The 130,287-nt window shown below is 42.7% G+C and overlaps 4 protein-coding genes across 4 annotated transcripts; all 4 read right to left on the bottom strand.

Annotated features, from left to right (window-relative positions):
* Nucleotides 1–6,309: 6,309 nt before the first annotated feature.
* cckb (cholecystokinin b) lies at nt 6,310–13,181 on the bottom strand. Its single transcript, XM_053862576.1, has 4 exons — nt 13,055–13,181; nt 12,586–12,700; nt 12,376–12,522; nt 6,310–8,261 (listed from the first exon to the last, which is right to left on the bottom strand). The coding sequence occupies exons 2-4, from the start codon at nt 12,698–12,700 to the stop codon at nt 8,125–8,127; spliced, it is 399 nt and encodes a 132-aa protein (XP_053718551.1). The 5' UTR covers nt 13,055–13,181; the 3' UTR covers nt 6,310–8,124.
* A 31,588-nt stretch (nt 13,182–44,769) lies between these two features.
* On the bottom strand, nt 44,770–73,194 carry trim71 (tripartite motif containing 71, E3 ubiquitin protein ligase). The gene is made up of 7 exons (XM_053863079.1): nt 71,697–73,194; nt 57,665–57,832; nt 54,933–55,067; nt 51,749–51,991; nt 50,582–51,079; nt 50,293–50,433; nt 44,770–49,564 (listed from the first exon to the last, which is right to left on the bottom strand). Exons 1-7 carry the CDS (start codon nt 72,420–72,422, stop codon nt 48,992–48,994), a joined length of 2,484 nt encoding a protein of 827 aa, XP_053719054.1. The 5' UTR covers nt 72,423–73,194; the 3' UTR covers nt 44,770–48,991.
* A 2,490-nt stretch (nt 73,195–75,684) lies between these two features.
* Nucleotides 75,685–85,168, bottom strand: topaz1 (testis and ovary specific TOPAZ 1). The gene is made up of 21 exons (XM_053862870.1): nt 84,701–85,168; nt 83,460–84,417; nt 83,344–83,387; nt 83,116–83,192; nt 82,936–82,985; nt 82,783–82,826; nt 82,627–82,700; nt 82,237–82,323; nt 82,112–82,169; nt 81,353–81,504; nt 80,840–80,932; nt 80,648–80,763; nt 80,404–80,454; nt 79,799–79,862; nt 79,535–79,706; nt 79,333–79,433; nt 78,967–79,132; nt 78,536–78,688; nt 77,747–77,950; nt 76,562–76,748; nt 75,685–76,492 (listed from the first exon to the last, which is right to left on the bottom strand). The coding sequence occupies exons 1-21, from the start codon at nt 84,777–84,779 to the stop codon at nt 76,294–76,296; spliced, it is 3,129 nt and encodes a 1,042-aa protein (XP_053718845.1). The 5' UTR covers nt 84,780–85,168; the 3' UTR covers nt 75,685–76,293.
* A 29,616-nt stretch (nt 85,169–114,784) lies between these two features.
* LOC128758064 (SNF-related serine/threonine-protein kinase-like) lies at nt 114,785–130,016 on the bottom strand. The gene is made up of 10 exons (XM_053863845.1): nt 129,985–130,016; nt 129,698–129,904; nt 129,321–129,554; nt 125,351–125,623; nt 124,939–125,157; nt 124,518–124,764; nt 121,018–121,159; nt 119,541–119,753; nt 118,062–118,196; nt 114,785–117,917 (listed from the first exon to the last, which is right to left on the bottom strand). Exons 4-10 carry the CDS (start codon nt 125,471–125,473, stop codon nt 116,741–116,743), a joined length of 2,256 nt encoding a protein of 751 aa, XP_053719820.1. The 5' UTR covers nt 125,474–125,623; nt 129,321–129,554; nt 129,698–129,904; nt 129,985–130,016; the 3' UTR covers nt 114,785–116,740.
* Between the last annotated feature and the right edge of the window lie 271 nt (nt 130,017–130,287).

Here is a 130,287-nt window from a genome sequence, read left to right as displayed (position 1 = left end):
AGCGTATGTGTGTGTGCATGCCGGCTTTTTTATGCTACTTTTTATCCTACCAATTCTTGACAAAACCTTATGACTGGCCTCCACCAGGCCAAGCCTCAATTTGAGGATGGAGACTTCAAAATAACTTGGTCCTTATAATTAGGTTTGAGTTTGGTTCAGAGTCCTGGTTAAGGTGAGCCTCTTGTTTTGGACGGTTAGGTTGAGGGTGAGAGGCTGGGGAAAGCATTATGGCAATAAGACACCTCACAATATCCCCACAAGGATAGAAATACAAACGTGTGTATATATATATATATATATATGTGTGTGTGTGTGTGTGTGTGTGTGTGTATGAATGCACATACCCAGCACACTGTTTCTGAGTTTATCTAACATTATATGAAGGACTTGTTTTACACAGAATATACACAGACATTTAACTTCTCTTGTAGTGCCAAACCTTCACCACGAATTACATGAAACTCAGAAAGTCTCCAGAATTCTTATTCTTGAAATTAATTTTACAATAAACATATATTATCATACGGAGGGTAACACCCTGAAAGAAGATATGGCTCAGACCTTACACAGAGCAGGGTTACATGACGACTCAGAAAAACAAGTCACTGCATTAGTCTGGCTCAGACTGGACTTTTAGAATGGATGTAGGCACTTTAGTCTGACTATGGGAGAGAAATCTGAATTTGTCTTTGTCGGTCTACACAACCTGGATAATGCGGTTAACAGCTCGACAGCATGTAGCCGAGCAGCTCAACTATGACCAGACTGGGTGATGTGAGGCCGCGAGAGCCTTCAGTTACACTATAGAAGTAAACAGTGTCAACTACTCCACAGATATGAAGAAGCTCTTGTCATGATTCTGCTTTTATTTTGTCCCTTGATTCCTGTTTTGTTTCTCCCTCCTTCCTTCCTGTTTGTGTGGCACACGGCCGGAGCCAATCAACCCCTGATCACCTGGGTATAAGAGCACCTGGACCCCAGCAACGTGTGCCAGATCGACTCCTTTGTTCCAGTGGTAAAGTCTCTCTCTCTCTCGCTCGCTCGCTCGCTCGCTCGCGTCCTGGTTTGTTTTGTGATTTACTATCTCTGTTCAATGTGTTTTTGTCTCTCTGTTTCCAGATTTAAGTTCGTTTCATTCTCCTGGTTCGGCTACGCTGGCCTGGGAGCGTCTCGGGATCCCCCAGTCGGAGCTGGTGGATGTCGCTCGGGAGAAGGGCGTTTGGCGTGACCTCCTGAAGCTGCTGCCCCCGCGACCCGGTAACGGATAAGCGGACGACGATGATGGATGGATGGATGGATGGATGGATGGATGGATGGACTTCTGCTGGTTTGGTGACTGTTTGATTTTGGACACTCTGACTTCGATTTGGTTCTCTCTCCACCCCACGTAAACCAGACAAACCTGCTGCAATTGGACTCTGTAGTTTAATAAAGCTATTACCCTAGTCAGGCTGTTCTCTGCATGTAGATGGACGTAACCATCAGTGTTGGGAATGTTCAGTTTCTACATGAACAAGTTCAAAGTTCATTTTACCAATTTCAAAATAAACAAGTTTGTTCTTTGTTCATCAATTTTTTTTATTGTTAATAGTCCTTTCATATTTACTGCATGTTTTCAGTATCACAGCCAAAGCCTGTACACATTCAAAGACAGCAAATATTTTAGCATTTCCACACTGTAGCTAGGCGTTAGATTTCATCTGCATATCAAACATTAGCATTGAGGGAACCAATTTGCCCTTTTTTTTCTCTCCGTTCAGTCCACACTAGTTGCAGCTTGAATGGTCTGTATCCCACTGCACAACACAGAAAGACAGAGATCGGAACCAGGCTGAGGTAGGAAATACAGTTGAGCATGAAAGTGCAATGCATTATAAACCATATTCTCTGAGGTACAGATTTTCTTGTGTATGTGTTGCATTCATGTATGCGTATGTGTGCTGGCGCTGCATGTGTGGGGACTTTGGGCGAGGGCTCAGCTCTAATTTACATACCTCGTATAGTGTAGAGAAAAGTAGATAAATCAAGACTGTCCACCATATTATGTGCTGTGTGGCGTATATTCCATTGGTGCTACGCAAGTTGAGCCCTTAATTCAATAGTGCTGCCCAGGAGGTGACAAGTCCCCCCACTTCCCCGTGTCTCCTGTCCACGGCCCGGTGACGACTGCACTGGAACTGAGGGAGGAAGAGAGCATCTCCACACATAAACAGTGACAGCGCTCCACATTCAACCTCTCAGTGGTGTCGCATGGTGTCGCGTTACGCTAACTATAAGTAAAGTTTGAATGAAGCAATGACGTCTCACCAAGATGACATATGAGTCAGTTTTTTTTTTTTTTTGGTTTTAAATCAACAAACAGGTTTGTTTAAGCTGCTTAAAATGCTTCTGTGATTGGCATTTGTGATCTGATGAAACCAGATACAGGTCACAGTTCATGCCCCACACTTGTAATTCTTTGTGGTTTTGTGGAGCCTTTTGTGCGAGGCTGCCACTTTGCAAGCTTTACCTTGCTTTAACGTTGAAATTCTCAACATTTTAATTTCTATTTTGGCATGAAGCTACTCTATTAGTGTGTGAGATTTCAATACTGAAGGGACAAAAACTTTAAATGATAAAACTCATCAGTGTTCCTCAGTTTAACAATTTACAATGAACTTTATTAATGATGATGACTTTACAGGTAACTTCACAGTCAGACAAAGAGCAGAAGAAGCCTTGAACGTGCTGCTGGCCAACTGCTCATCATAAAGGTGGTTATTTTGAGGTGACTAGCTTGTTTTGGACAGCACTGTTTATCAGAGATGGTTCCGACCATCTGCTCATCCCTGGATCTTCATCACTCACTCCTGTATCTGTGGTTGTTAGCGCACAAACCAGAGCCGTAACACTTGTGAAAGGCGTGCAGCGAACATCCTTGTGACTTCCACAGGCACTCGGCATCATCAGCAGGCCAAGCTGGGGCCTTTAACCCTCCAGATCTTTCACATGTGAGGCTGTTTCTTCCCTGTGAGCCCAGCAGACAAACCTCTTTAAATTCTACTTTACCCAAGTCCAGGCCTGTGGCTTTACCATCCAGCACACACACAAAGCAAAGCGTCTTCCATCCCAGAGGCATCCAAAACTGCCTCTCTGAATAATTCACACTCTGCTTTGCTCATCGATCTGCTCTAACTCACATCTTTCACTTAACCAGAAGCAGCATAATGGGCTGCTTCATTGCAATTCACCGCCGGGTCCCATTCAGCATCTGACTTGCACTGGGTCTGCCAGCGGGTCGAGCTGTCACAGCTGATCCAGTCGCTGTGACCAGATAATCGCACCTCATTGATCCGAGTTCTCTTCACTGTGCTGAGGTCATTTACGGCAATTACTCGGGTTTATTTTAATCTGCCTTTAATTATTCAAACCGTATCAGTTCTTCCAAACACGACGCAGTTAGAGCTCGTAATGATGCCGCTGTTCGTTTGAAGATTTTCCACAAGATTCTCAAGGCTGAACTTTGAACGCTGCCTTCACAGGCTTCCATCTTCACACACAAACGCACTCGGTACTCCGAGGGGAGCAAAGTATTCCTCATTTATGCTGTTTACAGTGGATTTATTCAATGGTTTTGTTTTGGTTTTCAGTTCATCTCACATCATCTTACTCTATATTCTGTGACAAACTGATGCATTACTGCAACTATATTGGAATCTCTTTGCAAAAGGTTACCAAGAACACATACAGCTCCATGTAGGAGCTCATGAATGATGTCAATTTCGTCAGGAGCAGAACAGCAGGACTCAGGAGCCTTTATGCTAAAATATCTTCAGTACACTTCCAGTAACATTGACGTAAACAATGTTCTGCCAAAGTCAGGGTTAGCTTGACAATCGTTACCAATTGTGTTGATGAGCTGGGTGTTGGATATACTGTATCATATAAGCTACACATGATTTTTTGTATGAACCAAATGTACAAAACATTGTGAGGAGCTCAACTTGGATCATGACAACGCTGATGTTGAAGTGGAGAGTCAAGTTTTCCTCAAGTGGATCCTTGAAAGGCAGGTGGTGTGGTGTGCTAAACGGTTCTGGGTTGATATTCCGTCAACCTAACTTTCAGACATATCAAACAATGGCAAATCCTGATCAAATAAGCTGACTCAGATTCACACATTCTGATGCTGAGAGGATATTTGGAGAGCAATTGTTTTATTTCTGCCTCCGACATGCTGATGTTTTTTTGACACGTGGACTTCCTCAGGACTGTTGCATCATCAGGAGCACTTCTTGTGAATGAATAGCTACTGTAACAAATCTGTGTTGTTTCTTTACCAATATTCGTGGAACATCTCTTTCCAAAGTTTCAAACTGCAGGAGAGGGTGGTCGCACCTCAGCAACATGACCACTAGTTTTACACAATCCAAAACATGATTCTTTAAAAAGAGAGTTTCTCCAATATTTTGTTATTGAACATACCTTAAATTAATAATATGTCAGAATCTTCCATAAACGTGAAACATTACAAACTATTAGGAATGGCACGATTTTAACGATTCTGGTTATTTTATTGAAACTGCTAAACGATATGGTTGCTTAGCAATTCTCTCATCAATTCTCAATGAGAGAAAAAGGGAAGAAAATTTATTGTGAATTATTATCAATAAATGTGGGTATCATTTTATATGAGAACAATTCCATTTGCAATGCTACTCACTGAAACTGTTTTGTGCCGATTGTCAGTTTTTAAAGAGTCAAATCAGCATCAAAGAGGACGTTTTTCAACTTCTTGATCGGTTTACTGTGTTGCTCAAATGACAAGGAAACTTGAGTGACTGTCATTTAGGGTTCAAAAAGCTGCGTGGATTTAGCAACAGAGAAGCAGGAATGAGTCGTGCTGTCTGATCTGGAACAGAAATGAACCCTGTGACGCCTGAAACATGAGTCAGTTGACAGAGACTCCAGCTCTGTTAAACTGATGTCTTTATTGGTCCATGTGAACAATTTCAAACATCTCCAGTATGTACATGTACTGCATGCGTCTGAATTACCATATCTGCTCATCGTGCTTAAACGGTCTTATTCCAACAACAATATAAACATGACATCTAAAATGATGCGTTCGGTGTAGCACCTGAGTTTGGTTCCGGTTATTGTCAACCACACCTGCTTCCTGAGGAGACAGACTGTAAAAACAAGCACAGTCGTAGCACAAATCTGTCGTGTGTGACATAATGAAAAACAAATCAATTTCCTCGGTTAATAACAACAATTAGCGCCATGCTAACCATCAACGTAGCTGTTAGCTCAGGGTTGTCCAGTGTCACTGATCCAACACGGAACACTCCTTTGTCATTTTACCATGATGTCAAAGGGGTTCAGTCGTCCTAAAGTCACGTCGTCTCGTTTCTCAAACGAAACGAAGCCGCTCAAACTCCTCCATAACTGTTTCATAAACAGCAAGTAGAGTCGGACCTCACAGTCGGGAACTGATAACATGAACGGGAATTTAACATTTCTTAATGAGTCCAGAGAATCTGACAATTTTGATCTGGTCCTGAATAGAACACGGTTTCCGATGCCCATCCCTACAAACTATTGTCCAACTTTTTCTTTCTTTCTTGCTTTTTTTGTTCGAATCAACAGAACCTTTGTTCTAGGAATCGACCAAAAAAATCTTGGATGAAAATGGCAGAAAAGTGCATTTTCACACTTTTGCAACGAAACAACATGACAGAAAACTGATGTTGAGATGACACAAGAAAAACCGAGACCTGTCTGGATATGACAGGTAGAGAAAGGTAGACGAAGAGCGGTATATCTGATCTGTGAAGTGTTTCTCTATGTTGCACTGACTACATGCTGGAAATCCTCTGTATGCAAAGGCAAGTCTTGGCTGCTGCCACAATGTGACGAACAACAGTCTGTTTCAAAGTAGCAATGGGTGGTTTAAGAAAATTTGTTTTTGGCGGCACCGCTGGTAAAAGAGTGTAATTGCAAAATGTCATATAGCTGGGTTGACAGTCCCCATCCTCCACCCCAAGTTTATGAGGAAGGACCATGGCAAAACAGGGGAAAAGGTCATCACAGATGGCAATATCCACTGTTCAGCTTGTACTTGCAAAGGGACTCTAGAAGCATCTATCATTCAACATCAGGAATCAAACGCCATCATTTAGCCAGTGAGGAGAGCCAGGATCCAGCGAGAGGCTGAAGCAGCCAGAGCTGACCCAGATAACAAAACTTTATTTCAACTGCATGTTTCACATGGCAGTTCACAAGTTGCTCCACTAAGAAAAGAACGTGAACATAGAGACAAAGGCGCAGCGTTTTCAACTTTATTACATCATGACTCGGCGTGTTTCAGTAAGGTGCATATATAACCCTTTTACTCAATACTCACTACAATGTTCTCAACAGAATGTGTCCACAAATTTCAGATTTCTTTACTGGACAATAGAATAGACAAAGTCACTCTGGGCTGGGATCTCAACTCAACACAACCACTGCTGACCAGCTGACAGAGCCCAGCGAGAAAGAGAGCGAACTGAAGAACTAGTGATCATAAAGTGTACTACAATAACCTTATAGCATATTATAAAACTCACAGTGATCTATTACAAAAAATACATTCACAAAAACTCAGTGGTACAATACACACAGGCCCTTTCATTAATCAACTAATCTGCAAAAAACACAAAAGACAAAGTCACACTGGGTTTGGGTCCTGACTCACAACACAAGAACTGCAGACCTACATATCTAAATACACAGACACAGTTAGATGGTCAGCATGCTTATCACAAACCTAACAATGACTCAATGAAAGATTGTGAAACTGTTCGTGCCAAAAAAGAAAGTTCATGGTGCTTATATTATCAGGAAATAACTGGTCTTTGCTGAAAATGACTGATTTAGATATTAAAACAAGCATTTTCAGTAGAGCTGTGTCTTGCACCTTGCACTGACAGAGTCCAGTAAGGAAGAGAGCAAACTGCTGAACTTTTGTCATGACGCAGACCGCCACCCTTCAAAATAAAAGTCCACGAACGACATCAAATAGAGCCTATTTGGTCAGTTGCTGTTTTTCCCTCAGTGAATGATCAGTGAATGATCGCCGCTGAGTTTGCTTCGCTGCTGTAAACTTGTCTAGTGGTCACATGGGTGGCTGTGGCGTCACTCTCAAGACACGCCCATTGTCCCCCAGAGAAAGTTACGTTGTCTAGAGGTTCAGACATAGAGACAGACTCTTTGATTTAGAACTGTTCAATATGAAACCTACCATCACAGAAAATAATACATTTATGCCAAAATCTGATTTATTGGGGCTTTTCTGGCAAACATTATCTCTCTTTTTCCCCTCTTGGAGCCGCCAGCCGCAGAGAGCAGCCCCGCTGTGTCTGCCTCAGACGTTGTCCCTTCAACTGCAGCGGACCGCGCTCTTTTTAGAGCCTGTCAACACTCGTGTCCCTGAGATCGGTCTTTGTTGTTGTAATCCTAGAAGTAAAGCTGGTCGATCATTCATGAGTGGGTTCAAGTTTGACAACAAAACATTTTGTTTTGAATTGAAGTGTCAGTGCCACATAAATATTTTCCTAATTTTGTTATCGATATATTATTTAAAACCTGGATGCCACTTTGTGTCTCTGCAGTGCATTGATTTCTGTGAGTTAAGCACACAATCCCAGCCATATACACAATGATACTGATGAGTGTGAAGATAGTTCTGTCAATATTCAGCCTTGGATACCTCATTTATGGTTTTCAGTTTTGGCCATTTCATTTCTGTCTACGAGAAATTCCGATATACAGTGGGGTTTTTATTTAACCCCTAAAATGAACCAAGCAAGAGAATCATGCAGACAGACTGGTATTTTCAGTCTTTATTGAGTCCAGTACACACGCCCTGACACCATGAACTTTCCCTTTCCTCCCCGGATGATAAACAAACAGCAGAAAACCAGAAGAAGAAAAGATAAAATCAAATATGGACAGTGAGTGCGTTTCTGCAAAATTTGGCGTATATATTGCAATATTACAGTCTTACAAACAAATGTACAACAGATTCATCATAAATATACTCTTCTTGAGAGACAGTGAGGGGCCATCTTCTGCTCACGTAGGATTATGGATGAACCATTACAAAGAGTATTCGTACTCCTCTGCGCTGCGACGTCCAAAATCCATCCAGCCCATGTAATCTCTGTCTGCTATCCGGTGGTTGGCAGCCAGTCCGCTGATCTTGCTGTTGGCTGTGGAGTTTCTGCGCACGGAACCTGAGGAGAGGAGGAGGATGGTTGGAGGGGTGAGGCGGGGGAGTGAGTGGGCGCGAGAGAATCAGCGCTGGGAGTTAGTATTCCTCCGAGAGAGTTACAAAACTTCAGCAGAACTTTTCTCCTCACAATTCTAGAACTACACTTTGTTCATTGACCCTGTCAGTTCAATTCTGTGTTTCAAGATGCGTAAAAACAAAATCTCAATAAGATCACAATTGATTTCCACTCCAAGTTCTCAGCCCACATAGAGAGATACAAACATAGCAATAGTGCACCTTCAGCCCTCCTGTTCCTCACCCCAGGTAAGAATGGACTGCTGGAGCGGTGTTGTTTGAGCAATTCTTAGGTCACAAAGAAAATTGAAATGGCTCAAAGTGGAGTTTTCCTAAAGCCTCCTTCTCTTCTCAGCTCTTTCTTGTCAAAAGACACTATGCAACATTGCTACTCCTTGCTCAACAAAACACACACACACAGCCTTGTTGAAGGTCTTGCATGTCATCACTTTTACATCTTGTGTCCAGAGTCACATATGGTGCATAATATCAAAGGCTGCTTCGATATGAGTGGGCAGAGCTTTGCATATCCTCAGAGCCTCAGATCAAAGATAAACATTTTTCTCTTAGATTGAGACGATAAGTCTGTACACACGAGTTCATGACACCAACAGTCTGGTTGTTCATGTGTAGCTCATCTCTTACCTTCCTCGCACATAGAAGGAGGCAGAAAAACTCAGTCGCAATGACAAATGGGAGTGGTGTGTGTGACTCTTCTAGCTCTTTCTTGACTTCTTCAGACAGATCTGTCTTCCATTTGTTGAGCCAAGACCAACTATTCAAGGAAACATCCTACCTGACACAGATAGAGATACAGAGCGCTCCTAAATGCTTTTGCTGCCATCGTGGTTAGATAGTTTATTGCACAATAGGCCATATCCGTACTGGATTCTTGAAAGACTTACGTGGTTGCTTTCATCTAGCTGGTGAATTCAGGAATAGTCAATATTCCTATCCATACTATCCATCTTCGTTTGAAATGGAAGAAGACAGTAATAATTAAAGATCTTGAATCTGTTTGAGAATTGCGGTGTGAGCCTGTGCGGAAGTTTGTGTGTTCTATTGATACATGCTAGAACAGCTAATACTGAACTATGCACCACACAATTCTCGTCTTGACTAAATGATGATCGTAGAAACCACAGAGGTGTAGGCAACCACTCTAAGCATTTTGAGGATCCTAAATGTGAAATATTTGACAGGAAATGGCCGATGGCATCATCAGACTCCATTGGTTCTGATTTCTGAATGTACTGAACATGACAAAAATTTACATCTGATGTGACATCGGTTTTGAGAAGTTTTGAAAACTGTTGTTGTGAGACAATGACAGTCATGTCTAACCTTGAAGCCGTCATGTTTTTCCCTTTTTAAATGGCTTAAGGATCAGCATGAGGTGGGGACCTCTGCCAATACCACGTATATTGTGACTCTCCCCCAATACCAAAATGATCATTAATAATAATGTTACTGTGCTTCACAGTCGACTCTGAGGAATTGCACCTTCAGCTTTTTAGTGTCTTTTTCCCCAGATAGATCTCATCCTGGGTCAGAAAGAAACTCCTCTCTGATCAGATATAAACTCAGCAGTGAAAGCCAGTGAAAGACGTTTGATGAGTCAGCCAGAAGGGTTTGGTGCTGTCCTGTTCGCGTGTGATATTTCAAGCCAGTAAAGAGACGCACAACCATGCCAGAAGCATGTGTGTTTCAAAGATGAGTCACTAGGGTCTCAATCACTATATTTACGTGAGAGTAAGTGCAGGTCTCCGTTTGTGACATACAGAGATGATGTAGCAGCACATCCTGTACTTGTCTGTGCAATAAAAAGTACAGCACGGCATTATGGTTGCAGCCATCTTCGTTGGCCTTAAAACTTTAAACTGCTTAGATATCTAATGGCACCCTGCCAAGAGTTTTAGAGCAGATTTTTGTCCAGCAGACAACATGCTTTGATCTGATCTACACCGCGCTGGAAGAAACGATTGTTTTGTATTTTACTAAAGAGACCCACTGCGATCGAATATCATTTTTAAAACAAACTGAAATGAGATTAATATTGGACTTTGGAGTGTTTTTGCTTTGACGTAGCATGGCTGTCGCTTCACTTGATAACGCATTGATCCGCAGCCGTAGCCTGAAAACTATGGCACACACATGTGATCTAGGATGCACTGTTCCTGACTTCATCATGCTACTTTCATCAATGCATTCATTCTCTCTTCTCGACCAAACCAGTGAGTGATTTTAGCTCGCTTGTGCTTCAGCTTTTCAGAATACCTGACTGTAGTATACGGCTCTGGTTCTATTTTTCACACACACCCTCCCTTGCCTCCACTGCTATAATGAGGGGGACGCAGGAGCAGCTGGAGGTTGGGGTAACAAGGTGCTAATATCGCTCTGACAGCACGTGGACGGAAACATTAGTGTTTATCCACTTAGTCTTCTTATTCCTCACACTGACTCCTCCACTGCCCAAAATTAAAAATGTTGGTTTATTCTGTTTATGGAGAATGAGTTCCATCCATTTGGTTATGAATTCTAATCTATCTGAAATGCAGTTTTCACTCCACCCACGTCCTCCTACGTAAGTCTCTCTCTCTCTCACACACACACACACACACACACAGGTTCCCCGGAGCGCAGGCTACAGAAGGCTCGACAACGACACCTCCCACACCGAAACATGCAACTGAGCAGCCAGCGAGCAAACACATAGGCACAGCAACGCTCACACACCAACGCCCTCGTACATTCCCACACACACCAGAGCAGCAACTGTGAGCTGCAGAATATTAAGTTCATCGTGGCCTTTGTCCACTTATTCACTGTCCGCAGTCTGATTGAAGCCCGTCCAAGTTCTCCTCCACAGACTCCACATTTGTAAAGCTGATGAATTATTAATTGAATAATCCATCTTCCTATTTTGGTGTAATACTGTATTAATAAGTGTATTACGCAAGTGATGTGCTGCCTGCCGCGGTGCACGGCGAGCAGAGATCCTTTTCAATATCGCCAAGTGAGCAGCCGTCCGATTGATGAGGCGAAAACTGACGTGAAGTGAAATGAGATTTATGGAGATAAGCCGGAAGACTCCAATTAGAGGCTTTCTCTGTGACCGCAAAAGCTTTTCAGAGCCACTAAGGCGTTTTAACAAAGCTCATTCCAGTCATTTGTGAAACCAGAGAAGAGAGGCGATGAAGGAAAATAAGCCCAAAGTCACAACAATCACATTGTTGCAAGCAACAATTTGACCAGTTAAAAATATTATGAAATAATACTAGTGCCTGACATGTGCAATGTTATCAGTGAAAAAGTCGAAGCAGAGAGATGTAACAATATTATTACTGAAGATAAAGGAATCCATTGTACCTTATTTTAGTTGATGGGTTATATTCACATTTTACCTTGAATACGGAATGAACAAGTACATGATAACTGCGTAAAAAAATCTGAAGATTTGCTTGTTTTTAATTCTAAAAACATATTCGAGACACAACATGCTTCACATTTTAGTCGCTTTAGTCGACAATAACTGTAATACTATAAACATAAAGATAGCAAAAACAAGGTATTAAAACAATGAGATACATCTGATCACACTGAGCCATTAAAATGTGATCAAACGTCTGAATATTGCAAAAAATATAGATAAATCCAAATAGATTTTTTTTGTATTAATAGCTGAGTTATTTAACTCCACTTAGAAAATATTTGATATGATATAAATAATATGATTAGCTGTCAGTGAGTTATAAAATGAGTTCATACAAAACATTGTTTAGTCAAATGAATTACTTAAAATACATAAATATCAACAAGCGATTTCGTGGAATGAATTAAGTCTTTAATCTTTATTTACTGGCGTTTAAATAAAACCAGGGCATCTGAAAACAGTTTGTCTGCACACAAATCACTAAATCTCTAGATGGTGTTCTGTTATTTAGTTTAGTACTTTTATTCTCATTAATATTCTACAGCTATGTGACAGCTATTTCCTCAATCTGGAATCCGTTTCGCCAAATGTGTGGTGCTGACCCCCCTCAGAAACATGTGCCACAAACCTTTCCTGTTGGCGATAAGTCTTGCCAGGAGCTCACTGAGGTTTGCCCGGGACTCTGCGTCCTCCTCCAGTGGAGCCTTCATCTGAGCAGCCGAGCGACGATGACGAAGATGAAGCTCACCCAGGTCCTGGGCGTCCATGAGGAGAGCTGCCCCACACAAAGACCCGCTATCACACACTCACATCCAGGAGACCAAAGTTGTGGATTTACCTTGAGAGGGAACGGAGAGCTGATTCTGGTCCCGGCGCTGGGAGGAGAAGGGGAGACCCAGACAGCTGGCGCACAGGACGGCCAGCACCAGACAGACGCTCAGCCCTGTAGTCATCTGAAGATCAGAGTCGCACAGGAATTGTTTAATAAGTTCCACTGGAGGATGTGACAGAATCTTCTACAGCTGCGAGACTCCTGAGACCATCAGCACCATCTGCCAGCGCGCCGCTCAGCAACAACTAATGATGGTCCGGGTGCTGGAGACCAGGCGTCAGATGTTCACACTCTCATCCGAACCCTAGACTCAGCCTGGTCTTCAAGCAGGAAGAACACGCACCGTGTTGCAAACACCATCACCAGCGCCCAATTATGTAGTTAAAAGCGTTGCAGGAAGACTTTTGCAATAAAATCCAACTTAAAATTGACAGCATGGAGCGGCTCAATAACAACAGGCATGCTGAGCTCTTACCTTGAGAAGTAGGCTTGGTGTGATGAAGTGTGAGCAAGAGGAGAGCACTTCTCCGTGGAGTGGGAAGGATGCTGCTTTTATACTCCCCGCTCCGAGCTGGGTGTGCGAGTGTGTGTGTGTGTGTGAGCGTGTGTGGGGCTGCGTGTGACTGCTATCCAAGTGTGTTTGTTTCTTCACTTTTACTGTCTATTTGTTGATCACGAAATCGACCAGAAGCAGCAGCTGCCTTGTTCACACATTATCATTGTGGGTTTGTGTGTGTGTGTTTTACATTCTCATGATCACACCTACTCCTCACATCCTTTGTCATAAAGTCACAAAGGTTCCTCACCTTACAAACATATGTGAGTGTGCAGCAGCCACATGCCGAGAAGTGGCACTGAATGGGGGAAAAAAAGTTTTATCTTTATGAAGACAAACAAATAGTGGCATTCACAACTCATGTTGCAACCCACTTACAACCTGGAAATAGGCTTTGGGACAATTCTGATGAGTTCCACAACCAGCAGCTCCACAGACCACATAATGGCTTTTCCACCTACTCGAGAAAAACCATGATAAAAAAAATCATCTCTGCGTTTGGCATATATTACTGACAGGCCTCAGTCCTCTGCGACCTTGTTAAGGAAATGAGATGGAGATAATGAATGATTGAATAATGAACTTGCCTAAACCTGGACATGTATCTATTAAGAGCTACTCTGCATGCCAGGAGAGAGGCTGGACACAGAGCTGAGCAGAGCTCGGAAAGTTGTGTGAAACCCGGGCGTCACTCACAGTTTCAGACCTGAGATAGACAGACAGATAGATAGACAGACAGATATATATAGAGATAGATAGATAGATAGACAGACAGACAGATAGATAGATAGACAGATGGATAGATAGATAGACAGACAGACAGACAGACAGATCGATCGACAGACAGATAGATATATTGACAGACAGATAGACAGACAGACGCGTAGATAGATAGACAGACAGACAGATAAATAGATAGATAGATAGACAGACAGACAGACAGACAGACAGACAGATAGATCGATCGACAGAGATTGATATATTGACAGACAGATGCATAGATAGATAGATATCTATGCGTCTGTCTAGATAGATAGATAGATAGATAGATAGATAGATAGATGCATAGATAGACAGACAGACAGACGGATATATATATATATATTGACAGACACATAGACAGACAGATCGCCAGACAGATAGACAGACAGTCAGACAGACGCATAGATAGATAGATCTCTATGTGTTGGTCTAGATAGATAGATAGATAGATAGACAGACTCTTTCAGTGCACCACCACCAATGTCTTGTATTCTCTCATGCTCTCCACTGGTATAATCTTCTTCTCTCTCGCTGTCCGCTCTTTCTTCAAATTGTCCAGCAGCTCATTGATCACACAGCTGCAGAAAATCCCTCAGCCAGAGTCAATAGCTATTGATCAGTCGAGTTAACGTTTGTATTTATGAAGGAGACAAGGTGTTGATGCATGATGGGATTAGCTCAGCTGCTGATTTCACCTGCTGAACCACAAGAAGATGAGACAACGTTCTTGAGGTAACTAAAGCCACTGGTCTGGGGGGAGTGATAGCAGGGGGACGGACATGCACAGTCAATGCTCTGACATAATGAAAGGGAACACCGGGACAATACTCTGCAGCAGAGCTGTCAAAGTGCGATCCAAAAGGGCCGTGTGGATGCAGGTTCTCAGTCCTGAACTGATCATTTTGACTTCTTTCATGAGTCGATTGTCAGGTTGGTGCGGCAAAAGCCCGCACCCCCACTGCTCCTTTGGGAACTCTTCTACTCTATGGACTTCACAAGATAAGCGGATTACAGGCAAAACACTGAAATAAAGCCAACAGAGGTGATGGTGCGCGAGTAACAGGGGGCTGATGTGGCCAGCAGGAGCTCCATGTGTGCCAGTTTTAGAGATACTGTGCGGCCTCTCAGAACCTGTGCTGAGAGAGTGGCCCACTGACGATCAGCTCCACTCTTTATTTCGTGACTCTGAATTGTTAATATTAGTGTTGGTGAGCCTGGGAGAGCAATGAAAGTCACCTGTTTCGGGTTGAGGAGTCTAGAGAGTTTCTTCATTATGTCACATTCACAGAGGTTGACTGCAGTCTGCGCTGCTGTGGGAACAGAGTGGGACTCTCACATGAAAATACATGAGCTACATGAACCATTTCTCCTCAGTAAATGTGCTCATATAAACTACTGAAGATGATAGTGGTCTCTGACCAGCTGTGAAGCAACTGTCATTTAAACATGGACTCTGGAGCAGTCAAGTGCAGTGGGATCAGCAAAGAAAACCAGTGCCAGATGGAGAGCGGAGTCAGTGATGTACAAGAAAGAGACCCACGAATGAAACCCTTCTCCAAACACCATGCTGCATACTGATGGAGGCATTATACAATTTATTGCTTTCATTGTGGAAAGAGGCAAAAGTTTGGGACACGACATGCAGCTGTCACTCAGACATGATCGAGAGCACTCAATCAGATCAAGCCCTTGTTGTCGTGCCATCCATCCAGTGCTCTCTCTCTCGCTCCTCACGGCACCATCGAAAGGCACAAGAGTAGGAGGTGAGGCCGCGGTCGTTCAAATTAGAATTAATTCACCGTGAGGTGTAGGAGGCATGACACTTGTCTGTGACACGCTGTGAGTTTGTGAGGAAAGTATTGTCACCAGTGAGAGGGACGACTTAAAACATTCAGGTGTGCATCATTTTGACACAGGTTGTTCAGAATGCAGAAGAAGAGCATTCTGCAATGATGAAGATAGACCACACAGGCCTCATGCTGGGGGCTGTTAGCTACAGATTTTGTAAACACTGAATAATGCAAAACTCTATTAATGTATCAGTCACGAAGACACGAATGTCCCTGCAGATTAATATCAGAGGAACGCTTGGCACATTTTATCAATCACTATTAGCCTGTTCTGGTGCATTTCTGCATGCTACATTAGCAGCATCGCTTCAGAAACTGAACAGTTTTTACGACTGTCAGACGAGACTGTGGGTGTGAATGACTTCGTATACATGCAGACTTCCATCTGTTCAGAAGTCTATTTTATGACATTTATATATAGACGTGTAGATGCACCATAATGTTGCAGACTGCTGCTGCATCGCAGTGATTCTCGAACTTTCTTTTCACGCATACAATCAAATCTCAATGAACACAATCGAAACTCATTCACAGATATGAAACAGAACTTTTATCATGTTTCACTTTTATTGGGTTTGAGTTTGCACTGTGTCCTTCTGTGTTCGCGACTTGTTCCTCCCAAGAGTTTGACTTTTGTTTCTGGCGCGCTCCTGGAGCTGAGTCCCTGCAATCATCACACCTGTGAAAACCCTCACTCTCGCTGAGCCCCTTCACACCGCCACAGCTCCGCACTGGTTCCAGCTCTGGAACGCAATTTTGAAGCAGCCGGCGTCTACAGACAGGGAGAAGGACTGGATCGGTGCCTGAAAAGGTCATTCTCGGCTGGAAACACTAAAATTGGCACGAGTTCATCATGAACGTTGGTGGGTGTGTCGTACCTTGTTTACAAAATGAAAAGGAAGTTGACATTAATACGTTTTATTAGGATATTTTTGCCTTAAATTGACTAATAATTTACTTTGATATTTTGAACTGACTCTCACTGAAATACATTAATTTCAACTGATCGGAAACTTAAAAGTCTCTTCAGGTTTTGGGTTCACAGAGCGCATCGCTACATTTAACACACATATATAGGTCATTCCGCCAGAAATGGGGGAGTGTGAGTGTGTGACGAGCCTTATTTGTGGGTCTCTCAATCCTATTGGGTGAGTGTTGGCAGTCCTGCTGCATATTAGAGCAACTTGTCATTTTGCTGGCCAGTGTTTACTCAGTGGTTCTGCTTAAACCAGTCTGAACAGGAAAAAAGCACAGAGGTTCCCGAAAAGCATCGGTTCCAGAAGCAGAATTGTGTCAGTGTCAAAGGCCACCCTGAGGTGTGCTGTTTTCTTCTTTGTGTTTGCTTCCTTGAACCTTGAGCTTTTCTAGATATCTGTGAGTCCGTTCTGTTGTGCCACACTTGGTTTCCTCTCCCTGTTTGTTGCTGTGTGATCGTGCTCTAATGTTTCTACTGTGAGCTTATTTTGGTACGTTCCTAGTTCCTCCCTTTTCCCTGTGTTTTTACCGCCGTGTTATTTTCAGTTTCTAATCGAGTATATTTTGCTGTGAATGATGGTCAAGCGTAATTTGTTTCTAGATTTATGTCATTGACTGCTGTGAGATTATGATCCTTGATGTTTTGATTCTTGTATGTTCTGTTTCCAGCTTTATTCCTAGATTCAGTTCGTGACTTCCTTTCGGTTTGGTGACACCAATGGGTTTTCCTCTCTTCTTGTTACTTCACAAGCAAATTGTTAACTTAGTGTCCAGTCTCCTTGCCACTCACACTTGGGTTAGTTGTGCCTGTCCCCATGTCATGGCCAAGCTGTGCCATACTGAACACAAGACTTGAGTTGCCAGCTCTATTCTGAGCTGCTCTCTCGCCTTGGTGGAGGAGGTGGGAGACAGGAGGACTATATGCTGCTACTGTCTGCCACTCCATGCAGTCAAACTGTACAATCAAATTTTACATATTCAATCATGATTCTTGCACAAGTACAATGGATTTTGTCTTTTAACAAACGGCCCACCAAGGATCTAGATCGTGTGACTGAGGAGAACCCTCCGTCGTGGAGCAGCTTCTTTCTTTTCCAATTCTGTTGCAGATGAGTCCATATCTTTGCTATCATCATGATCAATCTTAACTCTGGGCAATAGCTGCCAAGGCTCCTCGAGGCTTGTGCTGAATACAAGCCAGATTCCATTCTGGTGAACCTCCAGCTTATTTATATAACACTTTCAGAGATATATGCAGAAATGGTCCATTTCTGGCCAACAGATCAGTCACTATGGGCTCATGATGTGATACAAAATATGCACCTTGAAGTAATGCACTTGAACGCTTGATATTGTCAGTGATGGATACGACAAAGAAAACGTTGTGATGGCCAGAAGGGCAGACTTGAAAGTGTTTGGGGCTACCTGACACAATCTGTGACGCAGCAGACATGGTGCGGGGCTGGCTATTCTCCAACTGTTGCTAAATGATCATGGCCCCTATTGTAAGGTTAAATGTATAACTACTGTATAAGGCAGAATAGAAACCGTTTTCACAGCACATGGCTGCAAAATGGAGGCCACTGTCAGGGTCAACTAAATGTCCAGATGAATGCTTTAAAAACCACTCTCTACCACACTCAGGTATCCACAACAGTCATGAACGAGGATGCCTTCACATCAGGACCAGTTGCTGTCACTAACCTTCTCCGTGCAAGATAAGGGCTGGATGTTCAAGAGCTGAGATCCTCCAGCTACATCGCCACACACGCTTGCATAAACGTGGGACAGCATTAATTCCCACTCACAACTCAAGCACCCTTGGTCTCCACTTTGATTGGCGCCGGCATGACGGTGGCCGTCGGACACTGTGGAGGTCAGTTCAGCTCTCCATCTTAAATAGATTCAGTTAAAAGTGGATGACTGCTTAGCCTCCTGGTGCATTCATTACCATGTACACAGATGCACTGCTGCAAAGAGCCCGGTTGGTTGTGATACTGTTTTTTTCATTATCTTATAATAAACACACCTCAGTTGTGACGTCATCATTCAGCTGCGACTTAAGTTTGAGTGCAAATGCTTTATTCATGTCTGTACTTGGACTGCATATAACTCAACTGCAGACATTGGGTCATCACGGAAGAGGACGACACACATCTGTTTCCCTAGCAGAGATGCTTGGAATATTGTTCGACGAGTATTAGTGGTTACATCCAGATGAGATGGAATAAGTCCAGCATTGGATGAATGTAGGTCGTATGAACATTAAGTGTTGTGGGAGCTCATGTGGGGAGGTGCAGTGTCCTGCGGCCACAGAGGGACAGCTAGCTGGTGAATTCATTTAACCCTCAGCTGTTGAGGTTCAGCGAGATGGTGTCGATAAAAAAAAAAGGTATTTGACAACATTCACAGCTCCCACTAAATACTGCTTAAATTTAGATGTATGGTAAACATATATCGATTTTATAGTTTATTTTATAGCACACGTACTAACAAGTCTCATGATCATGTTTTTTTGCACTCACAATGTGATAAATCAAACAGATTTCAGGGTGCAAATAGGGTGTGTAATTGCCACACATGGCTGCGGTGACTGTAAGGAGGAGGAGTCGACACAACATAAGAAGCCAAAAATCGAGTATTTTGCCATCCACAGGACACAGTGTCCATCTTTATAAGAAGTCGATGGTGGAGCCCAGGAGAGAGTGGCATGAGACAATGGAGGAAGTAAATATGATCAGGTCCGATAGTGCAACTGACAAGAAAGAGTCAACTCTTAGCTTTTAAGATATGAAAACGTCAAGGCCACAAGAGCAGATGAATTTGGAAGTGGAACACTCAACTCAATATTTGTATTGTAAAGTCAGGCTTAAATAAAATAAATGCATAAAAATTCTACTCTCCTTTTGAAAGTGTTATGGGTCAAGACGCAAGTGCAGTCGTGAAAGAGTCACAGGAGGCAGGAGCGACTTAATACAATTATTTAATGACAAGATACAAACATATATAACAAAAGGCGTCACCGAATCGGGAGAAGAAAAACAGAAAACAAATCCAGAGCGTCAACAAAACTGGGAAGAGTCCACCACAGAATTAGTCCAAACGAAAAGCATCACCGAACCGGGAGAAAGAATGCAAGAAGAGTCTAACAGGAGAGCAAACACACAATGAACAATAAAAGCAAGTAAACTATTGAGGTTGTCAAAACGAACGCACGAGTAGGGAGTAAGAGAAAACAGAGAGACGCCACACAGAGCAGGGAGGACAAAGGGAGTCAAACTTCAAAAACTCAGAACACCAGGGTTTAGAAATAGTTAAACAGAAGATAATTTAAACGACGAATAAATGTGCGACAGCAGAGAAGAGCGAACGAGATCGAGATCGACTTCATTTGCTTCTACTGGTCAGATTACCAGTAGAAGCAAATGAAGTCGATCTGGCACGCGTTGCTGGGGTCCAGGTGTTCTTATTCACAGATGATCAGGGGTTGACTGGCTCCAGCCGTGTGCCACAGGAACAGGAAGAAAGGAGGGAGAACACAAAAGAGGACTCAAGGGACCAAAATAAAAGCCGAATCATGACAGAAAGTCAGATACTTTCAGGGTACTTTTCAAATATTCATCAGAAATATGACATAATGTGAATAAGGCAGAGCACTTCTTTAAAAACAACCCAGTTTTTCAGATTCAGATAGGTAGACTTGACTTGAGTTTGACCTCAAATCATAATTTAAGTGGCTCATTTATGACAATAAGCACTGTGAGTGACTCCTCATCCCAGTACAGTATTGTACTGTACACTGTACAATACTGTGGCATCCCCGGACTTTATCAAGATGACACTGTCTCCATTAAGTGTCTGGACGCTGCCCAGTGAAGAGTTCTTATTTATAATCTCTGTGCAAAGCAGTGAGAGTTGTTCAGCAGAAATTCTTTTCTATCCACCAGCCATTTCCACACAGGAAACGTTTTCCTGCCTGTGCGTCTCGGTGTGGTGTGAATGAGACTCCTGGGAGGTGAGGCTCCAGTATGGACAGGACAGAAAGAGCTATTACACCATGTACAGCCCATCAATTGTTCTGACACGTGCGCTGATGAGACCAGAGTCTTCTTTGCTCAGCCGCAGGCCCATTATGACAGAGATGGTCGCACATATTATCGTGTGCAAATTGCTCAAATCTTCCCGTTGTAGAGTCGATCTGCCGCCCCGCTCTCCTGACTCACAAGCTCTCAGGCAGCATTTCAATTCAGCTTTTATTCCCAACGCTCAAGTCCGTCAATTTGCTGTCTGAGAATTAAACTGACCTGCTAAACAACGCACTGGCTTTTATTTTCTCTTTTACATAGTGATGGGAAAGCAAAGCAGGGAGGAGCGAAACCAGACGCAGTGGAGGAAGAATGAAGGAGTCTAATTGAATGATGGAGAGGCAAGAAAGCAAGTGGTGACTCGCTGCACACACATGGCAATTATCTCCATCTTTTCAGAGGGTCTCAGGTCAATCAATGGTATAGATGAGTGTTAATGAAAACATCATCCTGCTGCTTTTTGAGATCCTCTCTGCAGACCGGCCCCCGAGGGACCCGTGGTGTCCAGACTCTTCATCTCCTCTGTCTCACTGTCTGTGTGGGAAGTCCAGGGCTTATAAAGAGTGGGCCACCTGTGGCTGGGCCTGTGAGACTTGAGGGAAACCGGATCAAAATACAACTATTTCTGACAGTGACGAATGTTCCATTATATTTACGAACCCTGGACGTTGATAATACATGTATTTATGATATATAGTGAGAATCAAATTAAAAAACAATACATTCTTTTTACAACTTTTTTTGGCTGACGTTATGAAACTATTACAATCTTAATTACAGCAATTCATACAGAGAAAGAGGTGAAGAAGCAGGTGCAGGCAGGATGGAATAATTGGAGAAAAGTGTCAGGTGTGATGTATGACAAAAGGGTGTCGCCAAGGATGAAAGAGAAGGTGTACAAAACGGTGGTCATGCCTATGTTATATGGTTTGGAAACAGTGGCACTGAGGAAAAGACAGGAGGCAGAGCTGGAGGTAGCAGAGATGTAGATGCTGAGGTTCTCTCTGGGAGTGAGCAGGATGGATAGGATCAGGAAGCAGTATATCAGAGGGACAGCACATGTCAGGTGTTTAGGAGACAAAGTCAGAGAGGCTAGATTGAGACGGTTTGGACATGTACAGAGGAGAGAGAGCCAGTACATTGGTAGGAAGATGTTGAGGTTGGAACTGCCAGGCAGAAGGTGGAGAGGAAGGCCAAAGAGGAGATTTATGGAGGTGGCGAAGAGGGACATGAGGTCTGTAGGTTTGAGAGAAGAGGACGCAGAGGACTGGGTGAGATGGAGGAGGATGATCCGCTGTGGCCACCCCTGAAGGGAGAAGCCGAAAGGAAAAGGAGAAGAAGATATACTCACTATTTTGTCCACATATTTTTCAAACCCTTCTATCATTATTTTGGCTTCTATTTATTCCATACGAATGTGACTGACAGGATGCTGAAATATAAGGAAACTCAAATTAGTCAGTGGGAAGAACTAAACTGACAAAGGGAAAACTGGAGCTGCACAAATCTCCATCCATTTGAACAACAGCAGGTGAATTGATTCTCAGTCAGTGCTGCGCCTGTAGAATATAGGTTCAAGTTCAGGAAGTGAAATAGACTTGAGGGTTTGTTGAGTACGATTGAAGAAGATTTAATGTGAAAAAAAAATCCAATTCTAAATAGAAGTGACATCCGACTTACGACCGGGACTGGTTCCGACCAACTGGTCGTAAGTCAGATTGGAAATAAGTTGAATGCCATTCAAAATAGCTGACGCAAGGGTTATAGGAACTACTATGGCTGTGTGAGAGTGAGATGCTGGGATACTGTGCTGCCCTAACTGTTGCTTTGCCGGGCTGCTACGTGCTGCGCTGCCAGACTTTGAATAATAAAAAAATAAGCACAATAAGCATGTGCTGGCCGTGGTCGTGAGTACGGGTGGAAGTAAATCGAGCAGGTCGTGAGTCGGATGTTACTTGTACCTTTGACACAGAGCTCTCCGAATATTGAGTGACATTTATTTCACAACCTCACGACCACGTCCTGACTGGTTAAGAATGTGGCAGATATAACACCCTGCATTAATGCAGTGTGGGAGGTGATCCTTGTCAACAGACGAGATGAATGCTCTTACAAACAGTGACCATTCTGGGACCAGTTCAGGTGACAAACTGCCCCCAATGTGACATCCTGTAGACAGTTTGACAAACAAACAAGGCGCAGTCACAAACCAGTTAGCCTGATTTAAACTCTGAGTTAGGATCCTCTGAGACCCAATGAAAGTCCCCGCACCGTTCCACCGTGATGGATGTTGCGTCACATGCCCATTGAGCAGACAAATGGTGCTCACTCGTGCGTGCGTCCACCTTAAACAACAGCTCTGCTTTGCACTGAATTTATTTGGCAATTAACTGCAAAGATGAGAGCTTCATTTGGTATTTTTCAACTTGCAATTAAGAAGCTTCTGATGAACGGCGGCAAGGTTATGTGATGTGCGAGACGTACGTGGAGGGAGCACCTTTCCCTTGATGCTGTGAGTGGCAGGTCTGGAGGGAGGGAAACCTCATAAGCATCATCAGCAGGGAGTGTGTCCGCATGTGTGGCAGCAGGGAGATGGAAGATTGGATGATAATTGTTGCTCCACTCCAGTGTTGCCAGAGGAAAAACCATTTCTCGTCCTCGGGCGCTACTTGGTCACGTCGCTGAATTATTAAACAGTGCTGTGGCGTGACGCAGGCAACAGAGAAGAGTGGCTGCAGGTGATTCCATGTGAGCAAACACAGACACCAGCAGGCCTGGACTGGCTCCTGTGTACACTCGAAAAAAAAATGTAGAAAGTGCTTTTTTTTTTTTTTAATTCCATGAAATAATTGAACTTCAGTTGAAATAAATCATTTAGTCATTTTTTTTTAATTTATACTTTTTTCGCAAATGTACGTTATACTGTTTAATGGTTTAGTCATTCAAAAAAAATCATCATCATCAGAACGCGGCCCTTTGACTGTATTTATGTGGTGTAAAACTGTAAAACTGATCGCGTCAGGATAATTTTGTTTGCTGTATTTTTCTTTTCATAATGATGGATAACTTTTATTCTTTTTTTAATTGTCATCTAGAAATATGTCAGGTGACCCAAATGCATTGTAACATTTTTTCAGAGTTCATGCAATGCACTGGAAATGTGTGTCTAGTAAAAGACAGTACAGCTAACTGTGAGCCTTTCAATTATAAATGATAAATCTGGTGGCCAACTTTCGCTGAACGTGATGAACTTCCAGCACAGGAGGCTTAAAAGAAACAGGTGGAATAGAAATGAGATGATCCCAAGAGACAGTGGCACATTTTCAACAATGAGTGTCACCACCTGCTGACGGCAATTGTTCCCCGGCCTCATCACTGTCTCCATAAAACCATCATCGCTGTGTCATCCCTCCTCCTGACCCCCGGCCAGGACATTTATGTTTTATTAAGCCAAGAAGGCGATTTTGACCACTTCATGTGCTGCACTCAAAGTTTTGTCACGTTCATTTCCCCTGCTGCCTTCACTTTTGAATTTTAAAAGAACTCCTTTCCTACTTATTCATTATATAATTATTCATATTTAAATGGAACGTAACTGCACTGTTACTGCAAATGCACAGAAATATCTTACTTTTGCCTAGTCACATTGCCTGAATCGTCCTGCTTGCACGTGATATATTAAACATCACATATTTGACACTTACCACAGCATGGCAGCATCACATTTGTATTAGTGTTTTAACAAAAAAAAAAACATGGGAAGAACAATAAGTACAGGTCTGAACGTTAGCCTCACTTTCCACATGGCAGGACCTAGATGGTTTCTAATTATTATTGACAACCAGCAGGAAGTCTGGAGTGTGGTGAAACTTTGCAGCAGCTTGGTAACTTTGGTAACAGTTTGGTATCCAGCCGGCCTGACAAAATGAATCAGACAACTTGCTATAAAAAAGAGAAAATTATAAACTGCTAGCATTACTTTTGGGGCCGCGCTAACGGTCGAAGTTATGCACTGCAAAAATGAATCTATAATGGCCCACTTCACTTTGCAAACTACCCACTTATTTCAATTGTATTTCCTCACATTCACTGGCTCCTCCAGTCTTAAACTTCTCCACTGAATGAAATTAAGACTTTGCCTTCCTGCTTACAATCTCTACCTAAACTTTCATAAAATATTTAGTGGAGTTCACCTGGGATTTCAGGAGTGGGACTAATTGACTTGCAGTTCTTGACATAAATATCCAATATAGGGTGTCAGCCAAAGTCGTCCCTCATCTGTTTTGGAAATAATCTTCCGTCTCCTTTTTCTATTTGAATAAAAAGATCAATTCAAATGAGTTGTTTCCTTGACACGCTGAATACACTGAAGACAAACAGAATTTCTCGGTCGAAGGTGCACTGGTTTGGAATCACCTGGTTTTTAATTCCATTCTCCCGGGAAATGAGGAGTGCTTCTCGAAAGGAGGTAGATCTTGTGCTGTGTGTTGCATTCAAATCTTCCAGCATTCTTGGCTACTTTAGGACCTAAAAGGGGTCTCGGCGCATCACTGGCTCCAGGCCAGCTCTGTATCTTCAAGTGTAAGAATCAAATTTGAATGTGGGTCTGTTGTAGTTTCTTGTATGGTCGAGAGCATCTTGTTTATTCCTATTTCTTGTCTCAATCTCACATTTATCCATTGTGTTACATTCTTCAGTTAGCATCTACTTGTGCAACAAGTGAGCTAAGGAGAAATGAAGCTTCAACTTCTGGGCAACACATGAGATGATTGATCCCCATGAAACCGCCATTTGTGTTACTCCTGTTTCATATGCTGCCTGTGTGGCGTCATTTCACTTAACAGCCTTTGAATGACTAATCTGCCGGTGTTGAACTGTTCTTCTTCAACGTGCGTGAATGTGAGCCTAACCTTTGATCCTCTCAGACAAGATTCATGAATGCGCCATCATCACTCACGTCAAGGCGGATAAGTAGAAGTCATTAAATATTAAACACGAGCAATAATCGTCTCTCAAGCTGATTAAGACGTGCGGCGAAAAGGCTGCGTGTGTGTGTCGCAGGCAAATAACTGTGAAACAGGGAGAAATTGGCCAATAAAATAAGATAAACACCGTTGTTATCCCTCGTCATGGGAAGCCATTAGTGGGCTGTAAAACTGTCCGAGATTGATCCTTGTATTGTAAATATTAAAGACGGTGTCAACAGAATAACTGGATATTGATCACCTCGGGAATATGATGAATAAATTCAGCCCTCAGCCACTATGTTACTAAGTGTCCTACTTGAGTCACAATTGATGGTTTGTGTATGTTTCAACAGCCTACTAAAACAACCCATCCAGTCTTTGTGATCTTTGGAAGGGTGACTGTGGGGTTGCCATGACAGCGCACATCCACTGCTTCAGGACAACAACAACTTGTTGCAGAAAGCCTCTCGTCAGACCTGCCAATGACTATATGTCAATGTAGCCATTAGCTTTATCGTTCGATCAGCCTGTTTGCACAACCTCTCATTTTCATGTGTTTGTATCAGTTTTAATACTTATTTGGTCATACTGTTCTTTGGGTTTATCATCTAATCTCTACACACACTTCAGACTCAGACGACAGATCAGTAAATGGTTTCAAACTCTCTGGGACAGACAACTGATTCAGCTAGCAGCCATATGGCTTCGTGAGACTGTCTAACACGGCTCAAGTTTGTCTTAGATGACCAAAGTGTCCAGTTCTGAAGGAACTGAAGGCATCATTGCGGATTTCCGATGCTGTACTACACACACATACCTGCCACAACCTGAGCCCAATACAACGGCTCAATACACACCCACATTGTCCAGCAAAAGTGTATCATGGAAGTGTGCCTGCTCTTTGTGTCATAATTGAGGTGAACAGTAGTAGATAGTAGCTGGCCCACAGATGACTCGACACAGACGAGGTTAAGTTGTACAATATTTAATCAACAACAAACCAAAAATAACAGGGCACAGACAGGAGGCGAAGAACTAAGGAACGTCGCTATCCAAAATGGAGTGAGGGCAGGGAAAAACCTGAGAACAGAAAAGAGGCAAATTATTATAAAGGCAACTAACAGGGATATTCAAAACACTCCGCACTCGAATACAGCCACGAGGCCCAAACAACAAAAAACACTTGGTGGTGGAACACTCAAACACACACGAGGAAGAAAAAAAAGCCAACAAGAGAAAACAAGGCACAAGTAAGAAAAACTCTCGCAGAGACACACAACGCCGCTATAAAAGGCAGGAAACACACTAGAAGAACAAACAAGAAAGCGGCAGAAATGACACGCACAGTAGATAGATTTCAAAGAGCAAATTTCGAGGAGGACTTTACCGGAGGACGTGGAACCACCATCTGGCAGCGCAGACTGGAATCCAGCGGTAGAAATCAGCAAGGCTTGATCATCGGAGGAGCTCCAGCTGCGCTGACATGAAGCTACTCATTCTGACAGAACCACAGAGGCCAACTCTCTTTCCTGGTAACCAACCTTCATTTTAATCCCTGTCACCGAGCGGATTCATGTGAGCGTGTGCATGTGGGGCGTTGTCACCAACACTCCCTTACACTCCTGTCTCCTGCCCAGCGCTGGACTGGGACGTAGAAACAGCCCTGGCATTTCTGTGATTTTGATGTGACTACTTGCCTGGTATATTGAGCTCCGTTGTACCCAGCATCAACAAATACTGCCACAGAGCAGGATTGGGACAGTAGGATCAGGAAGACATCTGCAGCCTGTACTCCGTGTTTTAGCCTCTTCCTCTTCAACAGTCTCAAAGGGGAGAGATGCGGTTGTGGTTTTTCCATTCACGTGGTCCCTGGGAGCATGTGCTGAAAAATGAAAGATTAAATGAAGCAGACACACATCCATCTTGTGTATTTATTGTGACACATAATATTTTCTTCAGGCTGTATACACACGTATTTTGTGTCATTTAAGAATTTGTGACCTCCACCTCCAACTGGCAACTGCCAATGTATCAGTCTGCTTCTCCCAGAGAACTTTGCTCACCCAACTCAGGCCCTCCCACTCACTTAATCTTTGGCATTTTATCTAAATAACGGGAAACTTACAGAAGCCCATGTTAGCAACAGGCCAGGAGAAGCTACACTTCGAATGATGGATTTTATGTGACACAAAAGATAATGGATTTTTATAAAACAGCAGTGATGTTTTAGCTAGTGAAGACACGGCAAGAAGGTCCAACCTGTGTTGCTTATGTTTCCTGGCATTAATGAACACTGGTGCTTAACTGGTAGAGCATATATCAGACGCCTTCTACCACAAGGCCGTGTGCTATAATTAGACAGACACAATGGTTATGTTATTCATCTGATTTATGGCCAAACACGTATGGAAGGAAAGGAACGCACTTCTCAAGTAGATATTTCGTCATGCCTAATGGGGGAAGACACTCTTTTGCAGGCTTTTTATCTTCTGCTATTTCTATGGCATATGAATTTTGATGAGGTAGGAGCGGCGGCTGGAAGTTATTAGAATAAAAGAAAGACAAATACGGAGGAAGTTTTTATGTCTCACTAAGTTCCAGAGCAATTTTCCGCCATCATTGCATTGCATCATTGTTGCGCATTTTTAAAAGTCTGTTCAGTGTGGACGCATTTCCGATTATTGCAAGATTTCAGCTGCTGTGCAGATGCCGCGAGTGTGTGTGCGTGTTCTTGTGCTTCTGTCTTTGTGAGAACCCTATGAGTTTTTAATCAACAGAATGAGAGCATTTTGGCTGGTCCTCACTTCAGTAATCCACATTTTTATTCATTCATTCATTCGGGTTTAGTTTGGTAAAGAGTAAAGGTTAAATGTAACAATAACTTTTGCTAGTATGATGCGCCGACCATCGTCAGTTACCAGCGAGACGAGACGATTCGTTTTGGATCAGAAATTGGCGAGTCGATATCGGTCTGGCGTGAAACGTCAGTGGGATGTAAAAAAAACATGGAAGGAAAAACGTATAAGTTGACATGAGAGGCAGACAGACTGAAATGAGAGAAGGCTCAGTCGTCAAGAACTCGCTCAAAGGATGGCTGTCGCACCTTCTCACCAAGAGATGCCAGGCTAGCTGGCTAATCCTCCTGGGCGTCTCCCACGTGACGTATTCTGGCCATGTCTAAATGGGATTACATCCCATGGCAGACACAGGAAATGCAGTGGATTGTTTCTCCCGATTGACCAGTGAATGCATATGCATTTCTACAGAAGAGCAGAGGAGAGAGGATGGAGGAGGATGGAAGGAAGGAAGATAAGGTGTACCAACAGGAAATGGAGAGGCTGATCTTAGTGAAGACATGGTACAGAGGCATGGGACAGCCACCAACAGATGATAAGCCACAGTGAGAAGTTCCTGATTCGAGGAACATCTTCAATCTGGAGTTGTTGGTCAGAATCTTGTGTTTTTGCCTCTTTCTTCATGATGGGAATCTTAAACTAAATATCATGTCGGTCCGCCTCAGCAAAGCAGTCACCGGGGAGGATAGCATTCTGAAATTGGCATCAGTCGCTCAAACACTGTGAAGCCCTTTAGCCCACAGGAAGTCCAAGCGGCTGGTGCCAGTGAGAGGTTTGGCAGCTACAGTGGAGACTTCACTCAATATAGCACACCTCAAATCCAGAAGGCTGTGATTCAATGGTCCCTGTCTGAAAGCTGGATGAGAAAGCTCACGCTTCCTCCCGGCCTCAGCAACCATAACTTATAAACTTCAAGTCTAAGGGTCTTTTGTCTTTTGCCCTTATACTCACGCACTGAGGAACCAACCCCAGATATTACTGACGTGCATCAACACGGCATGCAGCGGGTTCCTGTCCTTTACCAACATCACTCATCTGCGACCACATAATCTACTGTCTGTATTTCCACACACTTTCTGCAGACAGTAGTCATTAGCACAGAAGATAAGCCTCTGACCTGGTACGGGCTTTAGAGTTTCACTCCTCTCCTTACCAGTTGAAAGCACATACCCGAAGTCGACTCAATGCCGTTGTCCCTAGCGAGGGCGCAACATATGAATTCTTCCAGTCGTAGGCCCAGAGAAACACGTGGGAAATGGCTCTTTGAGACTACGAGGGCCACTATGTGATATTCTTGTCTGGATCGGCAGATGGTTTGGCTTCACTACGTCTACTGCGCACCTGGGCCCACTTGGTAGATTACCATTGAACGTTGTCTGCTCTCGTTGTCTAGGTCTCTCTGTCAGCCGCTCGCCATCTCTGCCTGATCTCTGGGATGCACTCCGTCAGCAGAGGTTTGATTAGTCTGCTGTAGACGACATGAGATCAGCTGTCCACATACTTCATCATCATTTGTAATTTGGCATGACATTTGTCCCAAATGGACAGATGCTCTGCTCTATTCCAAAAAAAACAGGAAGAAAAAAACAGCAGAGTATTTCGATAGCCTCATGTATTCCTACATCGCATGACAGCCATGTTGTCAGCAAAATGCCCAGGTAGGTGAATAGTGTTGATAAGAGAAATCTCTTAGTCTAAGGAGAGTGGTGTAGAGATGCAGCGAAATGGAGGAGGCTGCACACAAGCTGACTGAAGGCAGCCAAACCGCCCATCTCACAGATGGCTTCATCGCGCTGCTGGACATGCTTCCAGATTCACTTATTTAAGTGGGGCAGCTAACATATACCACCCATGAAAACTCCACTTCCTCACCCCCATTCAACACACTCAAAGGTCTCAAAATCTGACACCTCACGCATCTGTGCATCTGCACCAGACAGAGTTCAATCTCTCTCTGAGGAACTTTTAATTAGAAAGAAGCTGATAGCGTTGCTCTGTCAGAAGTCTCCATCCCTTCTTTCCTCGCTTTCTTTTGTGTCTTTTTTTTCCCTCAGCATACTGTCACCAGACACCACATGATCAAAAGAAAGTCTGACTCCTGCCAATTTGTGGCTGTTTTGCATGACGAGAGATTATACAGGAATATGCTGCTCGAAGTTTGCGGGGGGGGGGGAAATTGTGGCCCTGTGACTCATCCAGCTGAGAAAAGAAAAATGTGGCGTTTGAGATAAGTCTCCAATGAGCTCAAAATCAAGTCCAAGTTCAATTAGTTACTAACTAGTCATCTCAAAAGCACAAATAGTAATGTTTACAGTCCTGCCCAGCCGTATGGGCACACCTTCATTTTATTCACAACCCTTGTAATATCTCCAGAACTAAATGGAAATGGACACAATTGACATCACCTAGGTCTTTGAAGTGCAGGTCCAAAGTCACTGAAAACGTGTTTTCCCCCCAAAATAGGCATTGTAATTTCAAAGAAAACAAAAACAGAAAAACAGCAGGTGCGGGAATATTGGCGTTCGGTTGCACACGCTTTTGCAGCAATGACAGCCTCCAAACGTTTCCTGTCGCCATCAATAAGCCTCTCGCATTTCTTTGGTGGTATTTTCTTGCACTCCTCCTTTGCTAAACGTTCCAGCACTTGGACATTTGAAGGATTCCTTCTCCCAATGGCAGATTCTCAATTGGATTGAGATCAGGACTCATTGTTGGCCATTTTAAAACAGTCCATTTTTTCATTTCTTGTTCTTTTTCCATGCTTGGGTCTCAGTCTTGCTGGCGTACCTCAAAACAAACTTCCTGTCACTGGCAGTGCATTTTGTTCTAACATCTGATGATAATCTTCAGATTTCATCATGCCTGTGACTCGGGTAAGGCCTTCAGTCCCAGAAGTAGCAAAGTTGCCCCACAGCATTATGGATCCTCCACCACGCTTAACTGTAGAATGTTTCATTGCAGCGGCTGTACACATACTGCTTTTGAGAATTGCCAAAGAGCTATACTATTGTTTCATCTGTCTATAACACGTTTTCCCCGAAGGTGGCTGGTCTAGGTTCTCTGTTGCAAAATCCAGGTCCTTTTTCTGTCTTTTTTTCAACAATGGGGTCTTCCATGGCCTCCGCCCAAATATGCTGTGTTGAGTGTGCGCCGTATGGTGCTTTTTGAAACAGCAACCCCAGACTGTTTCAGGTTGGCCTGCAGGTCTGTAGATGCTAAATCAGGAGACTTGTCCACCAATCGCAACGCACGACTTTTCTCATTGATTTTGTCCCGTACCCCCACTCCTTGGGAAGTTCTTGACAGTTCCATACTTCAGATATATCTTAATTATATTACGCATTCCTGACATAGGGACACCAAGCTCTGTGACAGAGTCAAACAGTTGGCTCTCATCATTCATTGGCCATTTCATATCACATGGTCACAGTTGGTTTTCATTTGTAATTTACCACAGATGAGTCAAATTAGGTTTCTATACTGACAACAGCAAAGGGTGTCAATGCTAGTGATACAGCAAGCTTTACCTTTTTGATTTTCATGTTGTTGATACTTTTCTCTTTACAAAGTACCTAGAATTGTCATTTATTTTACAGTAAGTCAATACAGTCATTGTATTCTGTTTTTATTAAGTCATATGGCATGGTGCTGCATCATCCCCTTTCCAGTGTTATTCATGTAATTCATATTTGAAGTATGACAGACAGCAATGACATCAATTGGACAGCTCATCCACGCAAGCAAACCTTGGAAGTAATGGCTAAGAACCACCTTCTCACTACAGCATATCTGAGTTTCAAGCCGAGGTTTATGAACTTCCAACATCAAAGGTAGCCTTTCCTCCGGGAGAGAAACTTTGCAACTCTCATAATCATAATGGCGTCAGTACGAGTGTGTGTGTGTGTGTATTCATGCCTGAGGGCATTCTCTGTGACTCATGGTGGTGAAGTCTCGCTGGTCGTCATTAGACCATTTCGTCTCAACTTTGGTTAAAGATCATGAGAGTGGAACAAAGAAGCGGGCAGACGAGATGAGACGTCCCGAATGAGAGGGAGTGCACATCAAATATGCTGCTGTCTGTTTTCTACGCCGAGTGACAGTGAACGCAGCGCGAGAGCGTTTGACTGTATTGAACTGTGAGTACAGGAGCCAAAGGGAATCTTCTACATCTGCATAAAGCAGCCAAGAATAATTATAGATGCAGCTTGAACTGATAATGGCGGAGAGACAGCACTAGTCACAGCACTTTTAATGATCGAAGGCAAAGCCAGAGACTTCAAGTGGAAACATTAAAATGACTTTAATGATGCCTTAGCCAGTGTAAATACTAGTTTTATGGTAATGCTCTGAGCCAGTGTGAGGGCTGAGGGTAAGCGGCATTACTGATGATTGACAGGCATCTGCAACCCGACAGTTCTGGTCCACAAGTGTGTTTTCAAGACTTAAATGGGTCAGAAACATCACTGAGCAAGATATGTAGATCTGAGATGTAGGCAACCGTTTGGCTTTCTTTTAAATAATTAATTATTATTTCATATTTCATATTCAGTTTAAATTTTTATTTTTATAGTAAATGTTGGCATCAACACCCCTTACAACACGGCGAACCTTCGGGAGAACAGGGCTACACACAGGGCTCAAATATTGCTCACACCAAGCAGAAGACAACAGACGATACGGAACAAGGCAAGGTCGAGTTCTTCAAACCCCAAAGTGAAACCATGGTCGACAGAAAGTCTTCCTCCAGCAGTCATAATCTATTGATTGCAAAGGAATAGCCGCTTGCTTAATCGACCCGTAATATGTTGAGCTAACAGCACTGTGTTTGTCTTGCTCAACAGCATCTTACTGCTGCGGGCAGTTGCTCCCTGTGCTGGCTTTTATCTGGTTACCAGATGAATTTTGAATGTTAAACACACAGGATTTGTTTGTTGGCCGGCTGTAAATTGAGGCTGACAGTGAATGCAGCTCGATAGATTCGTACGTGATATGAGTTGGAGCGAATGAAGGAGCACAGGGCATGAATTTATCAGTGAAGTTATCACACTTGCTGTAAATATCTCACAAATACACTATTGTGTGTGTGAGTATGGAGCGTATATAGACTCATTCTGACAGCGTTTCTTGAAATCTGTATTTGGCATACTGCTTTGTTGTGGTGTGTTGAAGGGAAGGAGACAATTTGATACTTCACAGTGCACCCTTGTACCGTATATCTGGATGATCAGACAGCCTGTCCAAATCATTCAGCGGATCTTTTACTTAAATTCTCTCACACGGCAGAGCAAGAATGCAGGCACCAAGTTCTCTCCTCACCAACATCAACTCCCAGCCTCACAGCTATAAGGTCAGCGATTTTATTGGATTGAGACGACTTGAAGAAAACCTGGATCCCTTCTGTGAGAAGTTCTTCCATGCAAGGTCAGGTTTCTTATATACTATATACTGCATAGATTTGATAAGCCAAAAAAAATAAATTATATATATATATATATAAAGACAACTCAGATGTCAAAAAGTGTTTGCGGCTCCCTGTGTTGCCTTCTCCGTGGAAACAGAGTCGGAACGGCTTTTTGAGTGTTAGACGTGGCTGACCCCTGTTATATAGGCTCTGGTGTCCTCCCAAATATTCTAACAATTTAAACCCTACAACAAACACTTCCAAAAAAATAAATTTAGAAAAATATTGCCCGAAAAGATATGAGAGCCTTCAGTCAATCATCATGCATTTAGGAGTGTGAATTTGGAGATCAGACATCAGCTATTGCTAAAAATTCCTTTTCAAATTCCTCTTCAAACTCAAGAAAGAAGGCCATAAACAGAATTCTTGTAACGCAGTGGATATAACTTCTCAAAGCTCTTTGTGCTGATGACTGCAGGCTGACTTGAAACCAACTCTGCCTTCATCACTGGGTGTTCGGCTATCGTCACAGACGTGTCCTCTCAAACAGAAATATGGATGAACGTGTGGGAGACTGGAACAAAATTGCCAGCTCCAACTTCTTTGGCCATTTCACAGCCTGGTGAATGTTTTTGATATGCTAGCTTGTCCTCTACCTGACCATGTTTGATGCAGGGAGGTGAAGTCAGACTCACGGCATGCAGAACAAACGATCCTATTGACAGCAACCCACTCGTCAAGCTTCACCAACTTCCTGGCGGATTATGTAACAAACAAAGCCGTTCGAAACGGCAAATTGGCAGGTTAAACTACAAAAACACAGAAACCTGGGTAGTCTGACCCACTCTCTGGAGAGACTTTGGCCCGAGGGAAGGGGAAGGCAACACAACAACAGATCAATAGATGAATACATTCATCATAGATTCATGTAGAAGACAGGCAGCAGGAATTTCCCTGCTGCTCCAGAAAACAATTAAGTTCAAACCATCGTTCTAATCCAGTCACTCCATCTGCCTGCACCCCAAAGGTCCTGCACCCTAAAATCCACTTTCATCCCGTATGTACAGTATATGTCGCAGTTCACATTTGAAAGTGCAACGACTCCCTCTTTGCCTTAGTTGAAACAACAGGAAAATGAAACCTTAAGGAATTTCAGGGGTTTTTTTTTCACCAACTCATCAAAAACTATAACATTAGTAAAATGAGTTTTTAAAAAAACAACAACGTGGAAACACAATCAGTAAAATCAGATTCAGTTGAAGTTTAAAGTGAAGTTATCCACCAGATTATGAACATGATTCATCATCTGCTTCATGTACAGTATCATGTACGTTTTGGTCGGTTTCGGTTATGTTTCAGGAAGATGGTCACGCAATGGGTCAGTCACACTGAAGTCTACTCAGAGTGCACCAAACCTGCAGCACGACTGCATGAAGACAAGTTTATGAGTCAGCAGGTTTTTGATTATACTGGCCACCCAAAATTGTATATGAATTATTAGTCATCATGATAGTTGCACTACTGGCCTCAGTAGAATGACTAAGAATGACATTTTTTTTGTTTATTTTCCATACAAATGAATCATTTGATGGCTATTACAGTTTTTGTGAACTATAAGGACAGAATTCCTGTCAATGCCAGCAAAAAACCTGAAGAAGAAACTAAGGACTCATGACTAGTTTGGTCAGAGCGTGGATGCATGACTAGACTGTGAACCAGGTCCCGTCCACATTTGCTCTCACTTTGCTGCAATGAAGAAGGAGACGGATGAGCAGGTAATTCTGCCTGCCGAGCAGCGTGCCCTGAACTGAGGAGAGGTCAATGAGCTCACACATGACTCCATCTTACGTCTCTCGCTCCGCATGCTTTTCTGCCCGGTGCCCATTCCAGGGCCCAGCGCCGATCTGAGCTGGTGCACGTCCAGTGAAATTCCTTGATGCATTTGGACGGGATATAGTGCTCGTCCGAGGAGACGGGGTTGCAGGGTCACAGTGAGTCTATAATCCCTTCAGTGTACTGGCCGTCCTCCTCTTCCCCCACATTAATCAGATTCGATCAAATTCCAGCTGGCACCGCTGCTATTGACGGTTTCCATGACACTGAGGTAGATGATGCACGTCTGAAACATCTGATGGAAACATGGTTTATCCAGCTGCTACGTCCACACACCTCTCAAAAACTGAACCATTCCATCATCTTCTCTGGGAGAACGGTTGTGATACAAAGCTTAAAGAGGGCATTACTGTGCAGCACGTCATCCTGGTCTCCACGTGTCCAAACCATCTGAGTCCAGCCTCCCTAACTTTGCCCCCAAACTTGTACTCCAGCTCTCCCTACACATTCTCTTGTCCCAATACAAACCTAAGCATCTTCAAGACTGCCACTTCTAACTCTGCTTCTTGTCTCTGCACTGTATTAAAAAACAATAAACTAATAAATTATAAAAAAAAAAAAAAAAACTGGCAGCTGGGGGTGTCCAGAACAGTACAGTAGTACAGTACAACCTTTTTGCTTTAACGGTGAATTGACATCAAGTCTGTTAATTTATGAAAAAGTGCATTTATTAAAGTGCCAGAGCAGAATATACAGAAAATGACCCTTCATGTACCTGGAGTTTGCCTTAATTTAACCGTTAAAAAATTGTTTTCCATTATATTTTACTTTAACAATAAAAACAAGCAGTTGGTATCAGAAGTTGACCACAGTTGATATGGTACAAACTTTGCTTTGCTCCACTAGCATAGTCATCGCACTGTCTGCTGTCCAGCTACTCTGACAAGATAAGTCTTTTAAGAGTGTATCATTGCTAGTAGTGATGGATAGGTGAGGTATCATGAAACAGACAGAAATAGAAAGAATGAGATCCCGGATACGAGCCGGTGGCACCTCCCTTAGAGATAAGGCGAGGAGTTCTGTCACTCGGGAGAGACTCGGAGTAGAGCCGCTGCTTCTCTGTGTTGAATGGAGTCCGTTGAGGTGGTCTCATGAGGACATATGCACCCCTGGACGCCTCCCTCTGGAAATGTTTCAGGCACAGCCTGAGGGGACCGATCCCATTTTTCACAGCGATACATCATGGCAGGTCTGACTCCTGTCCTATAGAGGCTCACTTTCAGTCTAACTGCTATTCCTCGGTCACACTTCACCCCTGACACCATGACACCATGCCTGCACTCTGCACTCTCAACGGGCGCAATGCTGGGGGCAGTGTGGAAACAATGGATGACACCCTTCATTGTGTGAATTGTCCCGCCAAAAATGAAATAACTGTGTAACCTGTTTATTATGTGACTCACTTGTTGGTATGTTTGCTGTATCTATGCTATTAAAAGCAGACTAGCGCACTACTGAGTTGAGTTAAACCCTACATGAGCAGCACCGGCTCAGTCCATCTTCCCTCCCAATAGAAACAATCTGGAGTTTGGTGTCGCTTCTCAGTCTGCTACAGCTAATGAGCTCCACGGAGAAAGCCAAAACAAGCGCTCGCATCCTTCCAGAGACTCAACCGAGGACCGCTCGGCCATCTGCTGGAGCGACTTCGCCCCAGCGCATCCGCTGCTACCTGTTGGCGTGCGAGCGCAACATGGTCACGACTCAGTCAGACAGGCTTTGTCGGCCTCAGAACACGTCTTAATAGTCGTAACATGAAATTATATTTATTCACTTGCTTGATCGAGCGCCAATCGGTGAGTAAATTGTGTCAATGCTGCGATCTAGTGGAGAATGTTAGAATTACATTTGACGTAGCGGTATGAGACCATTGACGTGGCGTGTGAGTCGCCTCTTGTGGGCGATCGAGGACAGGAGTTGGTTTTGTTTTTGGTCTTCTCCCCATGCTGCAGGTCAGTGCAGTGTGGGCGTGGCTCTCTAGAACGACCAGTTATCGTTGTGTGTGAAATAAGTTGGACTCACTGTAGTTCATGACTTTGCTTACTTGCCTCTGATGGAAGAAGCTTGTGAACAGAACAGCTGGGTGGGTTTCTCCTCACACCTCTCCCGCTCTGTTGTCACTGTCAGCCAATTGAAACCATGTTAGTTTCCACCTGATGGAATGGCAGCACTGGTGTGTTTGGCGTTTCATGTTTTTCTTGTTTCACTTCAGGTCAGCAGGTCTCTGATCAAACCCGTCTCTGTATCTGACCCGCAGCAGCTTTGACCAACCAGGAAATTAGGACAGAAACACAATGAGTGTCGGTTCTTATATTCAACAACGAGACACTACTAGTGTATTTACATGGCAACACCGTGTGGGATTTCATCGGGTCTCTCCTCAGCAGCCTGTGTTTGTATGGTACTACAGTTTACTGTGGTGACAACTATTGAACTCAGAAGAATATCGTTACTGACAGACCACTGTCGGAGCCTCTCCCCTCCTCTCCAGAGGCCTGTTGCTTCACGACTGATTTACCTAGTCTGTGCTCTGGTTCAGAGGATGCAGTGGTTCTGCTCTGGCGGAAGGTCGGAGCTGGTGACGGCTGTGAAATCACAAGCCGGAACTACTGTACATGACGCTGACGCTAGTGTGCTGTGACTCTGAGACAGGGCCAGCAGCGCAGGAGTCACACGTAGCTGAGTCAAGATCACTCAAATTTTACTCACAGTACGTGCCAGAGGAATCTGGAACCAAGAGAAACAGTCAAAGTTACGTTTGAGGAACACATAGGTATATAGGTGACCTCTGACCTCTGCTGAGCTACAGTATTCTGATCTCTACTCAGATTTGAAACTTTGGGATTCCTTGTATTTTTGGTCTTCAGTCTTGTAAATACTGAGATGATTTTGATGAAACTATCAGTCACCTTTCTTCTTCTTCTTGCAAATGAAGTGTCCAGCGGCTGCCATGACAACCGCAGCAGCAGGAAACACCAACAACATGAGAGTCATGAGGTCATTCTACTGGTCGACCCAGCTGCCCAGTGCCTGAGTCAGCAGTCTGAGGGAGGAAAAACCTTGGTGGGCTTGGTGACCATGTCGTCCTTAATGGCTTCCAGTTGAAACACACAGTCTTCAGATGGGTCAGAGAGTTTCAGGTCACCCATCTACTGGAAGGTTCCGTCAGGGTTTCGGGATTCTGTTCTGAGAGAGCGCCGAGCTTCTAATTTAAATTTCGAGGACAAAAAATGTGCTCCACAGTCTCATGATGAGAGGGCGTGAACAGAATAAATGAAGGAGATGAGGTGTTGGGCCACTTGAGTTTTCTTCAATTTACTTCCTGTGAGCTTGTTCCGACTCTCTCATGAAATTGATCTCATAGTATTCGACTAAAACTTCACTTCAACTTCAAAAGTTCTCCATAGTTCCACTTCAAGAAAATGTTGAGTCAGCAGTTAAACTGAAATCTGTCCTCCGAAGTTTGCCTAAACTCTGATTATGACGATCACATGTACGCGCTAGAATTTAGACTGCTCTTATTCCACTCTTTAAATGTCAAACATTCCCTTCCACTTTATTCAGTTCATTTGTCGAAATCCTTTATACACGCACATTTATGAGTGACCCAAGAGGTCAACTTCTGTTTTCGTCCCCCCAGTAGTGATGTGTTGCCGATCAGATGAAGGAGTTTCATTCTTGGTCTCTGCTGTTGTCACCTGCATCCAGAGATCACCACATGGAAAGAAACAACTATCTAAAATGTTTATTTCATAGATCTGTTTCCGAATCACGAACAGAGCTTTGATCTGTGGAATTACTGAACTCAAGTTTGTCAACGCTCAACACAGTAATGCCCAACACAATGTTATATTCAGTTTTATTCCCACCAACATTTAATCTCTGATTTAATATTTAAGTACATTTTTAGTACTACATTTGCTCCTAAAATAAAACCACAGTGTTTCCAACAGGGAATGAACACTTCCTCCACTTTTATTTAGGTGAACAGGAAGAGGGTGAAATTGGACACTTTATATACAAAATTTTATTTTAAGAGGGACAAGAAAGAGTGTGAGGAAAGGAGAGGGATGATGGAGAATATGAGATGAAGCTGGTGGAAGAGGTGGAGAGAGGGAGGATCAAGAGGTGCATGAAGAAGAGTCAGGGAAAGGAAAGAAGAGTTGGAAAGGTGGAAGTTGACTCAGAGATAAGTGGGGCTCAGCCACATGGGACAATCCTGGGTGTCGTAGAACTGTCCATATTTGTTCATGGCTTCATCCTGGTCCCACTTATGTTTGGTGGCGACAGCCTGAGGACTCGGAGCGACCCAGGTCAGAGTCAAACGCGATGAAGTCCTCTCCATCATAGGCAAATTGATCATAACCTTTGACCTCTTTTTTTTATCGTTTTCTTTTATCGTCACACTCACATCTGTACATCCTCTGAAAGATGTGAACACCTGAGAGAGAAACCAGAGTGAGACCTGATCCACTCCCCTGCTGAACACTTCTCTATGATCTACTCCGCAGTGATGTATGTACTTCAGTCTGGTCTACTCTTGTCTTCTGTACTCTGCTCTGATCTTCTTGTCTGAACACCAGAGATCGACTCCAGTTTCCTCCTTTCTGACCTGCTCTGTAGTTCTGCTCTCCATCTGAGCATTAGGATCTATTGCATGTATAACCTTCCTGTTTTAAGATGTAAAATGGTTGAACAGATTTTTCGGTCAAAGGATGTCAGTTTGAAGGTCAACAAACCTCCCATTTGGTTGAAGCGCTGTTTTACATTTCAGTGTTCAGTGAGTGAGTCACTGTGAAACAAAAAATAATATTGTAATATAATAATAATAAATAAATGTCTGGTTATGGCTGAATGTTTTGATACAACAGAATAAACACATGTTAATAAGGATTATAATAACGGTGGCTTCTTCTTTGAGGACACAATATGCGTTGATAACTGTGAGAAATGACTGAAAATGTTAGAAACTAGATAGCAGAACAGAAGGGTCACTCAGGGGTTCCACTAAATTGTGGTGGATGAAGAGTGCATTTCCTTCTAGAACAAAAGAATAAAACTTATTTAGTGTGATTCATCTTGTCTTGCAGAATGAGATGTCCAACAGGAGTAGAAGACAGGAGCTGCTGGTTCAGTTTCTAACTGTGTCTGGTGGGGTGCAGTTAACAAACCAGTGACGTTCAGGACCAGTGATGTGCTCTTTATTTTTGGTTGTTTATTTTGTCACACAGCCTTCTGGTTATCAATCTTCCCACCTTTCGCCATAACAATCACCACATCAAGTGACACCTGAGAATTTACTTGGTTTATGAACCCACTTTATGGACCACAACTGGTGTATCAACACGACTCTGGTCTCCAGTCACTGCTGTGTGGACATAGAGTTTCTGATCGTGAAATGTAGACCCTTCTACTTGCCACGTGAGTTCACCAGCCCTGTACATCCCTCCAAGCGCTGACTGCAAACAGACCCTGAGTGTCCTCCATCAAGCCACCATCATGAAGTGCTTCGAGAGAGTGGTGAAGGACCACATCGTCACCATACTCCCCGCATCCCATTGACCCGTTCCAGTTTACGTACCAGCCGAACCGCTCCACTGAGGACGCCATCTCCACAGCTCTCCACCTGAGCCTGGAGCACCTGGAGAAGAAGAACACATTGGTTCGGATGCTGTTCCTGGACTTCAGCTCAGCTTTTAATACCATCATCCCACAGGACCTGGTACATAAATTGGAGCACCTCCATGTGCAACTGGCTGCTGGACTTTCTCACCAACAGAACCCAGTCTGTCCGAGTAGGAAGTAACACGTCAAGTGTCATCTCTCAGAACATCGGCTCCCCTCAGGGATGTGTCCTCAGCCCATTGCTGTTCACACTGCTGACCCACGACTGTCGCCCCAAGTATAGCAGCAACCACATCCTGAAGTACGCGGACGACACAATGGTTGTGGGTCTCATCCAGGACAATGATGAGCTGGCCTGAAGGGAGGAGGTGCAACATCTGGTGGACTGGTGTGAGGCGAACAATCTGGCCCTGAATCTCAACAAGACGAAGGAAATTGTTGTGGACTTCGGGAGATCGAGACACAGCCATGCCCCTCTTTACATCAACGACAGGGCTGTGGAAGTGGTGCCACCACCAATATTGAACTCGGATCTACATTTCTGTTTGACTTCTTCACAGCTCCAAGGAGCCAGGCTGACTGTAGCGGAGGGTATTTTAAGAGTGAGAGAGATGAATGTCCATGCAGGTGAGAGGAGGCGTGAATGTGGAGCCAAGTGACTCAACCGCAAATTAACTGTGGATCCACAAATCCAGCAGAAACACCTGCTTCTTCTTTTTTGCCTCGTTTCTTAGGACTCACAGTAGTCTTCGAGGTTGCTCGTGGATCGACGGACAAGTGAAAGTAAACCGAACCAGCTTTATTAAGTTTATATACGTTTTATTATGTATGTATTAAGTTTGATATAAGAACTCGACTTAGATTAATTTATATTCTCTAGATGTGTTGGTAGCGGAATCAACATGATTCTCATCCTTAAGTAGTCACAAAACAAACTGGACACGTGGAGCTCTGGACTTTCTGGCAGAGACATCAGGGTTTCCAGAGCTGACATTCCCTGCAGCTGCGTTGCCTTAACGCTTCCCGACCTCACAGGACCCAGTACTGACAGCTCATCTCAGCAAGCACCAGTTCAGGTCCAGGATGGAGGAGCTTGTGGTCAAACTCCTGGATCAGAAGTTTTGTGATATGGGGCGGTGAGTCCAGGATGATCAAATGGATAGCATCTGCTTGTAGGTCCTCAGCATGCTGAAGTCTACCTCCACCACGTAGTAGTCCTGAGGTTTCATCATATTCGGGTGAGAGAGTCAACAGGTGGCTGGAAGCTGGAATGGCTTGACTGGCTTTGAGGGCCTTTAACTCCCGAGGGAAAGAGTCTTGCTGGACCTGAGACAAGTAACCTCTCAGCAGATATATATATGTTCCAGCATCTGCAGTTTCACATGTGGTGGGGGGAGTCGCTCCATGAAGGCAGGTGACAGTTGCCCCATTTAGTTCCTTCCAGGAACGAAAGTGAGTTGAGTTTGGTAGGTTTGAGTATAGCGCTTCTGATGTAATGCAGATGTGGATGGACCTTCTGAGTACAACGAAGTCCGTCTCAAATTCCATTGTTGTTGTCAGACCTCGTGTCATGTCATCTGCAGGACTTCTCGTGGACTCCACATACTTCCAATGGGGCACTTCTGTGAGAGTTGGAATCTCCTTCGAATCTCCGTATGCTGACCAAAACCACCTTCCAGGAGTAACTTGCACAGGTCGCCCCACAGTTGTCTCAAACATGGCGCTGGAGGGCAATATACAGCCGAACAGGGGCTACATGTGGTGCCGAATGGAAGAACTCGCCACCGGTAGATTGTCAGCTCCCTTTCCCTCTGCATCCAAACGAACCTCAACACAGGTGTATCAGCGGGTTGTAGGCAGATTAGATGGAACAAGGTCTCCACTCACAGTAGCCAATCCTGAGGGGGATGCAGGCAATATAAGCTCATTCAGTGACCATCCTTGATATTGGAATGAACAGTCAAAACAACTCTGTGCTTCCCATTGTGGTGGACCATGTGGTGTAGAATAAGCTCTGATGACTGACTGGCTTCTTCTCGTGTCACCTTCGAAACATAGCCTGTTTCCTCCAACTTGTGCATCTCAGACTTGGCTAGTGCAAAGTTCTTAACAAGCTTCCATTCTGTGCAACGAAGCCTGAGGAGTCCAGCTTCAGCAGGAGACCATAGAGGAGTGTAGGGTGAGATGTCACTCAAGTGCTTCTCAGATGGCCACAGTGGTGATGATAGCTCCTGGGAGACTGATGCACCATTGAGTTTCTGCGGTGTTGGTGGAGTTACTGTGATCTAAAAGACTTTCTCACATGAACCATTATTTTCTGTTACTAAACAGTGGAAGCCTCACATGGACATTAGTTTTGAAGACAAAGATCTAAATCTCTGAAGTACTATCACGAAGAACGAGTTCTAATATTAAGCAAAAAAATAGTGAAAGAAAAAACAAGTCGCTCCACAAAATGATGATTAAAAAAAGACCATCCACATCAATTTTGTATATCACCATAATGATACAGTGGTAAAAGGAGCACCGCTCAATAAGATTTTATCTCTTCCAGTTTAGTTCCACTCAGAAACACTAGGGGTGTCACCAGAAGGTTGAGGTGTCCTGCGCATTCTGGATTGAAATTATAACCTCTTGGAGGATCAGGACTTTCTGTCGACTCATCAGTCTCCATGGAGCAGGAATATGATTCTGTTGAGCTTGATCTACATGGTCAATTTAAATCACACCTGGTGCTATGCTCATGTGTGTGTTTTGCGTTTCACTATTCTGACTTTGAGCTAAAGGAAAGGAGCACCATGGTAAAAAGGTAAATCACTTGTTTTGGACTGGATTCTGATCAGTGTGCGTAGGCTTAACACCACAGCGACAGAGTACTAGCAGAGGTGGGCAATGATGAGGTGACCTGCAGAGAGATCGGTCTACCAATAGATCACCAGGGTGATTCAGGTCGATCATGACAAAACATGAGTTCAATAAAGGCTTTGATCTCTCGTAACTTTGGTACCTGCTACTTCTCGTAGATTGTTAGGCTATCCACATTAGGCTTGCGTCAATGCGGCGGCTGATATCTTAAAATGTGTTGCAGATCACTGCAGTGTTTCAACAGTCGCTCAGAGCCGAGAAGGTGTGAGCACCCTTGAAAGACGCGTAAATTGAGAAGCATTGAAGTGACAAGACTCAAAGTAATACAACTTTATTGAAGTGTAAACAAACAGAACAAAAACAACTGCATAGGAAATGTTTAAAGTCCCCAGAGCACAGAGAGAGCAGCAGGCGGCCAAAAATATTATCGTCTCCTGTGCCTTATTTAGACTGAAGACCTGACATCTGCGCCCCCATCAGGACACTGCGTGTGTTACAGGGGAGGGAGGGTGTGCTGGACTGACACACGCAAGCGGCCTGGATGAGGAAGCGCCAGTAGCAGCCATCTAAACTCAGCTGGCCCCCGCCGCATCCCGCTGCCTCTTGGACTGTGAGGAAGATACATTCAGTGGATTTCTGCTGAGACAACGGATGCAGGGGACAAACACAAAAACCCGCGGCACCGCACCGCCCCCTGGAGGACCAGGCCGGAACAGAAACACCCGAAGATAGGAGCAACACTTCACCCCACTTGGAGAAATGAAACCATCAAATACTCTGAGTACTGCTGGTGAGGATCGTCACAAAATGATTCAACGCTCATTCGTGTTTCGGCACTTCCCTGTTCCAACCAGCAGGCGGCGCTAGTGAGCGACACCAGCTAGATCCCATTCAACCCTTTTCTTCACAAAATACATTCTAAAAGGGCCAACGAGCAGCGAGTGGAGTGAAGCATTTGTACGTTTGATGTAAAACAAAACAAAGATGAATCACTATTCGAAATCCTATTTTTTTTCACGGAGAGATAATTGATTTCATAATATGTAAATGGACACAAAAGACTAGAAGTGTAAGGTCATAATTGAAGGGGAAAGAAAACCACTACATCATTACTACGGGACACAATGAGACACGATCGTCAAGATCTATTCCAGATGATGTTTTTTTTCTCTCTGAATAGTTCTTTCTTTTAGAGTATACAATCATTTCAAGAAGGTCTGTGACCTGAAAATGTTGCCCTGTGCCTCCTTGCTCTCTCTCTCTCTCTGTCTCTGAGCACTGTAACAGGCCAGGAACAAAAACAAGCTTTTTTTTGTTTTTCTTCAAAAGTCGGTGACTGTTGCTGCTGCTTTCACATCAGCAGTTTTCTCTTAAAGCGGCGCTACAGAATGTCCTCAGCAATTTGAGTTTGGAATGAGATGGTCTGTCCTGATTGTTAAGAGGCTTCGGAGAACTTTCCTATTGGTCTGAACTAGGAGGTGTTGTGATGATTTGACCACCAACCAATAGAAAGGTCAGTCACAAACCTGAGACTCTTGTGAAAAACTGTGAGGTTCATGATGAAAAAAACAATTTCATCTGGCCCTTGAAAGCACAAGTAACTGAGGAGTCATAGCCACATGCAGAACATTGTGGCTCCCTGAGTTGTGTAACGGATCACATTAACCACCAGTATCTAGCCATCACCAGGGGAACCAGTCGCTATATTCTACAGGGCTGCTTTGCAGGGGATACTTGTTCCTACTTTAAATCTGAGGGGAAAAGTTCTTCAGAACTTGAACGCCTACATCAACATCAAACTAGTTTGCGGTTCATTAGTCAATGTGAAATATCAGTGGAGAAGCAGTCGAGGTCTCTGCAGTGAGCCAATAAGCTTGTGCTCTGCAGGCGTTTTGAGAGAACAGGAAATACAATCGCAAAGGTCAAAAATCATCCAATCCTAAAACACACAAACATCTTTGGGTATATATTTTGGTAGAACCATCCCAACAGTAACCCACTCCATCAGAGCTTGTCAACACCATCTGAGAGACATCAGCATACTAGAGGGACTGAATTCTCTTTAAAGCATGCATCAAAAGGAAATAAAGTTTTAGCAAAGCCTCTTTCAGAGCAAAGACCTAAGGATCTCAAAGATAGAACTCTGCAATCATTCTTCCAAAACTGCTGCAGACGAGCTGAAGTTTTCACACACAACTCTGCCATCGTGACTTAAAAATAATGCTCTCGAGGGTGAAAATGAACTTTCACATACTAATACTGAAAATCAAACGGAGGAAGTGGTGAAATGAGCTGTCGCGTTCGGAGCAACAGGGTCTACAGACTCAAACTACGGACCACAGTTGAAGGGTCCACGAGGTTTTAAATCCACACAGTAAATTGTGCTGAAGATCGAGGTAATTGTTGTGCGTTTATCAAGGCGGTACCGATTGCCGCTCTTCAAAAGAGGTGTGTTCTCTTCTCCTCAGCCCTTGAGCACAGTGACAACAGTGGAATCAGCATGATAAGATCAAATATTTGGTGGGCCCAGCCCTCTTAAGTGCATCCAGGGAGCAAGGATTTTCCTCTGGTCCGGTGACACAAGTCGTCGAGAACCTCCCGGTCCGAACACCAACCGTGTTTGGCACAGAACTCTCAGAGAACGTTTTTGGCACGACGCTTGGCTCTGACATATTTGGTTTCTCGATCATGAAGAAGAAGGCCATTCGACAGTAGATTTAAAAAAAATGAAAACAACAGCTTTTCAGAGATGCAAGATACACAACGACTTGAGAGGTTATCTTTGGTCCAGGAGCGATGGGACGAGAACGGAACTGCAGTACGATTGCGGTCAAAGAACGAGGTATGTGGTGGAGGTAGCTCCAAAGCTTAAAGTAAGAAGAGAAAATGAGGTATCTCAAAGAGAATGAGGTATTTAGTTCCATTGTTTGAGGTATTGTGGCTTCTCTGAGAGACGGCAGGAGAAGTGATCATGTGCACACAGGCTCATCCCTTCAGAGGCCAGAGCCTCCAAGTATGACTTGGGAGGGGATTCAGAACCCCAAAAGCCACATGAGTCACCATGGTGGTAGGATGGAGACACAAGCATGATTTCTATTGGCCGACTGGACTCCAGCGTCACCGTACATATCAAATAAAAACGCAGGGTAGCTCTCTCTTTGGTGCGGCTTCCCTCCACCTACTGCAGCACAGCTTTGGGACTCAGCAGACCCACATGTGGGCGGTGCTCTGCACTCTGCGAGTATCGTGAGCTTCCCGGATTTCACTCATGCTTTAAAGGGATTTTTGTCCTGCCAAAGTGTATATTTGACTATTGTGCAGAAATTCTAACTTTGGTTCTCTCTGGTCTGTAGACCTCCATCTTTAGAGGATCGGCCTATCAGTGCTGGGTCCTGGGATGTCCCGCCCCCCAAGTGCGCTCAGCAGAGCATCATGATAGCGCTCTCCTGAGATTGGACCACAGGCTAAAGTGGGGTGGCTTCCAACCACAGGCCACATCCAAAGGATTATTTGGACAAGCCTTGTGTTTCATTTGATGTCATTCATGTCCTCTGGACGGCCAAATGAGGGGTCTACTTGTGAGGCTTTTGTCACACAGCATGCCTCGGCAAGAAAAGGTGTCACTCTATTATTAATCACTTTATCATCTCCAGAATGCTGAATCCTGAGCTTTAGAGGAGAGCCAGGCATCCTTGCATACAAGATCTTTGCATCTGCAGCAGACTGGAGAGGCCTAACATAGTTTGATCCAGTCTGAAAAGACTGACTTCTTATCTTTTTTTTCTCGAAGGAGGGGTGAGGAGTGTCACATGTTGGGGATCAATCGGGGCGAGAACTGGAGCTAAAAGGGATAAAAAGGTCTTAAAAAAGAAAGACAAAGGACTGATCACTTTCATCAGTTCTAACATGACCTGAGCTTTTTGATTCTATCAAGTTTGGCATTCCGCAGGCTCTTTGTGGCCACACTGAGCCACAAGGGTCGGATCCCAACTAGCCTGCTTGCTGTCCGCGCAGAACCTTCTTGTGAGGAGGGAGGCGTCTGCAGCGGTCTGAATATTGTCTCAGCAACATTCTGCTCTTTTTTCAAAACTGCACAGCAAGAATTCTATTAATCCTGTGCAAACATCAACTGACGGGTGAATGAGGTTTTTTCGTCTCTCTTAAATAACAAAGCGTAGAGGTAGACTTTTTCTTCTTTGTAAAACTTCACGGACTGATCCTCTGCTCGACGACTATGAGTACATTCATAAAGAGCTAAATGAGGTAGGTACTGAGCAGAGGGCTCGAGTTTGAGAAATTCCCTGAGAAGGATTTGTGAGGAGAGGTGCAGAGAACCAGGAGCAGCTGGAGGAGGGACCATGGCTCTTATCAGACTGATTATCATTGTAGAGGTCCCCACTGAAATACCACAGATAGAAGTAAAAAATATGCGGATCCATCTAAAGTTTCCCTCCTGGTCAGTGTGCTCCTGGTGCTCTGTGACCTCTCCGACATTTGTATTTGATTCATTCTCTCCACTCCTTCATCCAACATAAGGAACTGCATGAGGAGAGAAGAAGGGGGAGAATGTTAAAAGATTCTTTAGAACTTGAGGATACGATTGTTTCCAAAGTCAACAACCACGATGACACCATCCGGCGTCACGGCCACCCCAGAGGGCCGATCCATCTGTCCATAGCCGCTCCCCTGGGTTCCAAATTTGCATAAGAAGTTCCCGTTGGGCTCAAACACTTGAATCCGATGGTTGCGGGAGTCGGCCACGATGATGCGGTTCTCCTGGTCCACAGCAACACCCTGAGGCCGCAGAAACTGCCCGTTGCCCATGCCCTCTGAACCCAAGAAGCGGGCCGACTGGCAATCAGGACGAATGACCAGCAGACGGTGGTTGTTGAAGTCGGTGACAACCAGCTGGTCCTCGTGGTTGAAGGCCACTCCGCGTGGAGAGTCAAAGTGTTTCCACAGAGCTCCCTCAAAGCCGTACTTGTTGAGGAAGGAGCCGTCGGGAGCGAAGAGTTGCACACGGTGGTTCCGGGTGTCCGAGACCAAGATCTTACCCTCGGAGTTGACAGCCACGTCCCATGGGTAGTTGAACTGCCCGTTCTTGGTACCCTTCTCCCCAAACTTCAGCAAGAACTGGCCCTCAAAAGTAAACACCTGTCAGAGAAAGCAAATGTCTCAGGCACCAACAGGTTTACACAGTCTGCACAATGTTTACACAAGTGGAGATGCATTTGGCAGTGCAGGTGGGCAGCTAGGATTCAAAGCTTAATACGTACAAATAGACTTCTTCTACGCAATGAGGGTAGAATTCTTCTGACTTCATTGGTTGGAATAGCACACTTTAGGACAACATATTCATTTGGTTTATTTTATTTGAGGTTTGAAGTGTGTTATTAATACTGCTCCTACTCATGGAGCAAAAACATGATGGTGGGCACGACAAGATTGGGGGAAAAAAAAAGAGAAAATACATTTAGCAGAGGATTAGCATCTTAGCAAACTATTTTAGAGCTATCAAGTATCAAGTTTAGGTGTTCACCAACGTGATTGATGATCTCATCAAACTGCGCCGGCACACAAAAGAACAACAGTTCGTTTTTTTACTTTAAATGGTGTACAAGACAAGTATTGTTCTTTGGCATTTTTTTTCCTCTTTATAATGGTGAGGAGGAGGAGTGTGTTCCAATCAGTCGCTTGGGACAAAATGTTTAAAATAATTATGGCATTTTTCTAGCTGGCAAGTTGAAGCACAGTTCTTATTTTGAAATGTTAACATTTAGGTACCAATGCTTATCTGTGGAACACATGTGGCGGAGCATCAAGATAAAAGTAGTCATTTAGCACACTACACACAAAGAGTGGTGGTTATGTGCAACTGGTACCTGAACACGGTGATTGTCTTTATCTGCCACAATGATTCGTCTCTGACTGTCGCACGCAACACCAGCAGGTCGATCGAACTGACCGGGCCGAGAACCCAGAGAGCCAAATTTGTGGTGGAAGGCACCGCAGGGCTTGAATATCTGAAACAGATGAGGGCACCACCTTCACTCAAGGAAATCCCAGTGTGAATAACATTATAGATTGTTGTTGTGTTATGGTAACAACATATCAATACATTGTTAGATTTTTAGCATCGACACTGTAAGAGATGGAGGATCCTCTCTCTACCTGTATTCGGTTGTTGCTGCGATCTGCCACCACCACATATCCCTCTTTGTCCACACTGATTCCCCATGGACGACACAGCTGCCCGTCTCCCTCGCCCTCGCCTCCAAACGATGACACTTGGGTGCCCAGGGCGCCGTAGCTCCGCCCTGACTTGGCCATCACCTTGAATGGGCTGCCCTGGATGTGCTGGTTACACACAAGAATGGACACCAGGTGCTCACCCTCGCACTTGGGCAGGTAGCTGACTGTGTAGGAGCCGTTCTGGTGGTCCGTCACCTCCACCGCACACAGGTTGCCATCGGCCACGGACATGACAATGGAGGAAAGGGCGTCTCCGCCAGACAGTCGAGGTTCACCATCGTGGTCGTATCCAATCACGGTAATGGAGGAGGGTTTACCGCACAGGGCACTTTTCAGGCCCTCACCATGGGCTTTGGTGACTGGGGCAAAGGCTCCACTGCTGATCAGGCCCATAGACTGGATGGCGATGTAAAGAGCCTGCAGTGACAAAACCAGTGAATTAACCTCTGCTTTGCTGCCCCCAAACATGGACCTCTTTTTGAACAGAATGGAACTATATAAGACTGAATGCTTCTGTGTGTCACTCTAATTCTGACAACACAGCTAGAAAAAGTGAAAGTTGGAAAGAGAAACATCTCAAACATAACTAGTAGCAAGTGGGTAGAAGTATTCAACACTACATTACTCAGTAGAAACAGAATTTCAATATATGAGGGTAAAACAAAAAAAGCTTCATGCCACTGGAGGTTCCAGTCACACAAACATTAAAATAGTTTCACATTTAATTAGCCTTTCAATGGTGAATTATAGCGTATATAACAAAAGCACTTTACACTACGTCACCCATTCACACACAGATACAGCACGCCATCTGAACAATCAGGAGCAAGTGTCTTGCTCAGTGGCACAATAACACCACATGGAATCGAACCAGCCACCTCTCAGTCCCAGGCTCACCATTCTACCATCTGAGCCGTGCCACAGAAGGTAGAATGGTTGGCCACTAAACAGACATCCCGGTAGTTTTAAAGTCAAAATGAATGTGCTCCCTTGTTTCACAATACCTTTCACTGAGGAAAACAAAACGTCCCATCGTGGGAAGACAAAAAGCAATGGAGCATTTTTCCACAGTGAAAGCTAGCATACCTGGTCTGGAGGCGTGAACATGAAGCGGTCATCCTCCTGTGGCTGCAGCAGCCCCCTGAGAGTTTTCAGTTCATGGATCTGGGTCAGCATTCGCTCCCTTGCCAGCAGCACGTCAATGTGTCGGCCTTCGTCCAGCACCTGACTGACCGCGGCGATGGTGCTGTCCAGCTTGGTCAGACTCTGGTGCAGCTTCTCCACCTGCAGGTACAACGACTTGGCCTTCACCTGACGGATCTTCTCCAACTAAGCAGAGAGAGGGAGAGAAGAAGACAGTGAACATGTGCAGCAGTTGTGCAGCTTCCCATGGCTTCATCTCTCGCTAGATTGGTTCCCATCTGAGTGTGAAGCAGCTGAGATAAGTCAGAGGCCATGGTTCTCAAACCGAAAAGGATGGTTTGCTCTCTCCGGGTGAGGAATGAGTCACAACCTCAAGTGGAGAAGTTCCAAGTATCCAAGTAAGTATAAGGGCTTTTGTTCTAAAGTGAGTGGGTAAGGGAACTGGAGATTGGTCTGTGAATTGGCGCAGCAGGGGTGGTATTGCGGTCGCTCTACCACTGCACTGTTGTGTGTAAGAGTGAGCTGAGCCAAAAGGCAAAGCTCTCTATTTAATCGATCAACCTTCATTCCGTCCCTCACTTACGGTCATGAGCTGTGGGTCATGACCGAATGAGATCCCGGATGCAAGTGGCTGAACTGAGTTTTCTCCGAAGGGTGTCAGGTGTTCTGGGAGAGACTCCTTCCTCCACGCTGAAAGGAGCCAGTTGAGGTGGTTCGGTCTGGACACCTCCCTTCGGAGGTGTTTCAGGCAGGCCCAGCTGGGAGGAGATGGATGTGTCCACCCAGGATCTAGTCCTCCACCTGATCCAGGCAGTGCCCAGTCAGAGCTGGTGGATGTTGTCCGGGAGAAGGGCGTTTGCCGCTGCCTTCTGAAGCTGGTGCCCCCACAACCCCAAAACGGATAAGCGGATGAGGAAGGATGGATGGACCATTTAAGTAGGTCGCTAAACTGAGAGCTTTACTGACAACAAACTACTACAACAGTTCCAACCTTAACGCTGAGCAGTTAGTGTCCTAAGGGCTTAGGTAAGAGGAAGACCGAAAGTCTAGATGGAGACAGACACCAATACTAAGAATGTACGCTCCAATACATAATTGAAAAAGACTTCATAATTGCTGCTATGGTTTTCGCCCTTGATGACAACAATTTATCAAATATCTTTTGTTCATTCATTCTTTACATACATATATTTATTTATTAAAGCATTAACGAAAAACTCAGTCATAAGCTGATGGAAGTGAAATTTTGCAAAATAAAATAAAACTGCGGTGTCATAGACACACAGCGCTTATAAAACAATATTATTGCACATATCGTGACGTTTGCGACAAGAAGCAGCTGCTTCCACGTGGTGGCAGCAACGAGCCAATGACTAAGAAAAACGGTCACACTCAAGTTGTCCTTCGGAAAAAATCATGGCGACTTCAGTGCATACGTTGTTGGACATATTCGTTATTGTTTCTGGAAACTAATTTTTTTTCAAGGTTTTAAATTGTGGCAAAAATAAGTGGAAAATATCTAACGAATTTAAACCAGATGATGAATTGTTGATTTCAAGAGCAGTTCTATTTCAATAGAAATATTGATGTATATATATATAGATGTTTAAAATAATGAAAACACAAATGACATAAAAAGTCAGCATTTATAAAGAAAACCAAAACATCAAATAAATTATGCTTCACTTTGATAAAAAGCTTCAAGCTTTTTGACCTAAAGGGATAAGTGACAGTAGTGTAAAATGGGTTAAAAATGGCTTGAACACAATTAGACAGCAGACAGATGCGGTTACAGTAGCAAAAGAGACAGAAGGCTAAGGCTCTTGCCAAACATCCCATGACAAAAAAAGAAAACAATAGTGGACCGCATCAATGCTCAGAGAGCCCCTGAAAGAAACAATGTGTCCAGAACAGAGGGGTCTTTTGTTCCTGTGCAGCATACGAGGAACTGCAATTTGCATGTGTGAGACTAGAGTTACACTTTATAGTCAGCGAAGACAAAGACTCAACTTGGGCTTTTTTTCTGAAGTGGGTGTTTTTCCACACTGAGGAGACAGTGACAGCAGTTGGGAGGTGTTTGACTGACTTTCATCAAAACAGAATCTGTCACTTTGGTGACTGCTTGCAGTGACAAATCACGTCACTCACCACATATATGGGAAATATCACAGTATTTTAAACTGGAAATAAGTACTGCTTTTGTTGTACAGACAATCATATTCCCACTGGGATGGCAGGAATGTTAGTCTTCTTAGTCAATCATCAGTCATATTTTAGCTGAGATGGAAGCAAGACACTCATTTTTGTGCTTTCAGTTGTGAATAGCTATTTGTTCCACCTGTTTCAACAACAGCGTGAGCTGCACTGCAAGTTAGGATGCTTGCAGTACATTGTTAAAGGGAAAGAGTTTAATGCCACAGTAGTTTCAGTGACAAACATTATGCGATTTGTTTTGTTACCTGTGTAGAACATTGCAATATATTGTATCACAATACTACAATATCATGGGGTTCTTGGAAACACCTCACATCACACCTCACATCTGACAGTATACAGCTGCTTGTAACACAACTATGACTGGTGAAGGAGGCCTTGGTTGAGGTATATAGAATAATATATAAATATTCTCCAAACACTAGCCATCCTCCCCAACGAGATACTACATTGACTAAGAAGAACATAACGACAGACAGACTCACTTCTCTGGTCACCAGGTCGACGCTCACATCAAAAGGGTAGAAACAAAGAGCTACATGTTGGTTCCATCACCATTCTTATCGAAACGCTTCAGGCAAGTTTGCTGTGTGTCAGGACCACTGACGCCATGATGACAGCACCAGCTTGGGGCCTCTAATATTATACAGAGGTGAGTTTCTAAACTTATTTGAAGTAGAAACAGCTAGCATGAAGTAGAATTTTCCAACACATACCCAATAAACAATTCCTTTGGTGCCTAATCTCAATACACTAACTGAAATAATAATCATATCAAGCATAGTAAAATATAGCGATAGATTCATAAGTACATAAGAAATACACATTATAACACAGTTTTGTGCTCCTGGGATAACATTTTAATTGTTGGTCATCTTTTATGGCTTTGGTATATAACTATAAGGAATTTTACCTTCCACAGTAGTTCACACTCCCGCTCCTCCAGTGCTTTCTTGTGTCTGAGGACGAGAGCTTTCACCTCACTCTGGACCACCTTTGCCTTGATCTCCACCTGCTCCGCCATGGCCTGGACACGCTCCATGCTCAGCTGGGAAGGACAAGAACAATGTCGCTGTCATTTTTATGACAAAGTGAAGGGACTCCAGAGGACGCTCTGGGACAAGACAACGAGATTTATGAAGCATAACAGTAAAGGACTAGCTATACCCACCTCAACTGGACAAAAAAGCTAACACTCACTACATAAGTTTGTTGGCAGTGTGGCCTTTTTTAGGCTTTTTCCTCCATCTGCCACGTTTTTTACTTTTTTTTTCCTGATGGTGAATAATGAAGTATATTATATTTTATGCATTATTTGCCATTTTCTTAACAATGCTCTAGTCTGTTTTTCTTCACCAAAGTTAATGACAGCTAATTTCACAAAAATCGTATGTTAAAAAAGGAAAAGGACAACCACAATACAAAGTACATTCTGACTGCAGCTTACCAAACACTGTATTTTTTAGTTATGTAGATTTCAAAGAAATGCTGACTTCTTATCAACAGAGAGTTTAAACGTTTTGGATTATGAAGGGCTGAGTAAGTATAAGAAAGAACTGCCATTGGTATGTAGAAGTAATTCAGTTATCATGGTGGATGGGTCCAATCGTCTATGTGCTATTCCATTACAACCATGACCACTCAATGTTCAAAATGACTTTCATTTTACCTAAAGTGGGGCAGCACACGCGTCCACACTGCCTTGCCCACCCCCAGCTTTCTTCCTGGGTTCTCCTTCGGTGTTGTGTGGGAGGTCACCAGGACAAAGGGGGAAGCTAGATAAGGACTGCTTTGTGATATTGGCCGCAGGGATCAAAGGTCACTGAAACCTCACAGGTCATGATCTGCAACCTCTGTCTGAAGATGCATACCACCCACCCCCCCAGGGCTGCACACAGCAGGAACAAAGCCTGGCAGCGTGGCTCTTTTCTTTTTTTTTTTTCGCAGAAACATTTGAGGCAGGCAGCTAAAGGGTCAGCTGGGGACTTCACTACAGCCACATGGGCAGAATTATAAAACAAGAATATGAAGATGTGGAAAAAGGATTGTGGAACTTCATACCACTCTTATACCTTTCATGTGCAAAACTTTGTGTTAATGGGTGCCACATCAGCGGGAATGCATTGTGACAGAAAATGAATGTGATCAAGAAAAAAATCAAAGCAACAGAGAATTGGGATTAAGTCCAAATGTCGTCTGCCACAGTTCAGTCTAATTCATGATGATGTGAAAGTAGAAAACCTTGCGCACACATTAAAAATACAGACACAAGGTAATATTTAAGTCTTTTCAAAGAACAGGAAAGGAATAACAGCACCCGAACCCGACCCGCCATTTCTGAAGTAGAGGTAGAATTTTGGATGGCCGTCCCAGTGTCTCCATCCTTAATCGCTGTATTCCCAGCGGATGGCAGCTTGAAATACAAAGAGGGTCAAACTGACCAATCCCACACCACAGAGCGCAAGAGCTCTGGCCAACCAGGGGGTCACATGGAAAGGGTCAGAGGTCGGGAAAGATAATGGCAGTGGAGTGGGCGGAAATTTCCTACCTCAGGGGATAGGAGTGTGCGCGCCTGTCTATATTATGTGGCATCAGCACCTATTTCTGCAGTGACCTCTGGTGAAGCATTTACAGCCTCTGCTTGGCCTTCACTGTTTAATACGTAATTGTTCAAGCCAACTGATCCACGTTGTGCAACCAAACCTTCTAGTATCAAGAGCACTGCAACGCAAACATCTATCCACAGCTGTAAAAATGTGACCAACAACACAAAGGTCAAGGCGCGAAAGAGATGGGTAATTTTTGAAGGTCTGCTGAGGATATAGTGCACGCCAGCATGTCACATGACTGCACAGCTAGTCAAGCCAGTCGTTATGAAGGTCACAAGAGAAACTAGCCAACCCAGCAAACCAGTTTGTGTGTCAAACACTCATGGATAGCGTTGCCGCCCATGTCCTGCTGCGTTATTAGGCAAACAGTCAAAGTATCACATGACTCCACACAGAGGGAGGTACCTCGCTTTAATTCCTTCTATTCTGGTGTATTTGTTTATACTTGCTGAACTGAAAGAATCCTCAAGGCCCAACAGATCTTTTTAAGAAAATGAATTTAGATTCATGTCCTTAAAACGTTGAGGTGAAATGCTGGCAAATGCTGGTGAAAACACAGCCATCTGAATGCGGAGGCTCAGACAAAGTCCAAGAATAAATGAGAACCATTCCTAATAAGGTGAAGTGTAGGAGTAGGTGTAGGTGCTAAATGCTGTACTTCTGTAAAAGAGGAGGAGAGTATTTCTTTCTCTGAAAGCCTCTAAATGCCACAGTCCCCCGCCCCCATCCTCTTTGGTCACTCTTCCTCCCCTTTGACCTTCATCCCTGCCCCCGTCAGACCCGCCCCCTTCCAGGGCCAGCTGGACATCTCTCTCCCTCCCGGGCCTAGCAAAACCACAGGAGTGGCCACTCTTGACTCATTTAATTCACTAAGATTTATATTTCCAGTTTTAGATTTTGTGGGATAAGAACACCACAATCATCCACGGGCAGCATTTTACTGCTGAATTGAATCTTCAGAAAACGTAAAACCAATAATACCGGGGGAAAATGCTTTAAATATCCAATGAATGCAGAGAGTGTATTCCTATCTCACCTGGACAGCCTGACGTCCCTGCTGAGCATCAGCCAGCAGCTGGATGGTGATGGACCTGCAGTCCTGGACTGCGTCTTGCAAGTACACGAAGGTATGGTTCATGTGGCGGCCCATGCTACACTCCCTGCAGATGGGCACTGAGCAGGTCTCACAGAAGAACAGGAAAACCTATGAAAGCAAGAAGACTCTTGAGGATGGGGAGGACAAAAAAGTCATGAATTCCGGCATAACATTAAATGAACCAGATTCTACACATTGGAATGACACTGACAATTATGTCAGCATCCGGAGAAAGGTTTTATATAGTTCAAGCACATTTCTGGAAGAACACTCATGAATGACGCCGAATATTCAGAGATGAAGAAAATCTTTTCCGAACTTTCACTGCATGATTTGAACTCCATATTCTTAATTGCTTGAGCCACTAAACAAATGCATATTAGTAGCGTATTAGCCAGCAATTACTCATTATAAAGTTGTAATTACTAACTTGTGAAGACCCACTATATTTTACCATGACTGGTCACCGAAATTCACTCTTAATAACACTGTCATTACTGCTTATTAACAGTACATATGCATGTAATTTGTTTATCAATGGTTAATATGTGTTGCCCAATTTTAAGTGTTAACTAGTCTTTTATTAAATATTTAATGATGTGCTCCAATAGAAGTCATCTAATGCAGCCCAGAGGAAGAAAAGGACCACAATGTAACACCAGAATGCAGAGACAAATTTAGGTTGACTTGATCTAACTTCAGCTGCAGAATATCTGAGCAATATGATGATCAGCTTTAGAGAGCCATGTCAGGTGTAGCACCACCTCTTTGGTGGCACTTATCACCTTCGCCAATCCACTGTTCTCTCATAATGCAAGAATGGACCAAGAAAAATTCCTTGTCTTATGGAACTCTTCACTGACAATGGCAATAACACTTTCGATTCTGATAAGGGCCACAACATCATCATGTCACGGCTCCCTTGACAATCCATGTCCCTCACACCGCAGTTGAGGTGTCGGCTCATCACCACGAGTGGACAAGTTTATTCTACAAGAATAAACTTCATAGTAGGGCTGGATGATTATGGCAAAAATGCTAATGGTGATGATTTTGATTCACATCATAATCGCGATTATTCAAACAATTATTCAACAATTGCCAGTGAACTTTCAAACTTTGTAGAACAATGAACTACAATAAAACAAGGTAAAAAATATATATGTACGTAAATAATAATTGAACAGTTATATTTAACCTTCATCACGTTGGTTAAATGTTTCTCTCTAGAAACCAGTCTGCATGGTCTGAGTTCAGAGGACAATGGAGACAGGAGACAATATTTCCAGCTGAGCAGGCACTTGGCTGGGATGCATACATTTTTCTGTGGTTCTGATGTTTTAAGTAGTGATTTCACATTCCAAGCTTTTGCAGTTATTGAGATCATGAGAGAAGAAGTCACTCCTCTGATAATAAACTTCTATATTTGAGCTCTCTTCCTGCCTCTCTGCAGCGTGATGAATGACAAGGAGCGCTTGATTTTATCACCCCTGTATCAGGTTGAGCGTGAGCAATTGTGCAACAGTGCATTTATGCACTGCCAAATAATCATGGGGTTCCAAAGATCTACAACAAGCAGGTATACCTGCTGTTGTGACTCAGAACGCTGGGTGAGCGTCTGCTCGTTGGAGGTTCGGACGGTGAAAACCAGTGGCTACTATTAGTGTCCCCCACGCCATGTAAACAGAGGCTCTCTCGCGCTCACTGTGCACCGGGCAACTTTCACATGGGCGAGGCGTGGTACAGCGTTTAGGTGCATCAGGACAGAATAACAGAAGGTGGGGAGCGTTGAGCTAAATAATCATTTCATGACGATAATCGTAGGAAGATGTAATCGTAACCCCGATAAAAACTAGATTATTTGGCCAGTCCTTCTTCATAGTTAAATAAAATGCAGACTTCAGGGTAGAGTTTCAAAAAGCACAATTTCCATACTGAAACAAAGACCGCTGACAGTGAAAAGGAGAGGGGATTTTAATATGCACATACCATAATATACTGAGGGGAGATTAGTTCAATGGGCCACCGCCAGAAGAAGGCCTTGGTGGAAGGGGTGGGGCCAGCAATCAATCCATCAATAATGACTGTTTCCCCGGGGAGCAGCATAATCTAATGAGACGCAAACACACCTCCCCCTTTTTCTGACTTTCTCCACCTTCTCCAAGAGCTCAGATACTCTTTTATGTGCCTTCCTTTTACTTTCAACAGCCATCTGAACCAAGTCTGTTGCTTCGAACCTCTTGCTCCCTATTGGAAATTCCTAAATTCCAAGGGGATGGGGCACACAAAAGGCAAGAATGCAGCTGAGCAAGAATGGAGGAGGACAGGGGACAATGATGGACACATGGCCTCAGCAGTTAGTGGGACTGACGCGCAGATTGATGGTGAAAGGCTTCTGGTCCGAGGAGGAAGAATGGCAGCGAAGGACAAGACATCGGGAGCACTCACAAATGAAGCTATTTAAATACTTGAGAACGAAAACAGCTGCCATGGAGCTTAGTCGGCAGATTTAAAAGTAGTGGTTGAAGTAAGAAACATTTATCACAAAATATTTCGGCACAACTGTGGGTGATAAAAGGGGCCCGATTACACTTTTTCATGTTATGAGGGTTATCTACTGAAAGAGTTGCTGAAATATCATCTTCACATATGTTCTGCAACTTCTTCACCAACAAATATCAATGCATAAACATGACCAAATGTTTGTATGGAACCCGCAAATGACCAGAGGATTGATGACCCACAGAATCAGCGGACTCAACAGAGCGCAGTGCAGAACCTTAGTGTCTCAGAAATGTCAGAGAATCTGTTCTAACAGTTTTATTTTGGGGTTAAATGTGTGAGACAGTGAGTGAGGTTTGGTGTTCCTTCTGTTTAGATGCTTCTGTTTACATTAACTACCTACTATAAATAGCATTTTTTGTTGTTTAATTATGATAATAATTTTTATTTGAAAAGCAAAGTCTGAAATATTTTAAAATATACATGTTCATTTTCAAAAATGAACATGTAAATGAATAACTATTCTGCTCATCAATAATGAATATTCATGCAATATTTAAAAAAAATAGTATTCTGTAATATTCAGTAGGCCAAGCATTCTCAATTTTATTTGGCTTTGGCCACAAATTTTCATCATCTGTTTCTCTTGGGGAGAAGTGACAGCTTTTAGATTTTTTGGGGGGGTAGGAGGAGTGTAGTCAAGGGGGGAGCAGTTTTGGTCGAGACACACATCACTGTTGAGAATAAAACACACAATATGGCCCCTCTAACAGACTTTAGTGTTAAGCACGATTAATAAAATCATTGGTTTGCCACAGAAGAATAAAATTTGAATAAAATGTGTAATGCAGGTTGACGACTTCCCAGAATTATTTTCTATTACCAAGAATTACACATCTTATGATGCTGTATTCAATGTGGTTAGATTTGAAGCGTTACACACAAGGTTGTAGATGACATAACACACAGGCCTCTTGGTCAATACTATTGATCCACACTGGATACTAGCAACTCCCAGCAGTCTTGATGGAGGGATCATTTTGCATCTCTTGCTGCCTCTGCAGTTACATGTCTCTCTTAAAACCACAATAAACATGCATTTGCCACGTGTCTGAATTTCATTTTGACTGGAAACTCATAAACAACGCAAGCACATGCAAGAAAACAGCAACTGCACTTCTAGCAATTTCACATGCATGAATCATTTTGTACAATGATGTTGTCAGTGGTAAAATACAACAAACACAAATAGTTAGCCCAAATAAAAATTTGAAGCAGACAGATCACAATGTGATTAGTTAAGATTAACCACAATTGTGTCGAGAAAGGCAGCCACAAAACAGTAAAGGAACCAACCCTATTATGACTCCTACCACGGGAGCACAGCTATGAAATATTATCTTTAGCACAGATCTCAGAGAAGCTCTGTGTGCTTTGCATGCTAGATGCACCAACACACACATCTAGGACACATGTGACACAGATATGTGAAAAACAAGTTAAAAATGTGAGAAAGGCGTGGTGTCACGGCAACAGTCGTAAATTCCATAGTCAAAACTCAGGCGAAGCAGTGGTGACTCACCTTCACAGTGTATTTACATTCCACATGAACATATAGGCAGGGCAAACAAAAGAAGCCAAGTAAAAATGCAAACTGACGAAACGATAGGAAAGATGTTTTTTTTTTATGTCACAGAACTCTCTGGGAGACCAAGGCTTACAGGCGCCTTCTTCAGCAAAGAGAACCGACTGAAGAACCCTGGGTGTTTTTGCACTGACAATTATATATGTACGACATAACAGAATTCCTTATATGATATTATATTATAAGAACTGTTCTTCACTCTGTTCCTTTTCATTCTCATGTAAGAAGAAATATTGGAAGCATTGTGTGAATTAAGAAGACGTGATATAATAGTGATAAAAAAGTCATAATATGTAAAGTAACACATTTCATAGCATTTATAATGTATCAGAGGATTGAAATAAATAATAAATATATATTTGTAGATAAAAAAAACTATACATTTGAAGACAGAGAATATTTCCATATTAAAAGATATTTTGGACGCCAAAGTGCAATTAAAGATACATTGCATAAAATAATGCCTATTATTGGTATCTTTCAATTTGGTTTATATCAACTACTAAACAACTGAATGTCACTTTTATTGGAATCCGTTTTGGTCCTTTTCCAGCTTTTTCAATGGTACTTGTGAAGTCTTGTGACGCATCTAGTTTTATGCTAGTAGACGACGGTGTCAATCAGCTTCAGGCAGAATCAACTTTGACCTAAAAATGTCCATAGTAAAAAGGGTTGAAAAACACCCCTGTTTTTTTCAGTGGTGAGTACTATTAACTATACATATAAAACATTTCTTATGTCCACCTCAACCATGAAGTGTCTCCACACGCTGGTACAGAACGACTGGTTCTGGTTAGTATGTTGAGAGAACATGCGGGGGGGAAAAATGTGAAATATCACTCAATATGAAAGAATCTCCATGTACATAAACCTCACTGGTGAATGAACAACACTAATGTCTAATGACGGGTTTTGCCTTTCCCACCAAAAACAATATTCTGCACTAAGAAGACCATTAACCGCTGTTCAAGTTAAAGGGCAAATGCACCACCTTTCAATTTAAACTCCAAATGAAATTGTTTGAATGAATCCCTCACTGAGGCCACTTGCTCACAGAGGAGTGGGACCAGCCCTTTTTCCACCTCCCTCCCCTCACAGACACTGGGAACTGGGGGAGAGGGCACGAACACAAGCAGCCAGTAAAATCTCTCCATGATGCATTCGCTGCTTGCATGCACAGCGAGGTAGGGGGAGGGGATGGGACCGATGTAATGTCACACTGTGGTGCTAGAAAAATCTAGGTCTGCGCACAGAGCGGAGGGAGCATGTCTTCTAAAGCAACTCAAACCAGTCTGCGTCACAGCCAGCACTTCTGCAGTGGTCACATCCTGATGTGGTCTCTTCATCGGATCAAGTAACTATGCATTTCACTGTCACATGCAGCAAATGCATGTATGTATTCAAAAGTGGTTCGACTGAAGTTGGGGTTTGAAATATGACATTGATTAGAAGAAAGAAATTGAAGGGAAGAAAGAAATTTTAAATCAAAGACGCAACTGAAAAAAGGAAAGTACGATGCTTCAGGACAGAGGTTGGCCTTGGTTTCAATTCATAAAAATGCATGCACACCTGGACAACAAAACATTTTTCACTGCCGCTGATCATAATCAATATAAATAAAACACTCCATGCTACATCCTTTCACAACTTTTATGACAATGGGCGTGCTGAACTCCCTGAGATAGATCATCAACTCTGTCAGACACGAAGCAGCATGTAAAGCAGGAAAATATGTGCAGGAAAATATGAGCTGTTTCTTTCAATCAAGCAAAAGATTTGGTGCTAAATGTTCCAAAGACAGTCGACGGACAAGCCACACCCAATCCAACGTCCCATAAGGGCTAGACATTAGAAAAGGCTTCGCTGTGCAGTTTAGATCACCAATATATGTATTATACAACAAATATCAACTTTAATGAGAAAGAGGGCCAAAAACAAAGTTATTTGCTTTATTTTGGGTGACGTTGCTGCACACTAATCACTCATGATATCCAACACTGTCCCTATTGTTGCATCTTGTCTCTATCTTGTTCTCTGAATTTCCATATGATCACAATTTATTCTGACTCGAAATAAGCAGAAATTTGCTTTTACAATTTTCACACAAAAACATTAGGGCTACGAATTAGATACAGTAACTTCTTCTAACTTGTCTACTCATATTTGAGATAGGGGTTTTCTGGTTGGGACGATAAATGGCAGCGTCTGTAAATTGCTACACCACAGTATAGTATATATATATATATATATATATATATATATATATATATATATATAGTGTTGTTTGTTAGTGTCAACTCAAGCTGCTGCAACACAAAGGGCATCAGGAAAAGCATGTAGCAAACAGCAGTACACTCGTACAGTAAAATGTGGGCGGGTCTCTTGCTGCTGCCACACACTCGCGTGTTGGCTTGTTGCCACGGACACAACATGCTCTGGGACTGGCTCGTCGATGTTTTGAAACGCAGCCAGATAGAAAGCGGGGGCGGTGGCTCTCAGCCTGTGACCTGATTGGACGGACCTCCCGAGCGGCGAAGGAAAACAAACCACCGTCAGCTGGCCTCTTTACACAGCGAGCATGTGACTGACTGGCATGTGCTTCATGCTGCTGCGGGGAAAAGGGAAGGAGACACAGAAATGAAAGGGAGGGAGAGAAGTGGCTGAAAACCAAGAATGAGAGATGCTTTAGCAACAATGAGAAGGTGAGACAACAAAGAGGGTGAAATACAATAGTTTTGCACCCATGAAAGCGAAAAACCGAAAAATAAATTCATGAGCAGTCACCCAACAGCCGGGTCATATGACTGAGACCACAATATTATTTACAGCTCTGGTTCTAACACAGCACACAAACATGTGTGTATGTATATATATATATATATATATATATATATATATATATATATATATATATATATATAGATGTAGGATAAACACAGGGCAAAATAACAATAAATCATACGCAATAGGGATACATTGAATTGAAAATCTGAGGCAGAAGCCGTAGCAGAATAAAATCTTAAATACTTGGACGAATACCGAATTAAGAATGCTCAGTATCTAATGTGGTTACGTTACTTTTTACTATATAATTTTTAAATTTTGCATAAATGGTCGAGAACATATTTACATACTTACATACTCAAAGATAATGATAATAGTGATACTAATAATAAACACGATTTCCTGTTATAAAATAGGCTGACAGAACCCTCAAGATAGTTTGGTTGAACACTCATTGCATGGCAAAATTCTATTCTCGCTCACTGTTTTGTCCGCGGAGATTGTGTGTTGTCTGTTTTTCACTATTCTGCTGAATATATTCAGTCACTGAATGTTCAGTGCATCCCTAATAAGCAATACATATTAAAGGCATTCTGGTTCTGAAACACTTTTAAATCAGAGTGATGGTATCAGATTAGACAAGAAAATTCTCAATTGACCATGGTGCCAAACCTGCTGTCAGACAGGAAGACTGACGCACCTCGATATGTTGAGGAAAAACCTTGAGGGCCATTATGTCAAATGTGTTAACAGCACAAAAGCGCTGAGCGGGGTCAAACAGTGGCTAATTAAAACCCCATTTGTGCCACACTGCCAAGGAGGAAGTAGCAGCTTTTCAATAGGTTTTAAATCCTGTTGCCAAAGACAACGTGATAAATGCCTTCCTTTCTGTCCATTAAATTTATATGGCCCAAAGTCTTCAAATAAGACATCAAAGCCAGGACCCACACACATCTTGGCCCCACCTCATGCCTACATGAAACACATTCACAACACACAGGAAACAGAGAATGCGTTCTAATTACTGGGCACATGTTGCACATTAAAACCCTGGAAGCCCAACGTCATATAATCCAACTCTGGTGGCTGAGTGGAAACACACTCTACAGTCCACTTCAGAGGATAAGTACTTGCAGATGTAGGACTATTGGAAAAGCAAACTGTGCAGCTGCACACTTGCACTGATACTACCAGGAGTGATGAAACATAATTATTCGATCCGGCAACAGCTACTAAATCAGGGCGAGGTGACGCTCTATGTTTGTAATGTCCATTGTCTGGGTCAGACAGCGGCCTGATGAGAAAGGCAGAAGCCTGCGGAGGAAATGCCCAGAATGTGTGCAAGGGCTGGAGGGGGGGGGGAGAGAACCCAGGAGGTGTAAACTCAAGTTACAGGAATTCCTCCGGCCAAGTATCAGTCAGTGCTGGCTGAAGCTCTGACTAGCACTTTCCTCTGCAGAAAGAGAGTGCAAGAGTGGTGCAGTCAGGAGCCTGAAAATGTCATTCAAATTACCAACAACATGAAAGGTAAAAGACAAGATACATGTAAACCTTAATATTTGTCAATCTAAAAGCAACCCCAAAACAAAAAAACACAACTGGCGCACATCTTTAGTGTCATTATCACTGAGATCCAGGGGGGAGGGGAAATCGATTCTTAGATTCTGAATCAATTCACAAATGTCAAAACTCAAAAATTATTTAAAAGCATAACATGAAATAAACAGGTTTAGAAACAAACCTCTGAATCGTAAATGATGAATCGTGACGTGATGATTCCCACCTGAATCAGATCTGCATTTCTTCTACCCTAATGATGCCAGAAATACAGCCACTAAAAACACAGCATCAGTGGTTGCCCGTCTAACTGACTGGATTATCACGGAGGGTTTGAGTCAAACAGGTATGAGTGAGTCATTGCCATGAAACCAATTTTTACACAGGCCTTCCAGTAACCTCTAGCCAGACCCTACAAAGGGAGCTGCGGAGGAAAGCAAGTGCACAGTTACTACGGTAGTGACAATATAATCTTGGGTAAAAGACCAGGATCTTGGAGGATTACCATATCATTAGCCGCTTCTCAGAAGAAGCAGGGTATGGATTTGTGTTTTCGAGAGTGACAACACAGTGAGAAGGGGACGCTCCTTTGTTGTAATCCAATTTTCCATGTCCACTTCACACACAGCAGGGAACGGGTGGCCACAGCAGTCACAGAGGAAAAAGTCTTGGGCCAGGTCTTGGAACTTCTTGGGTGATTTTTTTCCCTCTTCTTTATTTTTCCATGGTTCAATCAATTCAAGTATCAATAATACTGTATGATGGAGGATTATAAGCAAAGGTACCATTAATAAAATGTGATGAAAATAGTGGAGAGCTTTTAATTACATGCAAAACTAAAAAAGAAAATGGTACTAACCCGAAAGACTTAAAAGAATAAATACACCTACCCATGAGGTATGTGAATGTTTGGAACAGACAGAATGTCATCTTTGCATTACTGTACACAACAATATTGAACTGGGTAGCGACACAAAATCATTGGAACACACACAAGTCAATATCATCCACTTCTGACAGTGTGGTCCATGATGGTGTTGATAAGACGTATGTATGTAAGAGACCAATATTGGTAATCTAATAAGTGAATACAATGTTCAACAGGAAAGATAATGTCCACAACTACAAAGCTGGCAAAATACACTATGAAAGGAAATAGAAAGAGAGATTCCCTTTCACTTGTAACACATCTATCGCACTCACCCACAGTGAGAAACCTTGCTATCTATCTATCTATGCACCAAGAATGTCACTGTGTATGAGGATTCTGCTACCAAAAAGTAATGAAAATGAAATATATGAAGTAGATCAGTACCTACCCTTACATTCTTAAGTCTTAAGTCAGAGAAGTGTGAGGATGAGTCACAATCATTAGATACATAAATAAAGGAAGAGGAACATAACAATAAAGATCACAACGAAAGCCTCGCCCTCTCCAGTGTCATTCCATCCCCCGAGGCTCATCGTGCGTGAGGGAGGCATTACTGGGAAAGGACGGCTTTACAGGAAAACTGAACCCACCTTTTTACTGGCATTGTGGATGGGGGTGGCATGAAGGCTTGAGGAGGGTCAGTGAAACACTAAATTGGAAATCTGAACTGTAAGCTAGTGGGCTGATGCTAACAGACAGCTAGACAGTTTAACAGCCACAACAAAAAGACAAAGGGGTTTTTATTTTACGTTTCTTCAAAAACACATTGCCTTTTTATACCTAATTTAACATATTATATAATACATTTTCTCAACCTCTCAAATACAAATCTGTCTAAACTGCCTACACTTTAAGACACTTATTTTGAGAAATCAGTTGGTAGATTTAAGCTAAGGCTTAATTTAATCAGTAGCTTTCAATCCTGTAGTCATTGATTGCAGGAAGTACACAATTTTCTGCAATATGCAGCGGTGCTCTGTCAAGAGAGGATGGCTTGATTTTAAAGCATGAAGTTACACCCACTGCAAACGTCATGAAGAACAATCATCTTTACTTTTCTCTGAGTCAAACTTCAGCTTAACCAAATAGCCAAAAAAATCTACGTAAGCTGTTATGAGTCAGTCAATGTTGAGTCATTGTTGTCAATATGTTACGGCTCGCTAACATTCTGAGAGGTAGGTGGGGACTGAAAGGTTTGTTGACACCGTTGCCAGCTTTCTGTGCCATTTCTTTGGAAAACGTTCAATGACGTTCCTGCAACGGGCTGCGTTTGTACTGTACTTTCCCAGACTATTAGCCGCTATATAACAATGACGCAGGCATTTCATGGGTTTTTCCAGGCTACAGTTCATACTGCTCAATCATTCAGCCTTGTCGCATCAAACCATGAGATTATAGATCAGGTCACATTGCACCAATGAAATTCTTCAAATTAAACACATTCACACGAACATTTTCCTCTCAGACATGAGGCGTTTTATGTAAACACCTTAATGACGGTGGAAACCGAGAAAAGCATGTGATGCAAGTTTAAGACAATCGATCTGGCTATCAAAGAAAGAGCAAGAGCCGCTGCACGTAAGCTTGGCATCAAAGAATCCATGGCAAGACTCAATGCAAAAAGATGATAAAAGCTGAAAATAACAAAAATATGAATCAGAGAATGTGTTAAGCCGTTTCACAAATCGCATGCAGTGACGCCACTTGTGTAAGAGAAGATAGCCGAGCAAACAAAAGCAAAGTAGATACTTTGTCTACACTTGTAGGAGATCAGAATTCAGAATCAAAACAAGTGTGATGCTGTTTCAGAAGTTGCATCAAACACAGTCAACCAGACCTTTTCTAATCCCTCATTTTCAGCATTCGGACATTGCTCGCCTATTTAGTAACTCACTCCATCGACCAGGCAGAGGACAAGCTCAGCTTTGGTTAATGGTAGCAGGTCGAAATTACTTGATGAAATTCTCATACTGCTCATATCGGCACAGATCCATGAACCTACTGATGCATTTATTTGGATTTATTTCGAAGACTGAACACATAGCTTTCAGTGTGACGTCAGTATATAATCTAGGTTACCAGCCACCGAAGCAACATGCAAGAACAAAAGCATATATGTGTGGTTGGGGGAGGATATCTTTATGACTTGTTTCACCAGTTTACAAGAACAACTGACTCCGTCTCCTGCTCAGCAAGCATTAAACTCATTAGCTAGAAGGCCCATCCCTACTCTCTACACATACACACCAACCAATCACAACAAATGACACTTAGCAAATATGCATTCACAGATGATACTCATGTATGACATGTAATGCTTTCATAGTCTGCATCAGGTGATGGACAGCTACTCCATATAGAACTTAGTATTTTTATTGGTACCTACCGAACACATTGTGTTTAATCATGAAAGTTTTCCGGATTCACGTCACTTTTCACATGATGATTTCCTATCTGTTGGTTTCTCCAACTTTGAAGACTTGTAGGGCTGCTGCAGCGGTAGAAGTAGGTTGGTAACATTTTGTAAACACTTTCTTTAAATAAAAATTGCGTTTGTAACTCCATATGAAGTCATTTTTGCCTTTTACTCCAAGAATGACCAGTATTATCACACAGCATAGACAGAAGTTAATACTTTAACACTGGTACCGTTGATACCCAAAGCCCAGGTTTTGGTAATATAAATAAAATTTAATAGTCGGATCGGTACATCCGTACCATCAATAATAGTGCGCTTCCATGTCGCAAGTGTCGCGACTCGTGAGAAGTGGATAACCATGAGATTATGCCGGCAAACAAACATGGCGACCGCGATGGCCAAGCTACAACTGTGAAAGGGTCGGTGAAATTACCAAGCGGAAACACCCTTCTCATAGAAGCCAGTGTGATGACACTATGAAGTAGCGCATTATACAGGCAATAATAATCTGACATTTATGACGTCCATTTTTTTATGTTTTGCAGTTAAGACAGCTGAGCAGGCATTGGCTTGGGTGCAAAGATTTTTCTGTGGTTCTTATTTTTCGGATTTCACATTCCAAGCTTTTTTTAGTCATTTTTCATGAGATCACGAGAGAAGAAGTCACTCCTTTGATTGTAAAACTTCTATATTTGAGCGCCCTTCTGCGTCTCTGCAGTGTGATCAGGTTGAGTGCGAGCGATTGTTCTTATGCATTTATCCACTTCCAAATAATCACAGGTTTTTGAAACATCTCCAACAAGCAGTTATCACTGCTGTTCTGACTCAGAACGCTGGATGAGCATCTGCTCCTCTGAAGTTCTGACGATGAAAACCATGCCGGCGTACAGACAAATGAGTTGGTAGCTAACAGTGGTGAATATTCGCTCCCCCCACACCATGTAAACAGAGGCTCGAGCTCTCTCACTGACAGGCACAGCCTCGTGCTGAGGGGCTTACTGTGTCTTCCAGAGTAGCTTCCCACCGACTAGGTCAATGTCCCACTTTGAAAATGTTTTGGACAGCTTGTATAGGACGGCATATACCAGCTAACTTGTCGAGGTGTGACAGGACTTTGATCAATCAGCTCCAGTCTAGATCAGCACAGTTTTGTTGAAGCATTGGCAAACTCCAAGATGACCCAGTCACTTTCAGCCGAACCAAGGGGTTATTTGTTCATCCTCTGTGAAAAGTACTTCTTTGAAACCCTCTTAAAAAAACAGAAGCAGCAGAAAAAAGGACCTTTGGCTTCATTGGTTTTGTTATTGTTCGACACCATATGAGGGGTTATAAGAGGCAGCATTCCTGTCACGAGTGATTTCAAAGACAAACTTGATCACACAAACCCAAAAAAGAAACCTTTGGCCCTGCAGCTGAAAAGTGTCTTTTCAATTAAAATGAACCGTAGATGTCCATGGATGGAACTTGGAAGCATGTGTGCAGTACTCCAGGGGCCTCCTCTTGCCTTGAATGGATGGTGTGGTACAGATTAACCAGACTGTTGTGCATGTGCCCTTACATATGTGTCAGTACATATGTGTGTTTGCAAATCCAGCTCAGCATAGAAGCTTGTCCGTCTCCAGGGAACTAGGTGAAGAGCCACTCAGATCCCTTTGTACCTGGGGCCATATGGCCTCCGGCAGGGTTCCACGGTGCCACCACACAGGCCAAGTGTGTGTTACGCAATTAGTGTTATACTATAGCTCCTCTAACACCAGTAGAAAAGCAGGGGCCTCCTTTTGAATACATGCAGCACTGTGTTTTAAAAATGTAGGTCAAGAAGAGCAGCACCTGAATGGCTGTATTTCACAGTGTGTGACATTCCAAATAAAACGGCAGGTCTCTGTGCACATAGTGAGAACGGATCAAAGTTACGTTACATTTAAGATCAATTGTGTCAAGTTGCTTAACACCACAGACGCCCAACTGTAAGTACATGAGCTCAATTGAAACCTTAGTATCTAAAGAGCTCATGACTGAACCTGACAAATGTTACAGAACCAAATAACTTAAACGCATGCCACAACAATGACGTATTACTGAAAGCATGCATAAATGTTGTGGCTCGATTTGGGCATGATCTGGATCCACTCACCTCATTTTCATGCTGCTGGCAGAAGCTCATGCGGTCCTGGAAGAGGGACAACAGGGCAAAGTTGTTCTGCAGAGACTGGGCAAGAGAGACAGCCACTCCCGGCTGGCTGGGGTTGCTGTTGGTGTTGAGCCGACCAAGGAGGAGATTCTCGCCCAGGCGCTCAATGAAGTGGTCCTTGGTGAGCCGAACACGCTGGTGGGCTCGCACGCAGTTGTCACACAGATACTCTTGGCAGTCCAAGCAGTGGGATGATGCGTGATTATCCTCGTCACAAGAGCTACACTGGGGTTCCCCCATGTTGTGGGGCTGCAGAAGACCAGTGTGGGGGTTGAGGAAGCTGGAAGAGCCTAGGCCTCTGTGGTGGTGGCCATTCTTGTTCTGGATCGGCTCCTCTGAGCTCACCACCACATCCAACATGTTGCTGAAGAGGAAGTTGGATGAGGGCAGCGAGTCGACACCCGATTCCGAGATGGACACTTTCTGGTCACAGGTGGGACAGCGTAGCTTCAGAGGATCACCAGGACTTCTCTGACCCTCCAAACACTGCCTACAGAAGGCATGAAGGCAGGGCAGGACGTGGAGCCTCCTGGTGGTCTGGCTGGAGGAGGACGAGGTGTGTGACGACGAAGAGGAGGTGGAAGAGCTGGAGGATATCGGAGCAGAGGATCCGCACAGCTCCTTGCAGAGAGGGCAGGTCTGCAGGTCTGAGTCTGGAAATGAAGCCATCAGCAGCGTTACGATAATAAAGGCTCAGACGAAACTTGAGGTATTCATTTGTGGGCTCTCTGGCCAGCAGCGTTGAGACTTTGAGTTCTTAACGATAACTTCATGAGGTATTTCAGTCAGCGGAGTAAAGACTCGAGGAAATGATGAGGTAGAGAGCTTCGAAAAACTCGCTCCTGGAATGAGGTAGGCTGTTCAAAGTTTGCTCGGTCCCCGGGCTCAATAGTGTAAGGCGTATGAGGGCAGCGTCGACATCCTTCTGTTACCGTCTTTCCACGACACTTGGACCACTTGTTTTGAGTCGTAGCTTGAAGACCAATGGGTCTGGATGTTAACCTGTCGTGTTGCGTGTGTTGACTCTAGTCCACCATCGAGGTTGTTCGGGCGGCGGGGGGCGCAGCCTGCATTCGCTCGGCTGCCGGAACAAACCGCCGAAAACTATTCATTTGTTGTCAACGACATTCAAAAAAATGGAGGCATTCTGGCGTAAAAGCAGTTCGTAATACAACACGAGACCAGAATGGATCCGAGTCCCTAGTTGAGCACTGTGGGAGGCTGCTTCCAGGATTCCGTCCCCGCTTCAGTCGGTGGCTCGTCCTCGCTGCCTCTGCATGGAGGAATGTGCAGGCGCGATCATCCGGCACCTCTCAGTTACGGTGTCCCAAAACAACTGGAAATCGTGGTAGACGGTTGCTCTGATGACGCCCTTGGCTAGTACCTGCAGTGATGTTTACAGAGAAAGAGGCACAGAGAAGCGCCGCGCGCCCGTGCTACGCTCCGCTCTTAATCCGACTGAGGAAAAAAATGGACTCGCTTCCGCCGCAGGAAGAGGGAGGGGAGGGGCGTGTCGCGCCTGCGTCAAAGCTTCACGAAAATAAAATGTGAAATCTATTTTTTCATATTTTGAAAATGTCGGACTAGCGAATAAAAATATAAGATCGTATAAGAATATTTGCCACAAGAAGCCACATGTTTCAATTTGAATGAATTTGGTATATTCCTGAATCAAATGTTGGAGCCATACACACATTTAAACAACAGAATATTGTTTATTTCATCAGTTTGACAATAGCACGATAAATCACTACATTCAACTTTTTATATAACCTTATTCAAACTAAAGCTCTTTTAATGTCTTGAAAATATTTGCATAAGAATTTCAATTTTATAAGAATTTCAAGTACATTCAGAGTAGTGGAAACCCTGGCCATTGTGTGGCGAAAAACATCCCTGAACAAAAGCAAACAGATGCTTTTGTTTGCTTTTGTTCAGGGATTCCTCCATGTTTGTTGTTGTTATTATCATCCTAGCTGCCCCGTGCCTTGTGCATCAGCGTGATCAGTGGACCAGGAACTCCTGCACTTACAAAGGTTCCCTGTTGTCTGGAGAGCAAACTGCTCAATTAAATTACATTAAATTAAAACGATTAAATATTTTAATGCGTTCATTATGATTAATTAATCAATCACAATTTATTCGTTAAAGTCCCACCACTAATATTTATATAAATATGAAAGCTGAACATCGACATCCCTTTGTGAAATATTGCATTTGAATATGAATATGAACGCATAGGTAATTTGTTTTTGTTTTAGTTTTTGTTTAAGATGCTTAGCCAGACTAAGAAAAGGAAAATGTTGAAATAAGAAGTGTGAATATGCGTGGAAGTTGAAAATACGAAGCTAAAAGAATGCAGATAATTATTTAAGATATTGAACTAACAGTCATGCTATATAATAGTCGGACTGGCATCAAAAAATAATCTACCAAGTCAAAAGAATACCCGTTATGAGTGGCAGGATGCAATGATAAAAGTTTGAACAGCATGGCCATTGTGATAAATCTGAAATGTTTTTATGTATGATGTTGTATGACTCTGTGTATAAGAAATTACAACATTACAAACATATCAGTTAAAAAAAATACCTTCTTCACAAACAAGTTTGAGTAATTTCGGAAAATAATAAACCCTTTCAGAATTCTGCGAAATACCAAAAGAATACAAAGGGATTGTACATTGATAGAAAAGGAAAAAACTAATTATGAGAGGAATTTCTTTAAAATAACCCATTCAGTTATTCAAGGAATTAAAACAATCCCACTGCAATAGTGGGAGTGAAAATATGGAGCTCATTGAAAAAGGAAATTAAAAATCTGCACAACATGGTTTTGAAGAAAATGTATTTTACACAATAAATTGCTAGATAACACTGGAGAAGAGACTATAAACTTCTTGAAGATAATTCACACACAGACACACACAAAAAAAACCCACCTGATTAAACATAGGAAAAGTGGGAATAAAGGGCAGACATTCTAAGAACTGATAGCTACAAATTATAATGTATCAGAGGATTGAATTAACATTCATTCACAATTTTCAGTCACCAAATGATGTAAGCAAACCACTGGGTCATGTAGCAAGCGTTACCATAAGTAAGAAAGCAGCCAGGGGCTTTAGTTAATATCCAGACAGATTACATGTGACGCTGAGCGGACTAATTTTGACACAGGTCTCAACTGTGACTCCATTTATGTCCGGGTCAGGAGAGAAAATACTGAAGACACTCAGGGGTGATTTACGGTAGGACGACACACAAGACGATGCGGAAGGGTGGATAAAAGGATGACTAGTTTGAAAACATGCCAAAGGTTAAGATGATTTGTCACAACAAGCTAACAGGCCTCATGATAAAATATACCATGGAGCTTCCTGTTCTATCACTGGAGCGCTGTGGCAATGTTGAGGCAAGCAGCAATTATCAGGCTGAAGGAAGAGATGGAAGCACAAAGGCAAACACCGTTTTTTTAGTATTTACAAGAGGGAACAGAATAATCGCAGGCACAGCATTACATGGCTTGTCCACAGTGAAAGGCCATCTTTGTTGCCTCAAGTGCTTTTATTTTTTTTTGCTTTTGACTTCAATGATGCCAAGACATCTACAAGGAAAACAAATGAACAAATCTGAAACTATGGTTTTCTCCTTTCTACGGAGCTGAATTATCACCCATTTCTTCAGGAACCTCTAAATTTCCACTCCAAACATACAACTCATTATCCTGCTGTCTGCAAGGGGAGGACATTTTAAATAAATCGTTGAAATAACCCATTCTAGCCCTAAGAGACTTAGTTGCTTTAACTGATTTAATCATTGAAGATGCAACATAGGCACAACTTTGTTAGCCACCAACGAGATTCTTTGCAACCAACAAATAAAACATATTGGAAAAAAAGCAAACAAGCCCCAAAAGTTGAACTGATAATTTTTTATTTGTCACCAGAAAGAGCAAACACAAAAGACAAACGGAGATTTACTTTTCCTGTTGCAATGTAGCAAGAACATGTATTCACCCATGTCTATTCATCTTGTTTTCAAACTTAACTTACGTCCTACAGCAACATCAATAGTTGTGATTATTTATGAGATATTTAAACACAAACTACTATGACTACTGAACACTCGAACAAAAGCATGAAACTATACGCTATCAAAGAAATGGGATTCCAAAGGGCCTCAAGGAGGCTGGCAGAACGGGAATAAATTGAAGGCTTTTTTTCCCCCCTTGCTCTGGTAGTATTTCTTTCCCAAAAACCCAATTAAATGACTACTGAAGATCGAATGATAAGTCAGTGAATAAACATATTTTAATAATAAATGCCTGGACATGGACAAAAAAATTGGGACAAAAAGTTCTTCACAGTTTTGAAAAAACAATTATATTCCAAAAATAGCTAATAGAAAATCTAGCAGAGAAAGAGGAAACACCCAGAAAACTTGAGAGAAAACCTTCGGAAATAAACTGTTAAGACAAACTGTACATTCTTTGGTACATTATGTCTCAACATCTATATCACAATCATAACTGTGGCAGTTCATTGACACCACAAATCTTTGGTCCACAGATTATTGCTGCGCAACCAGTCGCGAGCAGAGACTATGTCAAGTGCAAACACTTGTTCCTGGAGCCAATTGACCTCTGTGTAGCGAACATTGATTCTGGGAATCAGAAGGCCTGCTGCAGAGAGAAGGCGACTGCTGGCATTAAGATATTCGCTCTCAGAGCTAACAGTCCTGTCGACACATCAGCAGAGGTTAGAATCACACATACATCTGAAAAGAACCATCTGAGACCGTGATTACCTTTGAAGAACTATGGTGAGACATGTAAGGTCCGTCCCTGGAGGGTTGATCAGAACAGAGCTGTTTACAGCGATGAACCTCTCAAAAAGGAGCGCAAATTCCACCTCCTGGAGGTTATATGGGACAACGAGTGTCATCACACCAGGGATAGCAGAAGCACTGGCGTAGTAACCCATACTAACAGAATCTGGAACAAACATGAGCAAGTATTATAGCAATTATGTTCAGGAAATATTCAGATGTAGCCCAAAAGCAAAAATTATGAATGAATGCAAGTAGTTATTTTGTCAGTGCCGCTTTTCTTAGATGCAAATACATTTGGCTTCCTCTGGTGTTTGAAGTGCCCTTTGTGCTCAGTTGTGCCTATCTTTGAAGTCTTTACTCTTCTCCAGAGTAGTCCTGATATCTCTTTGTCAGACACAGTTTGTGTAATAGCCTCAAGTTATTTAGGTTTTTAATTTCCTTCGCTAGTTAGCTCCACATTTTCATTGTGATCATAGTATTTTGCAATCATCTCAGTGTGGTTGTAACATAAGGTTGGTCAAAGCTGCTCCTTCTCTGGCCCTCTAACAGGACGATAACCTCAAAAAAAAAAAAAAAATCACAGATAACGTGGGAGCACAACTTCAGACTTCCCTCCCTCTCACATCAGTAAATCTGTCAAACAGCCACCTCTAGCAGTTCCTGGTGTTTTGTACTCTTGCACAGTACCAACATTTGCCGCAGCCGGAGCTGCCAATAATTGCGGCACATTTTCATCAACTGACAAATTACTTTATTTGTGCATCAAAATCTTGCAGGACTTCCTAAAATCAAGGGCAGAGATGACTTTTTTGAAAAGTGAGATACCAACTAAAGGGCCAAATGGTGAGAACATTTTATTTTCTTATTTTTAATACAAGCAAATCATCACATCACATGGTTTCATGGAAGATTTTGTATCATTTCACTGGCGCAGTCACCAATTTGTTTTCAATGAAACACTCAGTTCATAACTACTTTTTGGGCCTATGGACTGTGTGCTTACGAAGTCAGTAGATCCTGCAAGTCCAGGACAGTTACACATACTGTGCCACTATCAGTGAACTAGTGTCTTTCCTCAAAATTGCTTTTTACTTCTGGTGGTTAGGATATTTCTGATACTGTATTCCAGCACAGCAAAAACACGAAGGTGAAATGACTCACGTTTGAACACTTGTCTGGCTCGAAGCCATTTGCTTTGTTCCACAAGTTTGCACAAAAGGCGCTGCAGTGACGCATGTTCCACAACCAGACCCTTGGACAACATGAAGTCAACAGTGTCCGATGCCACAATCAGCAACCTTTTCTCCATGCACAAGTCCAAGTGGGTCATGAAAAATGGAGTGTACTTGGAAATGTTGACCAGCGCTGTGGGAAAAAGATTAAAACATTAAATTCTGATGGCACAAGAGCACAACTGAGTAAATGGTGTTGATCCCACAAAATGCACCAGTAAAGTTTGCAAAAAAATAAGTATCTTGTCAAGGCACAAACAACTTTCACCAAAGGAGGGCCTGCCATTTTCACAACATCAGCACATCAAGTAGTTCAGTTTTTAAGTCTGGTTGAACAAGGGGGGGGAAATCACTTCAATAATCCAGCTGGGTGGAACGGAACGGATGTGAATCTCAAAATCTTGGATCTCAAATCTATAGATGAAAAACCAAAAATTTTACTGGTGGGATGCACAAATTTTAATAAAGGACAATAATATAATTGTTCAAAACGGTATTGCTATTGAATAAACTATTTTGAATATATTGGCTCATGAACAGTTGAAGAAAAGACGAGAAGCCAATGCAGACAGATAATGGTGTCTACATCCACCCACAGTTTGACAGATGACAGAAACAAATAACATCAGACATTTACGCGACACACAATTTTCTTTTTACCAGCGTCTGCCTCGATATTCATAACGTGTGTTCAAATAGTTCAATTACACCCTCTCACCGATTGGGTCTTTGATGCCAGGGAGGTTCGAGAAGACTTCCAGTCTGTCTCGGCAGGAGATTTTCTCAGAGAGCTTGATCATCATATAAAATCGACTCTCCAGGTCATCAGAGCTGCACGGCCACATATGTGAAGTCACAAACCATTTGTTTTCTGAAGAAAACAAAAAATGCACACATATAAAAGACAGAAAAAGTTATTCCTTGTCCGTTATTCTCATAGTATGTCCACAGAGTATGCATTATGAGGTCTGCTACGGAAGCCAAAATTCAGGTAAATAAACGCTCACTGCTATCTACTTTGTATACAGAAAGTTCTTTACACACTGCATTTAGGAGTGCCATCTCTAAAGGTGATGCTGTACAGTGAAAAGCTGCACAAATGGAGTAAATATAATCAACCTTTAAAACTAACGCTCGGCCATAACATACCTTTGAGTGTGCTCAGTGCTCCGGCAAAACTGCCATTCAAGAGGAAGAGCTTGGCTGCCACAGTGATCAGGGAGCAACGTGACTCCCCATTATCGTTGAGAAATAATCCTTTCAACATGGAGTATTTTATCTTTGACAGGGACATCACCTCCACCACACTCTGACCCTTCACAAGGCACAGTTATTTTCACAACATTCAACGCACTGGTCTTTGTTCCAGAAGTCATTGTGGGATCTCAGAAACGTGTACTTGTTCAGAACGTGTATACTTCCTGCATTTGCTCTTACTATATAAATATATATATATTCACATTGTTGGTGTTCTCAAAGAAGCAAAACAAGTGAGAGAAATAAATGGCAACTTACCTTATGCCACTGCTGTAGTTTATGGTATCTTAACATAAGGGTGATTCCAATCCTGCCCAAGAAGTACACAGCTGGAGATGTTTCAGCTTCATTTTGACAGACTTAAAATGTATCAACAAAGTCCACACTTTAGAATTCAAGAATAATATAGATAGAATATTTAAAAAATGAAATTGAAAAAAAAACACTGAACAGTTAATACCTGCATTGGCAAAGTCGACAAACGGCAGTGATGTCTGCTCCTTTCTATCGTACAGGAGAACCATGGCAATCCGAGCACCGATTGTCTCCAGTTTGTTGCAACTCGCATGAGAGTGGCAAATTGACCGAAACAACTCCCCCAGTTGCTTCCAATTTCCCAACTTGGAGAAAAGCTGACCAATATTAGATTAGATTAGAGTTTGGGTAAAGAGACAACTGAAAGAGGCACTTGAGAAAAAAATGACTTGAAGTAGTGGCAACCAACCTCGATCTCCACAATAGTAGAAGCTGCGGCCAGGTCATCTGCAAAACCCGAACCAAGAGTTGCCCTAGCATGTTTCAGATAGAATATCAGAACCTCAAAAGCCTAGACTCCATTAGAATATGAGGCAAAATATAGACCTATTAAATAACTCATGGATACATAATTAAAATAAAAATCCCAACAATATTTATTTGTAATTTCTACCTCATGGTACCTACCAAATATATGAACAGGAGTCAATGATGTCTGTGAAATTGAAAGATACATTGTAATGTATCGTGAGAGCACTGGTTTTTGACTGGGATCCAACGCTACTTTCGGTTTAGTGTGATTTGTAGTAGCAAACTATAATGCTCGTTGCAGGCTCTTCTCTATTCTCAAATAAATCAGAAATTACACAACAAACACAGTCGACACTGATTCATCATTATTTATCATTTCAAGTGAGGTACTGTGTACGCGTGATCCAGGGCATGAGGCAAAGTGGACTAGAAAATAACTGACTTCCATTCATTTTCTTTAAATTTCAGGTCCCTTGGACCGACCAGAAGACTTAGACTCCCAAAAATTAAAGGAACCCGCATTAGTTAAAAACTTCTACTTACTGTGTATTGGAGGATGTCACAGCGAACAAGTCTTGTTGGCCTGCTTGAGCCCTAGCAGCCAAGAAAGTCTCATCAATAGTAGTAGTTTGCATCTTCATTTGTACCTACAGTTTGTGTCCGACTCAAACATACGACTGTAACTCCAACAACCCTGGACATTTTAAGCATTCAAAAAAGCTTGGTGGCAACAGATGTCATCTCAGTGACAGTGAGGAGAAAGCCATACACATATGCTTAAACTCACATGTGGTTCCCAGACATCAAAATACTTGAGTTCACAGAAGTCATCTGCTGGAAGTCTGGGATGTTTTTGATGAAGTTAAAGCATTCCAAATCCAGCACCAGGCCTGCTTTGACCATCTGTAAACATGGAGACATAAGCGTTAGCAAAGAGGTAGATTTTCACATAAATGCAGGTCTATGCAAAATTGCAGACCTTAAATGTGATTTGCATAAGGTTAGGGATCACGTTACTGAGACACTTCTCTCTCACATACGTAAACAGCGCCAGCATGAAGGCATGTTCTGGCTGAAAGGAAAGAAAACAGATGTTGTATGAAAGTTAGAAATTCTTGAACACAAGACACATTTGCATTTTGTACAACCATGAGGATGCACGCAACCCGCATGAAGCTACTTACAGCAGCCTTGCGGTTAGTAACTTCAGATTTTAAGTTATTTAATAATCATTCTTACTATTCAAATTCTAACTATAAGTTGCTACCACTTTTCTATTTTTTTGTGCGTCTTACAATGTAAAGCTCGGTTAAATAGTCATAAACTCTAAGCTTGCAATGCTTTTTAAATTGTTGCGCATTTCTCCCCTTCTTACTTTTGACATCACTTTGCAGTGACCCTTGGAGAAAATGTGATCGCCCCTCCTAAATTGAAGTTGGTCTACCCCCTACTGGCCATGCGAAATACTGCAAGAAACAAGAATTCAACCAACCACAATTTTGTGTTCCGAGCTGACCCCAAGAACAGCGAGTATCTCAGTCACCATGCCTTCTTTGAGCAGACTCCAGAGGAGAGACTTGAACGTCTTCGATGAAAAATTCAATCCTGGAGCGTTGTTCTGGTAGTAGCTTCTGAACACAGCACCTGCAGACGGGGAGAGGGCAAGAGACTACAGGACATTCATGTCGCAGACACACAAGGTCATGAGAAGTAAATCTGCCTCCAATCCTTGCTGTCCTCACAGGGTCCGTCTCTTCATTTGTTTGGCCAGAATGCAGGAATTGAATTCCACAAGCAACCGACTTCAGTCATTACGGGGTTTCTTTTGAAATTTTTCCGTTAAAAACACACCGAAAACCACCATAAACTCATTCGCAACCATGACGTGTTGTTTGTCTTCCATGTTTCAACGTTTTCACTTCGTTTTAATATGTTGGACCATGTGAAATTTCATCATTCATCATTCCATCAAGAGATTTATATGATGGCACGGTGGCTCTCATTGGAGTGTGGCAGTGCGCCATGCTCGTTTATATGCGGCGGAAAACCTGCAACAGTTTCTTTGGAGGAAATTGGTTTCAAAAACTAAACAACTGAATTAAAACTGTTTCCAGAACAAAGGAAATGAAATGTTGCCACAGTACTTTCCCTGTTACAACACACATTTATACTTAACAGTCTGAAAAACAAAGGTGATTCCTCACTCAATAGTATAAGTGAAAATGTGGAAGTGTGTGAACAACATAAACACCTGCTTTTTGAAGACAGCCTGGATTTTGGGTGAAGCGCTCTATAGATTCGTTGCAAAACTGGAAGTGAAAAAAAGACTGCATTAATAGCCAAAAGCATTTACACAAACAATGCACATTAACGTACCTGTTCATCCCCATTCAGGGGAACGTGTGGGAAGCGACAGGTCTTGAGGTTGCAGGTCAGTGACTGACTGAAGAACAGTCGGCAGTACTAAAAATATATATATATAACAGAGTTCAATCTGTAGAACTGTAAGAATGGGCTTTGATTTCTGAAATAGTTACTCGGGAAAGTTTTATTTATAACTTAAGGTATAAATGAAAGCATTTTTCACAAATGAAAGAATATGATATGCAGCACAGTTCCAACTGTTCCAACGTTATTGACTGTATAACCTGCCTTATGAATATCAACACTGAAACAATGTCTGAGCAACAATCCCACCAGTTGACTAGCTTGTTAAATGTTGACTCCGAAAGTGGAAATGATAATCAAAATGCATTCTGTACTTACTTTCGATTGTTTCTCTTGCAGGACCATGGTCGGGTTCATCGCATGTAAATTTGTACATGTTTGTGGACCAGACACTGCAAGTTGAAGAATAAATCAATGTGACCTTAAAATACACAGAAATCCATGGTGAATGCTAAACAGCCTATCTTTCCTAACCCTGCTGTTTGCTGAGAGAAGGCGAAATCTGCTTCATCTGGACTCTGCAGACAGAATATATACAGCTCAAAAATAGTTAAAAGAAAACAGAAAAAGAAATTTAAAAAAGCCTACAGAATGTATCATAACAATAATAGTAATAAAGCATCTTACCTTCTCTGGTCTCCTTGCAAGCATCCCCCATCAGTTGAATTAGTATAAATCTGCAAAAGTAATCGCATGTGCTAAAACCTTACTTTGGGTTAAAAGGCAGTGCAATATTTCAAATAGTGTGTGGGTAAAAAGAGTTTTCCTTGAACTCCTGCATGAAAGGACATGAAAAAAAGTCATCACCATGTTTTGATTCAGACATCTTCCAGCAGGTGAGGAGTTCACATGGCGCTTGGGTTGTTTCCAAGGACAGATGTTGACTGGAGGAACAATGAATGATCTTAACACAAAAAAAAGAAATAACACTACGGTACCGTACTAATGCAGACGTTTGCGATGGGACGCGGACACCATTGATCACAGAGAACAGCAGAATTAAGGCACAGAAAACTGAAATGAGAACGTCAGTACCACAAACTTTCGGAGAACTGTTGCTGCAATTTTCCTTGCTCAACCTGAAACGTGAAATAAATCAGTGAGTTCGTATCACTGCTGACTTCAAAAAACAAACAAAGCGCATACATTACCTTGAATCTGTCGGTGTGCCAGTAACAGACATGGGTTTTGCCGATCCCTTTCCAACGCTAACTGGATTGTTTTCAATCAAACCACTGTGTGGAACATTATCGAATAGATCCAAGTCATCTTGGATTACGTTGACGATTAGAATGTCTTGCTCATATGCCGCCACCTCGTCCAAAACACATGCGTGACCATTACAGCCAGTGGTAGCTTCATTTCCAACACAGCCAAGTGCTTCAGACAGTGGTTCGTCTTCTCTGGGCGAACCTGTTTGCTCTTCATTGTCAAGATCTGATGTGTGAGCGTCTCCAAGAGACATGGGAGGCACTTCAATATGGCAATGCTTTTTTCGCAGCTGTAAACCCTCTGTTTCATCATTGTTTAATCCGATCACTTCCTCACTGATGTCTTGGTCACCATCCTTGCTTTCACCCGCATCTTGGCAGGATTTTGCTCCATTTGGAACAGAGCTGTTGGTTTGCTTGCTGACAGACGGACTTTCATTTTGAGAACAGTCCTGTACAACTTGTGATGCAGAAAGACGCTCCATAGATAACCGATCAGTGGACAAAGGGGTCTTCTGAAAGGGCCAGGGCATGCACGTGCGTGCACAAGATGTTCTCACCTTAAACAAGTACGGCTTCACTCTCTGACAAGAATCTCTGCACTTACTGTGATCATTGAACTCTGGGATGAACTCAGCAGGTTCATCATTGAAACGTACATAATGAAGATCATGTAGCGACACAGATCTACAACTGCAATACAAGGAGTTTTGGATTATATCGCACAGCACCACTTTGACTTGGTGTGTAATCCTAGGGTCACAGGTCGCCTCAGGCCCGTTTGCCGGTTCCATCCTTGAATGTTGTTGGCCCTGACTTGAGAGTTCCTGGGAGGAAAAGTCTCTCCCATCACCACAACCGGAGGGTGTGTTGAATGGCCGAGAGAGACCTCTAATGCCTGCAGCCAGAAGACAGGTTTGAAAGTCAAATGAGTGGAGAAAAGTATTACGCATTTCAGCACCGCACGCACAAATGTCAGGAAAAAAACCTCATCAAAAAGTTAAATAGCATTTGGGGTGAAGGGGACGCGTGGAAGAAAATTAGCCGGACTAGCTTTTAGAGAGCTAACATTGCGCTATGGTCACTAACCTTCCGTGCAACCGTAAAACTGTGGTGTAAACGGAGAAAACTAATGTTCTCACAGGTGCGTGGCTGGATAACAAGCTCCAGGTTGGTCTCACCTTCGGCGGCCACTGGTGCTGCTGGTCTCCTCGACTGTATCCACCTTATCTCTTCCGAAGTGAAAGCTCCTCCATCCATCGCGAATAAAGATGGAGCACGTATTGAAACCTCTGGCTTTAAAACTCTCCGGAGTTGAAGCGCAAAGTGAGCAGAAACAAATCCCACTGGTCAATGCGCTGCAGTGGAGAAGCAGTTAAGCCAGTTCAGGTGACATCAAGCTAACCAATTATGATGCCAACATACTGATACAATGGCATTTCCCCGTGCGTTCGAGAGACTATGAAACATTCAATTTGACCTATAATGAGCTAAATGATAAATCAGACCATGATAAAAACAACACCTCGCAAGCGCCGCTGACAATTAAGGCTACGCGTACGGCACGTGACGACGCAGACAGGGTCCATGTGGTCGAAACATGCCACGACTTCACTTCAGACAGAGCTCCATTGCTTCGTCGCTGGGAAGCGATGCCATGTGATTAGCATTAGCATAAAGATGTGGTCATTTGTATAGTGTATGAAATGATAAAAGTAATAATAAACAGATAAATAAATGTATTATATTTAAATACATTTAAAAAAATACTCTATACAAGTTTTGTTTGGTTTAGATTTAGCGCATGAAAAGACACAATATTGTGATATGATTTTTGTTGTTGACAAACAAGAAGTATTTTTTTTTAGCAGAGAAAGTCACAAAAATCTACATTCAACCATTCAAACCAACTACATTGCTCTCATTTACACCAACACAAGAGTGACTGGTTGACGAAAGTAGACCTGAGTCGTTTTAGAAATGTTTTATTTATTTGGTTTTACTAACATAGTCTAATCATAAGTTTAAGTAACATTTTTACAGAAAATGCAATCTAACTTTAGTTTCTCTCCGCTCACAATGCATCAAGTTGCATTCACACCCCTCATTTCTTCAGAAATCAAATTGTTTAGTTCAAACTGACATCGTGTCCATACTCATTTTTTTAACCCAATATTATTGCCCTACATGGATTTCTTTTGTCTAATTCACATTTGTAATATCTGTAAGTGCTGTCATACAGCAGATGGCAGTAGCATTGCATTGAACACAAGAGGAGTGAAGAGGAGGCAGAGCAACCGCTAAGCTGCTCCAAAGAGCTTCGGAACATCAATGCATTTCTAATTGCCCCTGAAAGTTTAAAGGAAATACATTCTTTTGTGTTTTGGTTATTGTGTCTACAGTTAAAAACTACCCCAAATGCATCACCTCCACCACTTCTGGGCTGGTAGATATAAGTATTTTGACTGGGAATCATTCCTAGGCCAATGACTGCGCTGAAACCTAACTACCCAACCTCTGGAGACTTGAGATCATGCACAGCCAGCCCAATATTTTCAGGGCCCTATGCAGAATTTCATATGGCGTACCCCTACTCCACCACTACACAGTCACAGCACACCATACATATACGTAGATTGTGATGTACCCCCGGTCAAAGATACCTTTGTGAGAGTGTGTGAAGATAGATAGATAGCGATAGATAGCTGGATAGATAGATAAATACTTTATTGATCTCCATCGGAGAAATTCACAGGCATTAGGTATTGAAGTAATATATGATCTGGGGGAGATGTGATTTCCAAATTGTGGTGCATTTTGGGGATATCTCATTAGAGTTAGAATGATCTTAATTTGTCCAGACCCACAGCCTCTTACACATACAAATACATCACGTGACAGATTTGGAACCTAAACTAACAACAGCAAGGGTTCAACATTGAGCTTTATGAAAACGCAGATTAAAATCCTTCCTTCATATCTTCTCTGGAGGCAAGGTCACAATTGACATCATTCTAGACTCCAGAATGTTGCACTGCTTACTTGCAGTAGTTAATAATCTCAGTGAGTCCATTTTGTCTTTCTTGGATTTGATGACTTTTTCACTGTCAAGTTCCTTTAACGCAAATGGGTGAACATGTGATTAAAACTGTGAAATGTGTCATATCGTATTAATAAGCTTTTCTAGTCATCATCCAAAAAAACACCTCACCTGCTGTGGAAGCACTTTGACTCGATGAAACGCCAGCGGCAGTAGCTGGTACTCTGTAATGGTGGATATTACCTCATAATCGATCTAGTTATCTTGAATACTTAACAATACTTACAATGCTTACAGGCAGACACACAATGCAATATATACAAAACACAATATTATACAAAACATATGAGCTTTATATAATAATGTTCCTGTATTTAAGGACTTATCCAGGTGAAACACACATTCTTATAGTAATGCAAATGCATTCCAGTGTTTTCAAGGCTGTGGTAATCTGATTTAGTAACCGTAAAATATTGTTGAATGGACCATAACGACACGCTTTAGGGCCACAGTTACATCCAACTGGACGCCTTATTTTACTGGCGTGATGAATCCTCTTTGTTGGGAGTTGAAACAAACTGCGGTGAGAGAAAGTATTAGATCACAAATGTGGAGCAAAAAATAGAACAAAAGATTTTAAGATCAAGATGGAACTCCAAAATGTAATCTGCATCTTGTTCAATGCAGCACATTCTGACAATATGACTTAGTGTTTTATAAGGAGAAAATGAACATTTTGTAGACAAACTGTTGGTGCAATGCTCCAAAATTTAAAAAAAAATTAAAAAAATATATATATGTATATATATATAGAAATTAATATAGGTGGTTTTGTCATTTTTATTTAATGTATTTGCAAAATACAACAATAATGGTCAAAATCAAAGAACAAAAAATGTGGGTTAGGATTAAGGCTGTAGCAGCATGTGTTTGCGGAAAAAAGGAAAACACAGAGTAGGTGCATTTTATTATACAAATCAAAATGGTCAATTAAATGTCATTGCCATTGCCATTAGAAGTAACTTCTCACATGTGCACCAATACGTACAATATGAAATAATCATATCCATTCAATATGAGTTATGACTGTAATGTCATTATCAGTCATTTTTCAATAGTCAATTAAAGTTGAATCACCGACCCGAAACATCACAGCTGTGAGGAGTGCAGGAGGGACCCTGGTGTTGGGAAGTAGCCGGTTCCCTGGACTGCGGCGGCCTGATTCACAACACCAGCTGTCCCGCCTCACCATGCCAGCAGATGCCGCTCTCACGAAGGTCTTTCCCATGTCATGCGGAATGAAGTGGCTCCAACTCATTGTGAGGTCTTCAGGGGGTCCATCTCTTCTCTCAGCACTGAACCCCCCATCGCATCCGTGACAGCTGCGAGAAGAGAAAATGCAAATGCATCTGAGTGCGGAAACAATCCCAGAAGAGGCAGACACAGAAACTTGTAGCTTCCAAGGTTTTGGTGTTAAATCCAGTCAGAGGGATTCTGTGCTCCACCTCTTTACACCTGACAGGCATAAGACCACCAGCAGCACCCCACTTCACCCGCTATGCAAATTTCATAATCACAGCGATGAGGAAGTGTGCATGCACTTCCACTGAAGAGGGAGCTAAGCTTTTACTTAGCATATGAAATGAGTTGGGATTAGACTATGATAGAGAACACAGACAGACAGACGGGAAATTCACAAGTTAAGTCTGTCATAGTCTTGCAAACGTTTCACCCTCCCGCAAAATATCGGAAACGGTACTAAGGCGGCAAAATTAGCTGCGCAAATTTGTTTGCAACGTGAGGTTTGTGTTCACATATTTTAAGTCCAAAGTAAAGCCTGCATTCTTTCATTGTTGTTGCATTAGGGTAGCTCCTTATTGATCCTCTTCAAAAGGCAGTAGCACACATGAAGGAAGTTCGAGTGACACAAAGGATGTAGCCGTTGAACAGCACTTGTTTGCATTTGCATTCCGACGATTGAATCATCAGCAACATAAATACTGCCCCGAGAAACACGTAAAATGAGAAGCAAGTGTAAATGTCCAAAAAGCAGCATTAAGTCCTTTAGGGCCGGTTGCTAACTCAAAAAATGTCTGCGTCATATGAATCCAGATGTCGTGCAATATATGACAAATAAATCCCCTGGTCCAGGCTTGTCTAGACCATCTGAAATTAAATGTCTGAGTGTATAATACGTGTGAGAATTGTTGCTTTTTATGAAGCCATATTTGAGTATATGCTGTGGGCTCCCGCCTCTATATAAGATATTGCGCCATATAAGCAAAACAAGAGTGTATATATTTACTCTGCGGTGTTTCTTTGTCTCTACAGACTAACATGTAGCTGTCGGGTACGCAGGCAGCAGATGAATTCCTTTAAATAGCCTTGCCTGCCTCATCTTATGGTTGCTATGGTAGCCAGCCCCTCGTTTCAAGATAACGTCCACATGCTCCCAGACCTCCTCCACTTGAAAGCTATAGATTCTACTTTTGTAACAAGATGTGTGGACCAGACGCACCTGTGAATCAAGTTTCATCTGTGATACAGTAAACCGGCAATCCTTGACTTTGTGAGCACACATTGCTGAGGCCTGCTATTAAAGCAGGTCACACCGTGAATAGAATGTGATTTCAAGATGGGAAGGCAGGAGGATAAAAGGGAGGCAATGATGATGGCACACATAATACAGAGAAAAGCAGATCAACAGTGACACAGTTGGCTGGACAACTAGCACAGAAGAGGAGGGAGTGCGGAGCTAAAGCAGCACTAAGATGCTGAGATATCCATTAAAAATAAAAAATAAAAATGTTCTTGAACATTGGCCATCGTCTCTTGAAGTAATTTCTGCATAACCGATTTTTTTCGCCACTCCATGTTCCCCAGAAATGCACAGCACAGCAGCCTTCCCAGCCCCCATCCTTTGTCTGCGCCGCTTCCCTGGTTCTCTCCCCCTCCGTGTTTAGCCTTCAATTAGACGTATATTTAGCTAAGGTCAGACGCTACCTCTCGAGTTGATTTGGCCCTCAAATCCTCTGTTTAATGCACTACTGAGACAGCGGTGTGAGGGACGGAGAGAAAGAGCGGCATCCACGCAGAGATGTGGGGAATTTAATGCAGCAGGCAAACAGAAAGCCGTTTACATTTTTTAGTCAAATATCTAGTTTTAATCTAAGAAGTATTACAAGCCATTGACAAAAGTGCTCTTGAGTCAATTAATTTAGCAACAAATCCTCAGCAAAAAGACGGAGCGCTGAGGAATTCTCATTTACTGGGTAGGTAAGGTATTTGTTTGTGTAATTTACACAAGACATCAGTTACAGATGCGTCTGAAGCCAAGTACACAGAACAAAAGACGTTTAGTGGCAAATCAAAATGACAGGAAAATTTGTGTTTCTTATGATTTAAGGACACAGAATGACTTTAAAAACTTAAACTTTGGTTTAATTTCGCACATATTCATCTGTCCCGCCTTGTTTCCAGGGGCTTGACAACACACACCTGGAACCAGTCCACCTGCTGCATAAAGCTTCCTGGTTCCATTCAGCAGCACCAGATTGTCATCGTTGCCATGCAGAGTATTCCTTGGTTCTGTGTTCTACCATCTGTCTAATTTAGCCCAGATTCATTAATTGTAAACTTTTTTCTTGTTGTTCGAGTCTCCTTGGTACCGGTTACTACATGCACTTGAGTTACGATCACAGACGGTCTCTGACATGAATATGTCCCTGCTCTCCAGCGTATTCCTTCATATTTTTAGGTCAATTAAAATGAAAAATTACCCACTCATAGTACACTCTACTGTAGTGTTACCCAAACTCATACTTTTCCCCGCAGAATGAATGTGAAAACACAGCATGGATTTCAATGTATTTTAAAGGGAGCAAATTGTTAATTCGTAAAAACAAAAAAACAATACATCACTTCCTTATTCTGTTAGCCTGGATGTATACTTCCATCATGAGGTCAGAGCAAAACTATAAATTAAAGTGATATAGAGAAGATATACACCACTTAAAAGAATTATATTTATGATTTACATTGAGAATATTTAAATAAAATGTATTTGAAATTACTAAAATCAAAAACCAAAACAATAAAAAATCATAAAAATAATTCAGCCTCCTTAATCTAACATTGACTTTTCAAGATTTAAACCACACATTAATGCACTTTCCTATTCGGAAATTATATCTAATAATCAATAATATATTTCCATATTGTCTTTTCAAATTGGACATTATATGTTTGATGTTTTTTAACATCAAACATTACAACAATTGGTGGAAACTGATACAGATAGACTAACATAATCACCTCAACAAACCCGTTAAGATGAGCTCCAGTTGCACTGAAACGGCCGTTCGTGCCCTTTCCTGAGTCTAAAAGAGAGACAAAGCAGCAGTCATTAACTGTCATTTGGTAATCTATAGGCAGCTGTGAATGTTTTCAAATGATATCAGTGGAGAAAATCTATCCGTGGAAGAAAAGAAGTCGATAAATGGCACCCTCAATTTCCTCCTAAAGCATACAGGCAGTCTGATTGCATTTGTGAGAGTTGGGCGCGCCTCAGCATCTCCTAATGCATCCGTAAATTGAGTTGGAAAATGACGACGTCTGTTGTCTGCACTCGGGATGCGCGCCAGGGAAGCAGAAAGCCTTGCTGTGGTGAATACCCTCCCCACTCAGCGTTCTGACACTATTAACCAGCAGACCTCCACTTGTGTCAAACCCCCAATCACTTTTATCCAAAATGCTCTCTCGCTGAGCGAGGAATCCCACTATTCTGCTCACTGAGATCAATGAGATGAGAAGCGCATGGATTACCATACAATTATTTTTGACATTGCTGTGGCTTGTGTTAACCTGCTGTCCATGAGACGAGCACACGGGCCATTTTCTGTTGTCCGTCCATTATTGAGGAGCCAGAGTGGTCAGCGCTGAGTGAAAGATAAGGATGCTGGCTGAGCATTCGTCCAGCTTCCATTTCCTCTTTAGTCAGGTCTAAAAAGCCCTTTGCTGCTCGGGCGGATGTAAAGATCATTATCCTCATGTTGCCTGTCCTCGAACGAGCGTGCATGTCAAATCGGCTTTGTCTTTAGTAAAAAGGTGTTTATTTTTAACTTGCAATCAAAGTGAGGGATGCAAAAAAGGAAACCTGAGAGGACTTGTTTTTGGACCACCTTTGATATTTTTATAGCTCATCTTTTTGATTGTTGCGACTCAAAAGTCTTTTTTGACAGGCTGCCGGGCAGGAACGTAACCATAGCCTATTTAAAATGTAACACAAAGGGAACAAAATGTACATTGATGGCAGCGCAGCGCATCAAATCCACACAGGTCTTTTGTCAGCGTCAGGAAACCTACAAATGGGTCCTGCCAGTTCTGATGCGGTCAGACGGCCTTCAATTGCGTCTGAAAACCACAGATCCGTGGCTTTTCCAGCTGCATCACCTGTGTGTACATTATAAATCCACTGTTGTATTTATATTTTAATGAGTTACTACTACAGAAACAGCCCACATGTGCCACCTTGTAACAACCCTGTTCAACCTCTCACTAACCCGAAGATCGGCAATGTTTATGCCCTTGGGACTGTTCCCTTTTCACCTTAGGAGCTTTGGCTCATGTCTTGACTGCCCTCTACCTGAACATGACACACACACTAGCTTTAGAAAAAGAGCAATATTTCCATGACTGACATGTTAGACTTTGCTCTCCATTGTCAACAGCTGCACCAATGTTGGCACCAATGTTCACAAACCAATGGTGAGACATACATACATACACAGACTGCTTTTTATTTGAAGAGTTTAGAGTTTTAAAACTTTCATCAAGGTTAAATGAGGGAAAGATCTGATGCACTAGCTACAGTACTTTGTTTGTGGAAACATTTTTTGTTTTATATTAATTTCATTGTTTTTCTCCATTAACAGAATAAATGAATAACGTACAAGAAAATTATCATTTAGATTATGACATCAGATGTGCGTGCATAGTTGTCGAGTAATTATTGCTAAGTTATTTTAATAAAGAAAAAAATTTATTGTTTGGATGACTATTTTTCACAGTTTAATAAAGGTTCACCATTTCAATATCTGAGTTTCTATCGTGTGCCGCACAACTCAGCTTTCTAAAAGGGATTATAATGAAGTGTAAGAATTGAATAATATATTGTGTTAAATAATCGAGCCATTTCATATGTTATATTTATATAAAATTTACAGCCCTTCCTTTCATCAATAAATTTTGAACGTTAATATCGGGAACTGTTTTGCATTAGTTTTGCACATTTCACTGCTCAGTAAAGGGAAATGAGATTTGAAATTAGTTTTAATCAAATTTTAACACGATTACATTTTTTATTTATTTTAAATCCAATGGCCAAGTAAAATAAAACCAGAGGATGAGGTGTATGACATAGGCTGAATATCATGAACTCAGGACCAAGGGAGAGGAAATGCAGAGTCTGAGCCATATTGATCACTAAAAGCAGTAAATGTGGACACACCCTAAAATGGAGTGTTATGTGAGACGGTTACACCGTGGCTGTCCTCCTTCTCAGTATCTCTTCGAGCGACTGAACGCCAGGCTCTTCCTTGACAAACGCATTAGGGACAGCAGCAGACATTTTCACATATAAGTCCGACCCACGACTGTCACATTCGTGATCGGACGCACAAACATTCAAACACACGAGTGGCACACCCACACAGTTGTGGTAAGAATGCCTGTTGTCATTTAGTTCAGCTTTGTCATTTTACAATGACTTATCGTCCGACTTGAGGGACATGCACTATGAGCACAACGCCGGAGCTTTAATTTAATCCACCGATGCTCATAATCTGTTCTGTGTGTGTGTGTGCCTTCAAGACATTGGTGCATATGCTAATTTTTAAAATGTGAGCTCATGTAAAGGTGCCTATCTACAAGAGCTGTCCTTTGCAACTTATTTAAATTTACAAGCTTGCCTCGTGCTTGCGGAGGATATTGGCCCGTACCTGAGCCAGTAAAGCACTAACCCTGATGACTCCGATCGGGTGCCAGTTCTGGGCTACGAGGCAGGCTGGTAGAAGGCTGGACAGCCGACTGGTCGCTGTGTTGGCCAGACAGGCAGCTGTGAAGAAACGACAAGGTCAGCTTTTTCAGTCGGAACGCATTCAGCACCTTGGATTTAAAGTGCAGACATTGAGAATATTGAGGACGTGGAGCTGAAAGGGCTCGGACTTATAGACACTTTCTGTTGGTTAAGTGAGGTGAGTCACTTCTGTAAAAGGATTTCAGTAACAGTACTATAACAAAATACACATGCAAGGCTGGATCCACGCAACCTACACACTTGTGTCGGCCATCACAGTCTGTTCGGCGGCCATTTTGCAGGGCTGCTCTGAAATCGTAATTGCTACGTGCATCATCACTTTCTACGCCTTCCTAAAATCAAGTATATTGTTCGGGACCATCCGCTGAGTTCTAATTTCAAACTGCTGAGCCTCCATAATGTAAACTGGGACATGCGGCGCACAACAGCCGACATGTCAGTTTGTGTGCATCCGTGCGTGAACTCCAGTTGGCATGAACGTAAGTATGCTACACAGCCCTGTTTAATGTATGTGTCAAGTGGGGGTGGGTGCGAGGGGGTTGGGGGTGCACGCCCTAAAGCTAGACGACACTCATGTGTGGACAAGTGCATGGTCATGTGGGATAAGCGGAAAAAGACAATGAGAAATTTGAGGAACCTCTGAGGAACATCTTAAAACATTCTGTTCTCAAGCGTATTGGCCTCGATTCTCTTTGTCCAGAGGTCGAGCCAGGCTCTCCACCCACGAAGACTGTTTCACCTATTTGCACCACGCCTAAAAAAGAATCACTGAATGTACATGTAGAAGTGGCGGTCGACTACACCCAGACCATCACGCGAATTACACAAAGGCCACCTAAGGAAACCTATCACAGCTGTGGACACAAAGAGGGGATTGATCTCCTGTCATACGCATAGGGGTGAACCAGTGTACCATTCTGTGGCTCGGCTGGTGTCGCATGATGGTGAGGAGCCGGGCTGCGATGGCGGCCAGCTGTCAAAAAGAACAGGTTGAAAAGCTGTACAGTAATTGTGATGCTCTTTTCGGTGTTGTCGCCAGCCGCGGCGCTCGAACGGCACACGCATTCTGCGCAGAGCCGTTGAACGTACGAATATGACATGAGTCTGCACATTTGATCCCTTTGTCTAGGTTCATTGGTCAATAGCAGCTGACATTGCTCACATATCCCGCTTTTCTGCTCCACACGCTGGCAGTCATGTGCATGGCAGATGACCACCCCCTTCTCCCTGCAGACATATGTATTTAACCTCATTCTCTATGTCTGCAGCACATTACAGTAGCCCCAGTGTCCTGATCACCAACCAGGCGGCGTGTCCTCAGAACACACCATAACCCCGCACCCTACCCCCACCCATCGGGTTTTCTTCGCCTGTGACCGGCTCCTTTGATTGCCATCCATCAGGACATGAAGACGGTGTGACAGAAATGTAGTCTTTAAACACTGAGCTAAATGACGTCGGGAACTTTCTAATCCATGAGTGAGAGCAGCATCACGGTGCCAGACAGAGGGGAGCCTTTGTCTCCCACTAGCACAGTGGGAAGAGCTGCATACATGCATGCACATCTGTCCTGTACATCGTGGCACGCAGCTCATGTACTGACATTTAACATGAGGGCTTTTGTGCGACACTCCATGCACCCTTAATGCTCACACACCTGCATACCTGTACATGTGCATATCCTCATGTCACCTCTCCCACACTGCGTGACAATGAAAGGGCATTACAAAATCGTGTGTCCCGACTCACCTGACTGGTTGTCGTGGTGATGCAGCTTCAGCAGGGCTGTGACACTGGATGTTCCCCCTCGCCGCCGTAGTATAGAATCTGTAGCTACAGCCTAACGCTGACAGAGGAGGGGGAAAACCAGAGGAGAGGATCTTATCAAGCTTGCTGGAATGTACCACATCGATCTCAGAGGCGAGGGATGGAGAGAGAGGAGCTCTCAGGGTTGGCTCCTCTCATCTGTGCTCTGGCTGCGTCTGGAGCATCCTACCGCTTGTGAGATGATGGTCTGCCCCTGCTGCTGCCTCTCTGATTGGACCGAGCCCTTCCTCCCTCATCGAAATGTAGAATTCCAAGACAGAGAGTAGTGTAGTGTGTGTGTGTGTGTGTGAAAATGTGTGCGAGTAAAAGACAATACAACTGCACTTTAATGTGCTTACATTCAACCTAAGGCCGAGATGACTGCACAAGCGTTGTCGTTCATTGTATGTGTGAGCATGTAAGTTTGTACCAGGGAGACAGCAGACAGCATGTCTTTGTCTCTAGCATCCACACAGACAAAGAGATAGGAAGACATTGGGAGTGTGAGCGTGAATGAAGCAGGAAAAAGACAGCCATGTGAGAGGACTACGAGCTGTCATCATTAGTCGGTCTGCGATGGCGGGTGTCGGCCTACAAAAAGGCCTGTCAGTGAGTTTCTGTCACAACATGTCACAGAGAAAGGACACACACACAGACACATACCCAGAGGAAATCATGTCAAGAAGCCGGCTAGTTGTTCTGACACACCCCGGCCCCCGAACCTTCAACCTTTCACCTCTTGCTCTTCGGATGAGGCTAAATGTTAGGACTGCAAGCTCAAAGCCCAGGTAGAACAAGACGCTTTGCAGAGGAAATATGGAGCACAGAACAGCAACACGAAGCAGCGGAAGTCGAAAGTGAGAGCTCGCACACACGCCCAAATCTCCCGAGAGTCTGGTGAAATACTGCTGAATCACTGTGCTTCTTGTCGGCCGCAGAGCACAAAATCTGAAAGCCTTTGAAAACAAATCATTTCCCGAAAAGACTTTTACTGGAGTCCAATAGTAGCATGCAGCAGAGGGGAAACTCATCCTCACACGGAGGCTGTTCTCTGTCTCCCTCCTGCTGCTGATTTAATTACCTACTATATTTATCAGAGCTCAAGTAGCTATTTTCGTTTCATGATTCTTCTCAGTGATATCGAGTGGCTACATTATTCAGGGTGGGTGCAAACGGGCTGCCAAAGACAAAAACTCTGACGGATTAAACTGCTTGAATACTCACTGCAAAAAAAAGGATGCAGCTTGGTGATGGTGCTCAACTTCAGCTTTTTTTTTTTTTTTGACAAGTCATACAGCAATACTTAAATGAGTGTTCATTTTGTGTGTGCGACGAGCATAGTGGCACAGGTCCTCCAAAGCTAAGCTGGGAACTCTTTGCAAAGATTTATCTTCCCCAAAGTGGGACATATGATACCATAATAGCTGCTAGCCCTACACAAGACTTTCAAGGATGACTGTGTTAAAGCAGACTCAGACGGCCATCTTGAATGTTACCGATTAACGTGATGATACATCTCAAAGAACTGGAGCTTTAGGACGTCAGCAGAAGAAAGAGAATCTTTTGATAGTTGCAGTGAGTGCTATCTTTGCCCCCAGACCATCACGCAAGGGGAGAATACACGGGTCAACACGAAACTGGAATCAAAAATGCAGCCTGCGTTCTGGGTGATCTTTGCAGACAGGATGATGGCCAGTCTAATCATGACAGTTTAATACACAGTTAGATCGAATGGTAAAGAAGTCTCAGAAAACATAGGAAATGGAGCCTTTTAAATGACTATTTCTACTCCATAGCTCAAGGAGACATGATTTGAAAAATGGATAATCATTCAGTTAACCACGTTGGAATAAAGCCTAACACAGCGTTTTATTTTGCTTTAGTAAGAGTTATAAAAGATAACTCAATTGAGTCCCAGTTTATATTCGACGTACATCCAAGGGTGTAGCTATACAAATCTAGCAACAATAAGGATCTTAGCTGGTGACCTGAGAAGGGGTTACTGCACTGCCTACAAAATACTATCTTTGAAAGGCTCAAGATGTGTTCAGTGATCAACAAAGGATAAATGAATGGATACGTTTGGCCTGTTTCTTTTTTTTTTTATCTCTATTATCTTTTGCTCTCAGATACTGAAGACAGAACAGTGAACACTCACAGTCACACAGCAATATAGATCGGTGTCTTCCATATTTGGCTGTGATTTATGATTGCTCTTCAGCAGAGGCCACAGTCTTCTGAGAGATGATGGCCATATTGATCTGATAAACAGTTTCATTTACTGCTGAAGACTACCATTCATACTCACACACATGCAAGCGTATGTCTTGAGCGTGTGCGTACGCACACAAAGAGATTCACAGCGGGAATAACCCAGCTTTCTACTTCATCAATTCCTTACCTCCTCCACGTCTGCTTTTCAGTTTCCCTGCTCTTTCACTTCTCCTCCCCCTGAGGCCACCTCACCCTCTCTTCTCCTTGCAACACTCTGTTTCTTCTGCCCCCATTCCTCACGCCAGCATCTTCTTCTGATACTCACCTGTGTCTCTGACAATAGTCCCTTCATCCTCTGTGACCTCTTTGAATCTCTGGCTGCCTTGTCTCAGCTATAATTTAATATTGTGAGACAGCAGAGATTCTCGCTGTCGAGAAAGGGGCAGGGGTTTGATGTTTTCCCACACAAAAAAGTAACACATTTCTCTCTCTCTCTCTCTCTCTCTCTCTCTCTCTCTCTCTCTCTCTCTCTCTCTCTCTCTATATATATATATATATATATATATATATATATATATATATATATATATATATATATATATATATATATATATATATACCTAAATACATATTCAAAGACACAACAAACAGGTGTATGGCCCTTGTGTGTTGCTTACAATCTTCACAAATGTGCAGCTCAGGATCTTCAGATGTCACGTCAATGTTTTGAAGGTATTCTCTGAGTGTATGTGATTTTGCTGTAACAGTTAGGCTGGTGTCATAGCCACACAACCATCCACCTTGACTTTAGAGTTGTCGGATATTGCTCCGCCAGAGCAGCAAACCGATTATTTGTTTGCCCCCGGCACTATACAGCCACAGTCAGTAAGAAAGACTTGGAAGGCTTGAGGGTTTTATCGTGTGTGTCGAGTGTCTATTCCACATGAACTAAATTCTCATTTTTCCACAAAGGTTTTGAAAGTCTGCAGCAATAAAAAAAGAACTAAATCCAGCAGGAGAAGGGCCTTTTTAAGAGTTTCACTCCTGCTAAATTAGTGTGATGGGTCAAACCGCTTTAATTATCGCCGCTGCTGACTCGCTATAATTAGCAAGTGCATTTTTGTGACTGACAACCGCCCAGAGGTCTATTCAACGTCTTTAACTTTCAATCATTGCATTTCATCATGAGTGAGAAGTAAAAAAAAAACAAATCCAGCAAAGGTAAAATATAGACGAACACATTGCACGATATTTAAATTCAACAAGAGACATGCCTCTGTGTCTGCAAATGTTAATTGTCAGCGAATAGATTTCAAAGGAGAAACGCACTGACACAAACACACACTGAAACACATTATAAGGCTTTCAGTTTCTAAATCAATCCCACATCCGTAGCTAATGCAGTGCCGGGCCCACTTCAGGAAGCATTAGGCCTATTAGTCAAAGTACATACACATTTCTGTGCGCATGTGTGTCTGATGTGTGGTGTCTATGTGCGTGTGCGCCAGGACACCGCACACTTAGCAGGGGCTAAACTCAGTGGTTCCTTTGGGGTCAGCAGGTGCAGCCTGGAATCAGGGACTACGGTATGGTGAGTGCCTTGTGCATTTGCCCTGCCCTGAATATCCTCTGGGTTTTTTATAGCTCTAAAATTATCTCACATTTACTGGAAGAGACTGGACAGGCAGAGTGGGAAAAGTAATGAGGAGCCCCGTCTTCAATGGCCCTGTTAAACCCATGTTTCTTGAACAGATGAAATGCAAACACCAATCTGTTTGACCAACAATGAGGAGATGTGTCATGGGTGCAGGGTATTTTGCCAACTCACCAGTGAGTGGACAAATTCAGCGCTATCTTCAGAGGTCAAATTACTCCCTCCTTATTTATCGCATCCAAATATATTGATATTTGGCCTCATTATGTAAACTGCTCTGACAAAGCACAAAGGAAGACAAGGGTGCAGTGTGAGGCCAGTGTACATGACACTGCACTTGTCTTTCATTGGAGATTACACTGTGACCAACATTTTGTGAACTGCCCAATCACATTGATAGGGAATACAAGCAAGAGTTTGTGTAATCCTTTTGACATATGCAGTTGTGCTGTTATTTCTGTCAATGAAATGGCTGTCAAGTTAAAAATACAAATGACACAGTTCAAGGGAAAAGTGTCTTTGCTAGAGAGTCGCTCTCAATCAAACAACTTTCCACTTACACTCTGCTTAATAGACGTTAACACGTTCACTTGTGGTGAGCATTTATTGAGCCCAACTTTTGATGAACCACATCAAAAGCAGAAGTGCCCTGTGTTCACTGACCTGTATGGTCCATTTCAGGACATGATCAAGATTGGAGCACTCGTCCTTCATCTTTGATTTGACTTGTCAGCACAATGCTTCATTTTTACATGTCATTTTAGTATTTGAGTTGTCGTTGTTGTTTCCCCCCGCTCAATAGATTGCTGTCTGCCCAACACGCGCAGAAACACAAAATGTAAAAGCAGAAACATTGTCTGGTAAATGCGGTGAAGAGAGCTGGTTAGCCGGTCAATACACATCCCATTAAGCTGGTCGCCACATGCATTCGAGGAGAACACTTAAACAGGGAGGATAATGGTTTTTGTAAGTATAAAGGCTCAATATATCGAAGCTCAACACTGTGTATTAAAAACACACTGACCTCGGTGGCTTCTATTAAACAGTCCTACGAGTTACGTATAATTTGATTTAACCTTTTCTATGTCATATAATAACTGTCGGGCTGAGTGTGTGCGAAAATGTATTTCTATACCAATTTATATACCAACGAATGTATTTCTATACCAATTTATATACCAATTAATGTATTTCTATACCTATTCTAATTCTTGGAGACCTTTTGAAGGTCCCCACAAGTGTAAGCCTAAATAAATGTAAATAACTGGGTTATTAGAAATGAATTTAAGTTTGGTTTAGGCCCTGGTTAAAGTTAGCCATTTGCTTTGGATGGTTTAGTTGAGGGTGAGAGGCTGGGTACAGCATTATGGCAATGAGAGGTCCTCACATATGGAGGAGCTCTCACAGGACTTGTTTATACTGCCTTGTGGGGACCGTTTCCTGACAAAACACTATTCTCGTGGGAACATTATGTCTTCGGGTCACGGGTCCAAATCTCAATTTGAGGATGAAGACTTCAAAATAACTGGGTCATTATAATCAGGTTAAAGTTTGGTTCAGAGTCCTGGTTAAAGTGAGCCGGGTGTTTTGGATGGTTAGGTTTAGGGTGAGAGAAGGGTGGGGAAGCATTATGACAATGAGAAACCTCACTGTGCCCCCACAGGGATAGCAATACAAACATGTTTTTTTTGTGTGTGTGTGTTTGTCGGGTTGGAAATGTACACATGGCTCCTCCTCTTATTCTAAATGTAACGATAAAGCTACAAAGGACATCTCATCTGATCTAGTCAAGTCAGTGTTTGCACCATGGCTGGTATGCATGATGAATGATGAGGTCTAGTTTTCAACATCAGCTTCCCCAAATGTTCCTGCTCCAACTACCCTCTTCAGAAGGAGACTGATCAATAGAACTAAGAGATTAACTGTGGTTAGGGTTCTTCCGTAGACTGCAGTCTTCAATATATAGCGTCCATCATGATCTAAGAATCTCTCACAATGAAAACAAATGAGTGGCTAAAAACTAGGCTTCATACAGCATATGAGCAACAACATCAAAAAACTGCACTCAGAGAGCACAAACCTCTGCAACGCCAACACAATCTCCTGATCACTCCCAAAATTGAATAATTCGTTCCTGGTCCAATTTCAGATGTCCTGAATTTTTCTTGCAAATGCGTCCACTGCGCTTGTAAACTTAAAGGCAGACTGGTGATGTAGAGCACCTTGTGATGACCATGTAAGCGCCAATTTTTTTGACTAGAACAGCACTCATAGAGCTCAAACCTCCTTCAAAGAACTAAAACCTGAGTGGGAATCAAACACCAAGAGAGCTGTATCTTAACCCCGACATCTGCAGGGAGGATGGAGATATTGGAAGCGTGTCTATCTTGTGTACTGGACACCTGAATTGATTGGCAAACAAAATGATCACTCAAAAAATGGAATAATAAGAAAATATCTTCCAAATCTGTTCAAAACGTATTTAGATCACAGACAGACCAAGACCATTGAAAACATGAACATAATTAAAAGTTCAAAAATCATTTTATGGTAAATTAGTCGCCTCAAGCGCAGAATTGTGGAGGAGAGTTTCAAGCAGAAGTTGACTTTCAAACGCTGATGACGTTGCCTGCATGTGCATCCATTTCACCGGCCGCGAGCACATCAGTTCAGTAAGAGGCCTGTTAATGGACCCGCAGAGATGCAGAGGAAGAGAAAGGAGAGAGCTGGTTAAAAAAAAATGAGCCGCGATCGAGGAAAGAGGAAACTGGAAGCAAGACAGTGAGACTGCGATTATAAATCATATACGCTGTTGGCGCCGGCCATGTATCCTAGCAACCAGACAGACCCTCCGCCTCTGCTCTATCCGCTGTCTATCATCGGGTAAAAGCCTGGTCACTGCTAGGCCTTATACTGCATGGAGCCATGCTCCAAAAACTCCTGACAGAACGGTGCCTTGAGCACTAGCTTTGTATTAACCTCCCACTGCGCTGGGAGCTGTGTAATAACATACACACTCGACCAGCGCATTTGAAGCTAAACACACTAAACACTCACTGCTCCGCTTCAGAGGAATTGCATACCTCAAATAAAATGTTATGGGAATAAGATGAAACCAATATGCAAATGTGTTTTGTTTTTATATATTTTCCTACTCAATACACATACTTTTAGAGCACTCGTGAACAAAACAACCCATGACAGATTGGTATAGTTATCAAGGAGAGCAGGCATGAGCTGCAAAAGTAGCTTATGTGTTCAAAGAACACATTGAACCGGCAACTCGTTGAAGACTCTTTAATTTGACTCTTTCTCTATCGACCAGCACTACTGAAAGTATAGACCACGACCTGGCTTGACCTCAGAGAAGAGGTTGTCTCCAACTCTAGAAGCTCTGTCAAGACTACATTATGAGAAGGGTTGGAGTAGAGGTTGCAGCTGTGGACTATTTGGCCTGGCTGAAGATGTATAAAGGGACCGCGAAAAATAGCAGCTATACATCTGAGAATGGATGCTACCAGCTAGCGGCCTTTCAGCCAGATAACTAGGACGCTGCAAGAAGGTAGATTAGGGGGGACTCGAAATGACCCGAAGACCGTCAAAATGATGTTGCTTCAGCAACAGTAAACAAGATAAAATATTTATCTTTTAATATATTTTAATTATATATATATAATATATTTTAACTGTAATATTTAATAAATATTGATCATTGAATATCATTGAATTAATATTTTCATACTAATTATTTCTGTATTTAACTACATATATGTATATATATATATATATATATATATATATATATATATATATATATATATATATATATATATATATATATATATATATATATATACAGTTTATGTCTTGAAAATATTTGTATACGAATTTCAAGTACATTCAGAGTAGTGGAAACCCTGGCCATTGTGAACAAACTGCTTTCGTTTGCTTTTGTTCAGGGATTCCTCCATGTTTGTTGTTGTTGTTATCATCCTAGCTGCCAGTGTCCTGTGCATAAGTGTGATCAGTGGACCAGGAACTCCTGCACTTACTAAGGTTCTGTGTTGTCTGGAGAGCAAACTGTTCAATTAAATAAAATTTAATTTAAATTATTAAATGTGATTAAAATCTTTTTAACGTGTTAATTACGATTACTTAATTAATATTATGTATATGTACATTTTTTATTTACATTTTTTTTCTCCGAAGATAAAATCATCGTAGTAATGTTGATGTTGCACTTAAATCTAAGAGGAACAGCAGCTTTCATTTAATAGACTTTATATGACAATAGTTCACAAGTCCACAAACTTGAGGACTGGCAGATGAATGTGGTCTCTCAGCTGAAAGCCTCACCCGGTTATTGGTCCAGACTGCGACAGTCTTCACTGCGCTGCTCCTCTCCAGGTCAGGATTACGCCTCTGTGTCTTCTGGCTTTTATGTGGTCAGTGTCCTGCACAGACAGACATACAGAGGAAATAAGCCACTTTCAAACGACTCAGTCATCTCACCAGAAGAAGGTGGGCCTGGATGCAAACTGGACCTAATAACATATCAAATTAATATGGATGTTGATACGCCCCCCTGTGGACAAGGTTGAGCATAGACACTACTCAGGTAATCCCTGTCTTGTGGCTCAATTAGACACACTTATATCTCACAAGATATCTACAGAACTCTGATGATCTTTTGGTGAGCTGTTTAGCAAACTGCCCTCAGCACTAACCCTGCTGCATCTGCTTCACCGGCACAGAGTAAAGGACCCAGGGATTCTATAAAATGTAATATTTTAAGATCTATTTTTAACACAAGGGATTTGGCGCTGTGGCCAAAATGCCCTCCAATTCTGGAATGAGCCAGAACAATGAGTCTTTAGAATTCTGTCTTAGAAATCCAGCCCGCCAAAAAAATCCCAGCTCTCCGAAGCGGAAATCTGTGGCAGGCCTGGACATGCAACGTATTGCATCAACTGCAGCGAGCAAAACACCAGGTTGAGAAGATATCAAAATTCAATGTTTCATTAAAATAAATACATTACGGTGTCCAGTATCAGCATGATAGGGCCCCTTTAAGCAAGCAGCAATAGTGCTAGTGCTGCGGAAGAGTATGTGTTTCAGTAGTGTGGCTAATGTCATCGTATGATACCCAGTTATCAGTGTTCAGTGTTGTCCTCAACCAGAAAGGCAGCATGATCAAATATCAGATATTTTTCAATCCATCACATCCTTCACTACCAGGTAATGTAGGAAACCCATGCATGAGCGAGGAGAACATTGGCATAAGAAAACATCCAGGTTTTCAAGATAAACAATCATGTTCCTAAACACTTTTCAGCTGGATGTGTGTTTCAGATCCTGCCGTCTCCTGAAGACAGAAATAGCCCTTAAATCTGGACCTGTTCTTGAAGGATGCCTCAGAGCTTTCAAGGATAACACTTCTCTTAATCTATAAGATAAAACTGCTTTTAACATTTAATGAGATTTGCAGTGAGTGGAAGAAGAAAAAAAGCAAAAAGGGAGATAGCAGAAGTGCTCTTCCTGAGGCTGTGGGATCATACTTGACACTCAATCATGAGGATAATGAATGAAATTAACTTTCCATTTAATCTTTGCCTTTATCTTAAATTAAATGAAGACATTTACTGAGATAAGCTTTAATCTGTGTGGAAGAAATCTATTATTAGCAAAGATGTAGGTGAGTGGTCAAAATATACTGCCTCAGCTTGTCATTGACAAGCAGAACATGCTGATATTAGAGTGCAAATACTAAATAAGGCTGTTTTGTTGTGGTCCTACAGACATGTGATGAGAAAACATGTTTTTGTTGCAGAGAAGACTTGAATAAATGTCCTAAACATTTTTCCTCAAAACATCTAAATAAATTAGAATGTCTATTGAGGTAAAATATTTCAAAAACTTTATTTTTTTCAATCTGGACTACAGTTGAGACAGATAACAGAAGAAGACAGAATGAAAAGACCTGACTAGTTGTGAGATGAGGGAATGTGTGTGTGTGCAAGGGGAGGGAAGCAAGGACATCTGTGGTGGGACGAAGTTGTTTTATCATGGTGAGGACAGAGCGCGAAAAACACTGTTGACATCAGTTTGAAGAAAGAATATTTGGAAAAATAACTAAATACCAGAGAAGGTTAAAGAAGGTTATTGGTGTAGCATCAGAGAGAAGGAAGAAGACCTGAAGAGGTTCTGAAAAGAAAGGAAGCGTGGGACAAGCAGAGACACGAGGAGCGTTGATAGGAGTACTTCAAGTGTGTATGCATGACAAAGACAGTGGTAGCAGAGGCTGTGGCAGAAGGTTATAGAGCACATGAAATGATGTCCAACAGGTTGGATTGCTCAAGGACAGAGATACTGTCGTGTCATCTAGTGGAGAGGCTGTCAGAGAGCTAGCGGATGAGGACAGATGGAGGGTAGATGATCGACGTGGAGGCAACTCTGAAAAGGAGAAAGAGTGGGAGAAGAGTTCACGTAGCCTTGGGGTGGAACAGTGAAGGTGCTTAAAAAAGAGCGAGAGGGCGGTGAACTTTTGGACCTCAGTAATGAAGTTGATGATGAGTCATGAGCCATGAATCAGTGAGCAGCTGAGAAAGAGCAACACAGACCCTTTTTGCCCTGAGGATGGGGATAGAGAAGTACATGGGGGGGAAATAAATAAAAAAGAGAATATTTCATAGAAATTTGTTTTTAATATTAGAAAGTTTGATTAATCATCAGTATGTCAAGTAATACAGTAAACTGAGAGTTATTAAGTTGGTCAGCATGTAGCTTCTTCTTAAAAAACAAAAAAAAAAAAATCAGTGTACCTTTTCAACGGTCCGACAGGAACTAATACATTTGCTGTTCCCTTACCGGCCAAATCCTGTTGAGATGTGCATGTTGAGAAATCATCTCCCAAGGATTAGACTTTCAGTTCAATTCAATTTCATGTGTAAACGCTTTAATTATCCGTTTGACAATATTTTTCAAAAACAAAACGAACCAAAAAGAGGCGTCTCACTGATGATGTATCTCTGGTGATACACTTTCCGGAGTGTCTTTAAACACATCATCATAGTTGACAGACTCGCACATAGATTCGGGGCTAAGCTAAGAAAAACACAGGATGGCACGAGCTGCTGCCCAGAGAGGAGCAGAGGTAAGTTTGAAATATTACTTTGTCTGCAAAGTTCTTGTTCCAACGTCCACATATCGTGAAGACGCTTCATCCCAAATGAAACATAACCAATTGGGAAGTCCGCATTACCTTTTCCGTTTTATTTTTCCAGGATTTCCTAGGAAATATTACTATTACTAGTCATATGACCCCAGTGGGTCCATAGACAGGAGACTGTACACGTTCTTTTCATGTTGTGCTTATTTTCTCTGGAAAGATCCTGGATATTGAGCTGGCTTCCCCCCGGTGCTCCACTTCTGCTGCTCGATACACAAGGAAAAAAAACTTCAGCGCAGTTGTACATGTAATGCAGCTAACAGTATGCCAGCGATAATTGCCGTATTGTGTGAAAATACAGTAGCATTGTGGACTGTCCACCATCTTGACTTCAGCCTATCCGCGTATTGAACGTGAACTTACTGTGGACATTATCTTTCTCCTCTCCATCACAGCCTGGCTCCCCATCTCACCCCTATCTTATCAGCCTGGCCCAGGCCTCCCTTGGTTCTACTTCATGGCTTCGGAGGTGGGGTGGATCTTACGGCAAAAAAAACTTGCTCTGCCCTTTCAACATTTATGTTGTGTTGACCTTCTTGGTATTGGATGAAGCAGCCTCCCTGAATTTCACTCTGATCCGGAGAGAGCTGAGGAACTGTTTGTAGCAGCTCTGGAGGAGTGAAAGGAGTGAGTCGGATTCAGGGAAATGGCACATCTGGGACATCACCCGGGCGGATATTTGTCTGCTGCCTACACAATGAAATACCAGTGTGCATTTCTACATGCATTTAAATACTTGTTTCATAGCTATATTAATCACATTCCCATTACCCATCACCATTTCCCTTGATGTAGATGTTTAGTGTTAAATACCTGCATTCATTGGAGCCTTGGAGGACTCCAACTTGGATCAGAGGCATTGGAGCGACCATGAGTCCATTAAACCCTCTGACTGGACTTTGACTCGCTGGGCTTTTATGTCAGAACACATTCTCATTCTCACGCTTCCCCTCTTTGTGCATTTGTTCCGTGTCTTCCTCTGACTTTAAGCAGAAATATTCTACGTTTGAGGACAACGCTGAACCTTAGTGCCCTCATCTGAGTGAGTTTGCCCACGGTATGTCACCTCTTGCATCAACCAAAGGCTAAATAAGTGTGAAGCATATTGTTGGGTCTATGATTGGCCTGTGTTGGCAGCACAATGATTGTGCCAGAGCATGCGTTAATATCCAAAGGGGAACAAATGAAGCTCACCACACCAGTTGTTAGGGACGGTGTCGTAGGCGTGCAACTAACCTTTATTTTCCTTGTGGACTAATCTATTCATTATTTTTTCGATTAGTCTACTAATCGTGATTACCTCTGGTTGGACCTATTTCGAATTTCTGTTTAACCTAAAGTTGCTTAAATCATCTCACTGTGATACTCGGGCAACATACATTATTAAACAAATATATTAAAATAATAATCCTGGAACATGAATTGAGCATGAAGCATCAAACAGTTGACAGAGAGCTCCAGTTCTTTAAAAGGGAGGTCTTTATTGGTCCATGAGAATAATTTCAAATCATCACTACATACATATGTATCCCATATAAATTATCTGCTCAACATCCACATCAAAAGCTCTTATTTGAGTAGTAATCTAAAACCATGTGTTCAGTGTAGGTCCCTAGTTCAGTTCTGGTTATTATTAGGAGGAGAGACACTGAGGACACTTCGTATCAGTGGCTCCATTGCGATCTGTTTTTTTTTTTTTACACTTAATGTGGGTTTCACTGGTCTGTTTGCAAATGTTAGAATGTGGCGACGGAGGAATGATTCACAGAGTCACTAGGCCACCGTGTCCTGAGTAAAGATCACTATCCCACATGATTTCTCTTCCAGCGGTGAAACAGCGTTCAGAAACAGTTGGGTCACACCATTCATACACCGGTATTTCAAAAGTTCCATTTTATTTGGTAAATTTATTTAATGGTGAATTCAAAGCAACATTGAGTGTAAATGGAGCGAACCTGTGCAAGGCACCTTTTTGAATGTGAAAAAAACTATTGTCGAGTGACGATCAGATGATTTATGTCACTTAACTTTTCACGTTCAAATTAGTCTTTTTTTTTTTTTTTTTTCAATATTCAAAATGTGCCGGCTCTCATCAGGTGATCAGATCATAATGTGTTCGCCCACCAACCGCCAGATTCTTCTGCTCCTCAACAAGACGGACTGGAATTGTGCAGATGGATCTTTGAAGAAGTGTTTAGTTTAGTTGTGCTTCAGTCATTCATTCCTACTTTCACTGTTGAAGGTACAGTCAGTTGACTAGTAGTAAAGTATATAGAAAATATACGGAACCTTAAAAGGGTTGGAAGCCGGCAGTTCTTTAAAAAGGCAGCTTCAACTGAACGACTGACCTGGTTACATAAACAGCACACTTTGACAGTTAAAGCCTCTTTATCTCCCACCTTTCCTGCACTGTAACATACCAGAGGTCAAAGGTGATTGACGTCAAAGCAATGTTTGCACCTGAATTATTTCCTGAATAATTATGATCATGAAAAATGAATTATTTAATATTAACTGCACACACTGACAAACAATTAACGCTTCTTACACGAGTGGTTTATTGTTATGCGCCCCGTGGCGCCCCGTAGTTCGCGCAGTGTCTACTTCTTGCCAGTAGATGTCAGCAGAGTCCCAGCACCCGCCGTTGTTTCGCTGAGCGGGACCGACAGACGGCGAGAAAGCGAGACTGTCTCACGCGAAGACGCCGTCTCACTGGCACTCTGAGTGACCTACTCAGGAGACCTGCACACGGATGCTTTCAGAAACTCCACTGTCCAAGTCACAACAGCAGTGACAGAATAAGGTCACAGACGCGAGCTCCACTAAAAATAGTCCTTCTCCAGCAAGGAGGACTTTCAAAACCTGCCCCCCTTTCTCTTTTCAAGTGCACGAGTTCTGGCCGAGTTCTGAAAATAGAACAAGATTTATTTTTCGTTAAAGTTCCTTGCCTCCGTGGTTCGCGCATCATTTCCTTTTGGCCGAAAGCTGGTCTGCGCAACATGAATCACACCAGTATAACGCGACGTGGTGGAGGCTCCTGAAGGACTGACCTCTTCAGAGTTATATGGCTGTGAAAAGCAACGACAATTCTTTTACTGGGGCAAAGTCACATTCTTTATGCTATATTTGAGATGCCATGTAACATTTGTCTCAATCTTGTGTAAACTGTATTCATATTTTTACGTTCATGCATTTGATTTCAAAGCTCATTTAGATCTTCCACACATGAAACACTTTACTTATCAACAATTTATTTGACCTATTATATATATATGTTTTTGTTCACAATGCAATTTTCCTTCCCGAATATACATATACGATAATTGATCTATCTTTTTCTCCTGGTTATGACAATCAAAAAGGCCGACAGGAATCCTCCCCACACTAAGTGTTAGCAGTGAACCCAGAAGCAGCAGTGTAGTGCAGATTGTTTTTTTTTTTCTGCAGATTCTGTTCTGTCAGAGCTTTGTCTTAAGACTTATTTGAGGCTGATGCAAAGTACAGATCTGTCAGTCCATCTCACACTGCATCTTTCACTGCGTTCATGACCAAGACTCCAAGATACTCTACAGTGAAATGTCCTGTTCCTAATCTGTACATTTGTTTTCTCGATCACATTGTGCGCCTGACTGACTGAGTTGCAGGCACTCTGCTCACACACACTCTCGAGCAGACTTCCTACAACACACTGCTGACACATGGCACATCATTTGCACTTGGGCCTGACCCAGTCCGCCCCTACTAACTCATAGAGATTTTCAGACAACTTTAAAGAGAAGTTGGTGAGATGGCAAAAGTAGCACAGTGACTAGTTTAAAAAAACTTTCCAATCTCACTAAACAAATTGGATGTTGTTCCATAACATCCTGTCCATGGCAGTGCTGCCTGCAGTTACATCTTCAGTCATTTTGTGCGATATCAATCCAGCCCACACTCACCGTCTCCTGGCAACAGTGTCGCCACGGAGACCAAGCCTCTTGGACTGGCGACGTGCAGGAAGTGATGCTGCAGTTGGACGTGATAATTACAGGTTCGGAGGATTCTGGTTCTGCTTGCATCAGCATGACAACAACATGGAGGAGCAGCTGTCGCGTGTGCGTGGTCGACCACCTTACACAGACACAATGTTCATCCCTATTGTTACTGATCAAATGAGCATTCAGTGGTGAACAACACTGATGGACAAACACGGGACCATCTGGTGCCAAATATCCGACTGCACTTTTCTGCTCACAACAATCAGCAATGTATACATCAGAGCTGCTCTAATGCCCGAATTTGTGACGCTTTGTTGTAGACACCATCGTCTCCTTTTAGACCTTTATACGAAGTCATCAGAGACTCAGGAGCCGCAGAGTGCAGCTGGCACTTTTGTGACCCCATGTTGCCTTGACTGTCTATGTGGAGCCGCAGCATCACAACAGCTGTCACACAGATTGAATGTGCATCAACATGCCTTAGCAGGATGTGCGCTGCAGCCAGTAGAGATGGTGGGAGGCAAGCTGCTGGTGAAGCTCCTGTCCACATTTGAGAACCTGCCTCACATTCTGTCTTCACCAGCAGCTCCAGCAGTTACTCAGTTGGTGCTGTTCTCGACCACATGCGCTGAGATGTTCCCTTTTTATATTTAAATATTGGATATAATATTTATATCGTGAGTTTGAGTTACATCTCCATGGTGACAACATCACGTCACATAACAAAGATGGTCAACACAACCAGGGAAAAACTCAAAATGCTTGCACAGGCCAAAAGGTCAGAGGTCAAATCACATTTGTACCTGAATGACATCACAATCAAGCTCCATTGAGACAGAGTGCTGCGCTGCTCTCTCCGATGAGCCTTGTTCTCAAACTGCTGAACCATTCAGAAACTTGGCCTCTCGTATAATGGTCGCCAGTGGGCCTCAAACACATGACTTTAATGTAATACAGTTAGAAATAGAATGTAAATGTCAAAGAAATTAGACAAAGTCCAAAACATGGAGCAAAAGAGCATTTATATAGTGAGGAAGTTCCGTGACTGTAGGGGGCACCCTAAAGAATATTGCCAACCTCCACCTCCCATCCACATCTGAGGCGAACAATTCAAGAGAAGGCTTCAAGCTGTCCTGTCTTTTCCTTCACACTATGGCCAAGCCAAAGCTACACTGCAATAGCCCTGGTGAAAGGCATTATTATTTCATGAAATGTGGAAAGTCATAAGTCAATGTATCTGCAGTGTGTGTTGTCCAAGACCACAAGTGTTCCAACAGGACGTGGCAGAGGAGGAAACTTATCACATCCATTCAATTCCGTGAAGCCAGCAATCGCTGTGAATTGTCCTTCCATCTGTGTAAATTGTTCCCCGGATGGTAGTAAAGGCTCTGAACACATCAGTACAATGCTCTATGGCAGATTAGATCTCTGCTGTCATTGTGTGAATTCCTTCAGCCTCATCCTGTGGAAGTATCTGTCAGACTCTGACACTCGGACCATTTTGTTATTGTTGGGGAAGCTGACTGTTTTAATGAATGTAAAGAAAGTAAAACCGGTTGTATGGAAAATCCCTCGTGCAGTGCTGATGTTTATAAGTCACTTGAGGCAACTCCTCGGTCCCAGAGTTCAAGCTGAAGATTTTGACCTTTGCAGCAAGTCGTCAGATCTGAGGATGGCAGATCATTTTGCAGAAGCTTTCATCTGACATGTGGTTTGAGGATTCATGGATCTATTGTTTCCACACAAGTCAATTTGTGTTTCGTGCTCTTGTGCTTCGTTCATAAAGGCATTCTAAATATTTATATTTCTTTGTATTTTCACTCAAATTTGGCTCATAGTTTAAATTCAATATACATTTTCAGTGTCAAAACTATAAGTTTAATGAACTTTATGTTAACTACTGCCTTTTCTCAGTGATCACAGTTGATAGTTATTGAGTAATATTAAGCCACTCATTTTCAGAGTGGCCGAAATATCAAAATCGTGAAAACAATAGTCATAAACATAACAGGACTGGAACATGTTAACTTTGGTTAATTAATTACAGAAAAAAAGAAATGTGCTGACACAAATTTTGCATATGAAAATCTTTCCTTTCGGAGAGAATATTTCTCTGGGCACTAGTTGGAGGACCACCACATGATGCAATGTGATGTAACCTCCATGCTGAGGGACACTAAAAGACTGAGGCCCATTAGACATCTATAGATATATATACATTTATATATTTACCACCTCTAATAATGATAATAATGATGGACTAAAAAGTGTATCTCCATTCACATGAGCGAAGAGAATTACAACAAAGAGTTGACTTCTATCATACCAGATAATTTGAAGGGAGCTGTGCTGACTCCTCAGTAGTTTCACTGATCCAGTCGCTGCACAAACACATGCACTCTGTGAAAACAATGACACCAGTGTATCCCCCATTAAAACGCTGAGTGGACTCAGACCAAGCTCACTATAGTTATAACAAAAAGTAACGGGAAAAAAATGTTAATTGGAAACGTCAAATTGTAAGTCATTTGCGTTAACTGAAAAAAAATAAAATAAAATAAAACGAATGAAACTGCATTGTCAAAACTCAACTAAACAAATTAAAATCACTCGGAAATTTCCCTTCATTTTTGTCTTTATTTATGTCATAGAGAAGCAATTTTGAGATTATTTGAAATCGATTTATTTTTCCTCTGCTGGTTTTACCACAGCTGTCCAGCGAGAAGGTGGTGCTTACTGGTAGCATCCAGAGTACTTGTTTACCCACCTCCAACATCACCTCCGCTTCTTGCTCTTCTTCTATGTAGTAATATCAGATGTTGGTTTTGTACTCATGAGCAGGTCAGAGCTGATCCAGTCTGATTTCCCTGCTGTGCTGCTTATGTGGAGCAGTGAGACACATGTTGTAGAGATGACTGTTTGGGATGTCACTGCTTGGCCATCCATGAAAACAAACAGTTCTGTGGCCAAGCCTGATTCTGGTGTTTTTAAAATCACTGTTGACATGTTTCATGCACCAACGACGTGACCACCAGCCAGATGTTCTGTAGCAGCACAAGTCAGCAGCTGTGGTCGAGGGAGGGAGTAGAAGCATTTTCATCAACCAACGATGGGTCTCGTGTAGGCAGAGTGTGAGGAACACCTGAGGCCAACAGCTGAGCAAGTCCACGCTCACCACTTTTGACAGAAGACCGGAGATTCTAAAGTATTTTGAGTCATGACCCCCTTCTATGAAACGCAGTCTTGGTTCCCTTACTCCTCTCATGTTTAGAAGGTACTGACCACTGTGGACACACCTGACACACCTGACAGTTAAGTGTTTTTGTTGTTTGATCTATCACGTTGACCCATGTCCACAGCTCTGGGTTACTTCCTCTCTCTTTCAATTCCATTCCGAGCCACAGACAAGCCTTCAGTCCTAAGGGTTAGATACATCTTCTCGTTGAGGCGCTTGAAGCACGGAAAATGACAAGAATTTTTGTGTCTTGGACCTTAAACTCAACAAATTCGTGGTGTCCCGATTAAGGTCCTTCAAAGGTGTGATGAACTGGAATTGTGATCCAGATAACAGTGGCAGCATCGTCATGAAGAAATCATGGACCTCCACAATAGAAAGTGAAACAGTGTAAATTGAAAAGCGCTGACCTCAGTGGGTGCGGGGTGTGACCTGGTTACTGACACAACAGAAGACACTGCAGAGGACTGTGTCTGTGTGGGAAAGACAGCAGCAGTCAGAACTCAATCGTCCCTGCCCTCCTCTGCTTCATTTTTGTTTTAGTGACTGGGTAACAGTCAGTCTACCCTTTAAACCAGCGCTGTCAAAATCAATCACACAAGGGGCCATCATTTGAAACACAGTTCAGGACATAGACCGCAAACAAAACAAGCTTAACCCGACTGCATCATCAGTCTCCATTTTAACAATACAGTAGGTGGCTAATTTTAGCATTAGCATCTTCTTCATAATATTGACATGCATTAGAGGTGATCTCATTTTTTGTACACTTGAAATTAGTGTTGAATTCAAGTTGGGGGTTACCTATTACAGTTGCTCATAAATGAGGTCAGCTACAGAGGTCAAAACTTCACCAGACAGTCAAACCTACTCCTTTAAGATTCCCTGGCTACACAACAAAGCATATCCATTTAAGAACACAAGAAAATGACTGTAAATGACCCAAATAATTCGGATAAATGTAATTCTCGGCGGACCCATTGAAATTTCAGCAGCAAAGGTAAACACTTGAGCACAAGTCAGTGAAAACAGCAGCGGCTTCTCACATCAGATAGCTTTAATAGATCTCTATAGTTTACATACAGTACATAAATGCTCAGACAGGAATGATGGCACGTGTTGTTCTTGTGGTTGCCACTAACGCACTGCAGCTACTGTGAGGTGACCAGTACACTCTTCTACTGACCACTGTGAGAGAATACAATGCTACAGAAGGAAACGCATGCACTGTCCAGTGAAAGGATTCACACATCCAGATATACAGATCAATAGATCAAGGGGAGGTGGTTGTTTGTTTTATTTATTCAACCCCTCTCATCTTTTCTATCTTGGAATATGCTACAACAGTGGCTACCATGACGGTCAGGAGCTGTTCTTTCGCCTCACAGCAGAATTCAAGGAAGCATACTTCAGTTTCTGCTGCTTCTCAGTGAGTCAATGTAACACATGGAAGATTTACTTTTGTGTTCATAACTTGCCTCGGAAGCTAAATGTCTCTGTTCATGTTTAAGTGTCATCAAGTCAGCACAAGAGTTAGTAGAATAGTAGACATGTCTCCAACACGTTTTATTTAAAGTTATACTACATAAAGCTGTTTTTGCTTGGGGCTAAACATATTAAAGCCAAATTCACTGCATAGCAGTTGTTTTTGTGAATCGCACAATTGTAGTTTGTGGTGGGAAACATTAAATACTGTGGGGGCTTTTATGTTGCCCCTGAAAATTCTCTTAAAATTGCACTTGTTACCTAGCCACATAGGTTTTTGCAGTCCTATTCCTAGTTCTTCAGGAGCCATGTTCCCGAACCCAAAGTTGTGGTGGACCATGGATTTAATCCGACGATGCATTTGTTATTTACAAAACAGCAGTGAGTATATGTTGACTATATTGCAGTGTTCTTGCTCTGCTGCGAAGCGACAAACCCAGCGCTGGTTAACTTGTGTTTAGGTACACAGTTCTACTGCCATACCACTGCACAGCCAAAAACAACAGCACTCCAAACTGCATATTCACATATTTACAAACTCGTCCCAGATAAATACAAATAAAAACAGTGATATGCTGTAAACCCATTTGTTCAATGCTTCACTCAACACTAGTTTCAGTCAAAATGAAATCAATATTTTGAGACATTGCTATATGTTTCTTAGTCAAAATAAGTGCAATAAAACACAGTGATCCAACACACAACTACAAAAAAAATCCTCTTCATGGGCTAAACAGGGGAATCTATATTTAAATTAGCATTGATAATATAAGATAGGCAGCATCACTTTGAGGTTATCTCATGGTGGCCTTGCAGGTAGTGAATCAAATAGCACAAAAAGTTAAAACAGTCACAGCCAATACAGTTTACTCACAAAATAAAATGTGATGCAATTCTCAAGTGACGATTTCTGAGTCCCGGACAAGTTGCCGTTCGATTAATATATCACAAAATATGTTTATTCATCGTGGGAGGGGCTATATTATTGATAAAGGATTTGTATGTATTTTCAAAGGCATTCAGCTCGACAGCACGAGCTCAAACTCTCAAACAACTCCATGGAACGTGAAGCCCAATGAGCTACAAATGGTGTCAGCACATTTTAAACAGAGGAACAGGTCTTGTTCAAAACAGCAGTTGCAAAGTCTACAATAGCAAAAATGATTTCTATTTTGACTGAAATCCCTTTCATAGCCGTCTGCTTCATCAAGAGTGTCCAAACTGTGTTCAGAGTCCTTTTTTATGCACCATTGAACAGGACAGGTCAGTTTACTGTAAAATATGTTCATTATCGAAACGCAGTGTAAAATAAAAAAATAAAAAATGCCCATCTTTATTGCAGTCAAACTTTAAATAATAATAAAAACATTGTGACACAATATGAGATCTAGATTATAGAACAAAATTAAGTCATATAAATTCAGAAAGTAAACGTGTCATAGTGAGGAGAAAAAAAGAAGAGGTGAGGAGGGAGTGCGATGGCGCCCTAAATGACTTGGCAGCAGCTGTGGGGGGCCGGTGTACAGAGCAGACTCTCCTTTGGGTTTCGGTGAATGTTGATAGTCTTGTCCCGCAGAGGCAATTGGCGGTTTTTTATGTTCCTGTGGTTCTCTCTGGCCAAGTCCAGCTCACTTAGCCTGAGGGTAGCTGAGCCAGCGCCCTCTAGTAGTGGGTCCGCCAGTGCCTCAGGAAGTTGGGGCTGGTGCTGGTACAGGTTGCCCCTCGGTGAGGGGCCACCCAAAAGCGAAACTTTGTCCAGGCTGCCGGTAGAGCCACCCATACACATCCTCCACATGGGGCGCTCGTGAGTTTCCCCAACAGCAACAGCGCCACTGCCCCCCACTCCTCCTCCAGTGGTGAGGTTGTGGAACTGCGAGCTCAAGCACAGGCTCATTATCTTCAGGCTCTCCACCAGACCACTGGCTGCTTTGTTTTTACTTTGCGCCGAACCCGATCCAGGGCTGGCAGGACTTCCCTCACTTCTGTTGACCTCCTCTTTAACATCACTTGGACTTACCCCCAAGACAGAGTCGGGTTCGTGCGCCCCATCTGAATTCTCATCGCTGGTTTCAGAGTTGGGGGTCAGGGTTGGTAGACCAGATGACTTTGAGGATGACATGAGTGCTAGTGGTGTTCTGGAGGTCAGATTGAGGCTTAGGCTGGGTTTAGGTGGTCCTAGTCCCGTCTTCACGTCCTCTTCCTCTGTCTCCTCTTCGTGGATCTGGTTCAGAACCGGAGCACTCATACGGGATGTCAGCCGATTCCCGGCCGAAGACGAAGATTTGCACCGAAGCACCACCTGAGCTGACAATGAAGAAGGCGACAGACACACATCATCCCCTTCCTCTTCGTCTTCCTCCACACTAAAGAGGCTCGGACTCCGAGTTTTCCCCGTGGAGACGGAGGACAGAGATCCGAGTCTCAAGGGGTTGGAGTGCGGCTTTGGCAGAGGTCGTGCTCCTCTTTCCTGCAGGCCGGATGAGGGCGTGTGGTTCTCCTGCCGCTGGTTGAGGTCTGACAAGGCAGTTTTGGGCCTGGGGCCTTTGTGAAGACTCTCAGCACTGCGAGCAGGAGACTGTGGCCCCCCAGGGTGGGAGATCGGGGGGCCTCCAAGGCCATCATGGACGTCCTGATGAACATCAACTCTGGTGGGCCAGGATTGTCTGTGTGAGATCATGAACATCCAGTTAGAGAGAGAGAGAGAGAGAGAGAGGAATCTTTAGCGATGTGTTGTGTTGGCTTGCTACATTCGACGTTTTAACTAAAGGTGATTTTGAACGCAGTTCAAAATACATTTCACGTATTACCTGAACTGAGCCTTGCTGGGACTCGGTGATCGAGTCTGACAGTGCTGCTCCTTCTCTTGTCTTTCTCGAAGCATCCTCTCAGCCAGCAGGAAGTAGGTGGCTGTGATGTGGTTGTACTGGTCCGACTCTAGAGCCCTTGGTGCACAAAGGAGTTGAGAGAATCATCAACACGCTCACAACAGTAAGAACAGAACGGGAGGTTCGGATGACAATTATTCAGTGTAGTTACATGGTTCACAGTTTCTGCCACCATGAGGGGGATGTTTTCTGTCATGGACCAAAGGGAACACAAATCAATTTCGAGCAGAGCAAAAACTGAATCTTGTTGAACCAACCAGAATCAACTGATCAGGTGGTGCTGGAATGGCATGAAATCCTGTTTGGAATATTTAATCTGATTTCATTCTCTTGTAGCATGTCCTACTGCCTTCCAGCTGAGGTCAAGAGCTTTGAGAAGCAGCTACAAATGAAATCCATAGCAACCATTCATGGCTCATCTTTGGACCCTTGCACGGCGACTTTGGGCGTGAGGCGGAGGACGTGCACAGAAGCAAGGAGAGAGTGTACAGTCAGCTTCACTTGACTTGCCTCCAGCTAGAATCAAAACTGCCAGTGTTTTGCAGTGAGGCTGCAGCACTAACCGCAAAACAATGTGCTGCTTTGCTTTATAATAATACCACGACTGTGAAATCATTATTTTAATTGCGACTTGTTTTTAATTGATGGCGTTGGGTTTGGTTACCTGATTTAATTACACCCTCCGCTCACCAGCTGAAGACTTGCTGCACTGGTCATGTTCTTCAAGATCTTTATCATAGTTTGAAGAAGGCAACCACAAATGGCACGACTGATTAAACTTCTTTTCCAGTTTGCTTTTCAACTGAGCAATGATGGACTGAATTCATATACTCTAATGGAATCTCTGAGAATTCCGACGGCATGTGAACACACCCTCCCCTCCCACCAACCAGCTGTACTCAAAGGAAGTACAGGAGTCATTTGGAATGAAGCAACAGACAGCATCATGCGGAAACAAAACCAGCTGGCTTATGGTGCAGCAACAGTGTCAGAAATAGAATTTGCTATAATTATTGGATCTGTGTGCTGATGACAATAAGTGGTTTAAAAAACATGTCACCATGTGATCCTCAAACTTCAGCATGTCTTTCAGCCTTTCAAACTATAAAAGTTAATGGATACAGAGAATCTTGAGTTTCCCCATGTAAGGCGAAGAGAATCATATTAAAAAACTCTTCTTGAACCCAGACTTTAAATAGAGTACATTACTAAAATACATAAATGTATTTTATACTCTGTATGTATGTATGTATACTCTGACAAGAGTAGACAAGACAACGTAGAGCAAATGCCGCTTGGCTGCAACAGTGGTGGTGAATCGGGGCGCTGTAGCTGACACTGACATGGTTTTGCAACATAAGCGGTAACAATGGAGCGCATGTGGTTGAAAGTTTGACATACTCAGTGATGGCGTCTCTGTCAGCGATGGCCCCTAGCACCAGGCGCTGAATGATGGAGCCGTGCTCCTCCTCAGACAAACTGCGATGGGACACCAGTGGGGTAGACAGCTTGGTTGCTGGGGAGGGGTCAACACCCTGGAGCCACTCATGACACTCAATCTGCTCCAAAGTAGCTCTTCTCTTTGGGTCCCTCTGTAGCATGCGGCTGATCAAGCTGAGAGGGGGGCAGATCAGAATCACAACAGGAAACAAGTTAGCCAGTGACAGGTGCCTCACCCAAACTATGACTATAAAGCCAAAATATATATCTCATAAATCAGTCACCAAAATCCCTCAGAATAGCCTTGTGTCTTAACCTTTGACACTGCAGTTCCAGTATGCCACTACGTTCACACCTGTTTCCCCATTTTAAACTTTCTTGTGAAGGAATTTTAATCAAGCTATACTCCCATTAAGACATATTTATTTTTCTTTAGAATTTGAAATAATCAATCCCTGACAAAACACTCAGGCAATACTTTGTTTTTTTTTAAATTTTCCAAACAGGTCTTTGACAGGCTGTAAGTGCAGGTGAAATGTTGTCTCAGTCAGGGTGCATTCCAATGTTTTTAATTTTATTCTGGTGACTAATTTTAATCTACATAAACAGAACAAAAACCAACACCAAATCCTAAATGTTGTTTAACCAGGTCTGTCAAGAGTGTGTCTCAAGCTTCTGGGATTCTTCCAAACCCCCAAGTACTTCTACTACAGTGACAGGTGTTAAATAGAATTGCATCACTACAATGAGATAATTACAATCTTTGCCGACCAAAGATGGACTAAAATAAGACGAAAATTCTCAGACTTTTTGTCGACTGAAAACCGATACACCAGAAAGTGTCTGGAAGGGACTGATAAAAACTAAAACAAAAGCTTGACACAAAGAATAGACTAAAACTAAAAGGAAAGAGACATCTCATTTCATTTATTAATTTAATCTAACAGCAGTAAACGTTTGAGACTGGCTTTTGCAAAACAGTAAACCCTTTGGGCTTTTTCAAAGAAATATTCCACTTTGATATCACTCTTTCAAAAGGCTCTAGCTTAAAAATGGTAAGAGACAAAGGCATGATTTGTGTATTATGATGTCACCAGGTGGTGGCAATAGTGAATTACATAGCTTTTACAGATGCTTATCTGATCCACCGGTGATGCTCATCCTCATCGCTCAAGAACACTAACTGAGTTGAAATCGATTTGTAATGATGGAGCTGAGCTCTGCTGAACCCTCACGATGTTGGCAGCAGAATTTGAAGGCTACATTAGATTCACTTAACGCAAGGATGCTTCTACAGCGCCGAGTTAGAGCAGGCCGAGGAGGAAGAGACATCAGCGGCGTTTTCTCCCTCTTCTTCACACGTCTACAAACATGAAATATGCAGCACCTGCAGAGTACCTCTTCCATTTCCGTGCCCTCAAATGCATGTGTTACTCACTCTCTGCATGCCAGGGAGATGTGCGGTGGCACGGTGTATTTGCAGTCCATGATCATGGTGAGGGTCTCGCTGTCATTGGCTTCCTGGAAGGGGGGCTGACCACATACCAGCATGAAGAGGATCACCCCAAGACTCCAGATATCTACAGAGAGAGTGATGGGCATTGGAGATGTTAGATGTGAGGACGTGAGTTGAAATGACCTAGATAAAAAAAGACACTTCACCTCAAGTGAAGCGTGCATCATATTTCCAGAAATACACACACAACATCTGTATAACCATGCGAGCGAGCGATGGCCCGTCCTCTCACACACTCAGAAAGTGGGTTAGCACGTCCTCCCCCTCACCGCTTCAAACAAATTTCATGGAACAGTTCTTTTTGTCCGATTAAGCAATTTAAAGGACGACTCCGTAGCCTCTGGCTTTGACCGTGGCTGCGTTCAGGATGGCTCACTGACACACATTCTGCTGGAACATGCTGACTGAGAGGAAATATGATAGCATGAAGCTGTTATCTGTGTCACGGCCACTTTGGAAGGACAGGCAGAAGGTTTAGATCTACCCGCTTATAATAATAGAATTGAACAATCAGCAGTGGGAGTGGAAAAGCCCCGCTCAACGCTGTTATCATAGAGAAGATTCGGCAGTCAGTCTGAGCTCAATATGAAAAAATAGTAACACGTTTTTCATCCTGAGATACACAACTTTCCAGCTCTGCTGTTCATCCAGCTTCACTTGGAATGTACATTCCTGGGAGCTGTTGATCTAAACAATCTAACAATCTAAACAAAATGATGTCAGTGGGACACAACAGGTCTGAGCCTTTATGTTTACAGTTCCCTCCATTCATGGCAAAAAGTATTGGTCATAACTCACATGATGCTAATGTAACTAATGTGATACTAATTAATGTAATAAGCTTTTTATCATCGACACATCATAATCTCCATCACTGATCTCACATCATGGAGAAGGAACAGCGCCTGTCCGGTGGAGCCAACACCACTGCAGCAGGGGTGAGGGCTGCAGCCTTCCAGTTCACCCATCCAAACTCCCGCCCACACAGTTGTATACTAGCACCTGCCCTCTCGCAACCCCTGCACTAGTGTCATCAAACTTCTTTCTCCCAGGTAACTTTAACTATTAACAACCAGATTGCGAGTAGAAGCAGAGAACATGCACTTGATAAAGTGCAATTCACAACTGAAAGTGAAACCCTTTCTTCTTTCATGCTGCACTAAAGAGCAAAAAAAAAGTTTCATGCCTGGATGCACATGACGCCATATAATCTGCGTGAATTGATATTTAAAGAAGTAAATATTTTTACTTTTTTTTTTGCCTTGTCTAAAGAAAACCCAATAAATTCACCTAATAAAATCACAATAAAGTCACTTTTACCAATCTTTCTTGTCCTTCCCACATCTCGAATCAAACTGACCCACTTGTGCATATATGTTGCATGACCAGCGAGTGTAAAAAAGTCCTCCAAAATCATGATGAACTGTGTCCACTTTTAGACAAAACCAAATTGCTATGTAATGCAGTAAGAATAATGTGCCAACACAATGCAGATGTTGAAAAAGAAGAGCACACAGCACTTCAGCATTGGAGAGTGCCACACAGAATTATCTTAAAGTGCTTTGGTTGGTTCTGTTTACAGCTGTTCCTGAATCCCCAATTTCAGCCTGGGATTATTCTCAGCACTTCCTCAAAAGAGCAGCAGAATCAGACACAGCAGTGTAGAACCGTGCAGTTCTTTATCTCTGAGACAAACTGGGCTCGCAGCCACCTGGCATGCTCTGGTCCAAACTCAGCACCCTGTACTGTCAGCGGCAATGTAATCCCTCGTCAGGTTAACCCTGGGGACTTCTGGACGCCGTTGAGCCTTTTCCACATCAGTCCGCTCTGCTGATGTGCCGAGTGTCAGACGCACTGCTGCGGAATGGAGCTTCATCTCAGCTGAGTGAACAAGAGCACGTGAGCAAAACGGATGCTCCAAACAAAACATCAGGGTCAAACTGGATTTAACAGGCCGGCTGACCTTGAACGCAACCACACACAGTCCAATCTGAAAATTCAAGAGAGGTCCATCAAAAGAAGGGTGTGCCTCTGAATCCGTAATATTCTGCAGTCTGTGAGATAGAATGGAGGCTACAGTTTCATCACTGCTGTAATCCCTTCACACTTTTCCCTGACTCACCCCTCCAAACCATCATGCTTTGTCTTGCTTCATTCCAATTCCACTACAATCTAATATTGATGCTGTGCCTCAGCAGGCGTGGAAAGCACTGTTGACAGAGGTGATGGAGGTTTACTGAGGATTGTGGGCTTCGGCGCAGAGAGCTGATGAGTCTGAGACCAGAGCAAATCTATTCTTAGCCATGGTAAACACTGAAATACACCAAAGATCTTTGCACACCCTTTGACTCTGACGGTATACAATTTTACTTTTTGTTCAATAAGAAGGATTTTTAAAAAGTCCCTGGACTACTTATTATTTTCACTTCTACTTTCACATTTAGCAAGATTGAGACACTTAATTCAATTCAAGTGAAAGAAAAAAAGTAATGTAACTACCCACCCCTGTTGCTCTCAAATGGAATTGTTATTATGCAGGACAGCTTTATCTCAGACACCTTTACCATCCCAGATATACTGGATTCACATTCCAACAAGAGGGTGAACATTCATGCAGGATAATAATCACTTGCTGACTGACGCCCTCTGAACTTTGAGCTGATCACTGACTTCACCTGATAGAAGCAGCTGGAGGTCAAGTGGACGACGGGAGCTAGCACATAACTACGTTTCCCAACCGAGCCAGACAATAATAAGCCATCTAGAAATGTGAATCGAGTACAGCAAGTTTGAAGTTTGAACCCAACTGCATGCTGAATGAACTCCAACTCATGTAACGAAGATCGTAGCTGTGTCAACACGTGTAATCCAACACAGCTGTTGTGCCAACAAAGTTGTAATACCTACACAGCAATAATGTCGACACACCTGCTCAGTCTAATGATGTGTAACGTATGAGATCCAATACAGCTGCGATGACATGACAACATCAACCACTGTCATGCAAAATGAAAAAAGCGCACCAGTGGATTCCGCATTTCATCATCCATATTTCATCATCTCTCAAGTCCCACACACATGGGTTGTTCAACTCAAGAGGTGCGACAACTTAGAGCAACTGTCATAAATATGGCCCGTCGCACCAACTACGTACGGTAAAACAAGTCCGGTTGTTTCCGTTGAAACTGTATTACAGGGTCAACACCTCCCAGAAGCACTCACTCAGAGCACAACTGAACAGTCATAAAAAGGGTTAAAGCTAAGTGCAGTGTTGCCAAGTAGCTTGATCTATGGTGGCCTGAAATGGACAAAGTCAGGGATTCATCAATAAATATTTACATTTCACTTAAAACATGTCATGAGCCTGCATACTAAAATACATGCATCAAAATGACAGCAATACATTGAACCCCATGACTTACCCACAGCCGGGGCGTCATATTCATCCCCCAGCAGGATCTCCGGAGCTGAATAGGCCAGAGAACCGCAGGAAGTGTTGAGAGTTTTCCCGGGCTGGAACCTGTTGCTGAAGCCAAAGTCAGTGAGCTTGACCACTCCTTGTTTTTCGAAGAAGACCACATTCTCCGGCTTCAGGTCCCTGTGGACCACATGGAGCCGGTGACAGTAGGAGATGGCGTGGACGATCTGGGCGAAGTAACACTTGGCCACCTTTGAAGGACACAAAAATGAAAATGCAGCAATTTTACAGGTTTATTTACATTTAGCTGAATAACAGGTGTTAGACTGGTGGACCAACTTTCAACTAACTGACCTCCATTTTTGCAAGATTGTTATACTGAACCCGTTCTCGTTCGCAGGAGAAAGCACCAACACACGGCTCACCTCCTCACTCAGGCCGCCCTCGTGCTTCATGATGCAGTCGTACATGTCCCCTCCATCCCCCAGCTCCAGGATGAGGTAGAGCTTGTTGGCTGTGTCGATCACTTCATAGAGACGCACCACATTTGGATGCTGCACCAGCTTCATGCATCGCACCTCTTGGAATAAGTGAGCACGCGCCACCGGGTCCAGTTTGTTCTTATCAATCACCTTCACAGCCACCTGGAAAACCCACAAAAGCTGTTGAAGAACATTTTGCAATCTAATAGTTTCCCAATCACATTCCAATAATATGTGACGTCTACATGAGTGTTCAGACTTAACTTGTGCTACACTTGTTTCAGACTCTCAAATATGATACATACTTTAACTTAGAACGTATAATAGCTCAGACCCAGAAAACAGCATCATATACCTTCTCCCCTGTGAAAACATGGCGAGCCAATTTCACCACAGCAAAGTGTCCGCGTCCCAGTGTCTTGTCTAGGTCATACAGGCCAGCAATCTTCCCGTCATGATGCCGTTTAAGGGCCGCCATGGCTGATGGCAGATGTGGCGTGCCTTCTGTCACCCACTGGTCTCCAGTCAGACCTTCATCTCCTGCTGCCACTGTTGGTCCTGGTGCTCAGAACTGATGTTGGAGATGTGTCTCACTATGATCTTGTTTCCAGTGGAGCCATCCTTTAATCTGAGGGATAATTCCAAAAATATAAATCAAACACAGTCAAATGCTCACAATGAGAAACCCGCCAAACATTTTCTCGGGCCAGTTTCCTAAAAAGAGCTTCACTCTGAGGCCAACACAAGTGCCAACGTGTTCCTGCTTCAATATGCAGCAAAGCATGTAATCATCCATGTTTCCAGAGGATTTGGAAGTTTCTGGATCACAGCAGGGAGTGCTGCTCTCACCACACTGCCTTCAGTCAAAGATTCACAAGAATGACATTCAGCTGCTTCTGGCGAAGCAATTTTCCATCGAAGCAAGCTTGTGAGTCACACAAGACTCTGATGTTTGCCATTCAGATTTAACACATGCCTCCATCTCAAATCTCAAAAAAGTGTGACGACTCACCTGGCAACACAGAGAAAACTCTATACTTGGTCATGACTTCAACAATAATACTGTAGATGTAGAGAGATTGGATCCTTGCAACAAAAGGTGGACTTTTAACTACATCCATCAACTTCTATATATGGTGTGCTGACCACCATTAAATAGAGATGAATACAACCAACAACAAAGGGTCGTACCAGGAAATATATGACTATGCCAAAGCAGCCGTGACTGACAGACATCAGTGATCTCAACGAAATAATGTGCATGAACTCTGGGGAGTCCTCTCACTTTAAGTTTTTTGGGGGGAAATTCTGCCATGTCAAATGCATAAGAACCCCCGTGACCAATTGGGAAAAGCATATGATAAGATTTTTGGTATGAGGTGAGTGAGTGTTTCCACACTTGATTTATGATGAAACAACAGCCTCCAGCAAAGGCACGGCTCTCAATCTTTCACCGAGACAGCTGCATGCCTAGAACACTGACAAATACAGTGACGCAGGCGCGAACATTCCAGGGAGGTGATCCTGCGTTAGGCGTGTCTGCCTCACCTGGATTCACAGAGACGGCACAAAACACAGCCGTTGTTGGTGCAACACGCCTTCTTCTGGCAGGATCTTTGTGAAGGGACGCACGAAGCTGGTTATGTAAACCAGGAAGGCCTATTTGAGGGCTTTTGTGTGAAGGATTTGAACTTTAATCTCCCTGAACTCGTCCTCTCACAGACAGTGAAATGAGGAGCTTTGAAAACGAATTAAAGGATTGATCAGCAAGTACAGTCACACCAAGTCTCCACGGTGGGATCAGTGAAGGCCTCAATGTGCTAATGAGCTGATGATGTCCTGTCCTCGGTCCAACCAAGGAATTAACATCAACCCCACCCTGGCTGGCTGGGCCTCCGTCTTTTACCACGTAACAGACAGAACCAAGCTGAAATCACCCACAGTTGTTTGCATTGCTGAACAAACAGAAAATGCTCATGGTGGCTTGTCAGGCCAAAGTTATGTAACAGCTCCTGGGGTTGGTGTTATAGAGTCATAAGGCAGATATGAGTGAGCATGATAGAAGAGGCAGTAGGTGTAGCGGCCTCTGATGACCTACATGTGACAGAAGCAAAGATCAGCTGCCACACGTTCTTACCATAACGAACCCTGGAAACACAATATTTAAGCCTGAGATCCGGATCACTCCAAAAATGGAATCATTTGTTTCGTGTCCGATTCCACATACTGTATTTCCAGAAGATTTCATCCAAACCCGTCCATAACTTGTCAAGTTATTGTAAACAAAGACAGACAAACCAAATCTGTAGGAAACATAGCCTCTTTGTTGGATAGAAGAAGCCACGTTCCACTTTCCTGCTGTGGTGAACCAATAACACAAAGCATGACCCCGGGGGTGATAATCATAGTTCATGCTAATCACAAAACTTTGCGACTGCCTAGGTGTTTCTTTCATTAAATGTGAAGAGTAACTAACTCTGACTGATACACCTCGCAGCTGACTCCAACAGTCAACGCTTGAAAACTTTTTCGAGTACTGCAGAATAACTGAACCGATCAATGAACGTGCCTGCAGGAAATCTCTTTATCGATTTGCATCAGCGGTCCCTCCGTTGGCAGAAAAACACAGAAGACCAACACTGGTGTTTCTGCTATGAGTTCCACATTTACTGAACTGAATGTATGTATGTATGTATGTATGTACGAGTAACTTCACTGGAACTTAAGTAACAGTCTGTGTGAGTGTACTCAGTAGGTGACCTTTTTCCTCCACCTAACATCACCCAAATTATCAGAATTTCTCAGTTTAACTACTGAGGTCCTTGTTTGTGCAATAGTGCAACAGTGTCATCATGAGACAGTAGATGAGGACAGTTTGTATCCCAACACCCAGTTTGAAGCATATTCAGAACACACGTTTTATCTACAACACAGTAGTTTTTTTGTTAAATTAACTTTGTTCATTGTGAAACTGCTTTATAGACGCATCTCAATTATTGCACCGTGATGCTCGAAAGCATCAATAAATGCATTTTTTAAAAACATCCACAATTTGGTTGTGTTGGTGGGACTGCCTAGCATTTCTATTTTACTCTATGGCCTTCTTAATTGGGTAAATGTGGAGCTCTGGTGTATAGGTATATCATTTTCATCACGTCACATCAAAAGCACTGCATCTAATGGCAACGCAACAGGGACCAATGATCGCAATCGCAACCTGGGCCGACCACCAAGAACCAAGACATTCGAAAAAAGAGGCTCATTAAATTAAATTCCAGTGGAAAAGCAGAGACAAAAATAATACCACATTTGTTTTCAAAACCAGGATGTAAAATATGGTTCTCAACCCACTGGTGTACAGCTTGCAAATCGATTGTCAAATGGCCTGACATGACACTATTTAGTCGCAATGTTAACTTAAAATAAAGTCAAGTTTCTTGGTCTTTCACAACATGGATCTTGAGGAAATGACTCCAGTCAACTACTGTTTTTTTTTTTTGCAGCCATACTTTTTTTTTTTCTCATAAATTTGATGTCTTTAAACGTAAAAACAACAACCAAGAATAACAATAATAATAGTTTTTAAGGGCATCTGTATTTTTCCTCACTCACTACATTTTTAAATGCGTGTTGTTAAACAAGATTTTGCTTCTTCATTCCCAGAATCTCGTTCTTACCACTTAAGCGTGGACTGAAGGATTAATGGCTTTCAAATTGAAACTGTAAGACAAAGACACCAAACTCTGTCTGACCAATACATCAACATTTTGTTTCTGAGGAATGCGCCAGAGCAGTGTAAGAGCGATTTCCAGAATTTGCCGTTTGACACAGAGAAACCACCACCTCTTCCTCAGCATGTAAGCATGAGAGTTGTTTACTTTTCACCCCTCTTTGGCCTTCTCTTATTTTGCCCGTCCGTTTAAGTTAAGAAGTCTTATGTCATAATACAAGGCTTTTTGACCTCGGTCACACAGAACCATGGATCAGTGCTGTCTTTATCACAGCTATAACTTGATGCTGTTGAATGTAAATGGTGGACAGTGAGACTTGAAATCGTGTCACTGTTTTAACTGTAGTGCCATTTCCTCGATCACTTGAATGTGTCATCATTAAATTAGGAACGGGCCGGGGCCGGATGGTGCTCGCTGGACGGGTCCAGTGGCACAATAACAAACCTGGCGGAGGCAGCTGCCATTAGCAGCGTGCAGACGCAGGCAGCATGTTAAACTCGGTGCAGATGGAACATTTCTCCTAAGCACCAGGCAACTTGACTCAGACGAGGCCCGCACACATCATTCTCAGCCCCTTAAAAGCGCTCCACTCACCTCGGAGCCGGTGTCCTGCGGCTCCCGGGATCACTGCGGGGCTTCGGACGGACTGTGGCAGATTCAGCTCCCCGCTTGGTTTCCGCTCCTCGTCGGACACGCTGGTTGTGTTATTCCCGCCGATGAACGTGTCACCCAGTGAACTCAGCCCTCTTTCACTCTCTCATTCTCAGTCCTGCTGGGGCTTCTGCTGCAATCAAGCTGGTCGTAGCGCGACACCATGGCAGGTGCGTCCTTCAAAATAAAAGCACGCAGCTCAAAATAGACCGTACCGCGTAAGCTGTACAAAGAATGTTACATAAGATTGTTGTGGCTCCATCTTAAAACGGAGTCATACTATATGTTCGATTGCAAAAACAATAGCGGCATATAGTTACTGAGCAAATAAGAGTCCAAGTGGCAAATTCCCATCCGTCGTTTGGCATTCCAGACACGTTAACTTGTCACCCAGTCCTAGTAGTGTCAGTCCACAGCAGTGTCAGTTTGTCACATCCCAGCTGAGGTGTTGGAAATGAAGATATCCTACACTGTCCCATATAGAATCCAGGGGTCACATTCCCAAGGACCCCTGTGGCACTCTGACGCTGAAAATGTAAAGGGTGGAGGTCAGACAGGGCTTCAAACCCCCAATTTAAGCATGCAAGTCAAGAATAACAACCCCAACCTGGATCCATCTATGCCTCAAAGGATGGCCTTCGCTGTTCTAGTCGAGGGAAATTACATTAGCGCTGGCAGGACATGACAGAAGAGAGGAGGATTAAAACAAGTGTAGCTACTCCCAGAAACAAGGTGACCTAATTCTTACATGCTTTGTATTTAGACTGCTTTTTTTCTTTTTTTTTAATCAACTTCGTCATACACATTTAGGGGATTGAAATCCACCAAGATGTATGCGTAAAACAAAGATTATTTCTGAGCAGAATCAAATGTTCTCTGATTTGTTAAAAGAAGAAGAAGATGTACATTA

Source organism: Synchiropus splendidus, chromosome 4, assembly GCF_027744825.2.
Source record: "Synchiropus splendidus isolate RoL2022-P1 chromosome 4, RoL_Sspl_1.0, whole genome shotgun sequence".
In the NCBI taxonomy this organism is placed as follows: Eukaryota; Metazoa; Chordata; class Actinopteri; order Syngnathiformes; family Callionymidae; genus Synchiropus; species Synchiropus splendidus.
This window is presented reverse-complemented; position numbering and strand designations above follow the sequence as displayed.

Excerpts from the sequence above, each read along its gene's own strand:
- cckb (XM_053862576.1), bottom strand. The coding sequence starts at position 12,700 with ATGACTACAGGGCTGAGCGTCTGTCTGGTGCTGGCCGTCCTGTGCGCC. Across the intron at positions 12,523-12,585 it reads GCTCTCCGTTCCCTCTCAAG|CTCTCCTCATGGACGCCCAG; the intron begins GTAAATCCACAA and ends TGTGTGGGGCAG. Across the intron at positions 8,262-12,375 it reads ACTTATCGCCAACAGGAAAG|GTTCCGTGCGCAGAAACTCC; the intron begins GTTTGTGGCACA and ends TCCTCTCCTCAG.
- trim71 (XM_053863079.1), bottom strand. The coding sequence starts at position 72,422 with ATGGCTTCATTTCCAGACTCAGACCTGCAGACCTGCCCTCTCTGCAAG. Across the intron at positions 57,833-71,696 it reads GCCAGCAGCATGAAAATGAG|GTTTTCCTGTTCTTCTGTGA; the intron begins GTGAGTGGATCC and ends TTGCTTTCATAG. Across the intron at positions 51,992-54,932 it reads AGTGTGAACTACTGTGGAAG|TTGGAGAAGATCCGTCAGGT; the intron begins GTAAAATTCCTT and ends CTCTCTGCTTAG.
- topaz1 (XM_053862870.1), bottom strand. The coding sequence starts at position 84,779 with ATGGATGGAGGAGCTTTCACTTCGGAAGAGATAAGGTGGATACAGTCG. Across the intron at positions 83,388-83,459 it reads GGCACACCGACAGATTCAAG|GTTGAGCAAGGAAAATTGCA; the intron begins GTAATGTATGCG and ends TTCACGTTTCAG. Across the intron at positions 81,505-82,111 it reads AGGCTGTCTTCAAAAAGCAG|GTGCTGTGTTCAGAAGCTAC; the intron begins GTGTTTATGTTG and ends CCCCGTCTGCAG.
- LOC128758064 (XM_053863845.1), bottom strand. The coding sequence starts at position 125,473 with ATGGCGGCCCTTAAACGGCATCATGACGGGAAGATTGCTGGCCTGTAT. Across the intron at positions 125,158-125,350 it reads ATGTTTTCACAGGGGAGAAG|GTGGCTGTGAAGGTGATTGA; the intron begins GTATATGATGCT and ends TGGGTTTTCCAG. Across the intron at positions 118,197-119,540 it reads GACAGAGACGCCATCACTGA|GGCTCTAGAGTCGGACCAGT; the intron begins GTATGTCAAACT and ends TTGTGCACCAAG.